The sequence below is a fragment of the Arvicanthis niloticus genome, chromosome 3 (genome assembly GCF_011762505.2).
Source record: "Arvicanthis niloticus isolate mArvNil1 chromosome 3, mArvNil1.pat.X, whole genome shotgun sequence".
Lineage (NCBI taxonomy): Eukaryota > Metazoa > Chordata > Mammalia > Rodentia > Muridae > Arvicanthis > Arvicanthis niloticus.
The window spans coordinates 43,010,373-43,154,551 of record NC_047660.1 but is presented as its reverse complement, the minus strand read 5'-3'; the positions used below and the strand labels follow the sequence as shown (position 1 = coordinate 43,154,551).

General features: G+C 39.5%; 3 protein-coding genes and 1 non-coding gene across 14 annotated transcripts in view; 2 read left to right on the top strand and 2 right to left on the bottom strand.

The window, feature by feature from the left end:
- Nucleotides 1-35,636: 35,636 nt before the first annotated feature.
- On the bottom strand, nucleotides 35,637-52,700 carry Lacc1 (laccase domain containing 1). Of its 6 annotated transcripts, XR_004606468.2 has the most exons (8): nucleotides 52,561-52,700; nucleotides 50,984-51,591; nucleotides 50,223-50,401; nucleotides 49,374-49,539; nucleotides 46,257-46,482; nucleotides 45,036-45,196; nucleotides 42,330-42,452; nucleotides 35,637-41,417 (listed from the first exon to the last, which is right to left on the bottom strand). XR_004606468.2 is itself a non-coding variant. In XM_034499080.2 (7 exons), the coding sequence occupies exons 2-6, from the start codon at nucleotides 51,543-51,545 to the stop codon at nucleotides 45,037-45,039; spliced, it is 1,293 nt and encodes a 430-aa protein (XP_034354971.1). In that variant the 5' UTR covers nucleotides 51,546-51,591; nucleotides 52,561-52,700; the 3' UTR covers nucleotides 41,424-42,452; nucleotide 45,036. The 6 variants fall into 6 exon arrangements, 5 of the variants coding, with proteins under 5 accessions (XP_034354971.1, XP_076786811.1, XP_076786814.1 ...); XM_034499080.2 differs by lacking the exon at nucleotides 35,637-41,417 and having other exon boundaries at nucleotides 41,424-42,452; XM_076930696.1 differs by lacking the exons at nucleotides 35,637-41,417; nucleotides 50,223-50,401 and having other exon boundaries at nucleotides 41,424-42,452; nucleotides 49,374-49,535.
- Nucleotides 52,701-52,899: 199 nt separating this feature from the next.
- On the top strand, nucleotides 52,900-89,643 carry Ccdc122 (coiled-coil domain containing 122). Its single transcript, XM_034499081.3, has 6 exons — nucleotides 52,900-53,041; nucleotides 65,220-65,313; nucleotides 66,227-66,342; nucleotides 78,212-78,610; nucleotides 79,312-79,428; nucleotides 88,831-89,643. The coding sequence occupies exons 2-6, from the start codon at nucleotides 65,268-65,270 to the stop codon at nucleotides 89,026-89,028; spliced, it is 876 nt and encodes a 291-aa protein (XP_034354972.1). The 5' UTR covers nucleotides 52,900-53,041; nucleotides 65,220-65,267; the 3' UTR covers nucleotides 89,029-89,643.
- LOC117706394 (small nucleolar RNA SNORA48) lies at nucleotides 72,399-72,543 on the bottom strand. The gene has a single exon (XR_004606504.1). It is a non-coding gene; the product is annotated as a small nucleolar RNA SNORA48 (small nucleolar RNA).
- Nucleotides 89,644-129,023: 39,380 nt separating the features above from the next.
- Enox1 (ecto-NOX disulfide-thiol exchanger 1) overlaps nucleotides 129,024-144,179 on the top strand; it is a 547,589-nt gene continuing 532,433 nt past the window's right edge. For 3 of the 6 annotated variants that reach the window (XM_076930693.1, XM_034498831.2, XM_076930692.1), the window contains exon 1: nucleotides 129,049-129,332. The gene's annotated coding sequence lies outside the window, so the exon portion shown is untranslated. Of the gene's footprint in view, nucleotides 129,333-144,179 lie in introns of all 6 variants that reach the window. The other 3 variants (XM_076930694.1, XM_076930695.1, XM_034498830.2) reach the window with 2 other exon arrangements.

Sequence of the window (144,179 nt, the reverse complement as noted above, 5' to 3'; positions counted from 1 at the left end):
GAAAGTGGATAGGGAAGGGATAGGAGGATAGAGAAGGTAATTATGGGAGGAGCTGGGGAAGGGGTAATTATGTTCAAAATACATTGTATGAAGTTCTCAAGGAATTATAAACATATTTTTTTAAAACGACCTGGGAATGGAGGTAGAGAGACAATTCAGCAATTAAGGGCGTCTGCTGTTCTTGCAGAGGACCAGGGGTTGGCTCCCAGTACCCATCATAGTGGTTTGCACCCTGCTGTAACCTCAGCTCCAGGTGATCCATTGCTCTCTTCTGGCCTCCACAGGCACCAGGCACACATGAGATACACAGACACCTAGGCAGGCAAGACACTCATACACAGAAAATAAAAGCAAATACATCTATTTGTAAGTGATCTGGGATAGTGTGGGGGCCTTTAATCACAACTAACTGCAAGACCATCTAAAGCTCAGTTCATTTGAGTGAAGAGTTAAGAAATGAGACAGGAGGCAGGATTGAACCAGGCATGGGCTCCTGAAAGAAGTGTAAAGGAGTGAGACCTTCACTGCACTTAGCCGTTATGCATTGAGAAGCCTTTTACTGTTACCAAAGTTTTTGTTACTCTATATAAGTTCACAAGCTACAGTCTGCTCTCTTGCTCTTAAAGCACCCATTAAAGGAAACTTGTGGAGGAAAGGGCCTATTCCCTTGCAGTTTTAAATAACATTTCTTTGTTCTGTATATTTAGTCTTTCCATTATTATGTGTCATGAGGAATATTTATTCTGGTCCTGTCTTGTGCTCTATATGATCTCTTTCTTTAGATTGAAGAATTTTCTCTTCTATTCAGGAAATACACACACACATGTATATATATACATATATCTATATACATATACATATGATTATATTTGTATGTAACATAATTTAAAATATGAGGCTTTGGAGTTTAAGGCCATGGTAGAGGTTTTAGGGAGGGTATCTGGGAAGGGCTAGAAGGGGTCTTGCTATATTTCTAATTAAATTAAATATATTTTAAAAATATTTTCAGTTTCTTTCACCTGGGATTCCCCTCCTTCCTCTAAACCTATATTTGTTGGTTTGGTCTTTCTATAGTGTCCTAGATTGTTTGAATGTTTTGTGCTTTTTTTTGTTGTTGTTATTGGGTTTTTTTGTTTGTTTGTTTTATTAATTTGACATTTCTTTGAGTGAGCTTCCTTTCTTCTTCCTTGACTTCAAGATCTGAAATTGTCTCTTCTGTGTCTTTTAATCTGTCGGTGAGGTTTATCTCTGAGGTTTTTGTTTGACTTGCTTAGGTTTTTATTTCTGTTTTTTCTAAGTTTGGGTTTTCTTTAGTGATTCTATTTCTTTGTTAAATTCTCCTTTCATGTCTTTAATTGTTTTCATTATTTCATTCAACTGTCTGTCCTTCCATGGTCTTCATAAGGCATTTATTTCAATCCTTTCTAAGTCCTTTACTATATTAATAATTTTGAAGTCTTTATCTTGTGCTTTTCTCAGCGCCTAACACAGCAGGGTTGCTGGTTTCTGGAGGAGGTGCCATCTTGGTTGTTCATATTTGTGTCTTTACACTGGGATCTAGGCTTCCATTCCCCAGTGTAGATACCTGGTTGTGTCTTTGTTAGATGGGTGTTCCATTCCTTGGTTCCTCTTGTCCAATCTGGGTCCCAGCCAAGCGTGGCAGATGTGAGGTCCCTAGTACTGAGCTGTCCTTCTGGTTGATGAGAAGTCACAGAAGAATGTAGATGGGCCAAAAACAAAGGCTGATGGGGTGGCGGGGAAGACCCCTGGGTCCACACCAAGAGGCCGAGTGCCAAGGAGATGGTGGTGGGCTGGGAGGATGGACTCAGCCAAGCAAGCTGCAGCAGGACTAAGAGGAAGTCTGAAGAGTCTGGAATAGAGGACAGGAAAGAGGATGTAGTTCCACCATGTCCCAGCCTAGTATGGCAGCTTGGGAACTTAATAATATCATGTTATAGTTATTGCTCTAGCTATATTGAGTATAAAGCAGAGCCTTTCAATCCAGAGAACTCAAAAACTAATATCATATTTATGAGAAACCCACTTTAAATATGAAAGTCAGGCTGACAAAGTATATGTCAAAGAAAGTAATTAGCATGGATAAAGTCATCTTGTAATGACCAGAATACAATTCATCAAGAGGCCATAACAATTCTAAATGGTTTTGTATCTAACAACAGAGCCTCAAAATCATTAAGCACAGCCTGATAATACTGAGGAAAGAAACAGTAAGTCCGTGGGAGCCAGGGATTTCAGCACCCATCTCTTAATAATTGCCAGAAAATCATTTCCTGCTTAGAAAACCCAAATAGTACTATTAATGTGGTAATTCTAGTATGGTCCTTAAAGGACCCTCCACATTGATTCCATACCTGACAGGCTAATTTACAATCCAGTCAGCAGTAGACACAGGCTAGCTTTTTTTAGTATTCTCACCAACAAGAGTTGTTATTTTTGTGTTTGTTTGCATGTTTATTTATTTACTCTACAGCCTGATTGCAGCTTCCACTCCCTCCTCTCCTCCTACTCCTCAACCCCCACCCATTCACTTCTCCTTCCGTTCTCCTCAGAAAATGGGAGGTCTCCCATGGATATCAACCAGCCTTGGCACATGAAGTTGCAATAAGAACAGTCACATCTTCTACTGAGGTAGATAAGGCAGCCCAGTTAGGGAAAAGGTATCTAAAGGCAGGCAATAGAGTCAGTGACAGCCCCAGCTCTGGCTTTCTGAGTCCTACATGGGGACCCAGACCCAATTGCAGAGTTGGAACATGTGCAGAGAGCCTAGGCCTATCCCAGGCATGCTCGCCTGGTTGGCAGTTCAGTCTCCATGAGTTCCTATGGGCCTTTTAGTGGTAACCATTCTGCTTAGGCTAGGCTAAGATGAAATTAAAAGGAAGCTTTATTTCCTTGTTAAATAAGGTTGTGTGTGTGTGTGTGTGTGTGTGTGTGTGTGTGTGTGTTCTTTATAATTGCAGAGCTGTTCATTTCTTTAGCCCAATTGTTGTTTGGGTTGTTGGAGATTTTAGTTTACAGTGTTTTAATACTCTGTGCATTCTGTATAGTAATCCTCTGTCAGATGCAGAGCGGAGAGGTATCCTGCCATTCCATTCTATAGACTGCCTCCTCACTCTCTCATTTTCTTTGCTTTGCAGAAGCTTTTTTAATCTCATGCAATTCCATTGGTCAATTCTTGGTTTTATTTCCTGATCTACTGAATGCCTTTTTAAAAGGGCTTCTGCTGTGTTTAACGCTTGAAGTGCTTTTCTCTAACACTTTTGTAGTTTTAGATCTTACATGAAGATGTTTGATCTATCTATTATTGATTTGTTATTTGTTGAGTGACAAGACCAAGTCTTCTACAAGTGAATATCCAGTTTTGCAGCATCTGTCTTTTCTCCCATATAGGTTTTATTGCATCTTTATCAGAAACCAAGCGGCCATAGACGTGTGTCTTTTTTTTTTTTCCCCTGTTGTAGCATGCTGTGTTTTGGTCACAATGGCTCTGTAGTATAATTTGACATTAGATATTGTGATGGTTCCAGAACTGTTGCTTTTAATTGGGATTGCTTAGCCAACTCAGGGTCTTTTGTGTTTCTATGAGGATTTTTGGTTTTTTTTCCTCATTTAAAAGATATTTTCTTTTTAATTTTGCGCACACTTGTATTTGCCTATGTGTGGGGGTATATGTGCATGAGTGTGGGTACCTGTGGAGGCCAGAGGTGGTATTAGATTTCCTGAGGCTTTCCCATTTTTTTGTTCACCAGTTCATCATTTAATAACTTGTTGTTCAATCTCCATGCACATGCATGTTCTGTGGTTTCTCTTGCTGTTGATTTTTAGTTTTATTCCATGGTAAGTAGAGAGAATGCCAACAATTCATTTCTTGTATTTGTTAAGATTTGATTTATGACCTAGAATACAGCCTATTTTAGAGAAAGAAAGATCCTATGCATTGGTGAGAAGGAGTATTTTGGAGTTTTGTTTTTGTTTTTTGTTTTGTTTTTGGTTCTGTAGATTTTTTTAGGTCTGTTTGATCTAGAATGTTATTTAACTCTAATGCTTATCTGTTGAATTTTTTTCTGTCTAGATAGCTCATATATTGGAACACGTGGAGTGCTGAAGTCACTCACTACAGCTACGTTAAGGTTGATCTGCATCTTAACATACAGTCCTGTTTATTTTATGAAATTCGGTTTCAGATCCAGTAAACACATACTGAGCTGCTGTATCATCTCAGTGAAGTGTTCCCTTGATCAATATGAAGTAGCCGTTCCCTCTCCTCACTGCTGTTGACTTGAAGCCTACTTTGTATGAAATGAGTACACAGATACCTGCTTGCTTCCTGGTTCTCTGTGCATGGAATGACGTCTCCCATCTATTTACTCTAAGGCCCTGCTTATTTCCACCAGCAAGGTAAAACAAATACTTCTTGTAGGCAAGAAATAGCTGAATCTCGAATTATTGTGTGAACTGCTAGTCTTTTTATTGAAGAACTGTTCATATATTCTGAGAAGTAGCCACACCTTGCAGTAGACGCTGAATGCATGGCTATTTCTTGTCATTACTCGTTATTCTCAACTCTGTCTATAGCACCTAGCCCACACTGATTTCTTTTTGTTGGGATCCAGAATGAGGCACCTGAGTCTGAGTTTACAGAAGGAAAGGAGAGACAGAGACAGATGTCACTCTTGCAGGAAGGACACTAAAACAAGGGTTAGAACCCCAGCAAATCACACCCTCTTCTTCCTAAGAGGACCGCCTTCTGCCTGTTATGACAGTTTGGTTTCTCTTGGAGAGGAGGTTGTCATGCTTCCCTGGCACACAATGTGCTAGTTCCCAGTTAGCATTCTAAACCCAGTGCCTTTGATCTCATCTCTTGAGGGATTTCTCACCTTGTGTTATATCTGGCAGCATTATTAGCCAATAGTGTCCTCTGTCTTGGAGGAAGTGGACATGCACAGTGGTTCCATGAGACCAGTGTCTCAGCATCCTTTCTGTAGATCTCCAATGATATTACAAAACAAAGTTATAGATAATGCTGTCCTAATAACTGGGTTCTGACTTTGTAAGAATAATATCCTGTTTTGTAGGGTTGAAGACCAGTGCTCCTGACCTGTACTCAGTCCTGTCTTAACGCACTCGCCACTGAACTGCTTTACTTACAACCACTTATACTATAATTTCTCACCAGAATATATCGTATAACATGGCTCCACCTTCCAGTGTAAATGCCACTGAAAGTCTCAGAGACACCCTAATAATTACCAGTCACAAGTGCTGGTTAGCGCAAATACTCGTTCTTAGAAAGTGTCACACATCCAATCCATTGGAAGTATAGAACACGGAGTGGAAAAGTGTCCCACAGCCTGCAGATCATTTCTGGTTTCCAGGTTTATTTGCTCAAAGACAACAAGGACAACCATTTTGCTTTCTGGGTTTTTCGTTTGTTTGTTTGTTACAATAAATAAAAATGTCACTTCTATATCAGCAAGAATCTTAATATGAATGTGCTCCCGGAAAAAAATTGAGATATCTCGTGATTGTAATAATCAAATTGTGAAAATCAGAAGGGAGAATGCATGTCATGATTGTTCTAAAAAAAACAGGAGACTTCTCCTTCCATGTCATTGGTCGTGCTGCTCAGCTCCCAAGTAGGAGTGTCTACAAACTGCTGCCAAAGCTTGGCTACTCCACCAAAGAGCAGTCAGACCAAAAAGTATACACTGGCTCTGATTTAAAACTGGAATTGGATATAATAAATCATTGTAAATTTACATATGCAAAACTATACAGAACTTATACCAAGTCATCTAATAATCAACAGATTCATTTCGACATGCCAGAACCAAATCAGGGACTGTAAAGAAGAAATGAGCAGAGACAAAGGAAGAAAAGAAGAGACTAATGAAGGCAGGGAGCAGGAGGAGGACTCATAGATACCAATAAGCTCAAACAGTTAAGAAGAGAGAGCCTGTGGAGCTAGTCCTGCACGCACCAAAGCTCGGCGTTCTCCATCCTCAGCTCCATCACCCTCACAAATGTTTAAGCACACATGAAAAAGTAACTCATTTTATTTTCTTAGACAAGACATGAGGGCTCAGTGGGTCAAGGAACCTGTTGCTGAACCTGATGACTGAATTTGGTCCCAAGAACTACAGAGAAGAAGGAAGAAAATTGACTCCGTGATTGTCTCCCAGCAGACAACTAGACCCACACACAATAAAAATGTAATTTTAAAAATCACTAGTTTTACTACTGGATTCTGTATTATGTGCTGGTTAGTTTGATGTCACTTTGACACAAGCTTCCGTCATAGGAGAAGAGGAACCCTCAAAAGAGAAAACGCCTTCATATGATCATAAGATGGGGCTACAGGCAATGTACAGGGCATTTTCTTAACTAGTGACTCATGGAGAGGTCTAGCCTATTGTGGGTGGTATTGTCCCTAGACTTGGGATCTGGGTTCCAAAAGAAAGCAGGTTGAGTAAGCCATGAGGAGCAAGTCAGTAAGCAACATCCTCTCATGGGCTCTGAGTCAGTTCCAACTCCTGCCTCCTGGTTCCTGCCCTGCTTGAGTTCCTGTCCTGACTTCCTTCAGTGGTGGACTATAATATGAAAGTGTAAGCCAAATAAAACCTTTCTTCCCTAAGTTGGTTTTCGTCATAGCAATACTAACCCTAACTACAACAATTGAATCAGTAATGATTTCTAATTTTAAATGTTGAACATATAAATCTCTTAATCTTCTGTCATATTTTGGGTTAAGTTTGAAAATACAGTCTTTCAGAAATTTTAAATTCTAACAAAGTCTTGCCTAACAAAATATACTCGCTGCCTCTTGCACATTTTGAAAGACTTTGTTTTAGTTGATATTCTATTGCCATGAAGAAACACCATGACCAAAGTAACTCTTATAAAGAACATTTAATTAGGGCTGGCTTACAGTTCAGAGGTTCAGTCCCTTATTATCATGACATGTCATTCTTTTAGAATGCTAATGGACTCTCTGTGACCTAGAACAATATCGATACTGGAAGATCTTCTTTTGCCTTTTGTCTCCCAGTCCCTGTTCTCCTTCAACAGAGAAACAACAGAATCCACAACAAATCAAGAACCTGAGATCAGAGGGAAAGCTTTTGGGGTCTGGTCTTGATACTAGCATACTGAAAGTTCTTAGAAAATTCAGGTTATTTCCCTCTGGCATTCCTTTGCATAGATTTTTAAAATCTGATTTTTTTTTCTACTGTAGGACAAAGAAAGCTGGAATTATATACCCGAACAATGTGTGAACATAGGTGAGCAGTAGCATGTGAATCATACATAGAAAGAGAAAAGAAGAGGAACAAAAGAACTCATGCAAAGGAAAGAAAAGTTCAACCACCATTCATCATTGAAATTAAATCTAGAGATGTCCAAACAAAGCAGGAACTTTCACCATAAAAATAACAAGGCTGATTCACAGAAAGGAAATTCATTAGCATGCTAATCCAATTCCCCAAAACAATGGGAAGAAAGACATTATGATAAGTTTAGCTGAATCACACCTACAGTGTAGGGTGTAATGATTGAATCAACAGCTGGAAGGCAATTGCGTAGAGTACTATTAAGTAGGAAAGGTATGAAACGATTCAATCTCTATGGGAGAAACATGGCTGAGTTTTTTTTTTTTTTTTTTTTTTAAGAAAAGATACAACTTCTAAGAGAAAGTAGGGTAAGTTATACAAGTTTTCTGTAGGTCTCAATTTAAACAAAAACAACTATAATCCTATAAACTGTCAGAATAGTTAAGAGAATAGGTATTAGTTGGAATTGGCTATTTAAGTAGTTTAGCTTTAACAAAGAAAAGAATAGAAGTAATCTTGGAAAATTTCCACATTTTGTCTTGTTGGGTTTTTGTGTTTTTTTTTTTTTTTTTTTTTTTTTTTTTTTTTTTTTTTTTTTTTTTTTAATAAAGAAGCTAGGCAAATTACTTATCTTCTAGTCAGAAGCAATTATGTGAAGTTCAGATGAAGAAATATAAAGCTGGTGTCATGGAAATATTCAAATTGATAAATTCCAGCCTTTTCAAACAGGCTGAGAAATTTTTCAAAAATAGCCATGAGGTAGGATCCATTATTAGCACAGAAGTAGGCTGAACATTCTCCTCTGAAATCACTCTGGCTCTTTATCTTTATCAAGTGATCTATGCCATGACAAAAAAATTATCTTTTGATTAAAAGAAACAAGGCCAATAAAAAATTCCATTTATTTATCTCTTTCAAAGAGTATGTAGAACAGTAAAACACGTATACATGCATATATACACGTATATGCATTTACTTATATACATAGTTAATGGAAACATAGTTTTTGTCTGAACTAGGTATTAGGGATTTGCAGGCAATCAGAGGGCCAAGGAATGCTGCAGGGATCACAGCACAGAGCAGATCTACTGCAGGAGATTTATTGGGGTGGGTGACAGAGAGAATGAAAGGCTGCCTCTGAGTGAGGAAGGAAAGAAGAGGGCAGGCTGTGAAGACACGGGCTTCATGAAGGGTGTGCAGCTCACAAGGACAGCAGTAGTGTTTGGCAGCTGATGATGATCTGGCTGCTAGCTGAGCTGCTGAAGGCAGGCTGGTTCTGGAATGTGGGTGGTTTACAAACACTAGGAACTTTCTTTATAGCCAAGGCTATCCTGAAACTATGTAGTCCAAGATGGCCTTGAATTTAAAGCCATCTTCCTGCCTCAGTCTTGCAATGTTTGGGATTATAGATATATGCCACCATACTGAGCTCCAAGTGTTTTGATGCCTGCTAGCCCCCAGTATCATACATCTGTGGCCTACTTATGTATTTATGGATATGCCATTCTAAAATATTTTACTTGCCTCCTATTGTGAAAACAATGGCATTCTCAGAAGCCAGACAAACCTGAGACTCCATTTCTGATTCATATAAGTCAACAATCCCACTTCTGGATAAATATCCAAAGTGGGTAACTGAACCCCCATGTTTACTGCAGCACTGATCCAAATAGCCAAGATAGGAGATCAGCACAGGTATATCCACCAGTGTATATTGAGATACTTATATACAACTGGACCTTATTCAATTACAAAAAAGAAAGAAGTTGTGTCATTTGCAACAAAATAGATCAAACCGAAAGACTTTCTAATTCAATGACATAAACCAGGCACAGAAAGACAAATACTATATATCTTGGTTGAAAGAAAGTTGGGCTTCAAGAAGAGTAGACAGTGTTTACTAGAACCTAGGAAAGAATCAGGAATAAAGGTTAGATAACATACAAGCAGTTATATGGGAAGAATCATGCACAGTGTTCTACAGTACCAAAAGGCAATTTTATTTTACATTGTGCCCAACCTAAAGCCTGGAGACTGCATTTGTTTCAGGGTAACAACTATGGATGTGATTCAGCCTGAAAACTTACTTGAAACCTTATGAGAAGTTGCTTTTTATTTTCCATTTTTCTTCTTTTGTAATTTTATTTAGTGGTTCTCAACCATGAACTTTATAGATGTTGTACTGGCTGACACAACTTGACACAACTTGACACAAGCTGGAGTTATCACAGAGAAAGGAGCCTCCCTTGAGGAAATACCTCCATGAGATCTAACTGTAAGGCATTTTCTCAATGGTGGGAGGGCCCATTGTGGGTATCCCTGGGCTGGTGGTCACGGTTTTTATAAGAAAGCCAGGGGAAGCAAGCCAGTAAGTAACCTCCTTCCATGACTTCTGCATCAGCTCCTGCTTCCTGATCTGCTTTAGTTCCAGTTCCTTTGGTGATGGACAGCAGTGTGGAAGTGTAAGCTGAATAAACCCTTTCCATCCCAGCTTGCTTCTTGCTCATGATGTTTGTGCAGGCATAGAAACCCTGACTAAGACAGATGACATCGTTTGTGACCTAACATCAAAAGGCTAGACATCCCTTCAATCTATTATGTGTTCTATGAAGAACTAGAAAAGGGAAGTTCAAAGGCCTTAAGGAATGGTAAGAAGAGAGAAGTATTCACTACTTTTATTTGACTATTATACATTATACACATACCTGAAATGGCAAACTGCAATCCACAAATATGTTTGATTATATATCAGTATTAAGAAGCCAGGTCTAGTGGTGCACACCTGCAATCCCAGCACTTCAGAAGCAAAGGTAGAAGAATTACCTACTCCTTGAGGCCAGCTTGGACTACATGTCAAGTTCCAGATAGGCCAGGGCTATAAAGCAAGACCTTGCTTCAAAAATAACCTAAGTCTTTCCTCCAACTGAACAAGATGCCCAAAGGAAAGAAGGCCAAGGGGAAGAAAATGGCCCCAGCCCCTGCCATCATCAAGAAACAAGAGGCCAAAAAGGTGGTCAATCCTTTGTTCAAGAAAAGGCCCAAGAACTTCGGCATTGGAAAGGACATCCAACCCAAAAGAGAACTAACACGCTTCGTTAAATGGCCAGGATACATCAGGCTTCAGAGTCACAGAGCCATCCTCTATAAGCGGCTCAAAGTACCTCCTGCCATTAACCAGTTCCCCCAGGCCCTGGACAGGCAAACAGCTACTCAGCTGCTTAAGCTTGCCCACAAGTACAGGCCAGAGACAAAGTAAGAGAAGTGACAAAGGCTACTGGCCCGTACTGAGAAGAGAGCCGCTGGCAAAGGAGACGGCCCAACTAAGAGACCACCTGTCTTTCGAGCGGGAGTCAATACAGTCACCACCTTGGTGGAGAACAAGAAGGCTCAGCTGGTGGTGATTGCCCAGGATGTAGACCCCATTGAGCTGGTGGTTTTCCTGCCTGCCCTGTGTCGAAAGAAAGATGGGGGTGCCCTACTGCATCATAAAGGGAAAGGCCAGGCTGGGGTGCCTGGTCCACAGGAAGACATGCACCACTGTTGCCTTCACACAGGTTAACTCGGAAGACAAGGTTCTCTGGCTAAGCTGGTGGAACCTATTAGGACCAATAATAATGACAGATATGACGAGATCCGCCACCACTGGGGAGGCAACGTCCTGGGTCCTAAGTCTGTGGCTCGCATTGCCAAGCTGGAAAAGGCAAAGGCTAAAGAGCTCGCCACTAAACTGGGTTAAATGTACACTAAGTTTTCTGTACAAAAATATAATTACAAAATTTAAAAAAACATAAGTAAGTAAATAAAGCTAAAACAAGATAAAAATATAAAAGTTGAAAGTAGGTAAGAAGACAAGATTCTCCAAAGATACTCATCTCCTGTAAATTGTGTAAATCACTCTAAGCAATTACAGAAGCCGAACTTCAGCCATACACATTTTTTTTCCTTGCCTTATTTCACCAGTGATCGACTGAAATGTTTATAGCAGCTGGGAGATCAGGTGTAACCCAGATCCAATGCTCAAGGAAGGGAAGCAGCACCGTGTGCAGTTTAGCCTGGTCTTCTGGAATTCACACACCAAGGCAGACAGCCAGGCCTGAGCAACCTTGGGCATGGTCCTTCTGGGGAGAGGGGAAGTAAAAGTGACTTGACATTGACATGTAGTATTCTTACCTTAACCTTATGTAGAAAAAGCCAAAATCCAGACTCCAAGCAAACAACATGCAACTCATTGTGAAAACCAAGCTCACAAACATCCTTTAGTAGAAAATGATGGCACAGCAAAGCAGTTATTGACTGCTAGTCATCAAGACTGAGCCTTTCCAGTGCTCTAAACCACCCGGGCTCTCACCCCAGCACTAAACAACGTTCATCAAATCTCTCTGACAGGTCACACAAAATTAATCCCTAGCTTTTGGATTCATCTCGTTGTCCTTAATGTTCCCCTAGGAGTATGTTGTTGTTTTTGTTTTGTTTGCTGTTGTTTTGTTCTATTTTGCAAATAGCATAATTCTGATGCCCAGGATAGCAACCATTAGATGAGTGGTCTAACTCTGGCTTTCCCAGTGATCTGTCACTTGATCTAATCGATAGTGTATTTTTTATTTCTCTTTTATTTCATTGGGCAAATTATTTGGTCACTCTGAGACTTGGTTTCTTATATGTAAAACAGTAACCATAATACTAAGAGTTATAAATGCTTTGGTGGCATTCACATCAAATTTTAATTGGTTTATAGCCATAATGGTTCTGTGTCTAATTTTTTTTTTTTTTGAGGGCAGTGCCTGTGTGTGATGGATTTCTGTGTCTTCAGTATCTAGAACAGTACTTATAAAACAAAATACTGTAGAAATGTTTATTGAATTTTATTGAATAAGCTGTTCACATCATGGCAGTCTTTGACATATAACTCATAATAAAAAGCACCGGTCCTAAATTCATATTATTGTTCACTCTCTATGCACCCTCGATGAGAAATTTTCTTATTCCATGAACTTAGATTTCCTTGAGTCTTAATTTGCCTAATGAAATGTTAATTGCCATGAACAGATGTGTTCATTGATCTTGCATGATTAGGCTCGATTTCCTGAACCCTGTCTTTCACCCTGAGAAGAGTATGCCATGGTCCAAGGGGAATGAAATGCAATGGACACTGAGCCCTCCTTGAAGGCAGTCTCGGTCAGCCAATTTTGAAGTGAATGGTATGTGTCAAGTAGGAATGCTTATTACCCTCCACTACTTTTTTGGGTGGTGAGCTAGAGAATACCACTACACCACAGTTTATTGATTAATACAGGGGGTGCTTTCTCAGAGCATGTGCATCATTTGTTATGGAATGAGCTCTAAATGTAGACTACACTTTCACATTAACCAGTCCATTTTTCAAATAAAACTCAGTAGATTATCTACTGAGGTAAATGTAAAATTTGGGCCTAATAATTCAAGTAGTGCAAGGGTTAAAACTGAGGACTTAAGACCAATCTCTCCAATAAGATGTTTTTCCTGGGATTAGAGAGATGGCCCCATGGTTAAGATCACTGGTTGCTCTTCCAGAGGTCTGGGGTTCAGTTCTCACTGCCCACATGGTAGCTCACAACTGTCTGTTACTCTAGTCCCAGGATATATGACACCCTCTTCTGTTCTCCTTTGTCATCAGGCACACATATGGAGCACAGAGAAACATTCAGGCACAACACTCATACACATTAAATAAGTAAACAAATTAATACATCTTAAAAACAAAACAAACAAAAAACCACATCAGTATGTTTCTCCCAAGCAAGTCTCTCTCTCTCTCTCTCTCTCTCTCTCTCTCTCTCTCTCTCTCTCTCTCTCTCTCACATTCACACACACATAATAAATATTTGTTTTATAATGTTTTAACTGGTGTGAGGATTTCTTCTCTCTACTATTTCTCATGTTACTCCTTGTTATGGTTTAGATATAACGTAACTACCCAAAGGCGTATGTGTTAAGGACTTGGTTCTCAGCTGGTGGGCCTAACCATTGAGAAGCAAATGGATTACAAATGCTCTGACTAAATCAATGGACTAACCCAGTGATGAGTACATAATTTGATGGCATTATTGGAAAGTGTTGGAAACATTGGGAGGTGGGATCTAGTTGGAGGAAAATGGTTTCACTGAAAACACCATGCACACAGAACATACAAAAAAATCAACTGTGATTGGCCTAGAAGTATCTTCCTTAGTGGCCAGTTTCCATAGTACTGAAGGGGGCTATGCAGATTGCCAAGGGGAGAAAATTATCAGTAGTTTTACCCAGCTATAAATCCTGTGAACTAGAATAATGACCAACCCATCAAGATATGCCCATTGGTGCAATAGTGACATGAATGTTGTGACATAGCCAATGACGTTCCAGCTGGATTTAAGGCTCACCTCACAGGAAGAAACTCAGAATGTCTGCTACTGAAAACCTGGCCAAGAACTGATATCTGGGTAGGCCATGGTACATAGGGAAAAATCCAATGCTGTGATTTTACTAAATGGGCATACTATTGAACTGCCTCTCACGGACTAATTCTTACATCCATATGTTCGTGAGGCTGTCACCTCTAAACAGTGAAGCTTTTCTTTGCAGTGTGTGGAGGGTAACATAGAGCCCAACAATGGGTCAAAGTGGAGCAAAGACCTGATTGTGGAGTAAGAAGACCTAAATTAGACATCTATAACTTACACATTCTCCACAAGGTTTGGAGAACATTGCAAAGAGGAGGTAGAAAGGGTGTAAGAGTCAGAAACCAAGGGAGAACAGCTGTGATCTATTATCTTCTGGAGATGACATAACTATTGTACCTATGAACTCCCAATAGCTGGAGTTGCCTTCACAAGACCTGAAAAAGATCAGACCAGTCAATGTTGCAACATGGGTGAGGGAGGGGCTCATGAGGCTTTAACCCTAGCTGAGGGGTTATTAGCAGTTGGCAGCTGCAAGAGGGAGCATACATTTTCTTCAGGGGTCTAGCCCCTGGTAGGTTGTTCACACTCCAATGAATGACCAAACACTTTTGTACATATAGGCAGTACTAACTGGACTTAGTGGGTTATTAAATATAAAATAAAAATAAGACATGAAGTTGGTATGAATATTGAGGGAAGTGGTTGGGAGGAGTCTGGTAGGGGTAGGAGGGAAGAATAGATATGACCAAAATTCATTAGATACTTGTATGAAATTCTCAATAAATAAATACATTTTAAAAGTATTTTAAAAGCAAGTATGTTAGCGTTAAAAATAGTAGTGGGAAATGAGGAGCACAGCAACTTCCTGTAGAGCACACCAACTTCCTGTGGAGCACACCAACTTCCTGTGGAGCACACCAACTTCCTGTAGGAAGAAGATAAACACTTGATGCAGACAATTGACTCTAGAACTTTCTGAGATAGTGGCTATCTACATTTTCATGTATTTTATCTGCAGAGTACTTACTACACACAGTCTTAAGAGTATTTGGAGTATTCGTTATTTCTTGCTATGTGGGTTTACCAATATATTTCAGATGTGGTATACTAATATGTTATCCTATGAGAGATTATTAAAACAATTAAGGCCCTTTGGGGCGTAGTTTTGACATAGAATCAGAGTTTATGTAAGCCTTGACCAAGTTCATTTTTTGAATATGGTTAAAAGGGCCAATTTAATGACTAGATGTCAGGAACTGTTTGCTTTAATATAGAAGATCACATAGAAATTAGCAGCTTCGGCTGAAGTGACTACATAGTGAATTTTACTAAACCATTAATTATCACTCACTAAAACATAAGGAAATGATGCCTGGCTTGAAAATATGATAGTGAATCACTGTGTCTTAGCTCATTTTGTGCTGCTGTAAGAAAGTATCATAGGCTGGATAAATAGCTTAAGAAGAAATTTATCTGTCTTAGTAAGAGGCCAGGAAGTCCAACATCAGGTATAGCATCAAGCAAGGCCTGGTTTCTGTCATCAATGGCAGAAGGTGAGAAGATACGAGATTAGGAGACTGGAATTGAGACTGGAATCGAGGCTTTAAGCCCTTTTCTAGTCTATGTTAATCCATTCATTCATGAGGGTAACACTGCTCAGGAGGCAAACTATCTAACACTATGTATTGGGGATCAAACTTCAAGCATGCTTTTAGGAGACATTTAAACCATAGCAACTTTTTTTAGGCAAACATAGGTTCTCAGTCTTTGATGGTGGTGATGATCCCTGTGGTCTAAGGCAGTGATCTCTGTGGTCAGTATTAAATGGTGCAGTATGGCTTTGGCTTATCATTTTGATACCACGTAGAAAGTCTAGAAGCTTCTACTTTGTGCCTATAAAAACCCTTTGCTCTAAAGCAGTGCTTCAAAAACTTTGGCATTTATCAGAATCACCCAGAGGGTGGATTTTAAACTGAATATTGTAAATTCCATCCCAAGAGTTTCTGATTCAGTGGACCACCTGGGTGTGAAAATGTACACTTGTTAAGGTCTCATGTAACAGAGATGACCACAGAAGCATGGCTGCACGTGGACAGATAACATGCCTGCACATGGACAGATAACATGCCTGCACGTGGATAGATAACATACTTGCACATTGACAGATAACATGCCTGCACATGGACAGATAACATGCTTGCATGTGGACAGATAATATGCCTGCACATGGACAGATAACGTGCCCTGAGCATCACCATGATACAGCCCCCACCCACTTTGTTGCATAAGAAAGAAAGTAGAGGCACGTGGTGAACTCAGTAAGGCAGCTGAATGGCTGTTGGTTGTGAGGTCTACTTTGCATCACACAGTGGCTCTAAATTTTAAATGAGATTATAAATTTAGAGTGACCAGTGCTATGCTTGGAATCTGGAAACAGTAAATATCATCATGATGTGAGCTTTTAAATTAAATGTAATAAAACTACCCTTCACAGTTCCAAATCACATCTGCATCTTCATTTTTATTTTTAAAAAATTTATTTTATTTTGTGTATGAATGTTTGCAGCATGTATGTATGTATACTAGGTATGTGCAGTACACATAGACACCAAAAGAGGGCACCACAACCCCTCGAACTGAAGTTACAGGTGGTTGTAAACCACCCTGTGGGTACTGGGAACCAAACCCAGTTCTCTTCAAGATCAGAGCGTCCTCGTCCTCTTAGCCATTGAGCTATCCCCTCTATCACACCTCTGCATCTATATAGGAACTGTTCGTAAGAGCTTGGTTATTTGTAAGGTAAATGGCTGGAAAGAGAAATCTCTAATGTCTTCTTTTTTAGATCTGGAAAGCTCTGTGCTTACATTAGTAAGAGTGTATCCCAGTGATGCTTAGGTAACAGGAGCGCTTGATGACCACAGCTGGCTTTCTAATCTCTCGGAAATCTTGTTTGCTATGTATATTCTCTGTAGTTTTAATCCTTACAGAAGAAGTAAAAAGTAGATATGACATTAGGTCAGTTTCTAACTCTGTTCTTGGAAACATACCTTTCCCTTATTGGTGTTTTCCAATAGTTTTTTTTTTTTTTTCCCCTCCAGGAACAAAAGCTACATTTAACAGAAGCGCTACACAGAGAAAAGGAAGCCATCGTTCTTTTAATTATATGGTGCTCTAATTGCAGTAATGGGACAGATTACTTATCACACTTGGCAGACGAGGAATTTTAAATTGTGTTGGGACTAGGAACTGCAAATAATTCATTAAGATATCGCTGACTTCACTGAAGACCACTGTCAAAGTTCCTGTGTAATGACTCGCTTCTGAGCAGTGCAATTTCTCTTTACAATGACAAGAAAAGCACAGAGGAGCTGGAATGTGTGCTAGCCAACAGCTACTTCATGTTAGCGATCTGTCTGTCTGTCTTCTTTTGAATGTCCCGAGTCTGTGATATTTTTACAGTAAAATAACCCTTTTCTTTTTGCATTACCAGTTTTCCCTCTTCACTTAATCTTTGGTCTCGGAACATAAAAATGTTGTGATTTTTCCCTTTCTGAGATAAATCAAAGCTGTGTCTAGGGCAGCAGTTCTCGGCTTATGGATTGTGACCTCTACTAATGACCCTTTCACAGGGGTGGCCTAAGGCCGTTGGAAAACACAGATGTTTACATTATGATTCATAACAGAAGCAAAATTACAGTTGTGAAGTAGCAGCAAAAACAATTTTATGGTTGGGGGTCATCACAATGGGGATCATTAAAGGGTCTCAGCACTAGGAAGGTTGAAAACCACTAGGCCAAGGAGATAGCTCAGCGTATAAAGTGGTTGCCTTGCAAGTATGAGGACATGAATGTATTCCCAGAACTCAGGTGGAAGAGCTGGGCATGGTGTCTCATGCTTACAGTCTCGGGGCTGGAGAGGCAGAGACAAGTGTAGTGTTGAAGTTCACTGGTCAGGTAGCATAGCCTTGTCAGCAAGTTCCATGCCAATGAGTGACTCCGTTACAGAAGAAACAAAGTAGATGGCACTGGGGGATCACTAACAAAGCTTGACCTCTGACCTCTGTGAGCGCGCATGCGCACACATGCGCACGCACGCGCGCACGACCTGCCTATACCTTCTCATACATACATGCACAGTTAAATAAGAAATAAAAGAAATGGTTTTCTTGGTCTCATGGCCTTCTGTAGATGCTGCTCACTTTCTGATTTCTTTGCAGCTGTGCACCCCAAAGATGCTGTGTGCTTTCCTCTCTCGGCTTTCTTTTCTCTCAGGTTTCTTTGATAGTTTTCTATCTTGAATTACTGTCTGTCTCAATTTTGCCTTGGATTGTTTAACACTCCTGCTTATCTACCATTGACTGTTCTTTCTCCACCTACCTTCTGAATCCTCCTCACCATCTTCTTCTGCCTCTAAATGACCTAGACCCAGTAAGTCACCACACATCTCAGCAATGACTGCATCGTTGTCCAGAGGATCTCATCTGCTATACGACTTTAGACGCTACCTAGATGCAGAGGAGTTTTCAAAAATGTCTCTACCAAGGCCCGCTCTAGTCTTCCTCTCAACACTGCCGTTTTGTCTTTCAGTTCTCTATTTCCTTTTCTTCCTTTCTGTTTCCCCACAGCATTTGCTCTTTATGGAATCTGTCCACAGTGCACAGCCTATTCACTCATGTTTCCCTCATCTGTCCTTGACTTGAATGTACATTCCATGAAGGCACAACTTCGTTTTAGTTCTTGCTTCATGTCTTCACCACCCAGAGCAGATTCTAGTAAGATACACATTAAGTAGTCAATAAATACTTGTCAAATAAATCACTGGTGTCCGAATTTGTAATAATTTAACTCCCACTTACTTAGGTAAAAGTATCAAGGAAGAAACAACTTTAACTCTTGGTGTCAGTACTACAGGCTCCTGAGTTATTTGCCATAGAATACTAGAAGTCAAGAGGGTTGAACTGAGAGACACGAAGTTGAGTGTGTAGGTCGACAGCAACAACTTGATCTGTGTCCAAAATCAGAAAAGGGAAAATCCAGCCTAGTTCAAGAAGTTGTGGCTTGGGTTAGGAAAACAATAGAGTAGAAAGGCTTAGGCACAGGAACTCGTCTTTATATCTCTCTGGTAAAGAAAAGAGCCATCAGGGCTCTAAGCAAGGCTAGCCAGTGAAAATGTAGAAGTCTCATAACAGAAGGACAGTTTTTAAGACAGTAGAGACCTAGCATCTGGTGCCTGCTTCCTTCTCTTTAGTATATGATCAGCGCTGCCTGCAGCTTGATGCCCAATCCAGTATTGGCTAGTATCTATAGCTAGGGAGGCTCCACAAGAAATGAAAAGATAAATAAAACACAGCTGTCTTCAGGATGTCTGTTGACTCAAGTGAGCTGAGATGACATGGCTAAGAGGTGCAGCAGCGTTATGTAACAGGCAGCGTGCTCAAGAGAACACAGGATCGAGCAAACCATCTCTCTGAAGGAGACTATGAGTTGTGTTTAAAACAGGCCTAGTCTCTTGAGTGGAAGAAAAGGAGGGATTTGCCACCCATTCAACGCTTCACCTGCACAGTGTAGGGTTTATGCAGAATTATTCTTTGTTTTGTTTCATTTTCTGAGACAGGGTCTTATGTGTCCCAAGCTGACCTTAAACTTTTGACCTCTCTGCTTCCATTTCCCTAGTGCTGAATTGCATGCATGTATCATATATAATCCGTGCTCATTATGTGGTGCAGGGGATTGACGCCAAGGCCCTGTGCATGCTAAACAAGCACTCTGCCAACTGAGCTATAATCCCAGCCTGCCAAATTGTTTTTGTTTCCTTCTAGTACTAAATTGCAATGATTCTCAGTTCATATGTGTATACCATGAAGACACATGTCTGCACAGATAATAAAATCATATTAAGTAGACATTGCTAATTTATGATCAACTGCCAAACTCAGGCTAGTTAAGTTTGGGTCTATGAGTCTATACCAGTGGCACTGGTAATTTATTCATGAGTACTATAAACAAATTATAAAGGGAATGCCTATCAATTTTCAAGGACAAACTGTTTGCAAAGCATTGGGAGTTCTTCTAAACAAAGAGCAGACGTGAACATCAGCTACTTGGAAAGCACAAAGATCCCAAGTAGCCCCCCACCCCCAAGGGGTTGGCTTTTCCAACTCTCTGACCCTCAGCTCACCTCAGAGCCCCAGGGAGCCAGAGCTTGTTTTGACTAAAGGAGAAGCAGAAGAAATCATCTGTAGAATCATGGGGCCAGCAGACTGCCTCCCTCTGTCACCCCCTTCTGCTGTACTCCTTTCTCTGGCAGTAAAAAGCATGTGTGCAAGACAGACAACTGCTGCAGCCGATATTATTCACAGGTTATGATGTAAAATTCCCTCATTCCGTAAGATCTATTGAGTGCTTATTTGCTGGGAGTGTTGTACTCATTCCGATTTCATTACGGATTTTCACTATCAAGAGTTTATTTAATATATACATGTTATAGGAATATCTTGTTACTATACAGTTAGTTCTATTGGGAATGTTATTATATAATAATATTATTATTATATAATTATATAATGTTATTATACTCACAAGGTGGCATGAGGACCTCCCAGGCAAATGGGGGTATGACCAAAATGGAAGCTAGAGAGGTTCGGAAATAGTACAATTTACTAAGAGTTTTTAGGAGTAAGGCTAGAAAAGATAAACTGAGAATAAGATACAAATTGCAAAAAGTCAGGGAAACAATGAAGAAACACAATCCAGAAAAATTCCATTATGGCATGTAAACTCCACCACCAAGTGGATCGTGAGTATAGGGTGGATAGAGGGGCACAGGACTAAGAGTCATACAACATGTCAAATGAACAGTCAGTCGTTCTGAGGGCGAGCCCAAAGGCTGATCTGGATGGCCCCAGTCTGGCTGGCCATGGTGGTACGGAGTTATTTGAAGGCTGAAGCTGGAAGATCACAAGTTCAAAGCTACTTATGGTCCGCAAGCCAGAGATATAAAGGTTTCTCTAGACCCTGCCTCAAAAGGAACGATTGCAAAGACTGGCCAAGGCTGAGCACACAGAGGGAGGGCATTTTCAACCGTGCCCTTCCTAACGCTGATCATTTGCGCATCCTTTAGGTTTCCGGAACTGCCATCCTTTCCTGTTTTATGCAGGCCTAGCTTCCCCTCAGCAGCTCTCTCCAACCCCTCCTACCCAAGAGGAGATCCGCATTGTCCAGATGCCCCACGAAAACTCTGCAGTTCACCTGTCCACAGTTCCGCAATGGACACCGAGCTCCTTTGGACTAAGTACAGATTCTTAGCTTGTAGAATTTATATTGAAACCTTTTCGATGACTTAGGCACTCACCTATGAGAAAATATTCAGCAGATACACAAAATAAGCCCCAGAAATTTCCCGCTGGGAAAACTGTGTTTGTTAAGAAAGGATCATCATGGGGACTTTCGAGGGTGAGTGCTCCACAGTGCATGCACTGCAAGATAGAAAAGGTCTTCATTTTCGAAGACAAATTCATTTCTTGAAGCATGGTAATATAACTTTTATTTATTGATACCTTCCATCCCAACATATATATTCACATATAAAGCTGATTGGCATAAATAAGATAAAAATGAGCCCAAAATAATTTTAAGCTTCTCATATCACCTGTGTAATCTCAGCTGTTGTATTCTCTGTCCTAATGAATGACGTCGCCACCCATCCGGTGACCTTAGCCAGGAACCTGGTGGCCACCTAGCCATTTTCCTCAATCAAATCTGACTATTTGCTGAATTCCGAGTGCTGTTCTTCCTGTTCCTTACTTTGTTTCAGGTCTAAATATCCCCACCATCCAAGCTCAATGGTCGTTTCCAACCTGGTTGCCATGTGGCAGATCTTACTTATCTCTCATTAATCTTTAAAAACCATGGGGGGAATCTTTCTGAAATGCATGTCTATCTTTCTTATTATTTTCTCTAAATCGTACTACCCCCATAATGTAGTTTCTTACTCCTTTATTTTAAAATCATCTCTAACCACTGCCCTGTACACAGCATGCCTCCTACCTATATAACAGTGTTGGGCTTTGAAAGATCACACCACTTCTCCTTTCTTTGTAGAACAACCCACCTCTATGATCATTTCAACGGTTTGAATTGCCTTCAGACTCAAGATAAGGACCAATGTTTTTATGACTTCCTCTGCAAGAAGCATGAGAGTCTCTACTGTGCCTGGCAGTTGCCTGTTAGAGAAGAACCCCATTTTGTGACAAGTTTTTTTCCTACTAGGAGGGAAGAGATAGAGTCTGGTATGAGAGTGATATATACATACACATACATATATATATTGATATTGCATACAATACCTCCAATCCTAAACCATAAGAATGACTCCTATTTGCAGAGCATGGGTGAGGTGAAAGAAGGGTCTCAGAGAAAGAAAAAATCACAAACAATGACTCAGACATAGGAATTTGCATTCAGTTTAAGGTGGTTTTTTTTTGTTTTGTTTTGTTTTTTGTTTTTCCTGGTACCTCTGAATCAGAGGCTTTTGTGAAAGGACCAAAGAAGCAGGGAGGAGCCGGTTAGAACAGGCAGAAGCTCTCAATAAATAAAAGATCAGATGCTACAAAAATAACTCAAAGACTTCTGCTTGGGAACCTGAAAGATCGGTGGCGTCTTGATAGAAAATTATAAAGCTCAATTGTACATTCAGACCTGTTCCTGTCATCTGAACTTGAAGCAGTGACTAAGAGGAAGAGCTGGATAATTACCTGCAAGTCCTTTAGGAGTGTCCTTGACAATCCAAGTCCTTCTGCCACCTGGTGGCAGTCTACCCAGTTTTATTCAACTGCTAAACCTGGCTCGTTCTCATTCAACACAACCCCCTACCCCATGACATCATGCAAACCAAGAGGGTCAAATCTCTGTGTTCATTTTAAGAGTGCCACGAGACACCTAGGTCCTTGATGGTGTGCATTTCCAAAATCAGCACCAAGTAGCTACAAGATGTGATTATTTAAAAAATAATTTGTGTTATTTTGTCACTACAGTTGTGAAACTAAGTAGTATTGGGGCTGGACCCAGGACTGGCACCCTCCTCCCAACTCCCAAAGTTCTGGACTTTTGTTATGCATACTTAGAAGTACAGAAAATAAAAGGAGACCTTAAGATTTGCCTGTAGATTCTCCGGTTATGAACACAGCCAGGTGAATAAAGCACCCAAGCTGGGTTGTGATAGTTTAAATCGTGTGTGAGCCCTCATTGTCACACTGAGACGATCCTTCACTGAAAAGGACACACTTGTTCCTACATCTGAAGGGCTACCGCAGGAGATTTAAAACTATTTCTAATCCAAGGCCCTGCATTTAATAGACACTCGGTGTTTTTAAAAACTGAATTGTGATGATGCATTAAAAGTATCAGGTAATTCCAGCACTAGGGACAGAACTGTAAATAAAATGATTCATAGCTCTGTAGCTCAGAAGGAATATAGACGGGATTATATCAAAGGTACATGGGAATCCATCTACAGAAGCTCCGAATGGCATGTTGGAACAACAAAAATAAACTAATATTAGTTTATAATCCAAACAATACATACCCACCAGATCATATTATATAAATGATGAAATAAATAATAAACTTCCCAGATAGGGTTTCACATGATTTGTGCAGATTCCACAGCCCCCTGAGGCTGAGCATAACTGACTACATTCTACATTAACTCATGAAGAAAGAGCAGATGAAGCCAGATTGAGGATTGAGAGACACCCAACAAAATACTTGAAAAACACAGCTCAATGCTGCCGTGATCTTAAACTGCTACAGCTAAGAACAACGCAAGGAGTTCTAATGAGATGCAATGGGGGTCCTGGATGGGGGTCCCAAAAGAAAAGGCTGAGCTATTAGGTTATCAAAAAATGACATTAGGTGAAAAGACATTTAATTTTACTGAAGTATGGATTTTATTTGATAATAGTGTATTAATATCAGTTCATTAATTTCAAGAAGTAAATCAAACTAATGTAAGATGTTCAGAGACACCAGGAATGGGGTTAATAAGACTCGGTATCTTATCTTTGCAATTTTCGGTAAACGTGAAAGCTATTCTAAAGTAATGCTTTAAGAAAATGAGCCAGATCTCCCATTATAACCAGCAGTAACCAGTGCCATGTAAACACCAAAATATTATTAAATGACTCTTGGGAAATTAGATAGCAAAACATACAGAAGAAACAGGAAACATTCACTTGAGAAATGAGAAAGATAAAACATGATTTAAGAGTAGATATTATTTTTATTAAGTAAAACATAGGAAAAAAATCCACAAACAACCAAAAGAGAAAAAATATGCACTTTGATAACTTCATGTTTATAGTTTTTCGAGTTAAGTCATTCTCAGACTGTGGGTTGTGAGCCCTTTGGGAGTTGTATATCAGATATCCTGCATACCAGATATTTATATTATGATTCATAACAGTAGCAAAATTACAGGTATGAAGTAGCAATGAAATTATTTTATGATGGGGGGGGGTGTCACCATAGCATGAGGAACTGTATTAAAGGGCTGAAGTATGAGGAAGGTTGAGAACCACTGTCTTAACTGAAGAGAAATCCTATACAGAACAAACTAATGGGTCTCATTCTGCTTTGGGGATAGAGTTATTCAGTGTTTGAACATTCAACATTTGCTTTATGTATCATGCTAGGATAAGGCACAAAATATCAGGAAGTTCACAGTATGGTGCTAGACTTTAATGGCTTAGCTGTTGATATCTTTGTGGCTGTATCTTGACACTCAGGAAACAGCATGAAAGGAGAAAAATCCATCCTCAGCCAACAGACACAGAAACAAGAGCAGCCGGGCTGAAGACAATACCTACACAACTTATCAAGCACAAAGAAGTTGAACTGGCGCCTACCCAGAGCTCTCACCTTTATAGTCTAGTGTTCACGGTACTGGAAAGACCTCTGCCTGCTACTAAAAGAGAAAGATAAGTTCCAATCCAGCTACAAAGTCTTTGATCTACAATGTTGATCCTCCTGCAAGATATGTGGGTGCAGTTGTGCCAGAAAGCTTGTGCAACAATCCAATGTCTGACTTGACTTCAGGCCTCCGCAATGAGATGGAGCCCATCCCTGTCACTGCATGAGTGGCTGCATGAGTGGCCAAGAACCAGAGACCAGATGGGCAAAACCAAACGCAATGTGTGTGTGTGTGTGTGTGTGTGTGTGTGTGTGTGTGTGTATTCTGCTACACTCATAAATCAGTTTTTGTTCAGCCATTATCAGAAAAGCATTCTCCTGCAGCAGATGTGAACAAATACAGGGACCCAGAGCTGGACAATATGCCAAAGAATCTCCTCTGAGATTCTCCCTACCTCCCCTTCCATCAGAATCCATACTCTTTCTATCTCTCCTTAGAAAAGAGGTATCTAAAGAATAATAGTAAAATGCGATAAGATAAAACAAAAGCAGATACAGGACAAAACAAAGACACAAACAGAAGAACAGAGCCAAAGGAAAAGTGTGAGATACACATGTAGATGCGGAGACACACGTGGTTATACACACAGGAATTCCCTAAAAACACAAAACCAGAAGCCATAATGTATATGCAAAGGACGTGCAAGGTAATAAAACCTTCTGAGACAAAGAACCCCCAAAGATGCCATTTCATTTGTTTTGTGTTGACCATCTACAGCTGGGCATGGTGGCTGGCCTTGTGGGTGATTCCACTGAGACTCAACAAGAATCGATTTTTCATTTGTGAGTGGTTATCAATGAACACAACGTCTGAGTTAGGGATGAGTGTGTGTGCCTGTCTCCTGTCAATACCAGGACCTGGTGTGAGAAGATGAGTTGGAGAAGATGTCTGGTATTCTGCTGGAATCTTATTTTACAGCCTACCAAGTCTGCAATAGAAGCTTCTTAGAGAAGAAGACTACAAGTTTGCTAGGCTCCAACATCTTTGATAAAAGCCAAGTGGAACATCATCTTTCAATTTTAACTTATTGTGGAGATTTGAAGGAGAATGACTTCCATAGGCACATACATTCAAATGTTTGGTCCCCAGTAGGTGGAACTATTTGGGAGGGATTAGGATATATGTTCTTGTTGAAGGAAGTGTGTCAAAGCTCACCCCATTCCCAGTTACTTCTCTCTGCCTAATGGTCTCCCACCATGGTGGTCATGAATTCAACCTCTGAAACTGTAAAACTCAAATTAAATATTCTTATAAAGAAGTCTCTTTAGTCACCTATAAGTAGGCAGTTGCATTCAGAAAATACTTGTATTTCTTATATTTGATACAATAGTTATTTTACAAGATTTTAAAAACTTAGATTTTGTCAAAGCAAGGTGGCAAACAGTAACTATTCTTAAGCACATACTGCCACCCAGTGGCTGAACATGCACAATGCAGCGAATGGCAAAGGCAAAAACAAAGGCAGTAAGTATGAGGTTCTGACTGTAATGCTTGGTGTAAAGCTTTGTGTTCAAGAAAGACTATCTGCCATATATAGCCACAATCTGAATGACATCACTCATTCATAATGTTAGGGTAGATTTTAATATAGTTATTTTTAAAGTGGCCTGATAGACCTCATCAGGGCCTTATAGCAGTGAGAGAAAAATATGTGAGATGTGTGCTTACCGCCACATTAAATAATAAAATCTCTTTAATACAAATGAAACTCATGGCCACGGATGTCTAAGAAGACGAACTAAGGACATGTTATTTACCACAAGTCAAAAAAAGCAAGCTTCCAAGGTAAACATTAGAGAGACTCAAGTCTCGATTCCTCAAAGAGCTATGAGCTCTGACGTGATATTAAAGATGTATTACATTCTTGACATAATAATTTGAATTTCCCTTTGTCTAAAAGTAAAGAAAGATTCTGTGTGGGGCTATATAGAGACACTGGATAGAAGTCAGGTCATTTAAATACTTGCCGAAGCCAGGTCAATATAGGAAATTCCTGGCTGTTTAACTCAGGGGTGCAGCAATATTCTTCTTTGGAAGTAACATCTAAGAATCTTCTGGGATTCTCTAGGAAAGCTAAAACCTACTTACTATGTTCTCTAAAATTGGAGTGTGTGTGATTTGAATGGCACTGAAAGTCTGTGGAAATCCTAAGAGGTTGTCTCACACCTGTTATGCAGTAAGGTTTACCTGTCCCCTTGGAACACCTCTAGATAGGGAAGCCATAGCATACTGTGCTTCTCCCTCACCATGCCTTAGAAGTCTTGATCTCACACTACCTACAGGTTAACACGTTAGCCTCTCACTACTTTATGGATATTGGTAGAAGGCATGAGATGCCTGGGATAGAGACAGAAGACTTCATTGTCCACTGTTAGCAGCCACATGGACATTACATTGTTCCTTTTGTTCCCCAAGTCCAAGTCCGGAACCATTGAAAGGCACAAATATACATACATACATACATACATACATACACATACATACATACATACATACATACATACATACACATACATACACACATACATACATACATACATACATACATACACACATACATACATACACATACATACATACACACATACATACATACATACATACACATGTGTATATATATATATATATATATACAATATATATGTGTGTGTGTGTGTGCGCGCGCGCGCACACACACACACACACACACACACACACACACCCCACACTACATTTGCGTGAGAATGCTGAATCTATGGAATCTACTGTTCTTGTAATAAATAGAAAACAAAATGGCCCTCTGTCCCAAGTCTCTGATGTATCTACCAAGGACCAGCCTCCGCATGGAGTTCTGGGAGAAGGGGTGTCTGGGAGTGTCAAAAAGAACAACTTGACAGAAAGTGTAGATCCAAGCTGACAACCTCTGTTCTGCTTGATTCAGCTTTACCAGTCTGCTTTTCTCTGGAGATTTCTCTGGTTATATTCTGTTTGCTATTCTAAGAGATCTCTCTGAACATGTCCTCCTTCTGTGTGTGTGTGTGTGTGTGTGTGTGTGTGTGTGTGTGTGTGTCTGTGTCTGCGTGTGTCTGTGTGTCTGTTTGTGTCTGTCTGTCTGTCCAAGCAGTTCTCTAGCTTTATCCTAAAAAATTCTCTGGCTAGCTCATCTCCTGCAGAACACAGGTCCAGTCTTTCATTTTACATATTAATCCAGTCATTGACTCCAGGTTTCCTTTTGATTATCTTATGATTTAGCAGCCCTAGACCCCAGCCCTTTGATTCTTAGGAGGCAGCAAGCACACATTTCCTTTTAACATTGCAAAAGAATTCAGAGATCTGTCTGCCTTTGTTAAGCACAAATGATGAGCTAGTTGGGTGGGACCCTGACCCAGAATTACCATTTCTATGACAGACACCTGGGTCTAACTTTACTCTGTCCCAGGCTGACCTTGAACCCAGGAATCTCCCTGCCTTTCTTTCTGACAAACTGGCTCTTAGTGTAGCTGCCTTTGTTCCTTTAGATTCCTGAAGGTCCTCATAATTCATATTGCATCCTTACATTTTGCATAGTTGGGAAATAATATCTACTTTGAACTCATGTATTTAGAGCTCTTTCTATAGCCTTAAGGGCTGTCCTGAAGGTCCCAGCATTTACCATTTTGAGGAGACATAGCCATACACTCAACTCCTGGACTCTGCTGTTTCTAAATCTCAGAGTCGTTAAAGTTAACAGGGAGGACATTCCTCAGAGGAATGTGAAAATACGTGCATTATTATACAAACAAGCCTTACGCCCTCAGCAGCCACCGACACTCCTGGAGGCTCACATAGGGGCCCTGTCCCAGGGGCAGGAACCAGGTCACCCTGTGCCCACCAGGGCCATGCCAGGGTCAGCAGTATCTGTCAAGGTTGCTTGCCTTCATACACTGTAAATGGCCTAGATGACCCACAGATGGGTCTTTGCATTCTTGGTTTATGGAGTAACGTACCGTAGGATGCTCGTTGGTGACTGTATTTTGTGATATTCTTACTAAGCCAGAATCAGCATTCTGCTGATTTCCAATAGTTAGCTCAGTGGTTTCTCTTATCTTTGGCGTTTTGTGTTTCAAATGCCTGTTGTGTTGTATTCCACGGCCACAGAAGTCTTTATCATGTCAAATCCCATCCCTCCATGGATCCTAGGTGACTTTGGGTCCTTCACCTTTACCACCACCTTTTCTCTTTTGACTTGTTCAGGAGTTACTTTCTCAAATGGAATGTGTCCAAGGAGTGGTATAGTCTCACTTTAAAGAATGAAAATATGACTTCGCTTACCCTAGAAATCTATTTTTGTAAGGCAAAGTAGGCGTCCCTTGGAGCTCTGAGGCAGTTCCGTGAGTTCCCACTCCAAATCCCTGACGTTTATTGGAAGACGACAACCATTAGGCCACACACTTATACTCTCTTTATGTGCCGGAAGACGGAAACCCCACAAAGCATTTGTATGTATGCCTTCGTGTATGTGTGGTTACGTATAGGTGTAGTGCACGAACCCCATTGGTCTACCTCAGTTATGAGATTAAGCCTGTGTTACTACCACACCTGGCAAGTTGTTTTTTTTTTTTTTTTTTTTTTTTTTTTTTTTTTTTTTTTTAACATAAGACTCTGGGGATCAAATTAAGGTCCTTGTGCTTATGTGTGGAGGACTTGCCGTCTGACTCATCCCCCTGGCCCATCCACACAGCCTTCTCTAGATTGCTGTCTGTACACAGGTGAGGTCAAGTGAAATAGAAGGCTGGAGCCTGTGATTGGGCAATGAAAAAACAAGGCGGGGCTAAAAATATTAGAGCGGGGACAGAGAGACAGAGAGAGGGGAGAAGGATGGACAAAGATGGAGGAAGAAGACGAACTGGATCCACCTGGCTTGAAATAGCCACAGGTAGCTATGGACATCATAGAGGAGCAATAGAGTAACATAGGGCACGTTTGTCCAATCTAGGTGGGCAGCTTGTATCACTATCAATTGAGTTTTGAGTTCTTCGTCGTGTGAGCATTTTGAGGGTTGAAGATTTACTGTTATAGGTCTTGCTGATAAATTACAAGCCTCTGGAGTCTTTATTTAATGGGGCTAGAGGTTTAGATCCAGTGGCCTCCAGTCTCGGCAGGTTAGCCGCAAGGGAAGGACACCATGGGAAATGTGAGCGGTTAGACAGCTAGCGAACATCAGGAACACTATGCTACAGTCTTCGACTAGCGCCGTCATGCCAGCTAGACTCCATTGACTCTAATAAGAAGTGTCAGGGCACACTCTTCTTCAGAGTGGCCATTATTTAGTAATTCTAACAGAAGAGTGTGAGTCCTTCTTGTCTTTATTGCAGCAACTACGCATCTTTATAGAGCACATCTGTTCTAATGTATTCTGTGCGTGTTTTGTCTACATGTATGTATGTGTCCCATTTGCATGCCTATTGCTCACAGAAGCCAGGAAATGGAGTCATATGTCCTGGAACTGGAGTTACAGAGTTGTGAGTTGCTATTTGCATGCTGAGGATTGAACCAGGTTCCCTGGATGAACATCTAGTGCTCTCAACCATTGAGCCATCTCTCCGGACACTGGTTGTTCTGTTATAATCTATGTGCTATATTACTCTCATATTCTTTCAAAAGTATCCAACCATCAAGGCCTTTATTCCCTCTCACCTCATACACACCATGTGTCTATGATAATAGAGAATTGACAATACTCATTTTTGTTTTAAAGAAGAATATATACAAATATATTGTTGCTGGTCAAGTATGCTTAATTTTAAGTTTAAAATATTCCAATACTTTGAGTTGAATATTTGATTTAATTACTTCAATTTTGTTAATAAAGGTATTTAATTCATGTGCCTTCAGCTGAATCCACAGACTTTGCTATTTTCTTATTATCATTCTTTTCTAGAAACTACAGATTCATTTTATTTAAAACTTTTTAAGATTAATATTATTTTATGTGTATGGGTGTTTTGCCTGCATGTGTGTCTGTGCACACATGCATGCAGTACTCTTGGAGGTCAGAAGAGAGCATCAGCTCCCCTGGAATGGGAGATACAGGTGGTTAGTAGTCACCCTGTGGATACTGGAACCAAAGCCTGGTCCTCTGGAAGAGCAGGCAGTGCTCTTAAGTGCTGAGTCATCTCTCCATCATTTTATTTTGTGATTTCAATGATTCTTACAATATAGTTATCTTCATCTTAAGTCCTGCTCTTGTTGGTGTTTGGTCCCACCCATCGATGTCTGAGTGGGTAGGCCACACCCATTCATATCTCAGAGATTTGAAGTGTTATTAGTGCTCTTTCTTTTGCTGTAGTTTTAGTCTGTTTTGTTTACAGTTGGAGCTCTGAAATGGTGATCTATAAGCTTACAGAAAACCATTTAGTAAAACAACTTCAGGTGTGTGCTCATGTGCGTGCGTACTGCGTGTGCACGTGTGCATGCACGTGCTGTGATAGGTTCCTATCACTAAACACACTGATTATAGAAGTTAGGTGCCAACACTGTCAAGGATGAATGTATTAGCATGGGCAGAGGAAAGCAGGGCCAGGTAATTCAAGACTTGTCAAAAGCAAAAGGTCAGTGAGGTTTTAAATATTTAAACATCTGGGACCACATGTTCCAGTGATCCTTTCAGCCCATAGATTTGGAAGGGAAATGTAAGGTAAGGAGGAAAGAAATAACCACAGAAGCCTTCAGATGAGAAAGATCTACAATAAATGATTGAACATTATCAAGTTTAAGTTTTCTTCACATACTGCAAATGGATGCACTCTGTAAAAAGCTATGAATATTTATATATACATATATATGTATATATATAACAAAATACGAAGTAAAGAGAGTGATAAAGCAGGGATGGTCTCTACATAGGAATCTTTGTTTCATCGTGAAGACATTAGAAAGCTGTGAAGTTATACAACAGACTGTGACATGGGGACTTTTTCACCTACTATGCAGTTCCTCCTGAGGGCTCCAAGCTAAAAGCAATGGCTTCATTTTCCACAGGAGAAGTTTAACATTATTTCTAAGAGGTATCCCCTTCCCATCAACATCCTTTATCTAAAGGGATTAGGCGTGAGGTGAAAGGAGTTGTAAGAACGTTTTTAAAGAAAATCATTAGTCTTGAAAATCGTTAGTCCCATCCCACCTACCCAGGTGCCAATAATTTAAACGTTTTACTAGGGAGGGCTAGATGCCTCAGTAGGTAAAGGTACTTGCCACATATGCCTAGTGACCTCAGTTCAATTACTAGAATTTGGACATTGGAATTTTATGGGGGCAACAACAACAACAGTTTCTTGTGCAGTTAAGGGACTCAGGTAAGCTAAAATTGTCTTTAATGCTGCTGATAGAATATAAACTTATGCATCTGCTATAAAAACCAGGGATGGGTTTCCAAAAATCCTAATAGTAGAACTAACATTATTAACTATAACACTCTTAGGATATAGACACCCGAAGGAGTTTAAGCCAGCACACCACAGAGATGTTAGTACTTGCATATAACTCCATCACAATATCCAAGACATGGAATCGGCCTAGGTATACATTAACATATAAAGGGATGAAGAAAATGTGAAATATATGCACAATGGAGTTGTATTCATTCATAAAGAAATGGATGAAAAGTAGACCAACTGAAGGAAAATGCGTAGAATCAGAGACCATCACATTATGTGAAATAAGCCAGACTCAGAAAGACAAATATATTTGCCACCATGAGAAATCTATCTGCCATGCCTGTCTATCTACACATCTATGTATGTATGTAGCTATCTATTATCTATCTATCTATCTATCTATCTATCTATCATCCATTGGTATAGTTGTGTGATTGTAATATGGAATTAGAGGAGGGGCTATGTGGTATAGGCTAAAGGGGCAAAAAACCAAAATTTTACAAGTTATCTGCTATGAGGATATATACATGTGTGTGTTCTGATTTCACGTCATACACATACATTTGTGTGCATACACATATATACACACAGGTGATAGCATATGATATTAGTCTTTCTTGCCCAATTTTACATAAACAATCCACACTTGTACACACATACACACACACACACAAACACACACACACACACACGAGACATGAGAGCAGAAGCTCTTGGAAGGTGGATAGGGACTACTAGTAGAGGGAGGAACTGTAGAGGAAGAGAAGGAACAAAGTTAAGTACAGTGATATGTGTGTATTGTATGTATTAAAGATGTCATAAAGAACCCCATTATTTTGTACTGAAACTAAAACTTCATTTAAAAAGTCCGCCCAAGAGAATAGCAAGGCTGTTAGTACACACCATCAAAGTTGGAGCTGAGATAAGACCTCGTCCTTATCTGTGCATGACAGAGATGACTTTGAGGTCTCCTGCCAAACCATCCTACACCTCATTGATCCTTGCTATCATTGGCATCAGGAAGTGAAAAAGACTGGCAATGTAGAGAAACAGCATAGCTTATGCCTCATTCCCCAAAGCAAGCCTGGTCCCAGGTTTAAACTCAGATCCAAGGAAACTTGTCAGTATTTCGTAACTCGTTACAAACTGTAAATCGTAGAATCTAGTAATACATAAAGAACTATGACCAAATGCCTTGAGTCCATCTTCTTTGTAAATATTCTTGCAAATATACTTTTATTATATTGTTATTATTTAACTAACTTCAGCTAAATCTTGAAGACATAAAAATATCTGCTGAATAATGATCCTAAAATTGGTTTACAACCACATCTCCCTTAAAATGTACAATCTCATCTAAGATTTATTACACATTGGAGTCTTCCAGAAAGCTTTTAAAAACTATTGTTACTTATCCTGTCTCAGGTTATTTATTCTTTATTTGTTCTAGAGAGTGTCTTAGATATCAGGGGGTTTCACATTTACCAGATTACTCTATTGTGCAGTGAACATCAAGGACTGCTCTAAAACTAGCATTCAAATTCAAAAATTCAAAAATAAACTAAAATAAAAATTAAAAACAAATAAAAATTAAAATAAAATTAAAAACTAGCATTCAAATTCAAAAATTCTCTTATTCTTTACTATCAGATACTAAGAGAAATCATTTCAAATTCAGAATTTTCATGAAAAAGTTCTGAATGTTTAATCTTCTATGTTGGGCCACTGTCATAAATATTTGATTCACTAGGTGATATTTTTATTAAAATCATAATAAGAAGTTCTGATGACAGCGTATACTTATAACACTAAAAATAAAATTCTTGTAGAACTTGAAGGAATTTGTTCATAAAATCAGTATTTGTTTCTAACACATGATTTCTACAAAGGCATATATAGAAAAGCAGTGCTTTAAAGTTTATGTTGCTCTTCAAGCTGGAAGAGAGATTATGAGTAAACATGGGTGAATGCCTTAAAAAACAGGTTCATAATACATTTTTTTTTGGAGTGACTTTAGTATGTGATTATTATTTAAATAAATTCAAGTAAATAATGAACATCTTAAAATTACAATTAACAAAATATATAATATAAAATGATTATGTGATTCTAGACCTTTTTAATATATATATAATATATATATATATATAAATATATTATATATATATAATCTCTTTCCCTCCTTTCCTTCCTTGGGTTTTACATGATTACATGATCTTTCCTAGGTACGAAAAATATGAAAATGAATTAGACATGGTCTTTACCCTGACGGAACTCATATTCACTAGTATACTGATGAACACAACAGTTTAGGCTATGGTGCTCAGAAGAGCAGGGACGTAGGAACTCAGAGAAAAAGCCCTTGCTTAACATGTGTGAGACTCTCTGTTTGATCTCTATACTGCAAGAAACCAACAATGAAATCCTTGTCTGACACAGCTTAAAAAGTATATTCAGACTGGATAATGAGGGAAATGTTCTGCAAGAGGTAACCTCTTCTCTGAGAATCTGAGTCTTAAAGGATGTTAAAGATTTATTCATGAAAAGTGAGGTGGAAAACTTTTATGTCTAGAGTCACAGAGTGGGACACAGGACAGAAATCAGAAGAAAACATGGCTTTGAAAACCATGATGAGAACTCCTGGGAATTCGATCTTTCATTCACTCCCCCCTCACCACGTCCCTGTCTCCTTCCCCCCAACCCCCCAACCCCCCAACCTCTCTCTCACACACACACACATCTACAGGAGGAAAAGCTACTCAGCTTCCATGTATTCCCTATCTCCATGAAGAACTATATTGACACAGGAGTAGTAAATCCATCCATTCACGTAGATGTTTGCAACTCGTATGTCTTGACTCTGTTCTTTGCTAATTTAGTTGAAAGTCTAAGTGACAGTAACCTTGAACAACGTTTGAGTCAAAATATTGGATACATTATTAGTATAAATTTAGGACATTCAGATAAAAACCAAGTTTAAATCCTACAATGAGATATAATATGGTATAGTTTACATGTCACTGTCCTTTTATCAAGGCTTTTGAGTCATGTGACACAATTTAAATGTCTGAGTTTCCCTCTGCTAAACACACACACACACACACACATTCTACTTAGAGAAAAGCGAATACCTACACTAGTAGTGTAGAGGCTGAGGCTGTTGGGAGTTCCTGAATGATTCTATTTAAACTACAATATGCTGTTTCTAAAGGAATAAAAATATTTTCATTCATTTTAAAATACCTTTCTTTTTTTCACAAATAATAACAGAGATTAACACTTGTATATCTTTGTGCTAAGAAACCCCAGATCTACTTGTAAAATGTTGCATAGTGCCTCCAAGTGGTGAAATAATTTCATTTGTTCTATAAAGCTCACTCTGTGTGTAGCTACAGACAAAAAGGAAACTATAAATGGAGGGGTCATGAAAAATTTGGCAATTTACTGAAAGTTTCTTAATGTACAACAAAAAATTTAAAAATTGAATATACAATGAATCCAAAAGCATAGCCAATAAAACATGATTTTATTTATTTTGGAATGTCATACATAATGCAAAGCATGGTTGTTTAAATTTATAAGCTTCAAACAAAATAATACATGGTGAAGAATTAGAAATACACAATCTTTCTAAAGGTGTGAGACTAATCTTTAATCTTTATGTTTTTATAAAGAAAAGAATACTTTATATGAATCTGACATTTCTATCTTATTTTTCTGTTTAATGGCTTCCTTGAATTTGGAGAAATTATGTATTTTATTTAAATTAAATGCTGGGCTCTGGGATTCTCAGAAGATTACACTAAGCAAGGCTATCCAGCTGTGGTAGTCCCTTACTGACTGCTTCTTTGCACTGGGTAGACCATCTGGGTGGCTACAGAACTGTTTTTTACCTAGCTGAGCACCAAATATATGAAAAAAATTAACAAAAAGTTGAAAATAGAGTTTAAAGGTCTTTGAGTAGGCATAAAACCTGAAAGGAAATTTCAAGTTGTAAAACACATCATCACAAATTATACGATTCCAACCTTTACTTCAACAATATAAATTATATGATTTCAACCTTTACTTCAACAAGGCTCAGTTTCTCATTTGGACAAAAGGGTCAATACTTGACCTATTGATTTTATAGAAACTATAAAGGCACAGTGAGGCAGTATATGAGAAGAATCCTTTGAAATCACCAAACAAGTATAGTCTGTGTGCACAAAGAGGAAATATATAAGCCCACAGAACAACTTTACCACAGTGAATTCCCTGCTTTCTTTTCAGTTCTCACTTTTTCCTGAAGATTTCTGAGAACCTTCCACTCGTTTGTTGACTGTCTTTAAAAACATAGCTTTTAATTTCTATGACTGAGCTATTTTTACTGGTTTCTCTCTTGTTCTTCAAATGTGTGTTATGTGAGGGTCTATCCTAGGACCTTGTACCCACTCCAGTTTTCAGACAATCCAGTTGGATGCAAGACTGGAGAGTCATTGCTTCACAGGCAGCTTCCAGACTTGCTTGTCCCAGGCTCTGCTGTAAGGTCCAGGTCGGTACTTTCAATCGAAGATCAACTGTTTCCAGGCGGATGCTATTCTTCCTGGATGAGGTGAAACCCTCTACCCCCTCTAATCCCAACCCTCCTCCCATGCTTTGTGGTCAGCTCTCGGTAGCTGGTTAAGCAAACCTTGGAGAAAGAAGTATTTTCTCCATTCTTCTTCACCACCCACTTCCATGTAAAAGATCCACTGAACTCACCTCTAAAATGTTGAATTTATCTGTCCTCAGATCCATCTGAAATTCTACAGCCTCAATTGAGACTTGTTAGTTCTTTTTAAAAAATATTGTTTCCATGCAACTTCTTTGGTCACTCACCCCTTAAACCCATCTCCTTAAGTGAGATGCTGTGGAGTGGGGAATCCTCTATTTTGATGCCTACTCACTGCCCAGAAAGTAAACTCCCCCTTTCTGCCATGTGACCTGGGATCCCTATCCTAGTTCCATGCTGCCCATCCTCTGACACTCTTTTCTGCCTTGCGTAGGTTACACACGTTCAGTTTCATGTCCTACTTCATGGTGTTCTCTCTCTCTGCTACGACTGACTGTACTTTGTCAAAAATCTGTATATGGGAATAGAGCAGCAGTTCTCAACCTGTGGGTCATGACCCCTTGGGGTGGTCAAAGGACCCTTTCACAGGGGTCACCCAAGACTATCAGATATTTATGCTATGATTAATAACAGTAGCAAAAGTATAATTATAAAGTAGCAACAAAAATAATCTTATGGTTGGGGGTACAACATGAGGAACTATATTAAAGGGTCACTGCATTAAGAAGGTGAGAACCACTAGGCTACACTCTGTGGTTAAGAGTGGTTGCTACTCTTGGGGGTTCTTAGCACCCACATTGGGTGGTACTTACAGCTTCCCTGTAACTCCAGCTCCAGGAGATCTGATGCCTTCTTCTGCCCTCTGCAGGCACCTGCATACATTCGTGCATATAGACACACTGAGAAATACACCCACACACACACTTTTAAAAAGCTGTACATATGTGATGGTTTGTATATGCTTGGCCCAGGGAGTGGCACTATTAGGAGGTATGGCCTTGTAGGAGTAGGTGTGTAACTGTAGGCATGAGCTTAGGGTTTAAGACCTTCATCCTAGCTGCCTGGAACTGAGGATTCTGTTGGCAGCCTTCAGATGAAGATGTAGAACCCTCAGCTCCTCCTATACCATGCCTACCTGGATGCTGCCATGTTTCCACCTTGATGATAATGGGCTGAACCTCTGAACCTGTAAGCCAGCCCCAATTAAATGTTTCCTTATAAGAGTTGCCTTGGTCATGGTGTCTTTTCACAACAGTAAAACCCTAACTAAGACAACATGTTTTGGGCTCATAAAATATATCATTTTCTCTGTAATAACTCTTTTCTCCTGACCTCTGAGTAAAACTAACTGTAGCACCTTTGGTACTCATCTGTTTTTAAAATTTCTTAGTTGTAGAAACAGTTTATTTCAAAAAGAAAATTTAAAACATGGAGGAAATGTCTAGCAAGGATGCTCCCCTATTTACTGAAACAACAGAAAATGAGACAGAAATTCTGGGAATGAAAGAAACAATCAAGTCAAAATCCCATGAGAAAGCATCACTAACAGACAAGATAAATTAGAATGAATGAATGAATTTCAAGGTTGGGGGGAGGACTAAGCTGAGACAATACTACATTCAGATACGTAAACAAAAAAATAACAAACAACTAATAATTCCCAAAAGTCTGGGGTACATTCAAAAAACAAAACCCCAAAACCAATGAAGTAGAAGGAGCTGAGATAACTCATCATAAGGCATAGATAATTTATTCAATTAACTTTATAGAAGAAATTTCCCTAAACTTAGAGAAAGATATCAGCATCTAAACACAAAAGGCATTATAAGCCCAAACAGATGTGAGCAGAGAAATTCTCCACAATATACCAGTCACAATGTCATATACACAAAACGAAGACTAAAAGCAGAAAACGGAAAAAATTCCAGCTCATATGCAAAGGGGGAAACATAACATCAAATACTTTGTAAGAAACATGAAACCAGGAATGTATGGAATTATACATTTCAAGCTCTAGAAAAAAATGATTGTCAACAAAGTTTTGAGAGTCAACAAAAATATTTTAAACTGATGGATAAATTAAGGCAATTATTAACAACCAAGCCAGTATTGCAGAAAACTCATAAAAGAATACTAAATACGTAGGAAAAACAAAGTCGCATCCATAGAGACAGAGAAAAGAATGCATTCCATGAGTGACCAAAAAGAGTTGGGAAGAAAGTAGTCAGGCACAACCAGAAAACCCTACTACTAGCAGAGGAGGATACAGAAATATTAATAATTTAGCCAGTCAGAAAATCAACTAACAAAATCATAGGGAATGACCTTTCGTATAAATTATCTCAACTAACAAGACATAGAATAACTTGTAGCAGCATATTTTCCCCACAAGTTGGAAGGAGTAAGGAGTGGAAGAGGAGGGGTAAGGAGAGGAAGAGGAGAAGCTAGCAGAGACAGGAGGAGAGAGAGGAAGGAGACATGCACCTGTCTCCTGCAGTCAAAGGTAGTTGATATATCTAGGTTGGATATTGGGTTACACCTCTAATTGTGTGGGCATCTTGTTATTGAGCATTACCAAACATATAAAGCCTTCAGATAATCTAAGCATTGGAATTTCATTCCTACTGGGCCCGTGTGAATGGCGGGATGGTCTGGGCAAAGCCCAGCCTTGTGGAGACAGTGTGGAAGATTGGCAGAGCCATCTCCCATGTTGGCATCTTGTGGTGGCAGGGCTGGTGTCTCTGGCCACCTGAGCCAGCAGTCTGAGCTGAATGGTGGTGAAAATACACTGCCCTGCTGCCGCTCCTGGGCACAGGTCTTGCCTAGTTGGGAACATGGCAGCCTGTATCACAAGGCAGATCAGGTGCTGCTGTTTTAAAATATCCCCCGCAACACTAACTGATGAAATAAATAAAACAAGGAACATCTATTGTCTTTAAGAAACATACTTAACCAGCAAAGACAAAACAAGCAAAAAATAACAGCAACAAAACATAGTCAAAAGGTGAAAATCAGCATACCAGACAAATGCAAGCTGTGTACATGCTTGCATTTCTTGTACCCATTAAGATAGATGTCAAACCAAAACTAGAGATAAAGGGGCCACTACATATAACAACAGAATCAACTCATCAGGGAGACAGAACAACTGCAAATATCAATCCCTGAATTTTAGGATTAGAAATTTCATAAGACAAACTCTGAAAGGCAAAATACCTCACACACAGATGCTGACACAATCATGATGGTAGACAATTGCAAACTGGCAGAGAAACTTCAAAACTAAATTATACCATAATACATACACCTTGAATTAAGTGATGTCCATCCAACAGACACTAAGTACACACTTAGCAGAAGAAATATTGAATACTCTCTAAAACTGACCATGAAGCAAACCTTAGCAAATACAAAAAATAAAATACAAAGGAAAGAAGGAATTTTCCTTTCTATTTTAGAGACTACAGCAGAATAAAACTAAAAATCATCAAGAGAAATTCACAAATGGTTGAAGACTGAGTAATAAGTTCTGAAAAAAAATCACAGAGGAACTTAAAAACATCTGTAGGATCAAATACAAAATGGTAACACAATCAAGCAGACCCTTATGCTATATTATTATAGCCAAGGGCTTTCAAAGAACGTTTATGACTTGCCAAAATTAAATTCAGAAGATAGGAACTATTTAAACAGACCTATAATGAGCAAGAGATCAAAGTGCTAATTACATTTCCCCCCAAGGAAAACCTGGGACCCTGTGGATTCACTGCTAAATTCTACCAGTCTTTTAAGGAAGATCTAGCGCCACGAACACTTCAAACCTTTCCATAGATAGAAAGAGCAAGAACACTACCAAACTCTGCCCATGGATCAAAAACCCTAACTGGAATTCTGATACTGCTAGAGAAAAATATTCCAAGAAGCCAGCATACACTGGAAGTCTTAAAACAGGGCTGTAATAGCGCAAGAATTTGCAAACAGATTACATGAAATAAAAAACCTTTTGCATAGCAAAGGGAACTACCAGCAGGAGAAGAAGCAGGTTACAGAGTATAGAATCTTTACTTCCAACAGGGGCTTAGCATTTATCCATAGCATATTAGAAAAAAAAACTTCAAATAAACAATAAAGCTGCCTGGCAATAAATAAGTTCATGAAATAAACAGATTAGCCTCAAAAGAATCACAAATGTCCAGAGCTATACTGAGGACACATCCAGCACCTTTAGTCAGCAGGGACATGAAAGTCCAAACTATTTTAAGATTCTACCTAACCCTAGTCAGAAGGTCTGCTTCCAAGAGAAAAGCATGGCAAAGCTGGAGAGATGGCTCCAGGGACTGGAACACTAGCTGCTCTTCCTGGTGATCTGAATTTGATTCCCTACACCAGTGTGATGGCTCAAAACCATCTGTAACTCCAGTCTCAGGGGATCCGACATTCTCTTCTGGCGTCTCTGGTCACTTCACACATGTGCACAGACATACACGCAGATAAAACACCTATACACATAAAAATAAGTAAACAGAAGAAAAAGATGACGATGCTGACGAGGGTGTGGGGAAGTTGCACGTATTCACTGCTGGTGCGAGTGCATACTGAACAGTCATCGTAGAAACCAGCATGGAGGTTTCACACAAAGTAAACGGTGAGGACATGAAGTCAGCAGGGTGACATGCTGGGAAAATCTGGGGAAGAGCTAGAGGGGAAGTGAAGGATGGTTAAGATCATATTTCATTGTAAAGATGCATCAAATTCTCAAAAGAATATACACAAAGGAAACAAAACAAAAAACAGAACAGCTTTGACCCAGCTGGTTTGTTTCTTGGCATACACCCAAAAGACTCTATCCTGCCACAAAGACACACAAACAAGCACGCTTATTGCTTTTCTAGTCACAGTAGTAAGGACTTGGAGCTAGCCTCCTTGTTCACCAACAAAATACAGCACATATACACAATATTTTATTTAGCCATAATGAAATTATCAAACTTGTAGAAAAATCGATGGATCTGGAATTATTTTATGCTGACCAAAATAATCCAGACTCAGAATAACAAACACTGCATGTTTTTCCTTATATATAAATTCTAACTTTTAATGTTTATATAAACATACACATATATGGATATGTAAATTTGTGGGCATAAGTGTGGATATAGGTGTTGAATCTAGAAAGGGAACATAAAAAGGGGATTGAGCAGGGAAGAAGTAATAAAACCCATGAGACAGGAAAGAGGGGCTTCTGGGAGTGAAAGGTGTACAAGGGGGCAGGGAAAGGCAGGGGAGGGTCAGTAGAAACATGAGAGTGCCACAAGGAAACCTAGTATTTTACAAGGCAACTAAAAATACATAGTTAAAAGGCAATGTTTATCTCCCGTACTGTATTTGATTCAAATGAGAAAGGTGGCTTTATTTCTCACTGGACTGGGCTTCATCCCTAAACAAAAGCTGGCATCTGCCAAACACTGAGCTGAACAGACCTGGTCTTGAATTATAGATAAATACAGAGAACAAACTTTAGGAATGACATCACACTGATTTTTTTTTCATCAGTTGTCATAAGAATTAGAGCAAAGTCATTGGGCTTTGGGTAACAGTGAGATCATACCATAAAGATGAATTATCTTTTATAATCCTCGTGATTTTATATAAATCAAAAAGCTAAATATTCTCTTTTGCAGCCAGCATAGAAGGATGTGTGAAACATTTATGCAAAATTCCAGTCAAGAACCTGTAAAATACACATAGAAATAAAATGTTAGATCCTAACTAGTGTTTTTAGAATATCAAGGTAAGAATATAGAGTTCATTAAAATGTTTTTTGTACATTAAAAATTAAGGACACTCTAAAGAGTAAAAACATACACAATTGAGTTAAACTATAGAAAAGCTGAGTAGGTACTAAGGGGTCCTGGGGGCTCCTTTAGCCAACAAGTCAAATAGACATAACCTAATCCCAGTACTGGAAGCTTCATTTGGTGACAAAAGATGGCCACTGAGACTCTACCTCTCTCCTTATTTGGTGATTTCACTTAGATTGCGTTCACATATGTTCATATTTTATTAAAGTTTTACTGTATTAGGTTTCTATACTACCTTTCAAATGCCACCCACTATTTTAGCAGTCTCTTCCTATATTCTCTGCCACAGCCCCTTTTCCTCTTCCCCTTCCCACTTTATCCTCACCTTCTACACCCCTACTCCATCCATAGCTATCTATTCTATTTCCCTTTGCTAATGAGATCTGTTCTCTCTAGTCCCTTACTGTATGGTCACCCTCTGTGGTTCTATAGATTCTAGCTTGCTTATCATTGTCTTCACAGCTAATATAAACATATAAGTGAATGCATACTATGCTTGTCAGGATGATTTTTCTAGTTCCATCCATTTGCCAGCCAATTTCATGATGTTATCTTTTTAAACAGCTGAGTAATACTCCATTATGTAAATGTACCACATTTTCTTTATACATTCGTCTGTTGAGAAACATCTTAGGTTATTTCACATTTCTGGCTATTATGAATGGAACAGCAATGACTATGGATAAGGAACTATCCCTGTGGCAGAAGGAAGCATCCTTTGGGTATATGCCCAAGAGTGGCATAGCTGGATCTTAAGATGGATCAATTCCCATCTTTCTGAGGAACTACTATATTGATTTCCATAGTGCTTGTGCAAGTTTTCATTCCCACCAGTAATGGAGGAATATTTTCCTTGCTCCATGTCCCCACCAGCATGACTTGTATTATTGATCTTAGCTACTTTGACAGGTGTAAGATAGAATCTTAAAGTGTTTTTGATTTGTATTTTCCTGATGGCTAAGGATGCTGAATATTTCTTTAAGTGTTTATCAGCCATTTGAGTTTCCTCTATTGAGAATTCTCTGTTTATATTTGTACCCATTTTAGTTAGGTTATTTGTTTTTTTATAACCAATTTTTTGAGTTCTTTATATATTTTGGATATTAGTCCTCTATCAGATATGGAGTTGGGAAATATTTTCTCATCCTGTAGGCTGTCACTTTGTCTAAATGACAGAGTTCTTTTCCATGCACAAGTTTTCTAATTTTATGAGGTCTCACTATAAATTACTGATCTTGGTGCTTGTACCAATGGCATTCTGTTCAGAAAGTCTTTTCTTGGGCTGATGAGTTCAAGGCTACTTTCCCTTTCTCTTTTACCAGGTTCAGTTTATGTTGAAGTATTTGACCCATTTGCAGTTAAGTTTTGTGTGGGATGATAAGTATGGTTCTATTTTGATTCTTCTACGTGCAGCTATCCCAGCTTAACCAGCACCATTTGTTGAAGATGCTGTCTTTTTCCCCAATGTGTATTTCTGGCCTCTTTAAAACAAATCAGATATCCATAAGGACGATGGATTTATGCTTGGGTCTTCAATTTGGTTCCATTGATCAAGGTGTCTGTTTTTATGCCAAGACCATGTGCTTTTAATTACTATAACTTTGTAGTTCAACTTGAAATCCAGAATGGTGACAACTCCAGCGTTCTTTTATTATTCAGGATTGGCTAAGCATTCCTGTTTTGGTGTATGTGTGTGTTTCCACATGAAGCTGAATATTGTCCTTTCAAGATCTGTAAAGAATTTTGGAATTCTTGAATCTGTTGATTCTGTTGGAATTTTAATGGGGATTTCATTTAATCTGTAGGTTGCTTTTGGTAGGATCACCATTTCTACAGTATTAGTCCATTTTTTCATAAAACAAAAATAATGAAAGGTATAAAGATGTTAAAATAGAACATGCATAGATCAAGTTACTACAGAGACAAAGATTTATTTATAAAAGATTTTTTTAAAAAGTAAATTACCTTATACCTTTAACATAAACCTGTTATTTAACATAAACTTTAACATAAACTAATTATTTTTCATGAACTAGAAAAAGAAATGAGCATTACTCATCATGGAGCATGTTGCTGAAAATGAATTTTTCTAAGCTATTTTTCCACTTAGAAATTAAAATTTGAGCTGGGTGTTGTGGTGCATTAATCCCAGCACTTGGGAGGCAGAGGCAGGTGAATCTCTGAGTTTGAAGCCAGCCTGGTCTACAGAGTAGAGTTCCAGAACAGCCACAACTACACAGAGAAACCCTGTTTCAAAAACTCAATCAATCAATCAATCATCAATCAATCAGTAAATTAAATGAAGACTTGATATTCTTACAGGGAGGAAGGAATGTTACTAAACTACTTTTTCAGTGAAGGCAGAGAAAGACTGAAAGGAGGAGGGGGGAGGTGAGTGGGAAGAGCTATGGAAAGAGACTGAAGAGGGAGACACTACAGAGGAGGCTCTGTACCTCATTCTCTAAGGGATATGAAGCCTATCTGTGTACCGAAGTTAAGACCATCACGGACATGTGAAAAAAACTTCTCAGGATGACAGGATGTGCAGAGGTCAAGATCTTCCTTCTGGTCTTGAATATTCTGTGGAAGAATTCCTCCTTGTTCTAGAAGAATCCTTAAAAGGAAGATTTTTCAAAAGATAGCAATGAAAACACATGAGAAAAAGGATTGGTACTTGTGTGGACACATTCGAGGAAAGACCTCAGAACAACGGGAATAGCCACTCACTGCACAGCAGTGGCTAGGCAGGAAATGGCAGCTTTTGTCAGCACTCATTACTGGAGCTCATATGAGCTGCTGGTGTTCCATACTGCCATGCAGACATGTGCTAGCTCTGGGACAGGGGAAGGAACGTTAACCGCTTGCTTGGAAGAAACTTACCAAATGACAGAGCATTTGTGAGGAAAACTCTTTGGGTTCAGACATGGTAGACTATCTAATAATCTCAACTTCCCATCGTTTTTTCTCCTATTTACTGGTTTTCACAGAAAAGTTTCTTCATAAATATTCTGACATAATTATGAATAAAATTAGTGATACTTATTTTACAAGTGACATTTAAGAATCAATGCCAATTTACTGAATCCTTTCTACTCGTGTGTTAAATGAAGCAGGGTCTGGTTATGGTTTTGCTGACTAAAACAGAAACATAATTCAATTCAGACACCTGTTTCCTTTTATAGAAATGACTATTTTCAACAGAGACTAAAGAGCAAATTCATAAATCCAAAAAGCACAGGACCACAAATAAAAAAGTAGTTACACATTTATACTTCCTGATATTTTACAAGAAATGTTTCTAGTTAATTAGACAATATGAACACTTTTAAAATATCAACTTATAGTTTCTATTACTTAGGAGAGTTGACCTAAGCACTAGCTGTGAATTAAAGTGTGTACCAGCCACTCTATACAAAGTTTAAGTACTTTTCTGTAGAGATCAACTTGGAATTGACTTCAAAATCAGTAAACTGTAACAGTCATGAAATTATCTGTGATACCTGTGAGAATAAATACCTTACTTAAATGGGTTTTCCCATGTGTGCATGTCAGCTCCTTAAATATTTATAATCTGAATCGTGTGGGGAGTTACTTACTGTTCTCTAAAGTAATTTTCACCCACAAAACAATAAGCAATAATCAAACTTTCAGCACCATATTGAAATCAAACATACCTGGTGGCTTTTCGGATGTCAACATAGGGACTTGGTGAGTCAAACTGTCTCACACATGAAGGATGAAGATTGTGAAATGAGATTGCTGATTCTTTGGGGAGAGTAAAGCAGCAAGATCCCACTGAAGGTCCCAGAACAACAATAATGTCTTCCAGATCACAGCCATATTCTGCTATCATAGCATTCACAGTAGCCATAGCTACACCCAACAAGGTACCTTTCCAGCCTGGTGAATGGGAAGACAAGACAAGGGAAGTGAGAAATGTAGAATTTCGACTGCTTTTATGTCTCAGTGAAAAATTAACAGCTGTGGTTTATGCATTCAAAGTCCTGGTATAATAGATGAGACACAAAAATAATGACTCCATTACAGTACTGGCTTTAACATTAGATGAGCCAGACAGAGCACCTTACAGAATGCTCTGTAAGCACTGAATGCACAGTTAATGGGAGCTTCTTTTGAAAAGTGGTACTGATGTTTAGTCTCCATAGGAATAATATCCTTTTAGTCTTTCCCTCTCTTTCCTATTGACTAGGGTAATGCAACATATGAAATGTAACACTTAAACCACTTAAAGTACACAACTCAGTATTACTATTTGTAGTGTTCAATTTCTAGAATTCTTTCATCTATCATATTTGAAACTATATTCACAATCAAAATCATTTCTCCCTTCCTATAACATTTTTTGTTGTTGTTTATGAATTTGATTGCTCTATGTCCTTTATGTGAAGGGTATCATATTGAATTTGTCTTTCTGTGACTGGCTTATTGCATCAAGTATGAAAACTAGAAGGTTCATCTATATTGCAGTATGTGTCAGAATGTATTGCCCTTTTAAGATAAAACATTGTATCATATATATCATATCACATCACATTTTGCTACTCACTCATTTGTCACTTGGGCATTCAAGTTGTTTCTACTTTGTAGACCTGTGAATCAGGATGCTATACATGCAGACATGAATTCTTTTGGACACAGACCCAGAATTAGAATTGCTACATCATATGCCAATTTTTTTTAAGGAATCAACTTTTTTTTTTTTTAAGTTAATGTGGGTCTCACTATGTAGCCGAAATCCACTTTGTAGCTCAGGTTAGCCTCAAACTCAGAGATTTGCTTGCCTCTGCCCTACAAGAGCTGAGACTGAAGTGTCACTATATGCAGAATGCCTTCCTATAGTGACTCTCCACTTGGTTCACACTTCCCTCCTGAGAGGTGTTCAGTGATGAGATGGTGGTTTTGACTTACATCTTTAATTATGAATGATGTTGATTAACTTTGCTTATGTTTCTTAGCCATTTCCAAATCATTTTAGGGAAAAATTCTATTCCTTAACTTCTGATCTTCCTGCCTCAACTTGCTGAGTGCTGGGATTATAGGTATGTTCCACCATACCTGGTCTATATGATGCAAGATACTGAACAGACGGTGTCATGCCTGCCAAGTGAGCACTCTACCAAAGGAATTCTACACCAACCTCTTCACCCATTTTAAAATCCAGCTGTTGCTCTACTGTAGTTTCAGGTGTTGTTTTAGATATTAACCCTTATTAGATGTAACGGTTTGTGAAGTAGTTCTGCCATTGTATGAGTTCCTATGGATCCATAGATCCTCCTTTGATGCAGAAGCACTTTAAATTTTAATGAAGTTCAATTTACCTGTCTTTAAATTTGTTTCTTTCTTTTTCTCTTTGGTCTTAGTTTTGTTTTGTTTTTTGTTGTTGTTGTTGTTGTTGTTGTTTTTTGTTTTTTGTTTTTTTCCTGCTTTGGAGGCCTAAAAACTGTATTTCTTAATCCAAAGACACAAATACTTACAATGTTGGTTTTATAATTTTGCCTCTTACAACCTAAGTCATTGATCCATTCTGACCTAATTTTTTAGTAGGTCTGGTCAGGGCCAGATCCTTCTTTTGCACGTGGATGTCTGCCTCTCTCTGCTCCACTGCTTGAGGGTACCATTCTTCCTCATTGAATAACTGGCATCTTTGTTGAAAAGCTTTCAACCACAGGTCAAGTTATTTGCATCATGTGGGCTCCTATGCTATGTTTCCACTCATGGCTATAGACAAGCACGTTTCGTTGTGTGTTTGTTTTGTTTTTCTCTCCTGGCCTTTACTCATGCTGCTTTACCCTTGGGAACTCCTTTCTATAACATGCTGGCCATTCCCTATTCCCTGGTGCCCAGACTTCAAGGATCCTTAGCCAGAGGCAGCCACGCTCTAAGTATGGTGAAAGCAGGAGGAGCTGCTCTTTGCTTATCACAATGATTATGGTTATTATGCACATTAAAGACATCGAGGGCTAAAGATAATTTAATTTGTACTGCAGGATTGTCTTGCCCTAAATGTTAATAGTATATTCTTGCTTAGAAATACTGACAATCTTAAAACCTACAGATTCCAGAATATCACAAGATACCACCTACTTAGGGAATTTTAGTCTGACTCATCTAATCTGAGTTTTATACTCCTGATATCTGTTTCTGTAGTAAGAATGTGCAGGCCTCATCCTACCACAAAGCAATGCAACTTACATCTATGCCCATGAGAAAAACAACTATAAATTGGGGGGTGGTGGGCTGTAAGAAGCATCTGGGTGCTTGGTCAAGCATAAGCCTGGAACCACGGACCCTTATGGGATGGCAGGATTTCGCCTCTGCTCCGAGGCCCTAGTTCTTTTCATTTAGCTTCAGCCCCCCCACAACCCCTCCCACAGAGAGGTCTATGACCATCAAGAATAGGCCTCAGGCCCTAGAGAGATTTACATACTAATGAGTTGCCTGAAGGCCAGAAGGCCTAGCCAATTAAGCATTCTTCCCCAGCCCCTCCCTTCTCTCTCCTTTCCTATTTAACTCAGGTCTGCCTTGAGTTTCATGGGGGTGTACATCCAGATTCAACTATCATCCATCATGCCAATAAAGCCGTTTTGGAAACCCAAGGACTTTCTCATGTCATTGGCACTGTATCGTGAGGAACCATGGAGAAGGCCTCTAATGAGCCACCATGCCTAACTTCCCACCTGGAGAAACCCTCAGCGTCCCAGCCACCCTTACCCACAATAAATCACCCTGTATTGAAATTTATAAAATCTTAATTGATTAAACACACCTACCAGAGTGAGCAACCCCACATGCTTTTTTCACAGGATCTGCAAAGACTATAGGTATACAGTCGGCACCCAGAGCTGTGATTGTGACTCCTCTCTGATTTGTGATTATCCCATCGTAAGACTCAGGCTCCTTCTTGCCCATAACCCACACTTCATTGGCGTGATCTGTCTAACACAAAATGTAGGACAAAATGGTTTGAAAATGAAACATGGTACATGAGAGCTTTTCTACAAGAACTGGTCACAAAATTAGGTAATCAGGGTATGATCATCCACTTCCATAAATGATAAAATGCCAAATACAACTCTCTGCAGATGTGGTTTTTAGGGAAGTAAACTTAGAAGTCTTCACCAACCCCCATCAAAGATGAGTACATCTTCACTCAGAGTACTTCTCCTAAAAGGTAAGTTTCACTTTCTTTGCAGAAATGTGAAAGTACCAAATGAGTGATTTTCCCCTTTTATTAGACTCAATCCTATCTAGAATTCTTATATAACAGATTTTTTCCTCACTTAGACCCTAGTCCTCCCTGCTTTTCACTTAAAAAGTTAGGGCCCAAACTTTTTCCTGTTCACTCAGGGACCTTCCTTCTATATTGAAAAGATAGTGGTCTTATACTCTGTCAAAAGTTCACTATACTTCTAGAATTGAGGGGGTCTCGATGAAATACATACATACACACAGTATGTGACCACACACATATAAAGTACAGAAAAACAATTTCAGCATTATCGTAAAATGTTAGATGAAGCACCAGAAGCAAAAGTTAAATAGCTTAAGGGTTATATAAATATACTGAGAGTGAAAAATGTTAATATTTTAGAAGACCGAAATAGATAACAAAAGTTTACCTTTATTCGGTAAAATTTCTCTGCGTTAAATCCTACAGCGTTTGCCAACCTACGAACATTTTCTTGAACAACTACTTTGGGATCTCTCCGTTTGGAACTACTGAAAAGATTGAGTGAGCTGAGAGTGGGGATGTAAGATATGCCACCTGTCCGTGTAGTAAATCCATGTAGGAAGATGTCTGTTGAAGATAAGTGGAAAAGCGTCAAAAGATATTCTACAAAGACAGCCTCTCCATCCGACCCTCCCTGGTCACTCCAACCTGCAATAATTGATCTGGTTTCTAACTCTGGCTGCCCTTTGTACCTCCATGTGATGTCACACAGTGCTGTGTGTTTTACCTCCCCACAGGACTGCTGCTCTTCTCAGGGTACTTTCATTTCATCTGGTATAAGTAACATACAGCTCACGATTAACACTACGTACCCAAGGAGGATTATTTGAAATTTTACTCTTCTGTTAAAATGCCCAAAGGGTTGGGGTTTCAGCATTTCTACATAAAAGATTTTCTAGGTCAGAAAAAAAAAATTTTTTTTAGGAGTGTTTGGAGATTTCTCTTAAAGCTGAATTTGCATAGTACAAATTTGTATTTTTAGGGACAGCTCCAATGAAGTCATCCCTTGATGCCACTGACCCACAAGTCATAAAACCCCTATGTTGCAAAAGATGAGCAAGAGTCAACAGAGAGAAAAAAGGGGAAGTGAGGAACTTCTGAAGAAAGTCTGTGTTTTCACTGTAATACAAAGGACAGTGTGGAAGGTACCTGGGATCAAAGGAGATGTGACAATAGTTAGGTCCCCTTTCAGTGCTGGCAGGCTTCTCAAGTACGTTTCTATTTCACTCTGGATGTCTTCCAGTTCATGAGTTGTGGTCAAGTTTATTTCAGTGGACGGTTTCAAAAGGCTATCCCTGCAAGCTACCTGTAAATCTTCAAACTCAAACTCGTACACCTTGGTGAAGAGTTGGTCAAGATAAGCCTTCATTAACAGTTTCCTGTGCTCAGGTGCAATCATCTTAATGCGGCTCAGATTTTTTTCATCAATTTTTTGTTTAATTGTATAAAAAGAGGCAGCCAGGCTGGGATTGCTAACAGTCTCAAATTTTCCCATGAGACATGAAAAGCCATTTCCTGCTTCCAATTCACTAAGGCCACACTCCTCATCTTTTTCCTTGGTGGTATTACTGCAACATATTATGCAAAGGAACTTGGCCTCGGGAACATGGTGGTAGTGAATACTATCCAGTGTCTTCAGTAGCGTCTCATGGCACTTTTTCTGAGAGTTCAATTGTAAACCAGAGAGATCAATCAAGACTGCTTCTGCCATTCTTCAATCAGGTACTTTTCCCCCCAAGACTTTTATGCCATTTCAGCTGTAAGGAAAAATGATCACAAACAACAATAAATTGTGCCGATCTTCTTATAGATACAACCGAAATTTGTGGTGAAAAAAAAAAAAAAAGTAAGTAAATTGCATCAATACAAAAAGTAACCAAAATAAATGTAGCATGCAGACCAGAAAAGCCAGTTCACCATTTAGCCTGACAATTAAGGCAATTAAAGCAGAGCCATCTTCTACTTTGTAAACGGCTGGGTACATTTTTTTTTTTAATAGAATAGAGATTATGCTTTTTTAATAGTATATTTTACAAAATTACTTGTCTGAGATCAAGTCTTTTTAATTATAGGATGTCAATCTATCTGTTATTATCTCACCATGTCTATAAAATTAGATCACATCTCATATGAAATCCTGAGGTCTCACCTTTAGGATATTAAGTTGAGCAGTATCAGCAACTGTTATTTGGGGATTGCGGTTAAGGCAGGGACCTACGGCAAGGTTTCTCCAGCAGTCCTGGAACTAGCGCTGTAGACCAGGCTGGCTTCGAACTCACAGACACCCAACTGCCTCTGCCTCCCAAGTGCTGGAGTTAAAGGTGTGCGGCAACACACACACACACACACACACACACACACACACACACACACACACACACACACACACACACACTGACCGTAGGCTGGGCTTCCCCTAAGATTTACAGTCCTCTATACTTGGAATAATCCCAAAAAGCCACTGCAATTTGGATCAGGGGCAGTTTCTGACCGCTTGCAGATTCTCTTTCCTCCCGGTCCCGGCTGGAGCTCCCCGCTCTGCCGACCCTGTGCTCCCCAATTCTGACCCCTACCACTGCTGACCCTTCACCCCTGCGGCCCCGCAGGGCACTGGCGCCTTCATTCATTCTTTGCGCCAGCCGTGAGCGCGACCTCGGAGGAGCCTGGACTGCACAGCGGCCGGCAGGCCCGTCCCGGCGCGGTCCTCCCCTCCGCCCGGGACTCACCGCGGGGCCGCTTCCCGCGCTCTCCTCGGCGGCTGCGAGCTGGGGTGTGAGCCGCAGCCTCCGCGAGCGAACGAACGCCAGAGTCGCCCGAAGTTGTGCGCCGGCCCGCCCGCCTCACCGCGTCCCGGAGCCTCGAGGCCTCGGGTTCCCGCGGGCGTGCGCCCGGGTTCGGGGGTTCCCGCCACGGCCGCGGGGCGGCGCCCGGGAGACGCAAGGCCGAGCCCCTTGCGGGGGGATTCCCGCGCCGCTCAGCAGTTCCGGGTCAGCGCCGGTGGTCGCGGGAGAGAGAGGCTTGTGGAGGCCGCCTGAGGCCCGGGCGCGGAGGCGCGGAGGAGCGGAGGGCCGCGGGCCAGCGCGTCCCGTGAGGCGCCCGGAAGGGAAGAAGCGTCTCCCTCCCTGCGGGCCTTGGCGACTCTAGAAGGATCTGCTGACCCAGCAGTGTGGTCAGCCTGTCACTTAGCGCCCTCCAATCGGGGCTCAAGTAAGGGGACTCTGGGGACTTTTTGTGGGGGAGTGGCTTTTTTTTCTTCCACTTTTGTTTAGTTTTCAAGTTTCTAGTTAGTTAGCTTTCATTTTTTCTCCCCGTTCTGCTGATTCTGTGCTTTCACTTGGGACCAACATCCTTGACTGTCTGTTCACTGTGTTGACAACATAGATTTCTCATAAGCTCCTCAAGAAAATAGGTGCCCCCCCTCACAGGACAGAATGCATTCATTCTTACAGTAGCAATAAGATAAAAATTAACCATCCTCCCCCCCCAAAGGTCCAATGTTATTTATTTTAAAACTACAATATGAAAATCAAGTTCTGTTGTAAATGGAAAAATACCCACTCTTCAAACTATAAGAGAAGATAAGAGAAATCCTATTTTCTGTAGACTCTCTCTGAAGGAAGGAGAAGGCCCTTTGTTTTCCTTGGTGTTCCTCTAAGTCCTGAAGGTTTTTCTGAATAAGATGACTCTAGGGTATCTGAGAGTTTAGAAGAATCTTGTAAGTGTACACCAACCTCAACTTGACTAAAGACCAAGGTAACCAGCCCACATAGAACCTAGCCCAGTATATGTGATCACTCTCAGAAGGTACACATTTGTATGTTTACTGGATACTTTCAAGAAGCCTGAGTGATAGTTGATATGCATCTGATCAGACATAAATGCCTTGGCATAAACTTGCTTTCTGTTACGGCAAATGGATTTAAAAAAAAAAAAACTTACAAAGCAGGTTTAGAACAATTTTTTTTTCTTGTTTTCATGCACAAGGGTGAGCTCTCAGATGGTTTCATGCACAGTACTGGCAGTAACAAACAAAACCTTCCAAATAGCTAAGTTGTTATAATGTATTTACATACCATTTCCTTCAGCATCTGGTCTAGGCCACACTTGTTAACATTCTCTCCTCTTTCTCATGCTCCTCCAGAGCTTCTCAATCTTGGTTGCACATGGAAAGAAGTAGAACTCACTAGTAAAGTAGGTACCCCACACCCCAGCTGCAGGTTGACTCAGAGTCTATAGAAGTTAGGCCTGGGCTTGTTTTGTTCTGCTTTTTTATTTTTATCTTTCAGATGATTCAGATGCATAATTCATTTTGGGAAAAAAAACAAACTGCCTTATTCTCAAGCCATGCAAGTAAGGGCTGTTCTTTCGTAGGCTATTACTGTGTTCTTTACATTTGCTGTTTGTTGTACTTTGAACACACTTCTTTTGTGAGCTTAACTGCTCTCAGTTGCTCAATACTCTTCATGATTAAACATAACCTTCCTGGAGGCCTGGTCGCCTCACTACGCAGAATAACTTCCTTGGTATTTTCATGTATAAGAAGTCCTCTGATAGATACAGTCTTAACTCATAGCCAAACAGTACACTGAAAAGTCTGGTTAAATACTGAATCATACACTTTATAGGAATGAAAGTTCTTATAGGTGATGGAGGATTTTTCTATGTAAAGCTTTTAGAAGGAAGACAAAGCTAAGCCAGAAAATTGTCAGCAAGTATAGTATAGTATTGTAAATTTATTTTAATCTAGCTGATGCTCATGTGTTAGTCAACTGAGAAAGTCCAGAGCTTTTTTGTACATGACCAGCCTATTTTCCTGCATTGCATCTGTTGCATAAAGCATACACCTGTCTCTAAAAATTGAAAGATTTCCCAATATTCTGTTTCTTCAAGAAGGAAATAGTTTAAAGGCACCTTTGAAGCCATCAGAATGGAAGAATTTTTTATAGTTATCTCATGCCCTTTACTGTGTCTTTAGAAATCATTAAACAGACTACAGAGAAGTAAAAAACTTTATTTCCATACCATATAATTGGTTTTCATCATATTGAATTAAGTTATAAGAGCATAGTATCAAGTATAGCTGGCATGGACAGGTTTGATAACAAACACATAATTTATGATATGATTGTGTAGTTCAACTGGTAGAGCTAAACCAGGACAACACACCTGAGAGCGGTTTCCCAACCGTGCTCATTAAGCATGTTGTGGGAATTAACCACCTAGGACTTACAAAAGGAGTGGGAAAGGCGAGCTGGTTAGAAGCCAAGTGTAGATAGGCTGAGAGCATATACTCTACCTCTGTATTTTAATTATGTGACGGTATGTCTTAGAGACAGTATTTTGGGGACTTTATTATTGAGGAAAACTCTTGGGAAATTGCTGTATATTGTTATACTGTATTGTAAAGCTTATGAGATGGTAGAAAATTTGAAAGCTGTGATTGATTTTTAAAAATCGGTATTGCCATTATTTTGTGAGTATTTGTGTGTGAGAGAGAGAGGGGAGAAGGAAGAGGGCACTCATGCATGTGGAGGTTAGATGACATCTTTCTTGAGTCAATTCTCTTCTCCACTGTGTGACTCTCAGGGATTGAATTCAGGCTATCACTGTTAGCTTCAAGCATCCTAATCCACTGAGCCATCTCACTGACCTAGACAGTTATTTTTAAGCCATTTGAATGAAAGTTTTTATGCCTTTACAGACTAGGCCATAGAACCTATACAAATCTCTATGTTAATAGCCCCTGTAAGTTTGCTGGGGCTGCCAAGACAAATGACCACAAACTGGATGACTTGACAAAAACTTGATCTCCATCAGTTATAGAGACTAAATAGTAAATGAAGTGATGCCATGACCTTGTATCATTTGAAGGTTTTTGTTCTTCTATCATTTCTTATTGAAAAAAAAAATAGTCTGATCATACTTTTCCCCTTTCCTAACTCCTCCTAGATCCTCCCTTCCCATCCAACTACAATTCCATATCCCTTCTTTCTCTTTTTAAAAAACAAGCACACACACGCGCACGTGCACACACACACACACACACACACACACACACACAACTCACAAAAACTCAAAATTGAAAACCAAAGACCAGTAAGGAAAAAAAAGCCCCAAACAAAGAGCCCCAAGTAGCACTGAGTTTGTTTTATGTCGGCAGCTACTACTGGTCATGGGACCTATCCTGAAATGTCATTTAAATGCCCAGTGAGACTCCATTGGAGAAGACTAATTTTTCCTTTGCAAGCAGGTACCAATTTGAGATAGTTCTTGGTGAGACATGGAATCCCATGTCAACCTTCCCTTCTCAGAGCTGAGCCCCCAGCTGTCTTGAAGTTGTGCAGGCCTTGTGCATGCTGCCGGAGTCTTTGTGAGTTCATATGTGCATCATTCCTGCTGAGTCTGAAAGGCATTGTTTCTTAGGTGTCGTTCATCCCCTCCGGTTCTTACAGTCTCTGCCCCCTTCCACATAGGTCCCTGAGCACTGAGGGAAGAGTTTGATTAAGACATTCCAATTAGGAATGAATGCTGCAATATTGAGTTCTTACTATGCACATTGTCTAGTTGTGGGTCTTTGTGTTGGATCCTATTTACTTCAAGAAGTGGCTCCTTTGGTAATAGCTAAGCAAAGTACAGATCTGTTGGCATGTCCGAAGATTATTATGAGTCATTCATTTTATTGCTATGTTCCTTTGAATGAACAGTAGTATTTGGTTTTCCCCTAGATCCTTGGCCTATCCAATCTCAGGTTCTTGGCCACCCTAGCTATGTCAGGCATAAATTCCATCCAGAGTGATTGGTTACTGTTACATTCTTGTCACTATTTCAACAGTGTATTTCATAGGCAGGTCACCATTGTAGGTTGCAAGGTTCATAACTGGGTTGTGATTACCTTTATCTTCTCTGGTAGTATGCAGATTACCTTCTAGTACCAGGAACTAGTACTAGTCCGTAGAGGGAAGCCTTTAGTTAGGCACCAGCTTCACTTTCCTCTGTTTACTAAGGTATAAAAGTGTTGATTGCACCAATAAAGTCTTGCCATCAGTTTGTGGGGACCAACCAATGGCCTAGGCAATAGCCTGAGAAGTTTGGGGTTCCTTTGGCTAGTGACTCAACTAATTGATGGCACTAGAAGTCACGCTTGGTAACATAAGATATCTAGGTGGGGCATTCTCTCCCTCATTATTAGAAGACTCCATTTATATTTCTTTCATATATATATATGTGAACACATATACATATTACATTATATGTACATATATAAAATATTTAGTATTAGTCACCCCTCCCCATATTCTGTCAGTTACCCACCTCTTCCATACCTCTCCCCATTTAATCTTCCCACTCTAGTCTCCCCTCCACATCTGTCCTTCATAATGAATCCGATTTCTCCTTCCTTGGGATAACCACCACCTCCAGTCCCTTTACTTAGTAATTAACTCTGTGGTTATACTAATTGTAGCGCACATGTTGAAGGTTTAAAAGCTAAAGCTAACATCCACATAAGATGTGTAAGAGAAAACATACAAGCAGTCTTTGGGTTTTGGGGGCTTTGGAGGGGGGGTTACCTTAGTCAAGATGTTTTTTTTAGCTCCATCAGTTTACCTGCAATTTTCTTAATTTTGTTTTCTTAAAGTAACTTATTAATATCCCATTGTGTAAATGTCCCGCATTGTCATTATCCATTTATCATTTGATGGGCTTCTAGGCTGTTCACAATTTCTAGCTATTATGACTAGAGCAGCAATGAACACGGATGTGCAAGTATTTGTGTAGTAAGATAGAGAGTCCTTTGGGCATATGCCCAAGAGTGCTGTAGCTGGATATTGAAGTACATCAATTTCCAGCTTCCTGAGAAAGTCACACTGATTTCCATAGTGGCTGTACAAGTTGACACTCCCACAATGAATAAGTGTCCTCCTTTCCCCACATCCTCCCAGCAGGAGCTGTCCTTTGCTTTATTGATCTTGGCCATTCTGACCGGTATAAGATGAAATCTCAAAGTAGCTTTAATTTACATTTTCCTCATGGCTAAGGATATTGAACATTTGTTTAAGTGTTTCTTAACTCTTTTATCATTTGAGAAGTTTCTGATTAGTTCTGAACCTCATTTTTAATTGGGTTATCTGTTTTCTTAATGTTCAGTTTTTTATTTCTTTATATATTTTAGATGTTATCCCACTATCAGATATATGGCTGGTAAAAATCTGTTTCCATTACATGGCCTGCCACTTTGCCAGAATGATGGTGTCCTTTGGCATAGAGAGCTTCTCAGCTTCATGAGGTTCCATTCAATAATTGTTGTTCCAACTGCTGGCACTATCGGTTCAGTTCAGAAAGTCTTTCCTGTGCTAATGAGTTCAAACCTACTGCCCACTTTTTCTTCTCTCAGATATTCAAGGTATCTGGTCTTATGTTGAGGTCCTTGATCAATTTGGAGTTGCATTTGTGCAGGTGATCAATACGAGCCTATTAGAACTACTCTACATGCAACCATCAGTTTGATCAACACCATTTGTTGAAGATGCTCTCTTTCTATAGCTTATATTTTTGGGTTTTTTTTTTGTAAAAACTGGGGTATCCATAGATGTATGTTCTTATGTTTGGGTCTTCAATTCTATTCCATTGATCAACATTTTTGTTTTTGTGTGCTGTATTTATTGCTATAGAGTTTTAGTACAATTTAAAATCTGATATGGTGATACAATCAGTAGTCTTTATATTATTCAAGATTTTTTTTTTAAGCTATCCTGGGTTTTTGTGTCTCTATATGAAGGTAATATTTTTTCAGTTGATGTGAAGAATTGTGTTGGAATTTAGATGGGAATTTTGGTCAATCTGTAGATTAATTTTGGTAGGGTGGCCATTTCACAATATTAATCTTGCCAATCCATGGGAGATGTTTCTGTCTTCTGGCATCTTCTTCAGTTTCTCCAGTGTCTTAAACTACAAGTCTTTCACTTGCTTAGTGTGGTAGTTTGAATGAAAATGTCCCCAATAGGCTCATAGGGTGTGGCAATGTTAGGAGGTGTGGCTTTGTTGGAGTAGGTGTGGCCTTGCTGGAGGAAGTGTGTCACTGGGGGTGGGCTTTGAGATTTCAAATACGCAAGCCAGGTCCAGTGTCACTCTCTCTTCCTGTTGCCTGTGAATCTAGATGTAGAACTCTCAGCCACCTCTTCAACATCATGTCTGCCTGTGTGCTGCCATGTTTCCTACCATGGATGATAATGGACTAATCCTCTGAGCTGTAAGTCAGCCCCCAATTAAATATTTTTCTTTCTAAGAGTTACTGTGTTCATGGTGTCGCCTTATAGCAATAAAACACTGACTAACACACACGGTAAGAGTTGTCTCAACCTTTATGAGGCTACTGTAAAAAGTACTGCTTCCCTGATTTTTTCTCAACATGTTTGTCATTTGTATATAGGAAAGCTTCTGATTTATTTGTGTTATTTTTGTTTCCTACTACTTTACTGAACATTTTTATGAGTCCTAGAGATTTCCTGGTGTAGTTTTTAGGATCTTTTCTATATAAAACTTTGTCTTCTGCAAATAAAGATACTTCTCCCTTTCCTATTTGTAGCACCGTGATCTCCTTCAATTGTCTAGTCAAGTCTTCTGCTCTGGTTAAAGCTTCAAGTGCTATATTGCACAAGCAGGGAGAAAGTGAACATTCTTTTCTTGTTCTTGATTTTAGTGGAAATGTTTTGATTTTCTCTTTAATTAGGTTAATCTTGGCTTTGGGCTTTCTGTAAATTGCCTTTATTATGTTGAGGCATGCCACTTGTATCTCTAGTATCTCCCTAGGACTTTTATCATGAAAGGATGTTAGATTTTTCCTCCCAAAGACCTTTTCTGCATCTAATGAGATGATTGTGAAGGTTTTGTCTTTCAGTTTGCTTATGTGGTAGCTTATGTTTATAGATTTGTGTGCTGAACTGTCCCTTCATTATTGTGATGAAACCAGCATGATCATGGTGGATATTTTTTTTTAAGTATTCTTGGATTCAATTGGCAAGTGTTTTATTTAGAATTTTTTGCATCTATGTTTATAATTTTTTATAAACATAGGTCTGTAATTTTTTTTGTTGGTTCTTTTTATGGTCAGTTATCAGGGTAATAGTGGCTTATAAAAAGAATTAGGAAATGTTCCTTCAGTTTTTATTTTGTGAAATACTCTGAGGAGAATTATTAGTGTTAATTTTTTGAAGTACTGGTAGAATTCTGAGCTGAGTCCATCTTTATAGGCTTTCTTTCTTTCTTTGTTTTGTTTTTGGTTTAGTTTTTTGTTTTGTTTTGGGTTGAGATGCTTTTAATTATTTTAATTACTGCTTCTACTTCAATAGAAGATATGGATCTATTTAAAATGCTTCATGATTTAACTTTGGTGGTTGGTGTATATCAAGAAATCTTTTTTAAAATTTATTTATTTATTTAGGTTTTCTTGTTTGGTAGAATACAGACTTTTTAAAAAAATATATCCTTATGATTCTTTGGATTTCCTTAGTGTCTGTTGTAATGTCTCCTCGTTCATCTTTAATCTGGATCTTTGATGTGTATCTTTTAGTTAATTTGCCTAAGGGTTTTCCAATTTTACATATTTTCTCAAAGAGTTAACTTTTTGTTCATTGATTGTGATTTTGTTGTTGTGGTTATTTGTTCCTGTTTCACTGATTTCAACCCTGAGTTTGGTTATTTCTTGCTATCTATCTATGCTTTTTGAGGTGTTGTCTCTTCTTATTATTTTAGAGTTTCCAGGTATGCTGGTAAGCTACTAATATGGATCTCTTCAAGTTTTTTGATGTAAGCATTAGGGGCTATGAACTTGTCTCTTAGATCTGCCTTCATTGTGTTCCATAGGTTTGAATGTGTGGTACTTTCATTAGCATTCAATTCTAAAGTGCGTTTAATTTCCTTCTTGATTTCTGTCTTTACCCATTTTTTTTCATTCAGTAGTGAGTTATGTATTTTTTTTGATGAGTATATAGTATTCTTCCCTCTCCTAATCAATTTTGGTTTGAAGTTTATTTTGTCAGATATTAAAATGGCTATGCCTGCTTGGTTTTTGGTCCACTTGCATGGAATACCTTATTGCATTCTTTTATCCTAAGGTAGTATCTGTCCTTGATGGCTAAGTGTCTCTTAAATACAATAGAAAGATCCTGGTTTTTAATCCAATCAGTTACTCTGTTACTTTTTTTTGAAGAATTTATACTATTAATATAGAGAGATCAATGAACTGTGCTTGTTTTGTTGTTATGATGTGGGGTTTTCCTCCTCTCTTTAACTTAGTGTTTTGATTTTTTTTTTTTTTTTTTTTTTTTTTTTTGTGTGTGTGTGTGGTTTTAGGTGTAATTAACATCTTTGGACTGAAGTTTTCCCTCTAGTACCTTATGTATGCTGGGTTGATAGAAGTTGCTTAAATTTTGTTTTATCATGGAATGTTTTTCTTTTTCTGTTGATTGTAATTGACATTTTTGTTGGTGATTGTAGTCTGGGACAGCATCTGTGGTCTCTTGGAGTTTGTAAAACATCTGTCCAGACTGTAAGTCTTTATTGAAGACTGGTGTTATTCTAATTGGCCTTCCTACTTATGTGTGACTTGGTCTTTTGCCCTTGCAGGTTTTAATATACATTCTTTGTTCTATATGTTTAGTGTTTTGATTATTATGTCATGGAAACTTCTTTTTTCCTCCTGTCTATTTGGTGTTGCTCTCTATACTTCTTATACCTTGGCACCTTCTTCTTTAGGTTGGGGAAATTTTCATCTAAGATTTTTGTTAAAAAGTATTTTCTATGCCTTTGACCTGAGTTTCTCATCCTTTAAAAAAAATCTCTATTATTGTAGATCTAGTCTTTTCATAGTGTTCCAAATTCCTAGATGTTTAACATTTTCTTAACTGAAGTATTTATTTTTTCTACTTTCTCTTCAAAACTCAAAATTCTCTCTTCCATGTCTTGTTGGTAAAGTTTAACTCTGAGGCTTTTGACTTTCTAAATTTTTTATTTCCAGTTTTATTTCAGTTTGTGTTTTCTTTAGTGATTATATTTCTTTGTTAAATTCTTTCACTTTTAATTTTTTATTATTTCATTCAACTGTTTCTTTGGGTATTCATGGTCTTCATTATGGCATTTATTCATCCCATTTAAGGTCCTTGAATATGTTCATGGTTGCTATTTTGAAGTCCTTGTCTTGTGCTTCAGCTTTATTTCAGTAATTAAGGCCAACTAAAATAAGGTTATTGGTTTCTGGTAGAGGCATATTATTTTGATAGTTAATGTGTTTTCTACTAGAGTCTAGGCATCTGGAGTTATGATGATTAAGGTATTTCTAGTTTTGACATCTGGTCTTGTCTTTGTTGGGTGGGTGTCCTATTCTTTGCTGCCCTTTCTGGATCCTAGGCAAGTTGGGTAGATGTCCCTCATAGAGAAGCTTCCACAAGTTGGTTGGTGATAGAAAGGAATGGGGATAGGCTAAGGAAGAACGACTGAGAGGAGCGATGTCAAAGAGTTAGGGGGATCTGGTTCACACCAAGAGGTGGAGTCCCCAGGTAGTGGATTGTGGTAAGGGGCGGGGCTTTTGCAAGTAGGCTATAGTAAGAGGAAGATTAAGCCTGGAGAGGCAGGGATAAAAGAGCTAGGAGGATCCTGAATCTGTACCAACAGTTGTAGTCTTCAGTGAATGATGTTGAGATGGGAGGAGGAGCTCCTGAAAGCCAGTTGCTGCTGGACAGAGAATAATGGAGGACCAGAGGGGTAGTGAAAATCACCTTTCTGAGTCTAAGACTGTGTGGCCACTAGGGGTCCAAGATAGAAGTTTCTGGGCATTGCCTGCTGACAAGAAGGAATGGAGATGAGCTAGAAGGGAAGGCTAGAAGCAGGGGAGACTGAGTTGGTTCCCACCAAGAGGTGAACTCCCCAGGGAGTGGAAGTAGTGTGGGAAGAGCAACCTCTGCAAGCCATCTGTTACAGGACTGACTGTGAGACTGGAGAGATCAAAATGGAAGACAGGAAGAATATCAAAATCTGTTCTTCTGTCTTATGATCAGTCTAGGTCAAGTGTTTATCCATCTTTCCAGCTCCTACTATAATATATTTTTTAATGAATATGATTTATGAATTTCTTTTGGTTGGAATCTAGTAATATGCTTACTATGATTCTTTATATAGATTTATGTAATTCTAATGAAATATCAGTAGATGGCAGTAGATTGTTTGCTTCTCTTTTCTTTCTTTCTCTTTCTTTCTTTCTTTCTTTCTTTCTTTCTTTCTTTCTTTCTTTCTTTCTTTCTTTCTTTCTATCTTTTATGTTCCACCATAGAGATCTAGGTGGAGTTTGAGTTTCAGGGAACACAAAGGATGAGTTGGGGCATGTATTTGCATCCATTTAAGGGATGTATCAAGCTCAGTGGTGATACATCTTTATAGTAAGGAATGATTTGAAAACCGGAAGATTTTTCCTAAAGATTGAGTTAGGACAGATATTAAGTATAATGTCCAGCTTTAGGCAGATTGTGCCAGTGGGTTCAAACTCCCAGCACTAGGGAAAAAAAGATTAACAATCTAATTTGATTCTGAAGTGATACATAAGTGAAGATTCTACCCTCTCAAAAGTAGCCCCCTAACACAGTATTAAGAATATGAACCTTGGTACCAAAATACATAAATTCAAGTAACAACACTATAGCTACCTGACTGTATAAATTCCATGATCTATTCGTGCCTCAGTGAGCTTTTCTATAAATATTTAGCTCAGTCAGATGAGTTCATATAGATAAAATACTTAGAACACTACCAAGAGCAGAATAAATATTATATATAGTACTTAAAAATTCTGAAGTTCTTGGTGTCCAGCACAAGTAGGCATGAACGAAGCTCAGCACTGTAGTCAATGAAAGCGTTGGGCTAAGTATAGGGTATAGCATGTCAGGTAGGTAAAACTTAAAGTCTTTGACCACAAAACCTAACAAATAAGCTAGAGAATGTAATTCCACCAATATTAACCTGAGGCAGTTCTGTGTGCGCTGAGGGAAGGATATAGAGCAGAGGCATGAACACAGAATGGACTCAGAGTCAGGAAGACATTAGGAAGGAAGGAAGTAACTTGAAGACAAGAATACATCCAGATGATGACAATCTGCCAGCCAGACTTTCATGGTTCCTTCTGCTTAGTGTAAGATATTTCTACATAGGTTTCAATCTCCTTACCTAGGAAGCAATTTTGGTTTTCTTTCTTTTGTTTCTGGGAAACATCTTAGTCATTTAAATTTCTGTTTAGAAGGCATGTGTAACATTCATGTGTGTATGTGTGTACATATACATGTGTGTGCTATATGTGTGTGTATATTGTGTTGTATGTTGCATTTAATCCTTAGGAAAGATGCTTGGTGATTGCTGAAAATTCTTTGTGGATGCTTCGTCACATGTGCTGAGTTTTAGTCTAATGTTTCTTGGTTTTTTGTTTTTGTTGTTGTTTTGTCATGCAAAATTTGGAATCACTTTAGTATAGGTAAGATTTAGAACATCTATAAAAAATCTTGGGCTTTTGCTAACAAATAGTCAACTGACTAGAAAAATCTTCATGTACGAATGTTAAATAGAAGGTGACAACTTCCAATCTCAATGGAATTTGTTGACATTGAATCCATTTATCTCACCATGAGAACTTGAATCATTTCCTCTGGATAGGTAAATTCTGATGTTGTTTTTCCTGAGACCTGCAACATTCCTGTCCTGTGACCTTGCCATTCTTGTGTTAGTGTGATTCTTTCCCTTCCTTTTTGATAGAATAAAGTCTTTGCCTTCATCTTATCAGTTGCTCCTAAATAAAAGATAGACAAATAGGCTACAAACCTGCTTAGGACCAGTACCTGCCATGGTCAAAATAACATTGGACATAAATGTTTAGATGTTCTTAGAATTGTTTCTTGCATGTTCTGGTTCAATCTATTTCAACACAGGTAATCGACATTCCTACTGCTAGTCCATAACTACCCAACATATGTCAGGTATTGTGTGTGTGTGTGTGTGTGTATGTGTGTGTGTGTGTGTGTGCATAATACACACATATACATACACACGCACATACATCACATTTACATTATGTTATAATACCTTTAATTATTACCTTGGCCCTGTGGGGCTTCACAGGTGAAGACACTGAAGATAAAAGAAAAACCTTCCTCAAGGTCCTAGCAGCTGAAAAGCAAAGCCAAACATAAATACACTTTTTCTTTCCTTTCTACATCTCACTGCATTGTTAGTAGCAATGGTGACCACTCCTTTATTATCCTTGTAATGTATTTAACAACTGTCAGGATTATGAATAGGTGACAGGAAAAAAGAAAACTTGAAACATTATCAATATAGATATATTATTTTGTAGGAGAAAAGAAAGCAAACCAATCCTGGGAAAAGAATTACCAGACAAAGAATGTCAGGAGACACAGAAAAGAAGAATGAAGTCATTCCTACAAAAGGTAAGGAGGCTCTCAGCTGAACAGATAAGGAAGCGATCTTAGTCGAGCAGCTGGTTGCTCAGGAGCAATGACAGAAAGGAATGGAAGGAAGGGGATCAAATTGGTAGCAAGTGAGAGGAGAAGGACACAGTCATATTTCATCAGGAATAAGCACATAGAAGGCTCATATGGTTTATATAACATTCAGAAAATAGGACTACACAACTATGTGTGTGTGTGTGTGTGTGTGTGTGTGTGTGTGTGTGTGTGTGTGTAGGGGGCCTTCCCCATGGTAGAGCGCACCAATTTGTTATCTAATACTAAGTAGTCAGTCTTGAAAACATATGGGTAAGTTACATTATATAGGCTGAGAAGATTGTACTTATACATTTAGTAATGTATATGTATATGATGTATATGTATGTATATATGTGTGTGATACATGTGTATGCATATATGTATGTGTATATATATGTGTGTATAACAAAAATTAATAGGGAAAGGCCATAAATTTGAGAAAAAGAGCAAGAGGGAAACATGGGAGGACTTGGAGAAAGTTTGAGTTGTAATTTCAAAAAGTAAATGATTTTAAAAGCCAGGACCCACCATACTGAAAAATAACAAACTATAAGTGGTTTTCACTTACTATGGTAGCACTGTAATTATAATACATGTGCAAGAGGTCTAGATTAATAAATGAAGACAATCCCACTCACTCTGTCCTATAAAGAACTGGTACCACACTGAGGTGAGCAACCTTGCAGTGGTGTTACTATTGTTCTTGAGTTTGTTTGAGCTTAAAAAGGACAGTGTCAATCCTAAATTTAGTTATTTATAAAAACAAATCAAGTTTCTAATGAATTTATTGAAAGAAATATGACTTTTTAAAATGTCTTCATTTAATTTTTATGAAATGCCCTTTTCTTTTGTCTAGCTATGGTCAAAGAAGACAAGTCTTCATTAACCGAGGCTGTAGAGCAAGTCACAAAACAACAACAGTCACAAACATCGGAAATAGAAAAACATAAAAAAATTCTGTACCATTTGCAGGTAATTAATTTCATATAATACATTAAATGCCTTTTTTAGTGAACTGTAACTTATGAAGAAAATACGGATGACAGTTCAGTCAGTGATGTGCTTGACACACTGTCATTGTCTAGTGCATTGGGGTCCCTGGGTACGATGGCAGTAATCAGGACACAGTGGATGCAGAGTAACTGAACTGCTGCATACTTTATTGAATTCTCCAGCATCTTTTATAGGCAAGCAGAATAAAGATTTCTCACAGCTTCTAATTCTCAACAGCTTCTGTTTCTCAAACAATAGTTTATCTAGGGTTAAGGTGACCTAAACCTCCTTGCAGACTGAGAAATCTGTCTGTGGTCTAACTCTGTTAAGTGTTGCTTAGTTTAATTAAAACAAAAGATTTTTCTCATGAGAAAATGATCATGAAGTCCACTTTCTTAGGCATGCAGCTTACTTCACACAGAACATCGGAATTCTCTGCTGAGAAAGTATGCTTTCTCAGTGTCCCAGTGTTCTGGGATTCACAGATATCCTTCAGTCACCGAGGAGCTAGCAGGCTGGGAGCAGTCACCTCAGGCCATTTCTCTACAACACACAAGCACGAAAACCTGAGTTTGATAGCCAGGACCCATGTAACAAAGCCGGGGATGTTGGCATGTGCCTTGGGGGTGGAGAAAGGCCCGTGCCTGTGGCTTACTGGCTTTCCAGCCTAGCCTACTTGGCAAGCTCTGAGCCACTGAGAGACCCTGTCCCATAAAATAAAGTAGATGATGTTTGAGGAAGAACACTAGAGGTTGTCATAGAGTTTTCACATTTATGTACATACATACATGCATGTTCACAGGCACAGGAGACACACACACAGACACACATACACAGAAACATACACACACACCAAAACACACACACACACACACACACACACACACACACACACACACACACCAGCACCACCACAAAGAAAAGTAGTATTAGGAGGTTCATTTTAAATTAATATTTATTCCCTCAAATTCTGTTTTCCCACAGTCCACAGTAGTCTATATGAATGATTTGGGTTTACAGAATATCTTACATTCCCATATGGTATCGTTGCAGCTACATTGTCATCATGTCTGTAGTGTATAAAATCCAACACATCACATAGAATCATTTAAATTCATCCCTGTGGTGTTTCGCCCATTAAACCATACATTGAAGAAACTAGTAAAACCATATAAGCCAGGAAAGCTATGGCATTTGAGCGATTAGTTGTCAGTGAATACTTCAAGTAGCTTTTCTCTGTGTTCTTTTCTCTTCATGATGGTCTCTCATCATTCTGCAAGGAACATGGGGGCCATCTTGGTCTTGCATGAAGCATAATTGAACAGAACTGCATGCTATGAATGTGATTAGAAAAAGGAGAGCATGTTTGTAAAGACATTATTAAATAGATCACAGAAATGAAGAGTATGCTCTGGAGTTGAGCTGTCCTGCTCTCAAGGCTAGATTTGCACATTGAGCCTTACAATTGAATTTGCCATTGCCTCTTCCTTCTCTTTTGTAAAATGGAGAGGGTAACGGAGTATGACTGTAAGGGGTTTGTGTTAGAGCAAGCTTGTAATTATATGGGAGGTATCATTTTGGGGGACACAGTGGGCAGTAGGATTTGATTTTGACATTTACTGAAGTATTAGCATATTCATAGATATATAATGGTAATAATTTTATTAATGCAGTATAGATGTTTATAAGTATTCTCCTTATGTTAGTCACTCCTAAAAATATATTTGAAAAATAGGATATAATACAAAGCAATGTCTTAGATTTCTATAAAGAATTTCTTATAACAACTTTTTAAAATAAAACTTCAGACAGTTTTTTAAATTTATGCCAAGAACTACTTTTGAGTAAAAATTTTACAGAACATTCTGTTTACTCTTGTACTGCTCATGCCCTGTTGGGGAGGAATACAAAAAAAATGAAACAAATAATTGCATGACACATGGCATCATCAACATTAGAAGACTAGAGAAGTAATCTTTCAAAGTCACGTTGTAAAGGACAGCTGAAGTATTGACTACCTGGGACTAGTTTATAGAGAGAGGGGTTGGGGGCTGAGATTCCAGAGAGTTCATCCAGTCTTGGGCATAGACAGCACTCAAGGTACTTGGAAAATGGCATAGCATAGACAAGGTTTTGAGAAATGATGGAAGATATACACAGTGATAAGAGACTTGTATTTCATTCTGAGTTGATAAGACTCACATCGGTTTTAAAGCAAAGATTCAATTAAAAACTTTGTTATAGAAAGAGAATTCTAGAGTCTATAAAAAGTACTTGTTTCAACATCTATTTGTGACAAAAACTCACAGCAAATTAGGAATGGTAATAGGGACAACAAAGAAGGTCGATGAGTGTCCTGTAGTTGTTTAAGTGCAACTTAATGTGGGATTTGATGAACAGTTATATTCAGAAATAAACAAGAAGGATATAGATTAAACAAAATAAAGATTGTTTCTTAAGGTGGGCCCTGTTCCCTACGTTTGTGATATCAGGCTGTGCTCATGTGTACTTTTGGTCTGGACTCTTTGTGAATCTGTATAAATACATATTATATCACATTATTATTGTTAGTTTACAGATCCTCTAAGTTGCCTTTCTTTTTCAGAATTCAGATAATTGCCACCCACAGTTGATTAGAGTGGGCTGTGACCTCACAGATCTTACGAAGAATTCTGTTGTCTACCTCCCATTTGTAGCTGTGATGCCCCTGAGATCCAGGACAACCTTGAATTACAGCTTTATATTTATCAGTGTTTTCCTAACTTACAGCATGCCAGCCAGGCCAAGCCAGACTAGGTCATATAGTGTGGAGCTCTTCCATTCCCCACTCTACCTCTCCTCTCTAAAACAAAACCCTATAATACAGAGAAGCTCCCTTGTTCTCAGGCTCTGAAAGGAACTGGGTACCTAAAGGCTCCCACCTGTGCTTTCAGAGCTCTCCCATGGCTGTCTATGGGTTTGATGCTGGAACTCTCCTAATATTCTCCTACTGTAAGTCCCTCATCATGGCTGTCTATGTTCATGAACCTGTGGCTCTCCTAATAAGGCTCACTCTGAAGAGCAAATTCATGTTATCTTTTTTCAATGAACCTTTTTTCTTTCACAATTTATAATAATTATTGTGTATTCCCATTGTGCTAGACACATTTGCATCCCTTGAGCCTGACTCTGGTCATATGACTATCTAGAGTGTAGCCCAAGTGAGTCAAGCATAGGCTTAGGAAAGTGTTACATAGTCACACTTCCACTTTTCTGTGTTTGCTGTTGCGAGAAGGACGGATCTCTGCAGCTTAATGCATATAAGACAAAATCAAGACACCCCAGCCAACCCCGTGAAAGCCAGCAGAAATGTCCTTGCAGCCAGCCAACGCTCATTTAAAACAAAACCCAGCCATTTCCTTCACCCACTCCTCTGCACTTTACCTCTTCCCTCTCAAGTGGCTTCTCTTCCCCAGTCAGTCAACATTTCTGCTTTCTCTTTCCATGTATTTCATTATCTTCTCTGTTTCCCACCTCTCTTAGGATATCTTCTTCCTCTCTCATGAGCCTCTTTCTAGTTTCATACCCCCCCCCACACGCACATGCACATGTACACTCTTTCCTCACATGAGAGCAAATGTGTCTTGTCTTTCTGAAACTAGTTTATTTTACTCAATACAATGGTTTCCAGTTGCATACATTTTCCTGAAAATGTCACAATTGAATTTTTCTGTATTGCTGCATAAAATTCTGGTGTGTGTGTGTACTGGATTTTTTTTAATCCAGTTACCTAATAGACATCTAGGCTGGTTCCACTACCTGACTACCGAGGTAAGTGCAGCTATAAACATGAATGTGTAATTTAGATTACTTCAGGTATAAACAGGAGAGTAGTGTAGCTGGTTCATATCAGAGCTCTATTTGCAGAGATATTTCAGAACTACATACTGACTCTAGAGTGGCCATACAAGTTGACATTCAATAAACTTTCATCTTTCACTGTGTCCTCCCCAGCATTTGTTTTTTGTTTGTTTTACTTGTCAGACCCATTCTGACCAAGATGATATGGAATCCAAAGGAAATACTAGTTTGCAGCTGGCTGATGACTAGTGATCATGAGTATTTTTTCGTGGCTCTATTGGCCATCTGTATTTTTTGTTTAGAGAACTGTCTGTTCATGTCATACACCCATTTATTGATTTGGGTTTTTGATATCTAATGTTAGCAGTTCTTTCTATGTCCTCAATACTAATCCTCATTTGATGTCAAGGTGGGAAGGATTATTTCCCATTCTATCTGTTGATGACTATCTCCTCTGCAGCGCAGAGCATCTTAATTTCACCCAGTCTCCTGTCAATTCTTGGAATTATTTTCTGTGTTTCTAGAAACCAAATCAGAAAAATTCTTGTCTATACCTATATCCTTCTCTGTGTGTGTGTGTGTATGTGTGTGTGTGTGTGTATGTGTGTGTGTATGTGTGTATCAAGGAAGAAGTGTATGCTCATGTGTACATGCATATGTGAGAGTACATGCATGTGTATACATGTGCACATGGTGGTCATAAGGTCAACATCACTTGTCCTCCCACAGTAATTTTTCTCCTCATATTTTGAGACAGGGTCTCTCAACAAATGTGGAGGTCACCAACTTGGATAAGCAGGCTAGTTGGCCAGCTCCAGAGATTGGCTTGTCTTTGCCCCAATCCTACCCCAGGACTGGGTTTTCACTGTAGCATTCTTTTACTTTGTTTTCTAGGTTTATTCCTAGGTATTTTTAAAACTTTTTATTGATTCGCTGTGAGGTGAGGTTCACATTCTGCACCTCAGTCCCTCTCATCTCCCTGTCGACCCTTCATATCTGCCCTTTGCCCTTGAAATATCCTCTCTAAAGTCTCTCTCTGTCTCTCTCTCTCTCTCTCTCTCTCTCTCTCTCTCTCTCTCTCTCTCTCTCACACACACACACACACACACACACACACACACACACACACTCATCCTCAATGCTGTAGTGTGTCATGGTGTGTCCCACAGTATATCCTTCTGTTCATACACCTTCACTTGCAAGTGTTCATTGCAATGAGTTTGGTTCAAGATCTCTGGCTTCTATGACACTATCAATATTGGATCCTCACCCGGACTCCTTCTGGTTATCCTGATGCCCTGGGTCATCGAGATCCTACAGTTTTGAAATAGCAGGACTTGCCCTTTCACATATCCTGACTGTTCACAGATGATTGGATGAGCTGTCTCAGAGCCCTGGATCTGGGCCTGAGTGGTAGCTGAGCTCTCCCTTATCCACACCACCAGGGATAGCTCTCCAGTACTGCTCGGGCTAGTTCACCCATTGCAGTCATCAGCAGCCGGCAAGGTTCCCTTTCTTACTCTCATGCCCTTGGGGCCAGCTCACCCACATCCATGCCTCCAGAGCCAGCTCCACTGTGCTGCCCAGTCAAAGCTCAGGGTGCATTCTCCCAAGTACTTCAGCCTTTGACAGACTAAGCCAGTTCACCCACTCTCATGCAGCTGGGGCTGGCTCACCCATCTCTCCACTATCAGGGCCAACTCCACTGAGTTGCTCAGCTGAGGTACATAGCCTGCTCTCCTGGGTGCGGCAGTAGACAAGGGATAAGGCTGGCTCACCTGCTTTCATGACTCCAGGGGCATGTTTCCCAACTGCCACAGGTAGTGTGGGGCAGTGGAGGGAAAAGGGCATCACCCCAAGCCCCACACCTCCTCAAGGCAGATGAATGGCAGGGCCAGCTCTTCCTTGCTTTTGTTCTCAGGGCTGGCTCACCCATGCCTCCTCCCTCAACCAGTGCCAGCACTACTATATTGCCCAGGAGAGGTACAGGACTTGCTCTTCTGAGTGCTGTGAACGGTAAGAGATGGGGCCAGTTCTCCTGCGCATTGCATCTAGTGAGGGCCAGCACTAGTTCTGCACAGCCCGTAGACATCCAGGTGGGTCCTGGCACCTAGACCAGGGGCATCCCCATGTTCTCTAGTGGTCTGTCTTCCTCCTTCTGCATTGCACTGCCTGGGTTTTATTTGATTTAGTTTTTCTGAGTCCTAGGTATGAAACAGCTTTGGCCACCAAGCCAGGCATCAAGCTAGGATGAACAAAGGATTGCCATCTGCTCTGACCCTGGCTGATAATAAGAACACCACCAGCAGCAAGCAGTCTCTTTGTCCATTGACAGAGGGTGGGATGAGGAGTGTGTTCAAGAAATTTTTAACCTATTATGAATAAAATTTTTGCCTTTGATATCTTTCTTGGTGCATTTATTATAGTTAAAAAGACACTAGTCTTCTTTGTATAATGATTTTTTTTCTTGCCTTGCTATTTTGCTAGATGTATTTATCAGCTCTAAGAGTTCTCCGATAGAGTCTTTAGGTTCTTTCAGATGTATTAGAGCATGTCATGTACAAATAAGGATAATCTGACGTCTCCCTTTCTAGTTTGTCTTCTCTCTCTGTCTCTCTCTCTCTCTTTCTCTCTCTCTCTCTTTCTCTCTCTCTCTCTCCTCCCCTCTCCATCCCCCTCTCCCTCGAGGACCTGTTGTAGTTCAGACTGAGCACTGTATATAATAGGAGTACAAAGAGGCTGGAGAGATGACTCTGCAGTTAATAGAGCATACTGCTCTTGCCGAGGACTGAAGTGCTGTTCCCAGAACCCATGGCAGATAGCTACAACATGTGTAACATTAGCTCCAGGGTGTTCATGTCTTTTGGCTTCCATGGATAGTGCACCCATCTGCACAAACTCACACACAGGTACATATATATTTATGAGTAATTAAAAATAAAAATAGTTTAAAATTGAAAAGGATATTAAAGAATGGAAAGAGTAAGCATCCTTGCTCAGGATTTTAGAATAAATGCTTTGAGTTTTTCTTACTTAATATAATGTTGACTGTATATTTGTCAAATATAACCTTTACGATGTTGATATATATACCTCCTATTGCTAAATGCTTTCAGTTCTCAATCATTTAATATAAGGTTGGCTGTATGTTTGTCAAATGTAGCCTTTACTATGTGATATATATATATATATATATATATATATATATATATATATCACACACACACACACACACACACACACACACATATATATATATATATTCACTGTTTTCTCCTAAAAGACATATTGCATACAGATATGCATACTGTGAAATATGGAAACTATTATTATATGGCCTTATATAAAAGCTTATAAATGGTGCTCACAGTGTCTATAAATTATATTTAAAATAGATATCACTATTGTTTAAATGTGCATTTTTATTCTTTTGTTTTTCCTTTATACCAACAGTAGAAAGTGGTTCCCAACAGTAGTTCCCCTTCCTCTACTTTTCCAGTTCCTCCCTACTTCCCCTAGACCCACACCTTCTCTGTGTCCCTTAAAAAAAAGCAGGCCTCCCAGAAATATCTACAGATCACAGCATATCAAGTTACAATAAGACTAGAAGACTAGGCACAAACCCTCATATCAATGTTGGACAAGGCAATTCAGTAGGAGGAAAAGGGTCCCAAGAGCAAGCAAAAGAGTCTGAGTCACCCCCCACACACACACACACATACACACGTACTCTCTCTCACTGTTAGGAGTCCCACAAGAATACTAAGTTACAAAACCATAACACATATGTAGAGGACCTAACTCAGACCCATAAAGAGCTCATGGATGTCACTTCAATCTCTGTGACCCACATGAGCCTTACTGAGATGACTCTCTGGGCTCTGTTCTTGTGGTGTACCCAACCCCTGTGGCTCCTGCAATCCTTCCCTTGCTTCTCCAGGATTCCCCTGGCTCTCCCTAGTGTTTGCCTGCTGTGAGTCTCTGCATCTGTTTTCATCTGTCACTGGATGATGCCTCTCTGATGATAGTTGAGCACTGATATATGAGTATAGCAGAATATCATTAGTACTCATTTCACTGAATTTTTCTTAGTGCGTTTTACCCTGGGTCTCTGAGCTATCCAGTGTCTGGTTCTTGGCCATCTAGGCAGGGTCAAGCACGGGATCCCCCTCAACATTGGACCTCAAACTGAACCAGCTATTGGTTGGCTATTCCTATAAGCTCTATAGCACCATTATCCTAACACATCTTCGAGGCAAGATAGATTGAAAGCTGAAGGTTTTGTGGCTGGATTGGTGTCCCAGTCCCACTGCTGGAAGCCTTTCCTGTTATAGAAGATGGTCAGTGCAGAGGAGCCTTAGAACTAGCCCTTTAAAGGCATGGTGGAATTTGTCAGTGAATGCGTCTGGACCTGAAGTTTTCATTGTGGGAAGTTTCTCTGTTGCTGCTTTAATCTCAGTGATAATTATGGATCTGTTTATACTTTATATCTGTCCCTACTTTAATTTTGGTAGGTTATCTATATCTTGAAATGTATTCATTTCATCTATATTTTTTAGTTTCTTGGTTTATGAGTTTCAAAGTATTCTTTAATGAAAATGCATATTTTATTGCTTTATGTAGTAATTTCTCCCTTTTCATCTCTAATTTTGTTGATTTATGCATTATCATTTTATTTATTTACTTGTGAAACTGTGTGTATCTACACTGGTGTCCCAACTTAAAAGAATCCATTCCCTCTTTTCACTATTTAATTTCTTAAGATAAAATTCAAGTTGTCAAGCTGGGCAGTAAGCACCTTTACTTGCTGAGCTATCTTGCTAGCCCATATCATTTTTGTTGTTGTTGATGTTTGTAGTTTGACTAAGAATTTGTCAATATTATTTATTTTTTCAAAGAGCCAATTTTGTAAGTAGTTTTGTAAGAGTTTCCTTTTAAACTCCTTTTATGTCATGATCTTTATTATTTCCTGTTATCTGCTGCTTTTAAGTTTAGATTGTTTTTGATTTTTCAAGGACATTGAGGCGTATCATTAAGCTATTTATTTCAGACATTTTTAGTTGTTTTATGTAGATATTCATTATAAACATTCCTCTTAGCTGCCTTAGCTGTATCCCAAAGGTTCTAGTAAGTAGTGCTTTGATCTTCACTTCTGTACTAGTTACCTTTCTTTTGCTATAATAAAATATCAGGACCCAAGGCAACTTACAGAAAGGAGAGTTTATTTTGGATTACAGTTCTAGAGGGAGAGCCCATAATGGCTATGAGGAGTGGCAGCAGGTACGTATGGCAGGAAGCTGGGAAATCTCATCTTCAACCAAAAAGTAGAAGCAGAGAGTAAACTGGAAGTGGGGAGATGCTATTAGCTCTCAAATCCTGCCCTGAAGGATGCACTTCCTCCAGCAGGGCATACCACCTCCCCCAAAACTCCTGAATAGGGGACTAAGTGAGTAACTGCTTAAGCCCAGGGGGCCCAAAACAGCACAATTCAACTCAAGGCACTTTTCAGTCCTTCTCTGGCTTCTCCACTGACTCCCTCATCATTCAGAACTGCACAGTTTAATGTCCATGTATTTCTGTACTCTTTATATATTTTATTATTTGTTACTTCTGATTAGATACAATGACTTACTTTGATTCTTTGTATTTGGTAAGACTTAATTTGTGTCCTAGGATATGGGTTGTTTTAGAGAAGATTTGATGAGCTGCTAAGAAGAATGTGTGTTCAGCGTCTCTTGGATGGACTCTTCTCTGTGTATCTGTTAAGTCTGTTTAAGTTTTGGTATAATTTAACTTATATTTACTTGAACTATGTTGATTTTTAGTTTAGATGATTTTTAGTTTAGTTTAGTAGAGAGATTTACATAACTCATTACTGCTGAAGCAGTACATTTTATGTCCATTATAGAAGCTTCAATGTTTGATGTATATGTACCTAAATTATTTTGTCCTCCTCATGTATTTTTCCTTTTATTAATATATTATGGTCCTCTTAATTTTTTTGATAATATTGGCTCAAAGTCTACTTCATCATGTACCAGAATAGATATGCAATTTCTTTTCAGTTTCTGTTTGCTGGCTAGATTATCTTTCATTTTTTGACCCTCAGTGTGGGTGTCCTTACAATTAAAGTGTTTTTCTTGAAGACAAAGTTGTATCTAGTTTTTAAAATCAATCAGATAGTCCATGTTCTTTTACTGGTAAATTGAGGTCATTTACATTTAAGGTTATTTTATAGACAGATGTTTAGTAATTCCAATAATTTTGTTGGTTAGTTTTATGGCTAGTTGGATAATTGTTTGTACTTCCCATCCTATTAGTATCAGAGGGTTACTAGTTTATTGGGTTGAACATGATGGATTCCTTTGCTTAGCCCTCTTCGGAAATTTATTCTCCCCTGTGTTCTCATTATCAAGACTGCATTTCTTCCTTTTCTTTGCATAATATTCCTTTAAATATCTTCTGGAGTAGTGGGTTGGTGGTCATGCTCTGCCTTAGTTTGTGCTTGTTTTGAAATATATTTCTCTCTCAATTTTAAAAAGGCTTTGCTAGGTATAACATTCTTACCAACTTCTATTTTTGTTGACTAAACTGTAGATCTATTTATATTATTAAAAAGACATACCTCATATATTTATTGATCTAGCAAATAAAATAAAAATTGCAAACCACAGGATCAAGTATTCCTAGATTCAGTCAGGATTCCACGCTTTGTTGCCTTTCCTATTTAACATCCGTGAACTTCAGTTTTATCCTTTGTACAGTAGCCATAATAATAGTAACTGTTGAGGGCTTCAGCAGCTCACCGGAGCCTTCCTTCTTTCCTTTTTACCTTTTACATGTGTAGCCTGCATCAGAAGTATGCTTAGCTTCACATGGGACGATTTAGTTTTCCTTTTTCAGAAATGCCAAGACCTATCCCTTGTTTAAGAGGACTTAGAGTGCATTTCTCCTAAAAGCCATTTAACAAAGAAATACTACAACCCCAAGGCATAAGAGCAAACCTAACCAAAATCAGCAGAGCCATCAGGCAGAGCGCCCTGCTGTCAAGCATATGCATCACCTAGCAACACTAACATCTCCCAGGCACGCACGTCCATGATAAATACCACTGTCTTGTATGTCACTGGGGTTTTATGGTAGTGGCAACTGTTAACTGATATGAATAGAAATAGGTTAGAGAGGAAGGAAGGAAAGTCTGATCTGGGTACATCATGAATTTGAAGTGGCCCGTGGCAGTTGAATATTGAACTTAATAATCACATATGGTTCTGTGAACCATCAGCAGAAAATACAATAAAATGGGACCATTTATCTAATTGCTTAATACATATATAGAGAATGATGAGAGAAAATATGGTGAGTAAACACTAAGAAAGTCATATTTGAAGGGGTTGCTGACACCGAGACGTAATAGTAAGAGCTGAGTAAGAAGAGCCAAAGAAAACTGGTCATATGGAAACTAGGTTTTATCTAAGAGATAAGAGTAAGCAATGACTGATGTCCCAGGAAGGCAAAGTAGGTACCTTTGTATTTATTTTGCAAATGAAGAAAATTACATTTGGATGGGGTTATTAAGCTTGTTTTGTGTGATCATAGAAATTTGTAAAAATCAGTAAAGACACAGTAAAGTCTCTGGGTTACTTAACTCTGGGCTATATAATTTTTACCTTACAATCTTATTTGAACAAATAATTCTGGTACATATAAAAGTATTTTAAAGTTACCAAATATCTTCTTTACACATAAGTTGCTAAAATGATATAATTTTAATCCTTTAGAATTTGATGAGCAAGTAAGAAATACACAACCTTGGGATGCTTCTATAATTTTAAAATAAGTGTATATTATGCTATTGCATGTCTTCTACTATGAATCATTTTTCTATATCTTATAAATGTACATTTTATGTTGTGATTTTTTATATGTGTTATGATTTAAAATAATGATTTTCTCTCAGTTTAAACAATCTACTAATTATTAATGATATTTATGAAATACATTACAGATTGAACTTCATGATCTTGAAAAACAAATAGCGACTATTGCTGAAGAAGCCAAAGAAACAGACAGGCAAATGCATCAGCAAGATGCTGCCATGGAGAATTCTAAACTTCAGTGTGGACTCTTAGAAGCTCAAATTGGATCCTTGTATTCAGAAAGTTTAAAACTTAAATTTGATACAGAAACAGCCCAAGAAAAATTTGAGGAACAAATGATAAAATATAATGCATATTATGTAAAAATAAAAGCTTATAAAGATAATTTAGGAGAGATAAAAAGCCAGTGTTCATTTATGACTGAACTCTATGAAAAACGAGAGCTCATCAAAAACCTAAAGACAATGAAAGAGGCTCTTATGGAAAATCTCCAAGATTCACAAGGGAACTACACAATACAAATAAAGGTTTGAAGTGATACTTATCAAACCCTCTTATGTTTTTTATAAGTATACCTAGTAAATAATAATCAAATTAATAAAATACATATAGTTCTACATTCAGAAACTATTTTCACAATTTTTAAAACTTAAGTAAGTACATATAGCAATCAGATATGTAAGTTAAATAGCAATTTTCTAAATGTACAGATGCTTAAAGGAGATATTTATAAATCACCCATGGATTTATAAATATATATGGTCAAAATCACAGTGAGCAATTAATCTAAAAGGTTCAGCTGTTAGCTTCTGTTCTGAAGAATGCTGACCAAATCACTTCATGTGATTAATGCACACAAGCTGAATTCATAATTGAATGTTGGATATCTTTGTATTCCTCTCACTATTCCTTGAGGACCACAGGGAAAGCAACTTAAAATACCTTCCACTCCTTGCTCGAGCATTAAAAAGTGTCCTGTGCACTACTGTCGGGTGCATCAGCCAACTGCTGCTGTTCTTCGTGTTTTATCTTGTTTTCAGTTTGTTTGAAGTCCAGGTTTGCTTTGTGCAAACAGTGGTTCTTTATCTTGTATAGCAATAAAAGCAATGATCTAACCCTATTTTCAAGTCTAAATTTTGATTTTTGCTAGTTTATATACATTAGGAAAGTACTGAAAAAGTCTTGGATTCATTTTGACTTGTATTTTTTAAATTTTACAAATATCCAGGAAGACATTTCAGAGCTAAAGAATAAAATTATGACAATAAAAGAGTCAATCATTGAGAAAACATCTTTTCTTGAAGAAGAGAAAAAGACACATGAAAAATTAAGAAAAGAAATAGAGGTGAGTCTTAGTTATCTATATTTAAATATATCATGAGACCCTGTCTTAAACTTATGCTATATTTGTATTTCCACAGTTTACTCTTGATTTTCAAAACAGCTAGGGAACAAGAAAGAACTTGATTAAATATAAGCCATTAAAATATAATAGGAGATAACACTCCATTAAAACATGTGAACATATTCAAACAAAGCAAGTGTTCACATTAAGTCTGGTCTATCTATATCAGATATATAGATAGATATATCTATCTATAGGCATGAAACATACCTATAATCCTAGCACTTGGAAGAATAGTTTGAAGCCAATCTGTAAAGTAATACCTGCTTAAAAAAAAAAAAAATGTCTGGCTTAGAGTTCTCTGGAATTTTTCCAGGTCTCATTCTGCCTACCACTTGGTACCTAATTAATGGTATAGAGCAGAGGCTTAGATGGTTTAAAAGGATGACCATTCTAGACATTAGAATCTTGAAAATAGACTAAAGAGAAGTAAAAAGCATCACTGTTTAACTCTTCTTAATTTAATATTTGCAACTTTCAAGAGTCAAGTTTAAAAATAACTCTAGATAAAATGAAATGAGGTTGGGTTCTTGCTGATCATCCCAGCATTTGGGATACTAAGGCAGAAAGATTGCCACAAGGTAGAAGCCAGTCCAGGCTGTACAGTGAGACTCTGTCTCCAAACCAAAATAAAGAAGCAATGAAAGCATGCATGAATGGCAGAAGTGAAATAAGCTGAACTCCCAGTGAGATGGCTCAGTGGCTGAGGGTGCTTGGTGCCAAGCCTAATAACCTGAATGCAGGTTATCCTCTGACCTCTGATATAAATATCACACGTGCCATTGTGCATTCACTTGCCCACACATACAATCACAGTACACCACACTGCACCATGCCCACCTCCTCCACACACAAATAAACACAACATTGGCTGACTATGTGGAGAGTGCTAGGTGGAATCCTGTCTCATACTACCTGTGCATACTCTCTTAGAGCATTCAAGAAATGTATTAACAATTTTAAAAGACAAAATTACCTTCATAGACTCTTTGGTTAAGTATTTTTACTTCATAGCAATAGAAAAGACAAGACCAGCTCTTAGAAATATTTGTAAGACATATAAATGAGGAGAAAAGACAAGGACATGTCAAACAAATGGAAACCCATGAGTAGTGACATGAAAGTACTTTATGCATGTATATCTAAACAACAACCAAAAATCAGCAAACAATAAATGAGCATTCACTTCAACACATTTTTTTCTGTATTTTCTTTTTAAACAATATTTTATTTTTGAATTACCTTACAGTTTAGGTTTCCAGTGTGATTTGCATATACATTTCATTTTGGTTGGCCATCCTTTCCTCTTCCTCCCTTGTCTCCCATCCCTTTCCCCACTGTGCACTTTCACCCCAGAAATCCCCTTGTTGTTCTCTTGTCTCCCCATGCCTCCATTAAAGGTTTTCTTCTCCAGGCTCAGGGCCCCTCTCTGGTTTCCTGGCTTTTATATTTGTCCTCACCTTGAGACACGTAATTAGCAGTTAGAGGCTAGGATCTGTATATGGGAGATAAAGTCTGGTATTTGTCATTTGGAGCTTGGATTATATCACTTATAATAGTGTTTTCCAGTTCTATATCTTTGTCCATAAATGTCATAATTTCACTTTTCTTTTTTAACTTAATAAAATTTCATTGTATATATATACCACATTACACTATCCATTCATATGTTCTTAGACATCTGTTTCTTTGTAATTATGATAAAGAATAGTGATAAACATGCCTGTACAGATCTCTACAATAGGACGAGCCCCTGTGTGTATGGCCAGGGAGGATACTCTTGGTCATATAGAAGTTCTATTTTTAATACTTTGAGAAGCATCCACTCTGTTCCCTATAGTGGCTATACAAAGCAGTATTCCTGCTGGCCATAAATAAGGCTTCTCTTTGCCATAGCCTCTCTAGCGTTTCCTGTTGTTTCTTCTCTTGATACCATTTGATCGGGATGAGATGGAATCTCAGAGTAGTTTTAGTTTGCATTTCCATGATTGCTGAAGACACTAAACATGTTTAAAAACATTTATTGGTCATATATTTATTGACAATAAGAGAGCTGTCAAAGTAGGATATATATTTTAATTGTTACAAAGCTGCCAACAATATTGCTGCTACACCTTAGTTTCTATCACTCTACTACAACTAATGAACACTTAACCAGCTTCATTATTAAAAGAACTGTTAGAGTAAACACTATACTACAAAATCCTTTTGCACCAGGAATTAGTACTAGAGAATTATAAGATCTAGGCTCTGTTACTTTCTCTTAATAATTAAGTAATATTAAGGTTTTTAGTAATATACTTTCTTTTAATAATTATAAACAAAATGTCCTATATTTGAAATACTTTTATATTGTTTTATAAATTTACTTCCTCATGATGTTATTTGGGTCAGTACTAAACTTGGTCTTACAAGGAACCTCAGATTTGCATATCATTTTCTTGCAAACCTGTGTCTCTAATTTGAACCTCATATGTGAATGAAACTCCAAGGTTCTCAATTGGAAACACAGTTAAAATGTTGATGAGCTGAGATTTCACCATCTGCTTTTAAGAGAAGTTTTCTGCTGCCATAGAGACCTAGTAGTAAAGACAACTGTATATATGATAGAAGCAACTTAAAGGAGGAAGGGTTTATTTTGCTTCCAAGTTCAGAGGGTATGGTCCTTTGTGATGGCTATTCTTGGTTGTCAGCTTGACTACATCTGGGAATGAACTATAATCCAGAAATGGAGGGCACACCAGCGATCCAGATCTTGAGGCTTGAAGACACAGGCTTCTGACCCAGATCTTGACATGGAGATCTTGAGGCATAGTATCCATCAAAAGTTTAGGTGCAGGCAAGGTAGTACAAGCCTTTAATCCTTGGAAACTGTTGTAGGCAGATCTCTGAGTTCAAGGCCAGCCTAGGACAAAGTAAGTTCCAGATCCAGGTCTGGTAGTACATTCTTTTAATCTGGGCCACACCTTCTGCTGGAGACCTACACAAGGACATTGGAAAAAGGAAGAGTCCCTCTTCTTTGCTTGTTTGCGCTTCCTTGCCAGCACATCTGTTGGAACCTACTTCTTCAGATTCCAGCTTATACAGATGACAAGGTGAAACAATTAGCCTTGTGGGACTGAGCAACTTCTAGATTCTTGGACTTCCCATTCATAGCTGCCCACTGTTGGGTTAGCTGGACTACAAACTGTAAGTAATTACAATAAATTCCCTTAATATAGAGAGACATTCCATAAGTTCTGTGACTCTAGAGAACCCTGACTAATACATCCTCCATAACAGGGAAGACACAGCAGAGTTCATAGCACTAAGACCATGTAGTCAGCACTCCTCACATCTTGCCTGCAGACTGGTTACAGAGAGCTCCTGCTGGAGGGGCAAGCAGGTTGAAACTCTCTAAAGCCACCATTACTACTCTGTGCCAACCAGATAGCATCCATGCCCAAAATGTCCTACCAGTTTCTCAAATCTATGTCATGAGCAGGGAAACAAATATTCAAACACATGAACCTGTGAGGACACTTTACATTCAAAGTATAACAACTTCCATAATGATAACTGAGACAAAAGCTGGTCTAAAGACCTAAACCTCAGGATAAAACACAAATAGATACTCTACTAAGTATTAAAATCTTACAAATTCAGATGGTTACCAATAGTTTAATTGAATTTAGAACAGAACTCAATACTTTCAGAAAAAAATGATAAAGTTCAGAGTTTGCAACATCCTATTTGCTAATAATAAAATGGTAGAGCTGAAGAAAGAGAAACAGGGCCACTTGTAGCTAGAGGAATGTGTAAGTGCTGAAAATCCAGTTCTGCTTGTCTTGAAAGTTCCTAGAGAGTGAGAACTGCTGTTAAGCGTTCTACAGGGAAAGAGTCGGTGTCCTGATGGATATGATGAGCGAAGAGGAGACCTATCAAGTAACAGAGCCATGCAGAAATCAGAATGGACAAAAAAATGATTGAAATGAAAAATACAGAGTGGAATTAATAACAGATTAGACACAACAGAACACAGATTTTCTCCAATCTAGAACATAACTCAAGTCATTGGTCAAAGCACCGAGAGAAAAAAGAGTAAAAAAAATAAAGAAATTGAAACAGCCCAGAGACCTTGGGACCAGATTAAACAGTTTGACATCTGTATACTTTTTAATCCAGAAATGAAAAGAGAGAAAGATGAAAACTAAAAAAAAAAAAAAAAAAATTGAAGAAATTTTGGCCAAGAATCTAAATATGAATAAAGTATATCTTGAAGATTTAAGAAACTCAGTAAATTCTAAGCAAGATAGATAGAATAAAAAGTATCTGAGGTCATTAAAATTATTAAAACTAAATACAAAGAATAGACTTTACAGCAGGCATAAAATCATTAACACAAGATGATGATAATTGATTTTTAAAATCAAAACCATTGATGGCTAGTAAACAACAGAAAGCATATTGAGGTATTAAAATGAAAAAACCTATTGATTAAGAATTTTATATTTTATGAAATGCTTTTTCTTAAGTAAAAGTGAAATAATGAAATTTTCAAATAAGCAAAAGTTGGTAAGCCTTGTTTCTAGTATATTTTCACTAAGAAATGCTAAAAAACATTCTTTTTTCCTAGTTATCAATTTATTTATTTTACATCCCTATCGCTGCCCCTCTCTTCCCAGGCCCCTTCTTCCACAGCCTCTCCACCCCCAACATCCCCTTCCCCTTCTTCTCTGATTTTATGTGAATATTTTAAAATATTTATATTGCCTTTTCAGTTCTGCTGTTGATGCACAGTGATGTTCCAACACAATTGCTTTCCTTGCTCACCCTATTTTATTTCCTGTGTTTAAAAATATTTTCTATGAAGATGAACTAGTCTACAGTATTGATTTACTATCAAAAGTCTCCAGTTTGTAAGCACAAAGAAAGACCCCTGAGCACTACTTGAGAAGCTGATTATATATATATATATTATACTAGGGCTGAGATAGATACCTATTATATATATTAGGTATACATAATTGTATATGTATATATTATGTATACCTAATATCTAATACCTAGTATTACACGATTATATTGCTTTATTTAAGATAAATGTTGGGTTAATGAGGAAGCTCAGTGAGTAAAGGCACTTGCTGAGAACCAGCTTCCACAATTTGTCCTGTGACTTTCACACGTGTGCTCAATGACACACACACACACACACACACACACACACACACACACACACACACAAGCACCACTACCACCAAATAAATGTAACAATAAATGTTTGAGTATGAGATATCACCTCAGATCCGTAAGGATGACTGTTAACAAAAATGGCCAACAGTAATAAATATTTTGAGGGTATATAGAAATAAGAACCCTCATATATTACAAGTGGGAGTGTAAAATTCTGGAAAATAGTTCTTCAGAGGGCTAACATGAAATTACCACATGACCTACGAATTCTATTCTTAGGTTTATGGCCAATAAAGGTGAAAATGTATGTGCACACCAAGACCTATTCATGAATATTCACAATAGTACGGTCATGATAACTAAAACCAACTCAAATGTTCATCACCAGTTGGACTAGAAAAGTAAACTGTGATTCATCATACAGTGGAATATTGTTTGACAGTAAAACGATGAAGTACTGATAGTGTCTACATCCTAGCTGATCCTTAAATATATTATGCTAGGTGATAAAAGCCAGTCACAGAAAAAACCTCTTGTATGATTCTAATTATATAAAATGTCGAGAATATGCGAATGCATAAAAGTAAAATTAGATTAGTGGTTGCCTAGTGCAAAGAGTGGGGTAGGAGAATGAAATTAATTGTTAATAGTTACTTGTGTTCTTGGGAGGAAAATGAAAATATTCTAAGCAGATGGTGCTCATGTTTATATAGTTCTGTGAACATGCTAAAAGTAGTTTGTCTGACTTAAATAATTATATGGATTATATGTGAATTGTTTAACTACCATAACCTGTTTCTTGAGTATTGGCCCATGTGGTTTGCATCCTGGAATCCTGACTAGGGACATCAGCACATGTGCAGTAAAGCCAGGATCAAGTTGGGGAGTCTGCTACTTCCAATGGAGGGTACCTACTATCACTATAATCAGAACCTCAATATGTCTATTAGGTACAGAGAGAGGAGTTAGCTAGTCTTGTTAGGGGGTCTTTGTGGACAAGCAGTCTCTGGCTTCCAGGAGGAAGAAGCAGCAGTTGTTAGGCTGAACATTCTAGTAGGTTGTTCGTAAACAGTCAGACACTATTTGGCACCCTCTGCAGGCTGGCCATATGGAGAACTGGTGTCCACGTAGGGCTATGCTCATCTCAACAAGATGCATTCACTCAGAACTTCCTTCACTAACACTTCCTCTGCCTTTAACAAACGAGATAGGTGTTCTTTATATAGTCAGTTCTAATGTAGGAATTTTTGTTTTGGTTTGGTTTTTAACTTTCTGTTATTTGGGGGTTTTATGCTATTATTATTTTCAAGAATCCTCATACATGAGTACTGTAATTACATCCTTTTCACCCCATACTCTCTCCACTCTAAGCCCTCCCAGGACCTCCTCACTCCCTCTCAATTTCATGACCAGCTCTTCTGTAATTATTAATTATGTTTGTTTAGGGATGACTGCTTGGGATTGGATAACATATGGGAGGAGTTGTCCCTGGAGAAGGCCAGTTCACCCTCTCTTAGTGATCATTACTTGTCTATAGCTCTTCCTTTCAGAGTGAGGCCTTATGAGATGTCTCCCATCAATGCTGGATTGTCAGCTGGTGTTTACACTGCGTAGCTCTTATTTAGGGGACCATATTGTTAAGAATTCGTGAGTGTGACTGTCATATATAAAGAACACTATCATGTACCACACATTCTGGTCCTTTGGCTTTTATAATCTTTGACCATGTTCTCTGAGCTTTAGGTGTCGGCACTGTATTCTATTGTTCTCTACACAATTACCAGTTATGCATTCCTGAAATACTCATTTTGCTGCAAAATGAAGCTTTTTTGAGGGGTAAGAGATATACTTATCTGTAGATTCAGAAATATATGCAGACCGCGGTTGGGAATTACACAGGCTTAGGAAAGCAGCATCAGTAAGTTGTCCTCGTGGGTCCAGGACCTCATTAGCTATAAGTAGTTGGTTAGGTTTACAGGGACAGGTGTGACTCTGAATTCTCTTCAAGCATTGAGTGGGCATCAAGAACACTTAGGTGGCTGTTGATTACCCCTGAGATAAAAGCAGTACTTTAGGACCGTGGATTATGTCTTGCCATGCTGGTCACTGTTGTGGTTCATAGACTTTACAACTGGGTAAGACTTTTAGTTTCTTTACTCCCTTGGCACGTTCGAATGCCATGAGAGCTAGGCCTCCTGGAGAAGGCTTCCAGGTCATTTCCAGTTTGTTTTCTCCAAGCCTTGTATCTGAAGTGTGTGGTGTCTTCAAAACTCAGATCTGGTCGTCAAATTCTCACACACAAAGTAGGAGAGAATCCTTGCCAACTATATGTCCAATAATTATTGCTAATCAGAGTATACAAAGATCTCAAAAGGAAAAAGTCAAAACCCCAAATTACCCAATTAAAACTAGGGTATGGATCTGAACACAGAGTTTTCACAAGAAGACAGAAAATTGTTAAGAAGTGTTTTTAAAGTGTTTGGTATTCTTAGCAATTAAGGAAATGCAGATTAAAAATACTTTGAGATTTCATCTTACCCCAGCCAAAATGGCCACAATCAAGTGAACAAATTGATTTAGGACGGGTGAGGACCTGGGAAAGGGAGACTCACAGGAGATCTCACACTGGTGTGGTCACTCTAGAAGTCAGGGTGGAGAAGCCTCAAAAAAGCTAACGGTGGATCTACCATATGACCTAGCTCTAACCCTGGCATGTGCCCCAAGGCCTCAGCATCCTACTTCACAGACACGTTCTCAGCCATGATCATTGCTGCCCTATTCACAATAACTAGCTAGGAAATAGAAAAAAACTAAATATCCTTTTGCTGATAAGTGGGTAATGACGATGTAGTGTGCAATGAAATTCTATGCAGTTGTTAAAAGAAGAAAATGCAGATAAATGCCTTTTTTCCTTTGCCTTCTTTTGGCCACCACATGACCCCATTCACTTGCCATTTTCACTGCTTCCTCGCCTTGCAGTGTGTCACTGTATGGCTCAGAATCAATGTTTCTGTTACTTACTGGGAAGGAAACAACACCACATCATCTCTTAGACCAGCATTCAACTTGTGTGTTGCTACTGCTTTGGGAGTTGAATGACCCTTTCATTGGGGTTGCCTAAGACCATAAGAAAACACATATTTACATTACAATTCAAACAAGAGCAAAGTTACAGGTTTGTAGTAGCAATGAAAGTAATTTTATGGTTGAGCATCACAACATGAGGAGCTACATTAAACAGTCCCAGCATTAGGAAGGTCGAGGACCACTGTCTTAGATCTTTTAAGCTGGATATAGAAAACAACCATTTTCTTAACTAGTCACAAGACAGACATTAGAGCAGTTACATTCAACTGAGTGTAATAGGACAGTGGGTGATTCATGAACATGAACGGCTAAGTCCTCAGAGCCAGAGGGGGTGCAGAAAGCTGGGAGTGGTGTGGGCCAGCAGCAATGCTGGACCTAAATGGCAGTGAGATGCAGGAGCAGCTCCACTGCTCAGCGTTCCGAATGGGCGCAGTCTTACCAGCTGTTCACCATTCTGGATGGGCGTGGTCTTACCAGCTGTTCACCATTCTGGATGGGCGTGGTCTTACCAGCTGTTCACCATTCTGAATGGGCGTGGTCTTACCAGTCGGCAGCTGTGAATTACTGCAGCATGGCTACTGTGCTAGGCAAGAATCAGCTGTGCTACCAATGCGCTCTGTGTACTTTTAAGTTAAGCTCACAGTTTAGATACCAAGACTGCATTTCATCAGATAGGAACCAATAAAGAGGCAACTTCAGGCCACATTCACTTAACAATGGACAACGACCTTGACAAGCAGAAGGTATTCCATCCACGTGCTGAATTCAGGGTCAAATCCCAAACATTGCTATTTGTTAGCTTTGAACCTGTGTTCAAATTACTCTGATTTTCAGTTTCTACATACACATACACATACACACGCACACACACACACAAAGAGAGAGAGAGAGAGATTATGGTTATTTCATGTAGAAAACTTTCAACATTGGTAATGTGTTGACTGTTTAGATAATTCCTGTTGATTATTTACAGTGAATTATTTCTAATCGAGTGCGTCCCTCTAGAGGAGTCAGAGTGCCTGTTCTGTTATGGCTATTGACTCACACTCACAAGCACTGTTTATGTGCTCTGTTTTCTGACAGGTACAACATAAGAGATATGATGCGATTCTTAAGCGTTTGCATTGTCAGGTGAACAAGATTCAGGTAAATCGGAGGAAATGGCAGTGGAACATCCAACAACTGGAAAAAACTGCAGCCGAGTTAAAAAAGAAGATCGGAGAGAAGGAAGCCAGTGAAATACAGAACAGGCCAGCAGCATTGTGGGAGAGAATACTGTGATGATCTTCTGGACTCTTAACAGCCAGCACAGTATCAGAGGCCTGTCTCAATGACAGATACTTTCTTTTTCTTTTCCTCTTCCTTCTTTTCCTGTTTTGAATCAGGTATCTATTGGTTAAAGTGCCTTCCTGTCTATAGTGCATAGCACAAGGTAGACAATAGCAGTGTTTACAGGAAGCTGGCAGAAGACTATATGTGCATATTTTAAATGTATACCCCTGAATGCCTGTTTATAACAATGTTGAATTCACTATTATACAAATTAAAAATTTAGAAGAAACAATTGAATTTTCAATGCCTTAAGTTGTTGAGATAAAGAATAGTTGTGTGTTCAAGAATTTTTTACAACTGTCTTCAAAGTAGCCCTTGAATATTAATATTCATGATAATGCCATTATCTGTTTCATGCAACAACTGTTTTATTGTTTCCTCTTTTCTCCAGAAGGTAGCAATCCTTTTCCTGTTATTAAATAACATATATTAGAGTGTTACAGTACATAAGATTTGTGTTTACTCTTCAGTCTATAAATTCTTTATTCCTATATTGTGACTAAAATAAAATTATAGCATCATATGAGACAGGCATATAATAAAGCTCTTCAAAGTGGTACTTCACATTGAAAGGCAATTTTTTTGTCAATGGCAATAAATTGAATGTAAAAACACCTCTGAAGATAAGATTGCTCTCTTTCATGCTCTGTTGAACATAACTACAGAGAAGCAAAACTAAAATATTAATTACTAAAGATACAGTTTTAAAATATTCACTTGTAGGATTAAAGACTTTCAAAGAAGCAACATTGAGGAGATGTTTTGAATTCATCTTTTCACCTTCCTACCATTTCGTAAGTGTGTAGCTGATAGAAAGCCTGATCGATGCTAGTGATCTCATTGTGCCTGGTGTGAATAGTCAGCATAGCTGAGCGTGGCTTACCACAGTAACAGTTCAAATGACTGCTCCTGTGACATAATCAGCTTTGTTCCATCACTCAGAAGAACTACTACAAATAGAAATGGTTAAGCTTACACACAGTGAGAGCGCTCACTGTGCTCAGCTGGAGACAAGGTTGAGCCAGATGCTGCATGTTTAGATGTCTGTTAGCATAATATGCACTTAAAAGTTATAGTTTTCTCATCTCCTTTTGAGTTTATAATTGTGATTGCTAACAGCTTGAGTTATCATTTCAGGAAAATTCACTATGAAAGAACAGATACAGGCAGACGATACTAAGGAAGCCAGAGTCAAGTCCATCCGAGGTTGCAGAGTATGCTTTAGTGGGGATTGTTGGAGGCTCTTATTCTATTTCCCTGGTAAAACATTATGACAAAAGCAACTTAGAGGATAAATGCTAATTTTAGTTATAGTTCCAGGTTACAGTTCATTCTGCTGGGAAGCCAGGGCATCAGAACTTAATGCAGCTGACTGTGTTACTTCTATAGTCAGAAGAGCACTGAACATATGTACACAAGTGCTCAGCTTGCTTTCTTCTAAGCCACGGCCCACCTAGTTTTACCTCAAGCTAGTGTCAACATCAGGCATATCCATACTGCCGATGGTGCCATATCTAGTCTTATAACTTCATACAACACACCTATATTTTTGTTTATCTATAAACAAAAACTATGCTAGGAAACTATGCAAGGGGGGGGGGTAAGAGGTCAAGTCAGGGCTTCTTGGAGACAACCATAGTAATTATAATTCAAGATCTGAGCTAAAATCTAGTCAAACTGGAACCTTCCAGTTATATTTTTGAAACTTCGTTTTAAAATAAAGATCTAAACCAAATAAATTAAAGTGACTTGAGATGAGGTATCATATTTGAGAAAACAATGGTCAGCATATTTTTATAATGATGCATGCAGTGAATTTCAATTTATAATAGTTATGTGCAAGGCATGTTGTTCTTTTTAATCATGAAAACTATTTCAGATAATGGAGGCCTTTCACAGTAATCAAGAAGAAACAGGAACTGGGTATTGCAGCTCAGGCCTGTAGTCCCAGCACTCAGCAAGGCTTTAGACAGGGGCAGTACAGGAGTTTCAGGTCAGCAAGGCTTTAGACAGGGGTAGTACAGGAGTTTCAGGCCATTCTGGGCCACATCGAGTATTTCAGGCCTGCCTGAGCTTCAGTGTGGGACATAGTCTCAAATGGATAAGCAAACAAATAAACCAAAGAACCGAATGTGCTGGTTGGGTTTTCTTTTTTGTCTTGTCAACTTGAGACACAAGCTAGGATCATCTGGAAAGAGGAAAACACAATTGAAAAAAAAAATGCCTCCATTAGATTGCCCTGTAGGCAAGTCTGTGCATCAGTGTTTTCTTGATTAATAATTGGTATAGGAGGGCTGAGCCCACTGTGGCCGTGCTACCCCTGAGTGAACAGTCCTGAGAGGTATAAGAAAACAGGTTGGGCAAGCCATGGAAAGCAAGCTAGCAAGCAGTATTCCTCTATGGCCTCTGCTCCAGTTCCTGTCTCCAGGTTTCCACCTTGAGTTTCTGCCCTAACTTCCCTTCATGATGTAAGATGAAATAAACCCTTTCTTTTCCAAGTTGCTTTTGGTTGTGCTGTTAATTATAGCAATAAGACACAAACTAGAATACCAACCAAACTAAAATATTCCTAAAATTTTAAGTATATTAAAAGTAATATTTCAACACATCAATAAAGCCTAAAGACTTTATAGAAATTATGTTATTTTTACTTCCATATAACACATATAGAACTAATGTTCTATATTAGGCTCTTTTCTGTTATTGTTACAAAATGCCAGAATCCCAGTACTTTTACAGAAAACAAATTCATTTAGGTCTCAATATTGGTAGCTGAAAATCCAAACAGCACAACTCCTGCTCTGGTCAAGGATTCCTTACAGTATCCTCTCGTGGTGGGAACATATACAGAAAGACAGATTACATTGTCAAATATCAAGTCAAGGAGTCACTGGGGATGAGTCGGGCTCCTGGGAAAACTGTATCAATCTTTTCTGAGGGCATATCACTGAAGAGGTATGGGCTTGCCACTAGGCCTTGCTTCTTAAAGGCTATAGGACCTCAGCATTACCACAGCAAGGACCAAGCTGCTTGGGGGACACATTCAAGTGCTAGCCAAACTGTGACAATGTCTTTCTCATGCAGACTTCAGTTTCAAACTCTTTTGGGTAAACTCTCCCTTTATAATTATGTTTTCCTTATTTTCTTCTCTTTAGAGGTGGTTTAAGTTCCTGGGGAACCTAAGTTCCTTTGTCAGCAGGGGTGGGGTTCCTGGGTCGAGTGCCATTGTTTAAACCTTGGTGACCTTTGCAGAAGTGTACTCCAGCTGGTCTCAAACATCATCTGGTTATGCTGGACCTGCAATAACTTGCTGTAGTCATGGACAAGATAAATGTTCCGTCTGTGATCACGCCTCTTCACAGCCAGTCACTTGACTGGTTGTTTGATTTTTCTAAAACACTCCATACATGCACAACCACAATGGATCCTCTCATCCGTTCCATTCTGGTTTGGGTGTGCTCGCCAACTTTCATCTGACTGAAAACTGTTATTCTATCCTTGTGTTATTCTACTCTGATGTCCTGCTATAAACCGACTCTTCTGTAGTTCTTTTTGCCCTGAGTGACTCAGCAAATTTTCTCTTTCTGAAAAGCTACAATCTTCCAAAGCTATGATTTCTGGATATTCTTTCTGTCGTGGACTTTAAGCATCCTAATATGAAGCTCAAAACCCGCAAGGGAGCTCTTTGTTTCCATCAGCATCTGTCCTGAGCCTGCTAGGTGCTCCTACCTAAATGATCAGAACCATGTAATAAATGCAAGAAAACAATGGGAAAAAACCTGCAATTACTACCTCACAATATTAACTTTCAAAATATGTACTCTTTGGGCAAATTAGAGTTAACCAGTGTGAAGAGACTAGTATTTTCTTGAAAACCCAATTTTGGTAACAATAGAGCTTCCAGATTGCATGTATTAAAGGCAGTCATGACAGATTTTCACATGCCTTTATGGCTGACATAAATGACCCATACATATTATCTTTAGACCAGATCTCTTCCAGGCAATTGACAACTGGTGCTATTTTCCAATACACTGAATATCTGAAATAACACAAGCAACAGCAAGATGCTGAGTGAACATAGTATTATCTCCAATTCATAGGTAGGCAAATGCAGGCTTATACTAGACTTGCCTAAGATATCACTGCATAGTTCAATAGAGACAGTTGAAGCTCAAAATCCCAGTATATGTGCATGGTACTATAAGGAAATGATTATAAGAGTAAACTTCAACTTAACTGTAACAGGCAATAATTTTTTATATCATTTTGATAGATGATAGGCATAAAATAAATTTAGCTAAAGAAAATTTTATGATTAAAACTGAGCAGCCCTGAAAAGCACAAGTAACAAGTAATGCTGCATGAGGGTCAGCATCTGGAAAACATCTGGGTTAAGGAAAATGGCATTCGGTTTACAGATGTTGCTTTGGATCCTTTTAAAGTTCACTCAGGAGATGCCACTCATACCAAGTACAGAATAGACTGTTCATGCCTAAGTGTTACTGAAGGCCCATGCTCATATGCTTTGGGACTGCCATATTGGTAATCTATTGATTCGGGACTATGTGTAATTGTGATTTGCTTTAGTTACTCATTAAGTATTGTTTAATATTTTAATTTTCATTAACCAAACTAAATGTCACGTGTCTGTCACAAATAACCCCTGTTATCTGAATATATAATGCGTTTCTGACAGCATCATTTTTGTCCTTTGTTGATAAATTTGGCAATGTCAAATAAAAACATGTTTTCTAAATCATATTAGCTACAGTATAATACTTTCTCTTTAGTTTAACTGAATCCCAACCAAAACGAAGAGAAAAAAGCTGTAGCAGATACTCATAGAAGAATAGATCCACCCAACATACAGCTAAGAACAAGATGCTACACATTACATTTTATTTTTTTTTTGTAGTAGTACCTTTAAGTGGTGGCTATGAGCTCTAGCTCTTTAGAAAAAGAAAAAAATAGCATATGATTTGGTAATGACAGGGTTGCTGTTTACATAATCCTGGAAAGTCAGACACAAAGTAATGAGACTTCAACCTCCTAATTAATGACGTGATACAATTCAAAAGCAAAGCCAGAGTTTCTGTGATAAATACTTTTTAAAAGGTTTCTTCCCTAGTATTCTTGGGCATAAAAATCCCGTCAAAATTTGAATAAAACCCTTAAATTACAGAAATTTGTCAGCACTTCTCATTCATACAGTACGAGATAGTTAAGAGGCAGTGATAGCACACTGTCAATCTAAGATACATGTCCAAATACATTTTCAAAGGTAAACAAAGCACAGCATCTGCTTCATGTGCTATTCTTATTCTCTCTGCATTGTTTTACAGAGGATAGACATTCAGTCCTGGCAGAGGAGCGTCTGTAAGATATTTTCAGAGCCATTGCTCTTGTAATCTATAGTTTACATAGGAAAACATAGCAGCTTACAACTTGTAAAGTTATTTTGTCTTCCAGGGCAACAGATTTAAGTTTTTCATGCACAGAGGTAGCCAGCTGTCAGCACATCTACTTGGCTGAAAATATTTTCTCTTCATGTTATCATGGTACTGTTCTTAAGAGTCTTCCTTTATAGATTTTTCTGAGGCCACTTTCATCCCTTATATGTAATCTTTTTACTTTGCCAGATCATTAGATCACTTTCATTTTAGTTTGTAGGTCACACATTCCTTTCTCACACACACATTCTCAGAGAATGCCACTTTTTTTTTTTTTGCCTGTCATTAGATTATTTCTCCTAGTCTCAGTATAATCTGTGCAGGTTCTTAATGATTAGTTTAATTCCTCCACACCTTTTTGTTTGCTTGGATCTAAAACACCACTTCCACACTCAGCACACAGACCTTTCTGGTTTCTGCCCAACAGCCATAATTTGCACAGTCTTCAGGTTAAGTTCTGCTTTTGGTACTCTGAAGCTTCACAGGGAGTTAGCTCTCAAACACTGCAAACATGGTCTTCATTTGCAGCCTGTGTAGGCAATGGAAGGAACCTTGACTTGAAATGCTTCTCGGAGGAAAACAGAAGCACTGGTGTAGGCTCAGTGCTCTTCCCAGCTGCCACCAGCTCCGGCTCTGAGCCTCTCTGAGTGGCCCCCTCCCAGTCCTGGCTCTTTTGCCTCTGGTTGCTCTTACCTGAGACTTTCTTAGGGAGGATTTTACCCCAAGAAGGACTTTCCTGGAGCTTTGAATCTTTCTTTTTCCCCCAGTCTTGCTTCTCTCACTGATTACTCCTGGGAAGGCCTCAAAAACAAATCACTTACTCAAGAATTTTCATCTCAGGGTTGACTGTGGGGAATCCCAAGCTAAGCCACTTTGCAAAAGTAATAATACCACACTGAAATCTCTATTTTTTTCAAAGCAACGACTTTTCTGTTTCTATTTATCCCTCCCCCAGGTCAGCTTCATTCACAACAAGAAAAAAAAAAATGGACAAACAAGAAAAATCCATGGAACCCTGGAAATCTAATCACTGTCCTTCTGTTATCTGGTGTGATTTTAATATGCTTTATTTATTTTAAGTAAAAAGGCAAGCTGACAGGCATTAACAGTATTATATGTAATAAGTATATCAGTGGAAGTACACTATTAGCTTTCAAAATAATCACTATTTTGTAATCTTTTTTTTATACTAACATCTTAAAGAAGTACCATGGTGTGACAAACAATACATTAAATAGATAAATCTTGACCCTGAAGCTTTAAGTGTAGTTTCAACTGTGACAAGGTCACATGACTATGGATAGATTTGTTAGAAAATCCATATGAGCAGTTTTACAAAAAGGCCATATTTAGGGAAAATGTTTCAACTCTCTTTCATCCTGTCTAGATGACAAAGTAAAATGCACACTCTCCGACACTGTGTCCTCATGTTAGCACACTGGTTTCTCATACCACTCCCTAGTTTTCCTACTGTTTAAAGTTAGCATTCCTTACTTCCAACAATTCGTTATTCCATCCATAGCTCAGAAACACTGGAGTAATGATCTGGTGCCTATCAAGAACAATGAACTCCGTCGGGCAGTGGTGGCGCACGCCTTTAATCCCAGCACTTGGGAGGCAGAGGCACTCGGATTTCTGAGTTCAAGACCAGCCTGGTCTACAGAGTGAGCTCCAGGACAGCCAGGGCTACACAGAGAAACCCTGTCTCAAAAAAACAAACAAGCAAAACAAAACAAAACAAAAAAAAAAAAAACCAAAAAAACAAAAAAACAAAAAAAAAAAAGAACAATGAACTCAGCAAGACAAAGGAAGTGTGGAGCAGAACTTCAAAAAATACCAAAGCCGGGGCAATCACTATCATAGAACCAGACAGTTTACAACACATTTAACAATAGTTATTGCCAACAACACCAGATACATTGCTAATGTTCCTACTATGTCAAAATTTAATGTTAGGGAGAATTTATCAAAAATAATTTTTAGTGCTATAGGAATTTTTCCATCATTATGTCAAGTCAATATAACCTTTGTTCTTCTAAACCATAACACACTAACATTGGTAGTTCCTCAAACCTGTGGCATATATAGAGTTTAAAATTATAATGTATATTATGTTCATAATAATTACACATTATATATAATATACAGTATAATTTTAAACTGTTACCTTCACTAACAGTTTTAAAAATTGATGTCATATATATGTATAAATTAAAATTATATCATATATACACTATATATAACTTACATGACATAATTATATACGTAATATAGTATAATTTTAAATGATTAACAATTTCACACAGAAGTGGGGAACAAGAATAAGATTATACCTTGACTATTGGCATTGATTATGTAACCTAAGATGGAAGGCAGACTAATATGAAGTAGGCTTAAAACAGAACTGATGGAGAAGACCTCCACGCAGTTTTCTCATTACTCCCATATGTTATACCTTCTCTGTGTTATGAAACTGTAGAAATAGATATGGCACAAAACACACACACACACACAAGCATACACACACGTAAACATAGTGGTGGAGGGAAGGAGAGACATAGAGACAGAGAAAGAGAGAGAGAGAAGTTAAATATAAAGCATCCTATTAATAGAAGCATTAACCAAGCCATTTTTTTTTTTTTTTGATGTTGGAAACACAGAATAAGAAGCAAGTAATGACAATGAGGTGACTTTTGAAGCTGTTTCAAGGAAAGTGTTTGTTCTCATAGATTTTTCTACTCATCAAAATCGGAAAGTTTCTATTTTATTCTCCTTTGCTTCTAAACTAGCTGCAGATACCGGGCATGTAACAAGTGCTCTGATGTATGCTGGAAGAATAGACGAGAATCATAACCAGCCTATCATTCAATTCATCTTGTTCCACAAATCTCCCAGCATTCCTCTCTGGCCTCTCCTCACTCAAGTCTTACTTAATACTGATGAGGTTTCAAATAAAGATTGAGGATGTAATGCTTCTTCAATAAAGAGAGCAAAATCCATTTTATAAGCAAATAGGAAACACTTAAAAATCTGTCAGCAGCTTGCTCTGCCATTCTCATTTTATCCTGTCCTACCCAATAAATAAACCCTATAATTCAGCCAAAACAATATTCTGGCTCTTGCATAAGCACATGTTTTCACAAACTATTCTCTGCCTGAAATTACTCTCTCCACCACCTAGGGGTCAACATCAACTCAGCCTTGAGGATCAAGTTCAATGATTACATCTACTATAAAGCTGAATTACCATCTAGCAAGGCTCAACTTTTCTACAATTTCACAATTTATAATTACCTAGAAATCTATATTATGATTTCTGGGATAAAAATACCTGGATTACAGCCTAGAGAATTGATGTAGCAGTTCTTGTTTGGAGTGGGTCAAAATAATTTAAACCCTAAAATATTGTGCTTCGTTAAAGATATTCTGGAGTTTGCAGTGTAATGCTAAATAAAGGTAGCACCCAAGTCTATTGATGTATAGCTCAGTAAAGCTCATTAGTGTGGTGAGGCGCTGGGTTCCATCCTTAGTAACACACACACACACACACACACACACACACACACACACACACAAATGAGGCTCTAAAAAATGTGAAAATAATCTCATCTTCCAAAGTCTACTTGTATATTTTTAGACCAAATTGTATGACCATTTACCAGTATAAAATGTCTCGAAAGAATGCCTCTTAGGAAAGTGAAGTGACACTTGCTGGTAGCTCTAGTGAGATAGGTGTGCTTAGCAAACCACAGGATATGCATTTTACATTTCTCCATTATAAACACGTTGAAGCATGCTTTGAAGGGAATTTATCTAGGGAAAACGTAGGCACATTGTTTCATCCTTTTAAAGAGAAACCTGTAATGAACTCTCTGAAAATGCTGGGAACAAACAGGACATAAGAGGAGTAAAAAGGAAGTTATTAAAATTGGAAGTTGTGAGATTTCTCTGAATATAATTGTATAAATTAATCATAAAGTAATGAATATTTCAGATGATTCCCCAAGGTGTCACTGTATTTTACTATGTTTCCATATGCTTAGGAAAAAAAATAGAATTTAACTGTAATTCTAATACAGTTTTTCCATGTGGCATAATTTATATATTTTCTAATTACATCTGTAGCAAAAACATCATCAAGAAATTAGCCTTCTGTGCCAATTGCATTATTTTTTACACTCTGAAAGTAACTCATTCTATTACTTTTAAATATGCTTAATCCCTTCTGCAAATAACAATATTCCATTAGCTAATGGTTTGAGGGTTCGGGGTACTTTTTCTGAGTTTAGACTCTAGCAGGAGCCTTAAATATGTTCATTGAGCGTTGGAGACTAATTGTCTGTACAGAGGGATTTTGAGGCTTTCATTGGGATGTTTCCCAGATGTGTTAATTTTCAGGTGCACTTTAGTATAATTATAGCTGCTATAATCAAGGATATTTGAGAAATAATATGCATAGTAAAATGAAAAAGCAACGAATAACCAATCAGTAACCCACACTATACAGACTATGTACTAACTGTATACTATATACCATATACTATATGCTAACTATATACTAACATTATCTTATCTATTAATGTAAACAAAAATATATATTGTATACTATTAACCTATGTAATTGTTAATATATCTGAATCTGAATTTAAAATATAACACTATTAATGTGGTGATGATGATGACAATGACGACAATGACGATGATGATGATGATGACGACAACAACAACAACAACAACGACAATGATGATTAATGTTCAAGTAGCTCTGACTTTGACTAGTGAGGGCTTCTCCCAAGTTGTTTCTATGGTCACTGGAGATGACCTCAAACTCTTCATATTTGTCTTGTGTTAAGGAGTTGACAAGTCGTATAAGACCTATTGCCCAGAATCCTTGCCTCAGATATGCAGTCAATCATTTTATTATGGCACTCCTGTTTCTTCATTAAGAAACAGAAGTTAGAAACCATGAATGATCACTAAAGGGTGTCCATTAACATAATCTCTCTGTATTCCCAGGACCTTTCAGAGGGTCAATCAGCACCTTGGGACCGAGCCATGCATTTGTAAGGAAGGGAGGACGTGGGCCTTGAATCTCCAAATTTATGTTATAGTTGTACTAGAATTTCACCTCAAATTGAAACTCTATGCTGTCAACAGTAACTCTCTTGTTTCCCCTCTCCCCCCAAAGCCTCTGGGAACCAGCCTCAAACTTGCATCAGCATGAGTCTGACTGTTCTAGGAATGCCTTACAAACAGAATCACATACTGCTTGGCCTATTTCATGCAGCATAATGTTTTCAAGGCTTACATGTGCGTTAGCACATCCTTCTTCTTTAAGGCTAAGTATTGTATTACCACATTGTATACCATATTTTACTTACCCACTCAGATATTGATGGACCCTAGGTTGCTTCTGTGTTTTAGCCATTGGATATAATGTCCCTAATGAACATGGATGTGCAAATATTTCCTTGAGCCCTGACTTCAACCATGGTTATAAGTCTATATGTGCTCCTACCCCAGTTCATGTGTTGGAAACTCGGGCTCCAGTGCGACAGTGTAGAGGAAACATTTAGATGGTGAGAACATTGTACTCCTATATGGATTAGTGGCCTTATAGAAAAGGACTGTCTCGAGTGGGTGAGGGCAGCGATATATCTTTCTTGTGTCCTGTTCTGGGCTATATGAGAATGCAGTCAGAAGGTTTCAGAATCTGGCTTTTATCTTGGTCTTCCCAGATTCCAAGACTGTGAGAAAAAAATTATTTCCTTGTTAAATTATCTAGTCTCAGGTATTCTATCATTGTAATACAAAGCAGTTGAGAATACCAGAAGTATGGCACGCACTAATGCTGTACTAGAATGTTCCTGCAGGGTATGCATTAGTTGATTTTAGGGAACTCCCTTACCTTCCCTGCACTGGCCACACCATTCATATTCCCACCAGAAAGCGATGGTTCTGGGCTCTCCACGAATCACCAACACTTTTCTTTCCGTGGCAGCCATCTTGGTGACTATGCCGCAGGATCTCATTGCAGTTCCCATTTATACTTCCTAAGTTGTGTTTTTCAGCTTAACAAGTGGCTGTTGGTTATCCGCATTGGATAGACCGTGGGTTGCATCTGTGTTTTAGCCCCTGAGCATAACACTGCTGTGGACATGGATGGACAAAGTTGTTGGAGTTCTGGCCTTCAAATGGAAGTTTTGATATACACTATTTGTTATATTCTACCTTGAAGAAATGTCTGTTCACATTTTTTGTCTATTTAAAATACCAGGATGCTTTGCCATTGTTATGGCGTTCTTATTAAGGAAAGTATTTTTTTTTCAAATGTTTTCTCTCATTCTATAGTTGCTCTTCACTTTGTTCACCAAGCCCTGTGACATACCAGATTTTGAAATTTTTGTAATGTTCAATTCACCTATTTCTTATTTCTGTGCTTGGGTGTTATATCCAAGAAATCTTTTCCAATCTTTTTGCACAAAGCTAAGTTTGTATTAGTTACTTTCCCTCCCCCCCCCGTCCCCGCCCCCGAAACAAGGTTTCTCTGTGTATCCCTGGCTGTTCTTAAACTAGCTCTGTAGACCAGGCTGGCCTTGAACTCAGAGATCCTCCTTCCTCTGCCTCCTGAATACTGGGGTTAAAGGCATGCACCATCATTACCCAGGTATTTTAGCTACTTTTCTATTACTGTAATAAGATACCATGACCAAAGTAACATTAGAAGAGCTTATTGTGGGCTTAAGTTTTCAGGTTAGAGTTCATGATGATGAAGCTGAGGCAGCAGGCAGAATGCAGAAGGCAGCAGCTCACACTGTGAACCGCATGCAGGAGGCAGAGACCTCTAACTCCAAATGGTGCACATCTTTTGAAGCCTTAAAGCTGGGCCCCCCTCCCCCAGTGGCATACTTCCTCCAGCAAGGCCATACCACCCCAGCCTCTCCAAATCGCCACCAACTGGAGACCAAGCCTTCAAGTGCCCAACACTTATGGGGACCCTCTCATTCTAACCACCCCAGAGTTTGTCTGTCTTATATTGAGACCTTTCATTCATTTGGAATTTATTTTTGTATGAAGTCTAAGCTAGGGTCCAACTTCAACTTAATCAAGATGCATCTGTCTAAGTCATTTTCTCAGCACCATTTGTGAAAAAGCTGCTTTTTCTTTAGTAATTGTTCTTGGCATCCTTGCCTAAGATCGTTGTGTATGCGAGGGCTTCCTTGTGAGTGTTCTAGTCCATTGGTCAGTGTGGCTGTTTTAGTGCTACAAATCGTTTCAATTGTGACAGAAGTAATGCTGTTTTTCACACCGTCATTGACTTTTACCTTGCTTATTCTACTTACTTTTTCCATATAAAGTTTAATTTATGCAGTTTAATTACACAATCACGTTCCTCATCATACCTGAATTATAAAGAAATGTGGTGATATTTCCTTCTTGCATATAAATAACACCATGTCTGTTCATCCAACAGTTATCATTTTCAATTCTATTATAAAGTATTTGGAGGGAAAAAAAGTCCTCTTTTGGTAAATCCAGGTGTCTTAGTTATGGCTTTATTGCTGTGAAGAGACACCTTGACCATGACAACTCTTATAAAGGAAAATGTTTAATTGGGGCTGGCTTACAGTTTCGGAGATTTAGTCCATTTTTGTCCCGGGCAGGAAGCACGGTGGTGTGCAGCTGGAAGTGTGCTGGAGAAGCTGAGGGTTCTACATCTTGATCTGAAGGCAGCAGAAGGAAACTGTGTGTCACACTGTGGTTATCTCCAGCTTATCAGACCTCAGAGCCTACCTCCACAGAGACACACTTCTTCCAAGAGGCCACACCTACTCCACAGTAGTGCTGCTCCCTATGATCCAACCATTCATACTCGTGAGTCTATGGGGGCATTTCTATTTCAACCACCACACCAGTATAACAAAGCAGATCAGAAAGACTGTTGCTGAGTAGGGATGTCATCTTTGTCCCTAGCAATGATGACAGTGATGCTGATGGTTGGTTGGCAGGCACTGTTTTGGATTCCATAGTCTAGACTAGGTACTGTACATGCTCTCTGCATCTGCACTCGTATCTATAGACATGAAGACACCTTTTTGAGAGCTTTAAGTTACAGTTGCCTGAGTTCTAATACTAAATTTAATACCAAACTTTGTCACCTAATGGTCATGCAAATTTGAACAAGTTTCTTAATATTTACTAGGTCCCAGACTTTAAATCTGTAAAGCACGAGCCAGCCAGGGCTACATAGCAAGACCATGCCTCAAAAATATAAATTTATAATGTAGAAATAAAATAGGATTTATTTCATGAAGTTATAATGTTAAGTATGATTATAATGATTATAAAACCTTGTACTGAAACTTTGATGCTAATCACTAATGTTGCCTGCCATTAATCTACAACTGGTAAATGAAATTATAAAAGTAATGAGAAATCAGACCAAGTCACTTAACTAGTATGTGTCAGAATTGGAACTAAAACCTGAGCTACAATCTATTTTTATTTCAAAATTCCCACCTTTCCATTTCATTAGTAAAAAGCAAGGTTTCCCTTAGAAATGTCTAGAGTAGACTTGTGTGTCCATGGAGCACTTCCAAGACTAGGATCAGTGGTATCTGAACGGTGAGTTTTGTGTGCAAAATATTGTGCATGGCCTCCTCCATAGAATCATTTGGAATATTTTAGAGCTGAGAAGTCAAATAAGGCATAGCCTCAGAATAGGCCACTGCATGGGTCACCAGGGTCTTGTGTCTGGTAGTGGATCAGAAGCACTGTGTGTGACCTAGTAGTGAGTGGATTCCAACAGCACTAGGGTGTGGGACAGCTGGTCGGGCAGACAAGACAAGGCATGCCTCTGACACAATAAAAGCCGGGAAGCATGGCTGAGGGGGATGGGTGGGGTGGATACTCAGAAGCATTCTCCCCAGGAATGGAGACTATGAGAGGCGTGCTGCCAGCTATGAGAGGCATGCTGCCAGCTTATCTCTGATCTGTTTTTTTTTTATCTCAAGTAGAAGAGTGATTTATTTTTTGTAAGGTTTCATGAAGGCTTAGCTTAGCCTGTGACTCTTCTGTAAGGCAGCCTGTATACCAAATGCTTTCTGGGCTGCTATTGTCAGAGAAAACTCAACATGACAAGGCTTTTGACCAAATATCTAACAACATGTTCCCTGATCAACTTCATCAATAACAGAGTTAATATTCTGATTTCTATTTGTTCAGTTTTTAAAAAATGAGACAGTAAACAATAATAATACAATTACTTATGGGATAGCAAGATGGATCAAGAAAAGAACCTTCTAGAGCGTGAGAGATCTGACCACAGAGGTGTCATTTAAATACATACTCAGACAAATGCTTATGGTAGTCTGTTCTTGTTTTTGCACAATATGAGTTCCAGAAATCCAGCTCAGATCATCAGACTGGGCAGTAAGCACCGTTACCCACTGAGCCATCTCTCGGTTGCTTTTTTGCCAATTTATTTTAAAACCAAATTTGGTGTCTCAGATTTCAAGTAGAGTATGAATGTTTACTGAACACCTAAGATATTGCAGAAATATTCGGGAACACCACATAAATATGCAGCTTGATTGGTTAAATGGTATGGTTCTGAGTCATTTATTAAGCAATTGTTCATCCAATAAGTACCTATCCCTATAACATAATATAGTGTATGGTGTTAGTCCTTCTTCTCTTTTATCTTACACCCCGTGTGCTCAGAAGACTTGAAACAGTACAGCAACACAGAAAAGATGAATATACTGAAATTCTCAGTGTGTCTTGAATTTTATGAAAAATTAACATGGGCTATGGCTGACAATATTTGGATGAAAAAGAAAACACAGATTGTATCAAACCAGAGCTACTGTGTGCTGGAATAGCCATAGTATGCCATGCTGGGTGGAGGGGGTGAGGATGGGTAATATGGGGGAGGAGGAAGAATTTTTGAGTCAGAGATTCAGTGAGGAGAGAATAGGGCAAGGGGACATGTCTCTGAGGATCCACACCATTGCCTCGTCTGCTATTAGCTAGAAGTAGGTTTAGCCATTAGGTTGTTTCAGACAAGAAATCAACTACAGCATCCCTTTTTATACAGTGGTCTGTGAATATTACTACCTACAATAATTCTGTCAGACTGTTCTTCAAACTTGAAATCTTAAAAAATTGCTGTACTCTGCATCATTAAGCAGGCAACCCTCAGCTGAGCAACCTCTTGCTTCAAGTTAAAGGGGGGAACTTAACAACTTACTAACTTTGGAGCAGGGAATGAGGCCTGTAATAGACCCAAACTTCTTCCATTTTAAGTCTTAAGACATGCAAAATAAGTGCTTTGATATGGCCCAGTAAAAAAAAAAGTGAAGTTTTCACATAATATCAAATGGCAGCCAATGGATTACCACTGCCACTAAGTACATAAGAAAAAAGACACAGCCTGGGGAGTTTTGCTTTTGATAAATGATTGAACAAAACCTACCAGGATATATCCTCTATCCCCCCAAATCTGCAGCAGGTCATAATGACAGAGTGACCCTGAATCACAAAGCCTCTGATAGTTGGTAGGTTGTAAGAGGCCTCAGTAATTCACGCAGGAGTCTATTCAGCACCCTAAATCTCCAGGTTTCCTCACAGAGGAGATGGGCTCAGGTTGCTACTCTCCTGACCTACACCCCTACCCTTCCTATCACTTTGACAGAGTCACTAACATAGTAAACATGTCTACAGAGAAGCTACTTTTTATACGCTGCAAGCATACAGAATGAAAAGACACATGATATTTGCAGTTTGCGAAGCTTAAAATTGATTAGAGATGGCAGATGTAAAAGAAAACCAAGAGAATAATTATATAATTACAAACATAGAACACTTCCCTCTGCCTCTCTTACTCCACCCATGCAATAGTGGTGGAAAGTAAACATACCAGTGTATAAAATATATTTGTGATGAATTTCTTTCTTTCAGCCAAGAGCAAAACCCAATCAGAATAAGAAACAGAGAAGCATTAAGTTCTATTCTACCAAAGATCAAAGTGGAGCTGGATAATATTTTGACATTAAATTTACACAGAGTAAGGAGAGAGAGATAGAAGGGAGCCTTTCCTCAAGAAGGAAGGTCTTGAAGCAGGGAGATGGCGTAGGTAACTTTCATGAAATATCCACACATCCAGGGAGATAGCAAAAGCCTAGTGCAGAATGGCTTCAGATGATGGTTGTGATGAGGGAGGAAAGGGGATACGAAGGCATCCCAGGGCAGCATTTGTAATTTAGAGGAACAATGCATATGGAAAGAGGCCATACTCACTACAGACAAAATCAATGAGCTACACCTGGACAGTCCTTATAATATAAAACTTTGGATCATCCAATCTTCAGCCTTCTGGCTGAAGGATCATCTGACAGACATAGTGCTGCAGAATTATTAAGGGCTGATTACTCTGTCTTGGCAGATATAATCAGTAAACTATTCCACAAGTATGTCCTTTTCTGGACAGTGATTTGTCTGTAGATGAAAAGAGGCAATTCTTGCCTAGTGGCTGTCTCACCACAACTGGAGTAACTCCAAGGATGCTCAATTTCTTCTTAGAATCCAAGACAGGAAGCTGTCAGGAGCAGACAGGTCTCTAATCAAAATGAACATTAATACAGAAATGTTTGTAATGTCAAGTCTGTGGACTTCTGAGGTTTTTAAAACCAACTATCCATGTAAGATAACCTGGACTGTTGTCTGTTAACTCCTCTCAGCTATTTCTAAATAAAATATAGAAAACACTCTTACAATAAACTCAGAGCCATGAATTTGCTATAGGCCCTTAACTCACAGGCTAACCATCTCAAATCAGTTAAAAAAAGTTAAAAAAGGACTGGGTCTAAGCCTTGTATTCCTAAATGTGTTATATAGGCACAACGCCTATGAGAGTAACAATATTCATCTCACTTTTATATCAATAAGAAGCTTGTACCAATGAAAACCTTAAATTTGAAATCAAAGTAAATTTTGAACCATTTAAGAAATTATAACTTCATCTTAATAACAAGTATACATATTTCTACCAGTAGGTTATGGCTATGCAATAAATTCTAGCTTATCCTCCCTGTTCCCACAAAACCACTACTTTTCTCTAGAAAGAAAGCCCAATATTAACCACCTCAGTCCCCAAGCCCAGGGAATAGGGGCACTGACTCTTCATTAACTTCTTCAAGCTGATTATGGGCGTTGAGATATTAGAAGGGGGCGGGAGGAAGAGTAAATTGATAAGCCTCTGACACTGTGTCTTCACTGCATCCAGCTGGAATTCCAGGACATTAGAGGTTCGTGCAGGTTTGCTCAGCTTGCTTGATGAGTAGATACACCAAAGTTGTATATTCTGCAATATACAATTCTTAAAACAAATTTTAGTATCAAGATAATTTTTTGTTTGAATTCTGGAATCCAGTCTTCCAGCAGCCTGCCTCTATCATGTCTAATTTATATAATTATGGGAGTTTCTCTTTGGGTGTGCTCCCACCATCCTCCCATTCCTAACTCCCTGCTCTTGAATTCCCCAACACTAGGGAATCCAAACTTTCAGGTACCAAGGCTGTCCACTTCCACTGATGCCTGACAAGGCCACCCTCAACTACCTATACAGGTGGAGCCATGAGTTCCTCTCTTTGTGTTCTCAGGCTGAAGGTTTTAGAATGGCTACTCCAGCTTGTTTCTTAGGACCATTCATTTGAAAAATTGTTTTCCAGCCTTTTACTCTAAGGTAGAGTCTGTGTTTGTCACTGAGGTGGGTTTCCTGTATGCAGCAAAATGCTGGGTCCTGTTTACGTATCCAGTTCATTACCCTATGTCTTTTAATTGGGGAATTGAGTCCATTGATGTTAAGAGATATTAAAGAACAGTGATTGTTGCTTCCTGTTATTTTTGTTATTAGAGGTGGAATTATCTTTGTCTGGCTATCTTCTTTTGGATTTGTTGGAAGAGGATTACTTTCTTGCTCTTTCTAGGGTATAATTTCCCTCCTTGTATTGGAGCTTTCCTGCTATTATCCTTTGTAATGCTGGGTTTGTGAAAAGATATTGTATAAATTTGGTTTTGTCATGGAATATCTTGGTTTCTCCATCTATGGTAATTGAGAGTTTTGCTGGGTATAGTAGTCTAGGCTGGCATTTGTGTTCTCTTAGGGTCTGTATGACATCTGTCCAGGATCTTCTTGCTTTTATAGTATCTGATGTGAAGTCTGGTGTAATTCTGATAGGTCTGCCTTTATATGTTACTTGGCCTTTTTCCCTTACTGCATTTAATATTCTTTCTTTGTTTTGTGCACTTGGTGTTTTGATTATTATGTGATGGGAGGTATTTCTTTTCTGGTCTAGTCTATTTGGCGTTCTGTAGGCTTCTTGTATGTTTGTGGGCATCTCATTCTTTGGGATAGAGAAGTTTTCTTCTATAATTTTGTTGAAGATATTTATTGGCCCTTTAAGTTGAGAATCTTCACTCTCATCTATATCTATTATCCTTAGGTCTTCTCATTGTGTCCTGGATTTCCTGGATGTTTTGTGTTAAAAACTTTTTGCATTTTGCATTTTCTTTGACAATTGTGTCAATATTTTCTATGGTATCTTCTGCACCTGAGATTCCCTCTTCTATCTTTTGTATTCTGTTGGTGATGCTTTCATCTATGACTCCTGATCTTTTTCTTAGGTTTTCTATCCCCAGGGTAGTCTCTCTTTGAGATTTCTATATTGTCTTTACTTCCATTTTTATGTCCTGGATGGTTTTGTTCAATTCCTTCACCTATTTGGTTGTGTTCTCTTGTAATTCTTTAAGGTTTTTTTGTGTTTTTTGTGTTAAGGATTTTTGTGTTTCCTCTTTAAGGGCTTCTACCTGTTTACCTGTGTTCTTCCCAAATTCTTTGAGAGTGTTGTTTATGTTCTTCTTAAAGTCATCTATCATCATCATTAGAAGTGATGTTAAATCTGAATCTTGCTTTTCTGGTGATATAGGGAATCCAGGACTTTCTAGAGTGGGAGAGCTAGGTTGTGATAATGCCAAGTACCCTGGGTTGCTGATGCTTATGTTCTTGTGCTTGCCTTTCACCATCTGGATCTCCTTAGTGCTACCTGCACTCACTGTCTCAGACTGGAACCTGTCTTTCCTATTATCTTGGTTGTTTTAGAACTGTGTGGGGTGGGTGTTACTACTGGGGTTAGAGCTGGGGCCCAAGATCTGCTCAGTGCTAGGGCGCAGACTGGAAGGAACCAGTGCTTCTGGCTAGGAGTGAATTCCTGGGTCCCAGTGGGTCCCATTTATTCCCTGTTTGGGGCTGGTGTTGTTGTCTCCTTACCTAAGATACTGCCTGGGTTTGAGCTCCTGGGAGGGTCGCTTTTTTTGGGTTCTGTGAGATTGGGTGCAGAGCTGCCACCAGGGATCTGCTCAGTGCTCAGGCCCAAGAAGATGGGATATGAAAGAAGATGGGATGGAAAGAAAATGAAGGATATTTTTAACCTTAAAAATTGTGAGAGCCAATGAAGAAAATCTAGTTTTTCATTCAGGTGCTTAAGAATAAATATTTTTTGTTTGTTTCTTTTTGTGGTACTAGGGACTGAACACATGCTAAACAATAGCTCTGCCACTAAACTGTGTCCAGGTCACTTTTGGTATTTTTAAATTAGGGGACAGAGTCTAGGTTGCCTAAGCTGGCCTGTACCCTCCTGTAGGTGATGCAGTCACCACTGGGCCCATCTCAGAATTTTCTCTATGGAGTAGAGAGAAATGGCTTCCTCTTCTCTCTCATCCTAAGCTTATTCTTGTCTCCTCCTTTTCTGCTCCCCCTCCCCCATTTACTTCCTATCACTTCATTAGTAGTCTGAAAATTTCAAGTCACCTTAGTTACTAATTGTCACAAAGCTGGATCTGCTCACCAGGTATATTCTAGGCTGTCCCTTGTCCCTGTAATGGCCACAGAGGCTCATCATGCTTTGACAGATACTTCCTATTCTCTTTATCTTCTATGTTAACTTAGAAGCTAGCAAGGAAGCCCTTTGTTCTGCTCTGGGGGAAAAATCTGGGCACTTATCCAATATTAATAACAGTTGTAAAGGATCAAGAATTCACACCTAAAAGCATATGATGCTACTGTGTCCCTGCCTTCCATTTTTCTCTCAAAAGCTATCAAGTGCTTCTGGGTCAACCACAAAGAGCAAAGAGAATGAACCTATACAAATGAGCCTGTGAATTAAAAAGAAAGCTGCATGGCTAGGGGCCTCTCGAGACTCCCACACCTGTGCCTCCTGTCTTTTCTTCTTTCTGACTTACCAAATCTTTTTTATTTTATTTTTTTTCAGTTACAGACTTCTGAATCCTTAGAATGGCAACAAATTCTAAACCTAGCAAATTCTGATAAAATTATTTTTAAAAAACAGAAAGAAAGGGATAAAGAATAAAGCAGGTGAAAGAGATGGCTGTCCTTAGCTTGCACAAGTATACGTACGGAGGGTGAAATCGTTTCGATCACTTTAGGTCAGTCGTTGATGTGTCACTCCAAGACACATCCTTCAGTTAGTTAGGAATTAATTCTACAATTGTTCACAAAGTTCCCTGTGCACTTATAAAGGCCTAGTCAGTGAAACTGGCAAATAAAAATGTTCATTCTTTAAATGGTTCAAAAACACATTTTATAAACCAATTATGCATTCCATACTAGCTAATTTTTCCTGATAAACTAGCTTTTAGACATGTAGATTTTATGTTATTATCATTCTCATTGATTACCAACCAAAATATTAGTGTTCTAGTAGTGTTGAATGCAATTAAGCGATTTCAAATTATATAGGAGGGTATTCTTTCTTAATGTGAGTCATTTTATCCTAATGAAGTCCATTATACATTCATTTATTTGCCATTCACATATACCCCAGACACTTTGCATACCAGCAAGATATAGCAATAGGCTGAGAGCTATCCCACGCTATTGTACTCCATGGCAATTCATGTCTAAAATCCTGGCAACAACGCCAAGTGGGCAGTAACCCAGATTGATACAATCACTGGCCTCATCATGGCTGGGCAGGACATCTGACTGGGGAAAAAGGCTCTAAATTCTGTCCGAGTTACATTCCACTAAAAAAAAAATCACATCTCCTGGTTTCCATTTTGTTGATGGTTAAAGGTGTTGATGGAAATGCTTAGGAAGACAGGGAAAGTGGGCAGAAAGTCTCAAGGTTGTGTTTCAGCAGAACTTTCTATTTCACATCAGTTTCTAATTTATACACTAACTAGGCAAGTTCATTAACTTGTTTTGGGAATCTCAAACCTTGAAACTTAAAAGTGGTCAAGGACTCTAGTTATTTCCAAAAGATGTCAGAAGTAGGTCAGAGTACAAATGTAGTGTACATTGTGTTTATATAATTTATTTTATTTCAGATAGTCTATGCTCCTGTTTGCTTGATTTTTATAAATAAATGAGCTCACACATATTAATTTTTAACATGTAAACCTCAGGTGGGATTGTGGGCTGAGTGTGAGGAGAAATGCAAAGTAGGATCTACTCAGAAAGTAGAGTGTTCTCCATTTTCACTGATATTGGGATTACCCAGGAACATGTTTAAAACATTAAGTCCTTGGCAATGTTACAGGCCAAGGACTCAAACTTGCTTAGGGAACCTGAGCATGACCATTGAACAAAGTTATGTTTCTACTGCATAGCTAGAGTGGAGATCCACTGGACCAGATACACTGGCCATGCAGTAGAAGACGTTGAGACACCCTGGAAAACGGGCAGAACATGTTTGGAGAATGAGCTTGACTGACAGGGAAAGCCTTCTGGGTCATCCAGAAGAGACTTCTGGATCTTCAAGTAAGAAAGGCTTGGTCTAGGGAGTGACTGTGCCTGTCACCTGAGACATTTCCCCTCTGTGACTCTGCAATGACAAATCAGAAGATACAAAAGTCCTGCATGCAAACTTATTACTGTGTACTGTTTCCAGTTTTGTTGTGTATTAGCTCTGAGTATGGTAGCAGGGGCTAGCTTTCAGCCTGTCACTGTTTTGCCTAGCACACAAAGTGTCTAAAGTATATATGAATGGTTAATCAATGCTAGCGAGCATGCAGCAAACTGTTGTTAATATATTATGTCTGAGAAGAGATGTGAGGGATAAAGTTGCCTCAAATGAGCTAATATTTACTGTGTAGTTCTATGTGAGTTATTGGGAGATACAAGTAGAAGGCATAGTTCCTAGCTCTAATGAGAATCTGTCCACTGGGTTGGGAAGCATCAATGTAAAGTGGATAATAATGCATATGGTACATTCTTTCCCATATTTTGTCTCCCAAATTACCCTGTGTGTGTGCATGTGTGTATTTGTGTGTGCGCGCACATGTTAAGGTTAGATGACAATCTCAGGGGACATTACATGTGCCTCTTTTTTTTTTTTTCTTTTGAGACAGTATTTTGTCAGCCTGGACCTCTGCCTCCCCAGTGCTGGGACTGCAAATTCCTACACAACTTGAGAGCTCCTTCAAAGAGGTCTATGACTAATTGTGTACTAGCTCAGAAGATATGTGCTGTGACTTTGGAGAAAGAAGGTTAGTGCCGATAAGCTTGACAGTGCTTACATTGGACAAGGTTTCACAGATGAACTAGCTGTATATAGAGGTTCCCTTGGACCTGGGGATGAACAAGTTTGCTACTGTGGGGAGGAGAAGTCAGAGATACAGCTGTTTTACTGTCTTTCACTTACATTTCCTAGGACAGTAGAAATGGCCAGTTCCAAGGAGTCAACTGTCACAATAGGTGGCAAACCACTGTCCAAACTGTCTTACTGTTCAGAGTGTGCTTTACCTTACGCACACAGGAGGCTCTCTGCCACAAAGGAGTTTTTATGAGGCAGGGGACATTTGATCTGAAGAAGTAGTTAGTCATAATTTTGAAAACAAAACATTGGTTGCAGAATGACTTATCTACTGGTGTATAGCAGTGCATGACAATGTTCCAGACATCACATGCTACCCCGTGGGCTCAAGTTAATTAAAAGCTGGCGTTCTGGAAGAGATTAGTTGCCACAGAATTCCCATCAAGATTGGGATAATGAAAGGGATTAGCTGACAGGGAATGAAAGTAGATGGAGGAGTCTGGAATGGCTTCACTGTTGATGAGGAAGGGAAGGTCCTGGATGCGGAGTCAGCCAACATATCTTGCCATGCTTCCTGGTCCAAGGACTGTCTTTGTAGGCACATCCTGAAGAGTCCCTAAAGCTTCAGCTGACCATGATGGAGACACACCAGGGTGGCCTGGCAAGTACCCACTGGCTCAGACTCACTGACATAGAGCCCGGGGATGCACAGTGCTTTAGAGGACAGAGATGCACTGAAGCACTAAGAAGGGCTTGGATATCGCAAATTCCTCATTTCAGTAAACTCCCAAGGTGAAGCTGGCACTGTGGTCCAAAGCCCACAGCTTGAGACGTGCTGTACGGGGTTGTTGAACGAGTCCTTTTGAGCATGCGTGTGATGACAACAGGTAGAGACAGTCAGGCGATCCAGCACATGGAATTCTCCCATGAAGAGAGCTGGTGATGACACAGCCAGTTCTGGTAAGGTACAGATATGGTTTTAATATATCGCTCAGAGGTCACGTGTAGTGAGCTTGGTCCCCTAGGTGGCGCTCTTGGAAAGCGTCAAAATCTTTAACAGAAGCAACCACTGGTCTCTAAATTAGGTCTCTAGAATGGATGATACTGGTCTTGAAAAATGGTCCAACTGATCTTGTTGAAAGCAACATACAAGAAAAGAGTGTACGGCATCCATCTGCACGCTGATACCTCCACAATGATGACATCTGCTATGATGTGGCCTAGCCAAGGGGGTTTAACAAGAGACTGAACCAATGGAGCTGGCTGATCTTGAGCCATCAGCTCACAACACTGTGAGCTCAATGGACACGTTCTCTTTCGGAACTCCCCAGCTAAGGTATTTTACACTGCATGGAAGAAACACAAACAACCAACAACTAGACTGATAGAAACTCCTTTTCTACTAGGTGAATGATGTAGACTGAGACTTTCTGCATATCATGTTGCTTCCGCACAAGGAAAAGTGCTTCTTTTTCCCACTTTTTTTGAAAAGAAAGGATTTGGAGGGCGGGCGGGTGTGGATCAAACTAAGGTTAGAAAGGAGACGCTTCAGGACAATGGAGTTTCCTTTTTAGTAAAGGTTCCTAAAAAATCATGTCAGATTTCCTTGAAAGTAATTGTTCCATTTTTATTGGCGATTTCTTTTAGGATGTATTCATAAGAAACAAGGACAGGTAAAAATTATCTTTTAGTAGTTTGAAATCTTCATGGATGGTAAAAAAAAAAATGTTTTCCCATCTATAGATTTACACTTACACAACACCATTAGGATCATCTGAAAAAAAAAAAAGTTACAGCCCAGTAGATGGCACTGTTTACTTCTTTTTACAAACTCATAGAGACGTTTGATAGTCCCTAAAATATTTGTTTTCAAAAGTGGTATAGACCCACCCAGCCATTTTTTTTAAAGCATTATTTACAAGAAGCCCAATTATTACATCTTTTCTGGATCCAAACTGGGTGACTGTCACAGTTTATTAGCTAGAGATGTACTTAAGAGTTATTAATCTTGTCTGAGGGCAGAAAGCATTTAACTTGATCATTTCTTTTTCACTGTTTCCAGAACAGCTGTCTCCTCCTCCACCAGCTCACCCCCACACTGCAGATGCTAGCTCATCAAGATAGAAGCCAGACATGAATTTCAGGCCAGGACTGAACTCCTGCTTAAATAAAATTGTTTATCCTGGGATCACACCTAGCTGCTCTTGAACATTGTCTTTGAAACTTTAAAACATGATTATGAACAAATCCCTGACAATATCTTATCCAATGAAAAACAATTTACATAATAGTCATAGGCAGGTCTTGAGATCAGAAGGGACCAGAGATGCACTTTGGAGTTTGCGTCTCAGCTCTAGTGGGGTAGTCCAGGGTATGGTAGTTAACTTCTCTAGATAACAGTTTTATCATGTTTATAATTGTTACAGTAGCCCACTAAATTAGAGCAATTTGGTACGTAACATAATACATATATTCAGCAGATACTCAGTAAATGGCACTTGGCATTTTACTTTGTTATACAGGTTTCATCTTCAATTGTCAGATTTTTTTTTATGCAAAACATTTTTCCAGAACTTCATAGAGTAAATTCCGTCACCTCCATTGACAATGTGTTTGCGTCTCTCCTCCGAGCTAAGCATTGCTAATTCTCTGGGTTTTCTCATCATTATCATCAAACCTATATTTTAAGCTTCTTGGGCATTAGAGGCACAGGGAGGCACTTCAGTGAGCGTCATTGCTGCTGAAGGTTACAGCAGCTGTGGCTGGTGGTCGGTCTCCCACTCCGCTGCCAATACTAATTTAATACAGAGAGGTGAACACATGGCTAAAATGTTGAGCACACTGTCTATTTCTCATCTTGGCTTAAGATTATGAAAATTAGATGTTGTCTACAAAAGCTTCTATTCCTAGTCACTGACAGTCTCCCAACATGGGGACTAAATACATCAAACAGCCAACATATTCTACTATGAATTAAAATCTTATTCTCTATCAGTAGTCAGCTCTATTAAAATTCAGAAGCCAAGCAGAAAGATTAATACAATGAACCGGAATATCCAGAAGCAAGAGAATAAATACCACATAGTGAAAAAAAAATCACCCTAACAACAACTTGAATTTTCTATATTTATCCATGTGTATTTGCTTCACTTGGCTGTCAATTTTAATTGGTCTGCAACACACTGTGGTTCTAATATATTCAGAATTTCAATTGTTATCTCTTCCATTTATTATAGTATCCCCAAATGCAGTCTATTCTTCACAAATAATAAAGGTTTCTCTTATTATAGGAATAAATAGCTTATTAAATCGACTGCTAGTTTTTTATACACAATGACACCATTCTTCAGAGGTGCAAGAAGAGGGAACCTGTCTCCTTTACAAATTATGTTTGCTTTCTAAGAGCAACAATGATTTATAAAGGTTAGCCCATGGCTAATTAAGATGCTGTAAAGGTTAAAACAAAGACAGGTATACACCAAAGTGTCAGGAGCTTGCCACTGGTACTCATCTCTCCCCAGTGCCACTGGTTTTTGGATGTCAAGACTGGTTTTAAAAAGAAAGATGTGGAAACTGGGTATTTGAGGGTGGGGTCACTGGATCCCTTTGTTTTTCTTTCCAGTATGGCCCCATTGGATAAATCCCCTCCTGCTTTTCCGACATGAAAGAGAGACAGAAAAGAAAGAAAAAAGAGGGAGGGAGGGAGGGAGGGAGGAAGGAAGGAAGGAAGGAAGGAAGGAAGGAAGGAAGGATGGAAGGAAGAAAGCTAGGAATATTCTCTTCCTTCCTCAACCCTCTGCCACACACAAGTATGTGTCTGTAAAATGTTGATGGTTCTAGAATTTCAGAATAGACTAGATAGCTCACAGTGACAGCTAGATCTGGATACTAAGCAGATTTTAATATTATTACTTTTCTTAGCGACGTATTCCACCTTTCCAAATCAGAGATTTGTCATCAATAAAAGAATTAGATTAATAATTTATGCCCTAGAGGAAGTGATTGGTGTATTTTATCATAATGACTAAGATATTGGAGATGTTTGATACTTGATTAAAAATTAACTAAAAGCAAAAAAGGGGCCTTAAAATAACCCATTAAAGGCAAAATCTGCATTTTAACAACAAACTAGTTAGTATAATTATTTCTTAAAGACTTCTTGAAAAAAAAATAAAAACAGAATCATTTGACAAAACATGTATCTGTGCTCTTAAAGTTTAACAAAAATAACATTGTTGAAAACATGAAGTATAGCAAACTATCTCAGTAGAATGAGCACCAGCACACATTGCTATACAGCAGTTTGCAAGCCAGTCACTTGTTCAACTCTATTAATAAAAATGAGCTCAGACACAACATGGGTAAGCCTAGCAAGTATTCTTCCATGCTTTATTTTAATAAAATTGGCTGATATTAATGAATTCAGATTTATTTATGCTACTATAAATTTATGCAGCACACATTACATATATGTCTTATGTGGATATATGCTCATGTTACGGTCACTGCTCCCTGTCCACAAATTTTAACTGACACGTAGCTAACCAGTGTATGAAGATTAATGGGAAAGAAAAGTAAATGTAAAGCATTTAAGGTCGGAGAGCAAAGAGTTGAAAGTTTCAGACTATTTCCCCTGCATGTTCCCCAGACATGATTTGATATAGGAAGCTACTAGAATTCTCAGATGACTTTATTAAAGCCATAATAAACTTGAACTATCATATATTGGCACTGGCTGAATTAGCAAATTTTGGGCTGTATAATTTATAGATTTGAAAACATTAGGGCATATCCTAAAGCCATCGTTTTAGTAAGATTTTTGTCTGAGAGGAATGACTTGATAGATGACTTGTCAGTTTTCCTGGGAAGCAAAAAGCAGAACAGAGCACAGGAACACCATGGACCAGTAACACGTACTTGTGGGAGGTGCTTTGAGTGGCAGTGGGTGGGTAGGCTCCCAAATTCTCAGAAACAAGACAGTGAGTTCAGTTTCCTCCATGCACTATTTTGAGCAAAAAATGCTTATCTGAAATGTTACTAAAATGCAGCTCAAAAGAGATAGCATGTACAAAAAGGACGCACAGCATGTGAGCCTGGTCCCCACGTGGATGTACATATAAAATATATGCAATTATTTGATTTGGGGACAATCAAGGGTTGTAGGGCATTCTTAACAGCTAATACATGAATGTCAGTCATATCTAGTATAGCTGACAAGGCTCCTGACATTTTCCTGACTCATCTGTGAAAGTGGCCACTGGGAATGCTGGGGCATTCTCACACCCCCAACCATTCCTAACTTTCCTGTTGCAAAATCCAATGCGTCTGTCCAACACCCTTTGAAGTTCCCTGCAATACACAGCTGTCTCTCAGTGCTTTTGGACCTCTAGCAGAAGCAGGGACATGGACAAGTGCATCAGGCCCCTCACTGTAGATGGCATGTGTTGTGAGGAGATTGTTATCTGGGGGTTTTCTGGGTAACAGAGAAGATTCAACAGTAAACACTTGATACACTTTCTTAAGGAAGTGAAAGGCTTAAGCTATGACTTTAATAGCTCTGTGTTTATCACATGCATTCTGCAAGTTAAAATTAAGTCTGTTAGGACAGTGGCCATGTCGTTAAGTCAGAGGTTCTCAACCTGTGGGTACAGGGGTTGCCCAAAACCATTGGAAAACACAGATATTTTCATTAACATTTATAACAGTAGCAAAATTACAGTTATGAAGTAGCAGTGAAAACAATTTTATGGCTGGAGGTCCCTACAACATGAGGAACTGTATTAAAGGGTTGTAGCATTAAGATCAAGAACCACTAACCTAAACTATCAGCCCCAGGTAGCACTGTGTTGGGAGAATGACAGGCCTAGAACGCAGCATTGAAGACGGACACTGCACGTTTCACTAGATGCAACCGAAATTGCTTGCTGTGGGCCAGGGTCAGTTAGATGATGTCATTCAAAAGCATCTAATGTATCTACTTCTTGACATGTTCAAGATGCACAAATACTAACCGCGGTTTCTGCTACACTGGTTAAGAGGAGTTATAGTTTTCTGTGCTTGCCACAGGTCCTTGGGCACAGCATTATCCCTTACTCTCTCAGTTTTTGCTTTGGTTAAGGGAAGATAACAGCAAAACTGTCCACTCTAGCTTTTTTTCTATATGTAGTGTCACTGTGATACACAAATGAGATAACCGATGAGGAAATTATACAGTATCCATTTTTCTTTTCTCCTTACAATAGATAGAAAGCCATTTCCACCTATTCACCTCACATGGATGCTGGTGTTTCTGGGCGTTTATTGAACAACAATGCTCTCTCCCTGATTTACAAATAGAATCAGACAGAGTTCCTACCCTGGGAAAACATGCATGATAAAAACACTCAAAGAAGACAAAAGCCGGCAGTGATCGCTGATGTATTATAGAAGGTCTAAATGTTCTTTGAAGGCAAATGCTATGTGCACTTCCCCAGTCCTTAGGATATTTGCTTGTTGTGCATAAATACTCACACCCATGATGCAGAACCAGAAGAAGTTAAAATAGAAGAGGATTAAGAGAAAATGAAGCTGAGTAGATTGGAGGACGTGAGACGGGGCCAGGAGATTCCCGCTGATCTGCTGACGCCTTATTATCTGCCTTACATTCTAGTGAGTCTGAAATAGGGGTACACTGATGTAGGCCTGAGAGGGACAGAAGCTCACCTTGCAAGTGCACTCCTTTCCTCAGAAACTGTCAAGTAGTTCAGCTTGTAATCGCCTGCGACACTGTTATTTAACATTAAACATATTAATATTCAATATTCTGTTAATAGAAGCAACATGCCTGTAACTGTACAGTGTCTTAGCTTTTATAAAATACTTTATGATCACAATTTAATTATCATAATGACTTTTTGAGTTGGGTATTGCCATCATTTCTAGTTTGAAACTGTAAATGTTGGGGTATGGGTTGGAAAATAATTCAAAAGTAAGACAGAGAGGGAAGGGATCATGGCTGAACCCTGATTTGTGCATTTTCCTCTTCAGGTCACATAAATCTATCAGAATCTAAAATAAAATAAAGCCCTATCACAAAGGAGAGGAGTCTGAAATTAAATGTAAAAGTGTATTTTGCACATGTGCTGAATTTAGAAGTGTTTACAAGTCAAGTCCACAGGCTTTCACGAGATGGTCTAGTGAAATGGCCTCCTAGGTCTACACTGCAGCCTTAAGAAGCATCTCTGTGCAGCTTGATTGGTGGATCATGACTGTGTGCATGTAAGCCACAACATTTTTGGGATGGCCAGAAGAGTGCCTTTGTTCAGCATGCCCTAAAATTCCAAGGCATTTATTTATTATCTGTTTAGCAGCAATGCTGTGAAGTACAACTGGAGAAGAAGGTAGGAATGACTTTAGAGAAAAATGAACAAAGTCATAAATGATAGTTCAATTTGAAGAACTGAATAGGATTCTTAGAAATTTAATAATCATAGGCTAGCTGAATAAGACACAAACACATCCAGTTCATTAAGCCTGGCTATCCACAAAACATCAGCATCTCCTTTTGATTTCAGTCTTTGAGTCTCTAAACTAGAGTACTGCATTTCCCCTTTGCCAGAGTCTGGGTAAAGGACAATGACAACTACTGTAGAAAACCAACCCCCAAAATACCCTGTTGGGTGTAGACCAGCATTCCCAGCAACATTTATTTTTCTCTTTCTTTACAGTAAGAACGAAATCTCTAACAAATGGGAGATCTTAAACTACAAGAAGAATGGAATCTGTTTCTTCTATTCTAGACTAGTGCTGCTATTCTGGAAATCTAAAATGTAAATTGCTCCACAAAGCAGCTGCTAAGGGCTAATTTCCATTTGCGTTTCAGGTTTTTTTTTCTTCTATAATTGTCATAGGATGAAACTACTGAAATGCTCATGGATTAATACTACCAAAATATACCCCTATTGCATCACCGTCTGGAGTTTCTATTCTATAACATCAGAAAATAATCTGTCTAGAAGGGGTCATGACTAATAATTGCAACTGCATATATATATATATACATATATATGCATATATAATATATCTACATATATAATTTAGATTTCTTTATGTGTGGTGCTTCACAGAATGTGATGTTACTTTTTCTATATATAAAACTTTATGGCTGCTATAATATGAAACTCTCTTAGTGTTTGGGGCTGGATCATATATGACATAGCCCTTCATTGATCTTCACTATCATGGCTTAGTCTAGAGTTTTGTGGTTTCAATACACTGAAGAGTTGTGTCGTCCTAAGGGATGGATTCCTACTAGTTGACATCATAGGAGACTTACGGTGTGATCGAGGAATAGAGGGGCAGGAGTTGGACAGAAGGCGGGGGGAAGATGCACACATTCTCTGCTTCACTGTTCTCTTTCATCTCACACTATATCTAAAAAATCAAATCCAATAACATTTTCATTCTTCAGATTGCAAAGGGAGATCATTGTGAAAAATAGATGGTCTCAGGTTCACACAGTAGAATTTTGTTTTTTTGTTTTTGAGTAGAGAGGTAGCTAGTCAGGCTGATGCAATGAGGGAGAGAGATGACATTGAAGAAATACAAAAACCAGGCAAGAAAGAAGAGGGGTAGACACCACATATTCTCAAATACTTTAGATTCGTGCCAACACTAGAAAGTGAAGACATGCTGAGGGTCGTCTCACATCTTTCCGGAACGTCCTGACATACAGACACTAAGTTACTCTCATTTTCAGATGAGAAAACAGGATTGGAGAGACTCAGAAACTTGTTCAAGTTCACACCCTGTGATACAAATCCGGCCCAGGCTGATGGTTGATATTTCCCCCTTTCATGCCTTACTACTGAATATAAATGTCCATTCTGGTGGCTGTGAAGACTCAGGTGAAGTGTGTACAGTGGACTTTAGAACAACCACAGAAGCAGTTAAATAATAATAAAAAACTTAATTTAAAAAATTTTAAATTTCACTTGAGGACTTGCTGCATGAGTACTGTGTTTATATCCTTTCCATCCCTTTCCCCCCTCCAACTCCTTTGTCTTCCCACACTCTCTAGAATTCATGACTTTTAAAAGTATTATTATGTATATTATATATGTACTTACATGTATCATCTTCTGAGTCCATTTAGTGTTGCTCCTTTGTGCATATGTTTAAGGCTGACCATTGGAGACCAGGTATCCTATTAGAGGACTTGTTCCTGAAGAGACTGATCAATCTCTCTCTTGAAAGCCACTAATTATTTTTATCATTGTAGTCAAATATGGTTTCATTATAGTAAAGCCTGATTTTTAAACAATGTAACCAAAGGACATGAAAATAAGTGGACTCTGTGCTTTCTGTTACCCAAATATCACACAGGAAGGACGTGCATGGTTTCTCACTGCTCATGGATCTGGTTCTGATTCACTGACCTAATCTTACTACTCAACTTCAATGCCAAATATTTACTCCATTTCCAGAAAGTTTGGTTTGTCACTCTGAGACCTTCTTCACTCTGACATGGATCTGTGCAAACCAACATGGAGCACTCAACTCAAGAAAGAATAAAGATACTTGGTTTTCTGCCAGGAGAATCTACCGTCCTAGATGCTGAAATTCATTGATCCGATACACATGACTCATTTCTCTGCTTAAGGCTCAGCTGTGCCATCAATTCTTTTACGTTTCTTTTGCACTTTAGCACCCACCAAAACTTTTCTAAGTATATTGTTATCCCTTGTATACAATTTCCAAGATACATTGTGTTTCACCACTTTTATATTTTATTCACTTTTTTTCTTTACATAAAATGCAATTCAGGATGATAACTTACTTGCTAAAACCTTTCATCATTTACAATATAGGGTGAATAGTCAGCTGAGAGACTACACTCCTGTACTGGTTTGAATGGGATTTTCTTCTATATTTGTGGCAGTGTTTTTGGAGGATTAGGAGGCGTGGCCTAGTTGGAGGGAGTTTCACTGGGGGTGGGTTTTCATCTTTCAAGAGCCACACCCAACCTCCAGTGCACTCTTTCTGCCTCCTGTTTGTGGTTTGAGACGTTGATCTCTCGGTTGTCATTTTGGTCACCTGCTCCCTGCTATCTCTCTTTCACCATCATGAACTGTTATCCCTCTCATAAAGCCAAATAACCTCTTCCACGGTGTGCCTCAGCCATGGGCATTTTATAGGAAAGTGACCAAGACGGGTCCTATAGATAATCCCTTTTGGTTTTTCTTCCTCCTCCCCTTTTTCTTCCAATACTTGTTTAGCTTTCATTTTCAGAAAGGCAACCAGATTTGTAGAGTGGGATGTTATAGCTTGAGGTATTTTTACTTTGGGGACCTCTTGCCATCTATGCAATGAGCAAAATTATAAACCTTGCTGCACTTTTTATTAAATACAATATCTTTCTGGGAAAAACAGAAGAAATCAACTGCAAAAGGAGGCAAGTCCATTGGAATTTTAGCTGCCATTTGCATTAATTATTAAGAACTCTCTGCTGCCTCTCTCCATTTTGCCTGTGGCCACTGACATAATACATGTATTTAAATAATTCGCCACCCCTGAGCCCAATGTCTGCAGACCTAATAGATGGTGATTCCAGTGAGCACTCTGGTTACTTATTGAAATCAAGACTCTTTCCTGCTCATTCAGGGAATGCAACACCAAGTCCAAGGTTAGAGCGGGACCTGCTTTGGGGGGTGGAGGTTAAGTAATGCAAAGGCTCCACAGAACAGCCAGAGGCCAAGGAGCACAGCTTGTGATTCCAGAACACGTCATCGAGGTAAAGTTAAACTTGTAAAGAACCATTAAGGAGGACTCGTTGTTAGAAATGGTGAAAGCAGAGGCATAAAGAGGGAAGGTTTCAAGGATACACAATTAAAATCCCGGTTCCCAGGACTTGCTCGAGTAAGAAGCCCATCATGAAAAAGAGAAAATGGGTGGGAATTTTTTTTTTTAACTTTTTATTACTGTGTTTAACTTTTTTCTTTCTAAAATGATAACATTTAATGACGTGCTGTTTTACTTACATGACATTTAAAGAAAACAAATAAAACACGTCTGTAGGTGATGATAAACATTAAAATATGAACCATGATTGGCCCCTAAGAGGTAATGCTTCTATATTTTTCCTTTATATATTTTTGTATTGCTTATTTTTTCCCAACAAGCACATCTGTGGGTAACGAAGTTGATTTTTTAGAGAAAGGAACTTAAAACATTGATATTAATCTGGGAAATGAATGTTTATATAGTTAAATTGGGGGCCAAAACATCACTGTGGAACTAGAATCTGTATAACAGAGGGGAAAAAACTGGAGTAATTAAAAACAGATGAACAGAAAGGCTTGGACTTTTGCAATAGTTGCAGAATTTACAGAATGACAGCACCTCTAGAATTATGGAATCTGCAAGTTCCTGCATGTGTCACTTTCTGCCAACTTTTGGTTGTGGAGGTTTTCTTAAAATATCCTTGGAAAGGACTCCCAGGAATCATCAACCCCATTCAGTGACAGTCTTGCTGAAGGTGCCACACTTGCTTCAGGAGCTTCTCAATCACGTCCGTCTTCCAAGTTTCTGCCACACACTTGATGTGGAGCCAGTATTCCACAATGCCTAGGAATCCATCTCATGTTGCTTCATGTAATTTTCTTAACAAACCAATGAGGAAGATGCTAGCCAGTTTGTGCAGGCTTGGCAACAGCATCATTGTAGGGGAAGAGTCCAGGTTACGGGACAGGTCACTGGTTGAAATGGAATTTGAATTTAGGTCCTGTGGCAGAGAATCTCGTGCCAGGCTCATGTTATACTATGACTACCTCTAAAACAGTCAAAGGACTATCATGACAGTCCCCACTCCCCCACACTCAACCTCTGAAACATATAGGAAGGCAAATTATGTAAGCGCTCAACAGCTTTGACTATGTAACTTTGTTAATGCTATCCTTACACTGTGAGAGGCATCCTCATTATCCTGCTTCCCTCTGCTGTGGATTACTGCTAATTACTTGAAAATTCTATTTTTAAAAGTTATATTAACTAAAAATATTTTTGTGTTTCTAAAGTGAAAATAAACCAGGCAGGCAAAAGGTTAGGTTTCTTTTTTTTTTTTTTTTTTTTTTTTTTTTTTTTGGATATTTTATTTATTTACATTTCAGATGTCATCCCCTTTCCTCATTTTTACCCCCCCCAGAAATCCCTTATCCTGTCCCCCCTCTTGCTACTTCTATGAAGATGTGCCCCCACCCATCCACCCACACCCCTTCCCCACCCTTGAATTCCCCCACACTGGGGCATCCAGCCTTCATGGGACCAAGGCCCTCCTCTCCCACTGATGCCCAACAAGGCCATCTTCCACTAAATATACAGCTGGAGCCATGGGTCCCTCCAACCATGTTCCCAGGCTGGCAGTTTAGACCCTGGGAGCTCTGGTTGGTTGGTATTGTCACTCTTCCAATGGGGCTGCAAGCCCTTCAGCCCCTTTAATCTCAGTAATATCGTCTATATGAAAATTATCCAATAATGCATTTTGGAGTCTCGAGAGATAGACTTTAAAATGTGTTTGATGACACTACAAATTCTTTGATGGGTAATACAAGCTGTGTCATATTCTCATCTCTTCCACTCTGACTAGGGATTCACACGGATAGCTCATCCATAGCTGCCCGTCGACAACATCCATTCTAAAGTCTCAGCTATTTTCTTCACACCTCCCGTTCAAGTTCAGATTATAGCAAGGACCCAGGAGTAGTGATCACTTAAATCATACAAGGGAGTGTGCATATGAAAATATGAGTATAGACTTGGCCACTAATGTTCAACCATTGACCAAATGGCCTACTTAACCACAGCTCCATTAATTCTCATTGGTAATTTAGATGATAGAAGTTTATTTGCTGCACATGGTCTAAGTGATACATTTTGCATACGCTCACTTACTTTTTTTTTTTAATTATTATTCTTAAGAATAATTCGAGCTGAACCAGAGATGCCTTAAAGGCAAAGCAGCTCCTTTTTCTTGCCAACAAAGTGAGAAGAGCAGAAATGATTGTACAGCACTCAGTAAGCACTGGTCTGTTCATGCATCTTCATGTGGACAAATAAGTCATTAGATTGCAGTAAAGAATCTAGAGAGAGAAAACAGCTGAAAATTGAGAGGAGATAAAAGGATCAGGTCAAAGTCAGCAAGGAAAGTCTAGGCTTTGTTTGAAAGGTTTTTAAATTGGGGTTTATTGAATTATAAGTATACAATTATATATACACACAAAATTTCCCCTTTTGGTGTAAGAAGAAAGGATGAAAGACTGGTAATCACCAATTTGCTTTACTTTGGCCATACATTGACTATATGTAAATGGACCAATGTTAAGCTTGGATCTTCATCTCACCTTCACAGAGTGTTTCCAGAACTCCCTGAAATTCAACCATTCATTTTCTTGGAGAGAGACCCCTGGTAGCTTCAGGGAATCTGTAACTCCAGAAAGTATTAGAATGATCAGCACGTAGCAAGCCAACTGTATTGAAGAGAGGTACTGATGGCTGAAACAGATATTTGTCCACTTTGGCTTCGAATACGTTGTGAGTTCCTCTATGTTTTGTTTTAAACTTTCCTCATGATGTCTAACATCTGGTCAGAATTAAGTTACCAATAGTAGTTTCTGTAATAAGGCTAGGCTAGTAATATCAGTGTGAGTATAAACTAGGTAATTTGAGCTTGTTCCTTGTTCAAGGCTCCACTCTACGGAGCTGGCACCTTGATTTTAGGTGCTGGTCCATTGTTTTGTTTTGTTTTTTATCACTTGAAAATCAAGTGGACTAAGTGGTCTGGGATCTAATTATAAGGGAAATTACCTGTATGCTTATGCAAGCTCACAGCCACGAAAAGCACAGCAGCTCTTCAGCTGGCTTCTCACTAAAGAGAATTTGGGGCACTGAGCTCCTAGCAGGAGGAGCTGACTTTGGAATTCACAGAACATCTTCATGCCCAAATCTGCTGGTATGTATGTATGTATGTATGTACACACGCACACACACGCACACACACGCACACACACGCACACACACGCACGCACACACACACACACACACACACACATTTATATATATATGAATGATCAGGTTGTGTCTGTCCTCAGGTGTTCTGTCACAGTCCTGTGTTTCTAAAGTTAATGTTTGAAGGCTTTATGGCAACTATAGTAAAATAAGAAGAGCCATTACATTAAGGATTCTTTTTCTTTTTTGAATGAGTCTCTTCACTATACATTTTATTACTGCCTCCTACTAGTATGGAGATCTAGAGATTAATATTTTAATCCTCATTATATCTCCAGACTTTTATCTTTTAAATATTACTATCATTTTTAATCATGCATATGTCTGTGTCTTGCATGTAGGTTTGTGATCATGAGTGATGGTGCCCAAGGAGGCCAGAGGTACTGGATCTCCCTAGAGTCAGAGTCACCATGGGTTGTGACTATCTATAGTGACAGTAGGTGCTGGGAACCTCTTGGGCCCTCTCCTAGAGCAGAAAATACTCTTAACAGCTGAGCCATATCTCCAACCCTGAAACTGTTATCTATAAGTCAGTCAGAAATATTAATGTCTCAAATTGTTATTTCTCTTTTCTTTCAGTTGTTTATTTTTCCATTTGTATGGTGTAGCTTTTAAGCAGGAGGTAAAGTGCAATTGCCATGTGCCTACTTCTATTTAAAGACATTGGCCTCTTATCACTTGTGTTGGTTGTGACAAGATATTTGAAGAAGTCACAGCTTTGAGAGCATTCTTCCACTCTAGTAGGTAAGACAAACCTGTGGCAAGCAAACAGAACTTTATAAACACTTGAAAATCATCTTGGAAGACTTTGCCTTACATCCGTGGTCTAGTTTGGCTGTCAGGGGTCCAGTTTGCATATCTGCTCCCATGTTTTAGAAATTCTCTTCAAGGCAATGTTTTAGATATCTAAGTTTCTCATGTAACAAAACAATGAGAGTTCCAAGATGACCGCAAATGTAAACAGAATAGCGGTGAAGTCATAGGAAGAGACCCTCTAAGAGAAAACATAAAATGGATTTATTTGAAGGCACCCAGATAAATCCTTTTTAATTTTTACTTTATTTTAGTTATAGTTCACAGCTGTGGTATCATGACTGGCAAGAGAGGCAGCTCATAGAAGAGTCTGAGTTCAAAGGAATTGAAATTGAGCGTGGAATGTGAAATTGAGGACTCCTGCTTCTAAGGAGATGACTAGAAATACTGAGATCGAAGGAAGTGACCCAGAAGCAGCAGCAGAATGAGCAATCCCCAGTGACCTTGCAATGTATGGGCCAGTGTTTAGCACCTAGTGTTCCTGACTAAACAGATCACTTGTGTTGGTGGTGACAAGATATTTAAAGATGTCAAGCTTCCAGAGCATTCTTCCACTCTGGTGGGTAAGACAAACATGTGGCAAACTAGTTTGGCTGTCAGTGTTCTGAGCTTGCTTCTGACCAGCTTCTAGCGGCAGACAATCATTTTACAGCGCCATTCCTATCCTTTTCTGCAGAAGGGAGTGTGTAAACTGCCAAGTACCCGTGACTTGGACACTTGGACGTTTTCTGAGAAGTTAGGTGTCCCCAGGACCTTTATCCTTCTCTCAGGCAGAATATACCACCAAGTTCCTTTCTGAGTGCTCTTTCCGTGAATCTTTGGTAAATTTGCATAGTGGGTTCATATTCTCTTATGTTCCTATGTTCCTTCTTTGCACTGGGGCCCTGGCAGCAAGAGGGGAAAATAGCCTTTCACACAAGGAACTGGCTTAAGTTTAGATCAAGCAAGCCTAGTGGGATGGTAATGACATTCCCAGCATCCAAGTTTCTGCCTTCAGGATATGTGAAGCTAGAAAACAATGTCATTCATTCAACATTTATAGAGAACACACACTGTACAGTGGCTCTGTGCAAGTACTGGAGGGCAGGCAAAAGTGCAAAACCTAACTGGCTCTTGAGGATTCCTGCTAGAAAGAGCAGGTCAACTGTAACACAGACCTTATACTCCTGGAAGGAATTCTTGGGTGAATAAAGTCTGCTTATTTAAAATAAGCATGGAAAACTATACCAACAGCTCAATGTGCCTTTTAAGAATAGGTCAGATAAGTAGGATTTAGCCATAATCTCTACCGTGTTAGAGCACTCGGAGAAGACGTAAGGTGTTCTCAGCTTACTTTGCATTACTTGTGTGTCTAGACAGTTGCCAGCATGCTAACAAAGAGAAGGCCAGTACTACAATGTGGGAAAGATTAACTTTGACGGAAAGTGGCTTCCAAGGAGAACAAAAAGGTAACATTTTCATCTGGAGTGATTCCAACCACCACTGAGGCATCCTAACACCCTGGGTACACCCTCTGTGCCCAGGCTCAACCTTAGACAGCCGAGATTGAGCAGTGCACCTCAGCATCCTGGAGTCCACCGCATGCACCGAGTTCCCTGCTCCCGGGGTCGCCTGCCTGGCGCCTTCAAGGTCGCCATGGCAACCATGGGGTAGCAAGACCAGTCCCTGAACGTCCAGCCTAGAAATCCAAACTGGCAGCAGTGGCACGAGCGAGTCGCCTCAGCTCCTCCCCCCGAGGGGACAGCGCGATCCTGTGCCGTGGGCGCCACTTGAGCAGCATCAGTGGTCGAGCGCTCCGCGGGCCCCAGACCGGCCGGGATCCCGAGCTGGAGCGCGCCACGCCGCCTTTTCATCTGGTTTCTCCGCGGGGCCGGCAGCTCCTCCGGACCAGACAGGCCGCCCATCCTTTCTCCGCTTTACGGATTTCCGGGGGCGACGAATTTTGCCTCGGTCCCTACGAGCATCTCTCCGCTTCGCTCCCCCGCCCCTCGCGACTCCCCCCACCCCTGGGCGCGCGCGCGCACACTCACTCACACTCGCAGGCGCGCGTGCGCACGCCCGCGCGCCCCGAGCCGCGGAGTCTCCAGCGCCCCTGAGCAGATCCCACTCTCCCGGGCGCTGCTACTCACACAGGCTTCCAGCCGCCACGGGGCGTCCTCTGTCTGCGGCAGCGGCGGCGGCGCGAGCGGAGGCTGCAGTCTAGCCGGGTCTGGCTGCCCTGCGCCCTGGACAGAGTCCGGCAGAAGCGCGATCGGGAGGAGACGCCGAGGCAAGGAGGAGCCGCGCCGCGCCCGGCGCTCGCTTGCCTCGAATCCCCGCACCGCGGCCCCAGGTAAGCGGCTCCGCGGCCCGCAGCATCCCCCGGGCGTAGAGACTCGCCGCCCGGGGGAGGGGGGGTTCCCGGTCCCGCCCCCGCCGCTGCCGGGGAAACAAGGCACCGAGGGGAGTGGGCGAGGGGGAGGGGAGCGGAGCTGGAGGTGAGGCTGGAAGACAGCGGTGTGGGGGAGCCCCCTGCGCCCTTCCCCGACGCTCCCCGGGCTCCCGCACTTTTACGAGCTGGGGGTGTCCGGCGCCCTACACATGTTCTCCGCTCTTTTTATCGCTGGCCGGCCAGTGTTCGCTCTGGCTCCGCGCCTACTACGCACCAACCGCCTGCCCTGCACCTTGGACAGCGCACCCCGCCGCTCGCCTCCCGGGAACCGCACCCGGGACCCTGTCCTGCTCGCGTAGCCTTCCGGTTGTTCCCTTCTTTCCACAGTGCCCTCCTCCTGTCTTGCATAGCATCTCCCCGCCTTGACGTTCTCCACTCTGGCGCGGGCCAGAAACTTTCCTCTCTGCCCGATCTGCGCGAGGTACTATTGTTGTTTATTTGTGTCTTTCCCTCTCGCCGGGAACTGGACACAAGGACAGGTCTTCTTCTGCGGGCGATTGCCTGCCTTGCCCAGTCCAAGACCGCACTGGGCAGCCGGACTTGGACACCCGGCCGGCGCCTCGGCAGCTGGACGCCCGCGGGTTCCCCGCCTCTCTGGACACGTGCACTCCTCCCACGGACGCGGCCCCTCCCGGACCACCCTATGTCCTCCCCCTGCATGGCCACGGCCACCCCATAGGTTGGACACCCGGGATCTCAGGCTCTGATTGGCTGACCGCGTAACCCCGCCTCCTTAGAGGGGGTGGTTCTGGAGTGTTGTGGTTGTCATCCCGCAGCGAGCACATGGGGGAAGTGGGGTCGACAGGTGGGGAAGCCCAGCCCTATGGCACAGGCATCCCAGTGTATGTAACCCGGCCACTATAATTCCTTCAGATTGTACCTTGTGCTATACTCCTCCTTCCGCAGTCTTCCACTGTTATAACATTGAAAAAATTTAAAATTTTGCCGAGATTATGTTTGTTCAGTGGTAGTGATTTTTAAAAGTAGCTTTAGGAGAATGCAGAAAACGAATGCACAAGAGGAGATTCGTGGCAAACTGGGCTGCAGATTTGAGTTTGGTTCTTTGGAGGAAGTAATGAAAGGGTCATTAAGGGATCTGAGGAAGGTGGAGAAAGAAGGGAAATGGATTGATGGCAGAGACCCTGGTGCTTATGAACTCAAAGAAGGAAGTGGTAGGTCTTTTGTAGGTTGCGATGTGAAAGTCCCTGGGAGCTCAAGTGGGAGGCAGCTGCGTTCTGCTGAAGACTGCTCTCTCTAGAAAAGTAGTAATTTTGTCTAGTACTTAGGTTGTGATTAACGCACTTTGCTTTTGTTTTGCTAGCGTTGCACTCTTGATAGGAGACATAGTAATAATGTCCGCGCACATAATGGATATTGATTATTCCGCTTTCTTGTAATATGCAGATTTGCAAATGGTAATGAATTTCATCCCTCTAGAGGGAAGCATTAGTTAAAGTGCTTTTGAAATATCGTGAGGCAAGACGGATGGGCGCTGTGTGAAATCTAGAGACTGTCCCGACATTGCGTAGTGCCATTCCAGAAATACGTATAAATGACTTTTATTTCTCTTCATTTCAAAGCTTGATTGCTTCTGGCATTTTCGAGCTTTAATTCCTTCAGGCTGTTTTGATGGCGTGTCTGAACATCTTAAGGATATTGTAATTCTTATCTTTGTAACCTTGTCAGTGCAAAGCAAGCGGCAAGGGATTCAGGATAATGTTGACAACTTTATGTTGAGTACACTGTGTGTTATTTTATTTGTAAGCTGGTGAAATATGCAAAAGGAACATAGCATGACTGTAATTACCCAGGGACCCATATCCAAACAAAGTGGAGAGTCATGTGAGGCTATTCCAGGGAGAGCAATTCAATTATTTTTAAGACGAATAAATTTTAAAGATTTCTATGTGTAAATGGTAACACTAGTTGAATGGTCTTTTAACACACTTATGGTCTTGTAGCACATATTAAGTAAAATGGCTTATTTAATATGCGAGATAGTTCAAAGGAGATGACAAAGCTTTCCAATTATCTATTATGTAAGTAGGTAGAAGAGCCTTGCTCTCTGGAAGGCTTCATAATCAAGGAACAGGGTTAGACACATCTGACACATCTCAAGTCATTGCTGGTGCTGAGAAAATGATTCTGACTGTGTTTTCATTTCTCTAGTTCATGCTTTGATTTTCCCACATGGATTTAGATGCTGGCTGCAGGCCTACGGAATTTATATGTGTGTAGACTGGAAAAGAATGTGTGTAATAGCACAAACATATATGGGTATGTGTAAGATATATATTTATGTCTGCATGCAGTTATAAACTGATACATATGATTTTAGGGTACATGCAACATATTTATATTCATATATACATTATTGTCGGCCTCAGAAATTTTGCTCATCTCTTCTTGTCCGAAAGGTGGCCCTGTTTTAAACTGTAAAAGCATTATCACCAGTAGAATTGGCCAATAGATCACAGAAACAGACAATAGTATTTTGTTGCCTGGCAACCACCTACTGTGAATGAAAAACAGAGCAGTGACAGCTGCTTGCACATCCTGATCCTCAGCCTGTGGCTCAGGCATGGACGCCCTCCGCTTGACGCACATCTGCAAGTTTCACTTCAGACGGGTGAGCCTGTCTCTTTAAAAAAAAATGTCAGCAACACAATTTTGAATTTTTTGGTTGTAATAAGAACTATGTGGTGATTGTTGATGAAATGAAGCTGCTCAAAGCCTGGTGTAAACACAAAAACCAAAGTGGGAAAGAGGCTTATAACCTTGGCATTCTTCCCTTTAGAATCATTAAACATCCCAAGCACACGTTCACCACCATCAGGTGCTGTTAGGATTATAAAAGCTTGAGCTAGGTCTCTGATACCTAAGTAGATGGCAGCCTTTTACTGCTAAAAGCCAAGTAGAGAGTGATGTTCTCTAGCTTAACCATTTAATTCTAAGCATCACTGAGGTGCAGGAGGGATGCAACAGCCTGGTGACAGCCCACAGGATCGCTTCCCTGGGATTCCTTGCGATGAAATCCCTTGATGATTTTTCTTTTACTTTCTCTTCTAAATGATTCTTTCTTTGTTTTTCCCCCATTGGAATTTGTAGCTGGGATTAAATCAGAATACTTAGAAAGTACATAGTAATTACAAGTAAAGGTCAGTGCGGACACGCTAGGCTCCACTGTGGACTGAGATGCACTGCACACAGTTTATTCTGCATTCAGGCCCATGAACCCACCTCTTTCCTGCCACCTGCAATCTCTGTTTATAGTTTTGAACAATCTTTAATATTCTCTTATCCTGTGTGAGCATCTTTGTGTGTGTACATGCATGTGTGTGTGTGTGTGTGTGTGTGTAGGGTGCACCTTTGTGTAGAGGGTCATTTTCATGCAGAGACTATCGAGCATAGTTGGATGTTGTTCCATTTACCTAAGTGCCCTCCTCTTTATTTTCTGAGACAGGGTATTTTAGTGGACTCAGTCTTGCTGATTAGACTAAACAGGCTGGCCAGAGCCAGAGTCCCAGGGGTACACTTGTCTCCACATCTCCAGTGTTAGGATTACAGGGATACATCATTAAAAAAATTAAATTTGTGTGTGTGTGTGTGTGTGTACACAACAAATTCAGGTCTTTGTGCTTGTTCAGCAAGCAATTTACCAACTGAACTATCTCACAGTCCCCATGACATTTTTGACAGTGGTGAGATTCCAGATTGTGTTGGTCAGTTTGTCTTTCTCCAAGAGTTCAGATATTACAGGTAGCTGACGGACGACAAGCAGCTTCCTTTCCTGCATCATAAGCGCTGTAGGGTCTTTGGTGAAGGTGGAATTGATTGCAGTGCATTACGTGCATGTCACATGTCACGACGCTAGCAAAGCCATCTTTCCAGGGGTTCTACATGTCAGTAGAAGGCAGGACTCTGAAGTTGTAATCTGGATTGTTCCTGAACTCAAAACTGACCGTGAACATATTATCAGTGCAAACTTAGTCCACTCATGCATTTCTAACATGTCTAGTAACTTAGGAAATGTACTGTACACATGACACCGTTTGCAGTTCCTCATGCTAGTGAAGAATCTACATTCCCTTGGCCTGCTGCTGCTGAGGACAGTAAACCTTTACAATACAGCACCTCCAGTGAGGGACCAAAGTGGTCTGCTTGGGGGAGCGATGCAGTGACGGCGCTAAGTGCCACTGAAGAGGCGTTTTCACCAGAAAAGATGCACTTTTGCAGATTTATAGGGGGATAAATTGATTTGCAGCATTTTAAACTTAGCTTTAGAAGCCTGCTATTAATTTGTTCTAGCCAGGAAGATTTTCAAACAGAATAATAGCTTGGCAGATTTCGAGTGAACTTCACTGATACCAAACATTTTCCATTGTCTGAGTATAGTTTGTCCAGGGCACGCACTTGTTTTCGAGCTTCAGAGATTAATCTGAATTTCAAGGTTATTTAAGGGAAAGAATTTCTGAACCACTTCTAAATGCATTTGCATAGTGTAATGTTAAATATTTGATAGCCACACATTTAATCTGCTGGAATCTTGGAATTTTGTTTCCTTCTCCTATTTTCTCATGTAAGATAATGTGTTTATAGGTGCAAAGAGATCAGACATGACACTCTACACCTTTTTCCTTTGCTGTTTCTATCCTTGTGATAGAATACAGTTAGAGTTAGTTTTTTTTAAATGTGGTGAAGAGATGGTTTAAATAAAGGATGTTTACAGTTTCAATTTCCTTATGTCACCTTCTGTTCTTAGAACCCATAAACTCTCAGCCACCCAGATAGAATTATTACAAAAAAAAAAAAAAAAAAACCCAACAAGTAAATGCATAAGCTACACGGCATTGCCACCCTCCAGGCCAGGCAATGGAGCATCTCTTCCTATTCCTAGGAATGTGTTTACCTCTGCACACGTCTAAGTGCATATGGACGTGAAAGGTCTATTGACTCTTGTGAACAGAACTAGTAGTATTTAACTGGAAGATATGTGTGAGGTCATATTTGAAGTGAAGATGTAATATTCAGAATTTTCAAAAATTGGATAGCATAGAAAGGATAAGAATTGTTCCTTTTGGAAAGTTTTTTTTTTTCAGCTATTTTGATAATACGACCAACTGTAACACTTGGAACAGCACTCAGGACCTGCAGCAGAGGCTGGCATGTGGGAGACAGGTTCGGCTGCCTTCCTGTCTTCTCTGTGTCATAATGCAAATATTCCAGTATTCCTCCTTAGGATATGGAGAAGACATGACTGTCATTTAGTAGTAGTTTTTCTATTTAAAAAAATCTGAAATAGCTAACATAGCCAGTGATATTTTGGAATATACCTCCTGCCAGTGTAAAGAGCCACGCGAGAATTATTGATTTTTCACAAATACAGGTATCCCTACTGTAGAACAGCTCTTTAAGAGCCCACAGCAGCATAACAAAGGTTGCGGCTGTAAGTCTGAAGGGATACCTTATTTAGTTGGCACTGGAGGGTGAAGCTTGTGAGCTCCAGTGTAATTATGGGAATGTGGCCAAGGGTTGGTGGCTAGCATCTCAAATGGTGGGGAAATAGCCATGGATGAGGTCTTTAGAGACTACAAGTGACTCAAGCCTCTGCTTTGGTCTCATTTGCAAGGAGACACCTTGTGTACCCAGAAAGCCTCAGAAGCCATTGTGCACATGAGGGCCCAGAGTTATCATCTCTATCCAGATGCCCAGGTTTTATACCCTCTGAGAAGGACCTTTATCCTGTTGGACCTTGGTGATGGAGAGAGGGTGAGGACCCTAGTATAAGTTCTAATTGTTCATCCTTTACTCTCCCCCTGCTTAGCTGTTTGCCTTTTATGTAGGATTTTACTCCTGTCTGCATATCAACAAGTCTCTGTGAACACATAAGCCAATGGTTAAACGGGAGCTGATACTTAAAGTATAGTTTGACTATCCCTAGTTGGAGAGTCTGTAGTCCACAAGTAGGAAATTCCACACCTGACATCACGGTGGGGGGGTGGGGGGTGGGTTGCTGTCAGATCATAGGTATACTAAAAATATAGGGTAAAGTTTGCTTCTGGCTACATGGATATAAAACATAACTGAATTTTATGTTTGGGTCTCACCCTTAAGATATCTCTTTATATGTATGTAAATATTCACAAATAAAGTTCAAAACTTCTGGTCCTAATCAGTTTGGATGGTAGATTTCAACCTATGCCTTCTAGACATAAGATTCTTGTCTTATGTATATTAGTGATCAATATACGTTTATCTGGTTTTGGTAGTGAAATTGTATTTACTATTTTATTAGGTAAGGGGCCAATTTTCTTTTTGGTCTAGGGACACTTTCAATGCCTATGAGATTATTTCTTCAATAGACATTTTTGGAGTATTTACTATATGAATGGTACTGTATTTGGTCCTGGGGTTTATAAAGACTCTCAATACATCATTCTAGCTGTTTTGAGAGGACATTTTTACTTCTAGAAAATTGTACAAATTCATTGTGGTCTTTAGAGGAGTTGACAGGGTCCATCAAAGGCTTTGAACTTTAATGGGATCTGTCGGCCCATCTTAAACCTGTCCGTTCAGAGGACTCTCTTGACCTGCTCTTCACAGTACCAATTTGCAGATCCTACCAAGACCATATGGGAATGTGCAGGGACATGTCCAGGGGGAGTAGACAGAGTCAGCTTCATATTCAGTGTCATACGCTGCATGCTTCTGTACTAGTTTATAGAATTCTTCTGTAAAGTTCTCCTATTCTCTACCTGAGGCTGTTTCCTCTCATGTATTGGATAGCATGGTAGTACAGTATAGTAAATGGCCTCCAGAGACAAAGCCAAGCTTTGTTTTACCCTGGGCCATGATGACCATGGTAGTCATAATGGATGCTCTGTCCTGTGTCCCAGAGTTCCACCATGAAACTGCTCCCCAGTAACCCAGGGAGGCCGCCCGTTAACGCCTGTTAACGTAGGGATTAGTGGCTGTGTAGCTTCTACTAGGATTTCTTCCTAAGACAAGTAGCTTGCATTTCAGTTCTGTTCGTAGGTCTACTTCTATGGAGACCCACACAAGAAACAGCAGAACCTGCATTATTCTCCATGTGTTTATTTTTTACCTTGATGCAAGTTTGGGAGACCCGGTGTTGGGTGATAAAGTGTTCCTGAAGGCTGTGGATGAGGGCATTGCACTTTGGATTTGGAGCTCGGAAAGATTACTCTGGCAGATGTGTGGGGAACAGACCAATGTGAGAAGGACTGGGGGCATGGACACCAGCTGGGAGGTAGCCCTGTCCATGGAAGCCGCGATAAGCACTTGAACAAAACTAGTAAGGAGAGCCTAGTCTGCTGGTGGAGATGTAGGGGAGGGCAGGAGATGCAGTTTGGTGGAGTGCTGCCCAGAAAAGTCAGCACAACACAGATACCTATGACATGTGCTGAGGTAGCTCATTGCCGTGCCTGAGGGGGAGAGCTTCAGTCTTCCATCCTGCACTGTTCCCCTGCCCCGCCCCTCAGACTCAACAGCCCAGAAATGGCTGGGACTCTTTCTTTCTAGCTTATAATCACACTCAGGCTCTCGAGAGTTAAATTGTACAATTCAGGCATAAATACAAGAGACAAAAAGATAAATTGCTGAGTATAAATAATTCACCGTTAGGTCATTAAAGGAAGAACATTAGATTTTACAGGAAGGCTTTGGAGAATTGTAGAGAACAGTCGGAGAGATCTTTGACGCCTGTTCATGTTGTGATGAATGGTGACTTTCTTTCTCCCTTGCTTGTGGCCAAGAAGTGATATTCCTCCAGCATCAGGTTCTGGGAGAGGAGCATGGCTTGCTGTACTGTGTCTATTGTTCTCTCAGTCTGATAGCAGTTACTTTAGCTAAGTGAATGAGAAGTAGCTGGGGTGGGGCTAGTTTTTCCCTTTTTGTTCTGCATAATGCCCAGCTCTCGACTGCCGTTTCTCCTGCCAGTTTTTAGTCCACAAGCTCCCAGTGGAGATCAAGGGCTACTGAGACCGAGAGAAAGAAAGCATAAATCCATAAAGAGAAATGTTTTGAATTAAATGCTTAATTATGAAGCGAGCGAGTTAGAGCTTGTTAGATGATATGAAATAAGATAAGGTAGGCTTCTAATTAGTATTGTGTGAATACTAATATTCTGGCTCTGTCTGAGGTAAGACTGTGAGGGTGAATAATCAAGCAAGGGCAGCCTATCACCGTGCTTTTTTTTTTTCTTCTTTTTTAAAGTGCCATTGAGTCAATGACAAACAGAGACCAAATTATGAAAAGCTAAAGAATGGGCCTGCAAAGAGCTTACTGGTATATGACTATCAGGGAGGACAAAGAGTTATGACAGCAAAAGTACTGGCATTGTAGAGGACAGGGGCACTATGGGAGAAAGAGAATGAAATACAAGAGACCTTGCTGATGGAGGATGTGGACATGTGTGGGTGGCATTTGACTTCAATCATGCTTTTCACTTTTAGGTATCTCTTGGTCAGATCCTGCAAGGACAAGATCTTGTCAAAGCAGAGCATACAGTGTAGTCTTACACCTGGGATGTTGTGTTAGTACAATCCTCTTGTACTGGGACTTCACACGGTTTTATTTGTATGACTTTCATTTCTTTGTCATTGGTTTAAGACAGGGTCTGGAAACTGCTGTATCGACAGGGCTGCTGGCCTCAATAGCTAAGACCCTTCAGTCTCTGCCTCTTTAAGTGTTGGAATAATAGGTGTGCACCACCACCCGCAACTCAACATTTATTTTTAAAAGTCGGATTTTTTTTTTCACTCTAGAGTTTTAGTCACTTGCCTGGACTAGTCCTGGCTAAAGTATAACTGAAGAAAGGATAATATAGAGTAAGATTCCTTGGTGTCTTTGCACCCTGGGATTCTGAGGAGTGGCATCAGGAGCCACCTGAACATGGCAGAGATGTCAATTTCAGTTGCCTTGTTTGCCCCTGTGACCAGTGCATGGCCCTAAGAAGGCTTCTAAAGTGTTTTGTAATAGAAGTTTGTTATTAGAAACCCATCAGGACGCCTCTTCTTTTATTAGTGTGTATCCTTCCCTCTCCAGCTGGGTACCTTTCTCTATGTTTTTCCCTCTTCTTCCCTGTTTAAGAAGGTGATCACTCCCACAGGCTACCTTTTCCAGCTTCCAAGCCAGCAGGTGGGAAGCAGTAGTGAGATTAGCAAATCCACGCCTACTTTTTGCTTCGGGCAGCATCCCTGACAGTAGCATCCCTTCTCTGCCATTCAGTCATGCTTCCACATGCCTTCTCTCATTCTTACTGCTCACTAGTGATGTAGACCAAGGCTGTAGGACCATCATGTGTTCTCTACAGCTTCCTGCTCTCAACCTCCGGACCAGGTCCCATTACTGAATACAACACCTACATAACTCATGGAAGGTGGAGATGTGGCTCTGGTGCCTATACAGAGCCTTTACCTCTACCTTCCCTTGTCTTCGGTATAATAAGATACTTTGCATGCTACAGAGAGTGAAGTAGAGACATCAAGCCAGGTGCAATCTACAGCCTTCGATCTACGATGACTACAATAGCAATGACACTTGACTGCCTACAAGATATCTATGTTAGTACAATGGTGGCTCAACGCTTGTGGAAGTTACCAACTAATAATTGATTTGACTTAACGCCCACTCCATGAGACGGAACCCATACCTGACACTGATTGGGTGACTAAGAACCTAAGACTGGACAGCCTAGGGACTTAGGGTAAAACCAAATAATACAAGACTAAAGAAAAAGGAAATTGGTGATAAAATGACTCCTGGTGATATTCTGCTATCCCCATCGTTCAGCATATTGTTCAGTCATCATCAGAGAAGCTTCTTCCTGCAGCAGGTGGGAACAAATATAGAGACCCAGAGCCAGACATTACTCAGAGAGTGAGAGATCTTGGAATGTTCAGCCCTACATGGGATGTCTCCGTCAGATTCCTCCCCTGGGAGTTGAGGAAACTCTGCAGAAAGGAGGCAGGAAGAATGTAAGCGCCAGAGGCTCTGAAGGACACCAAGAAGACAAGGGCCCTCTTAGTCACCATGAATAAAGCTCATAAACTCACAGAGACCGAGGCAACATGCACAGGCCTGCACCAGGTCCTCTGTGTTTATATTACAGCTTCCAGTTTAGTGTTTTTATGGGATTCCTGAGTGCAAATAAATAGGTTTCTTATTCTTGTATCTTCTCTTGGACTCTCTTCCCTCTGTTGAGTTGTCTTGTTCAACTTTGATTTGATGTTTTCTTAAATTATATTTTTAAAAATGAATGAATGGGTGAATAAATGAATGAGTGAAAATCTAGCCACTAGGGTAAAGTTTAACAAAAGCTTCCTTTTATACCCACTGGAAGAGAGAAAGTTTGTTTTCTCAATGGAGTGACACTGGGTAATATCAACCACTCCAGGCCAGGCCTCATGTAGTTGACTAACATAGAATGGACTTTACAGTTGTTTGAATGTTTGCTTGGTATTTTAGTTTTGTTTGTTTGTTTATTTTCATGTGCCTTTATTTGGTTATAGTTTTTTTTCCTTTTGTGTGTTTTGTCTTGGTTTTCACTAATGGTTTAATGAAAGTTGTTCCTTTGGGATTTTGTTTTTTGAGATAGTACTCAGAGTTGGGTGGATAGGGAGGGAGAGGGTCTGGAGGGACTTGGGATGGGAAGAAGATCAAAATTTAAATATTGTCCTTAATAATAAACAACTAATTAAAGGAACCCCCAGGCCAGCTGTTGGCTTGAAGCTTTGTACTCCTCTGCCATCTGAATAAGCAGCTTTCTCTTGTTTCCTCAGTGGGAAAGTTTTGAAGCAATTTGTTTCCATAGGTAGACAGCCCTCAGTTTCTTAAAGCATGGAGACAATGTGTATCTGACAATCCTGTGTTCATATCCTCAGTTTCCCCACAGTTTCCACCCCTTTCCTGACCCTTTAGTACTTAGTTTCAAAGTACCATTTTCTCTTTGTTGAGTGATTTGGCATTCTGGCAGTTTCTTTCCAGTGTCTCTGTTACTGTCTTTCCCCACTAACACTAATCTGTTACAGGATTCTTTCCGACTGTATGTCTATGAAATATTCTTGACATATTAACATGCTAATTCATGACTCACTCATGTGAATATTCTGGGTTTATGATCATACCTCTGCTGCACCTGGGTTCACATTTGCTGGCATTGTACTTCTCTGTATCAAGATGTTTTTTTTTTTTTTTAATTTGTTTCTGTCAGACTCCTCCATGTCCCTCCTCTAGAAGTATGTGTGTTTCTAGAACCAACACAGAGGGCAAGAAAGAAGATAAGGATGCTTTGGAAAGAAGGGAACTGGAAACACATAGACTCCAACTGGAAAGCAAGTTACAAAGGCACGTGAGGGGCCACCAAAGCTGGAACTGTAATGCACTCACACCACCCTAGGCTGGGTCGATAAAAGAGTGTCTTGGGTCCGTGACAGATGGCAGTGGGGCAGTGGCTGCTCAGGCACACCTCCCCTGCCAAAGCAGTCTTATTGTCTGCCGCCATAATGGTTCTTGAGCAGGTTTGTCTATTCTACAGGACTCCAAGTCCAAGACAGGGTTGGATGTTGCCTTTACATAAAACGATTAGAGATAACTTCCGATGAGATGCTTACCAGGGCATGAGAATCATCTGAGGTGCTCTGCCCTTAGATACCAGAAGCAGCCCACTGACCACTGCAGCCTGCCTGGTGGATGTTCTTAGAGCTATCTACATCGTCACCAGCCTTACAGATGTGAGACCTAGAAAAATGCAAAGCTTTCCTAAAATAATTTAAGTATTGAAGGATGGCTTTGGACCAGGCACTGAATGTGGTCTCCTTGCCTCCTGGTGGGCACAGGGCTTGGGGATGTTTTGTGTGATGGTGCACATGGCTATGAACAGATGGATCGTCTTGGAACCTGCCTGCAAGGCTACTTGCTTGCTTCTGCTCTCTATAATAAGAAGTGGTGAGTTTGGGGCTGTAGGTTGTGGTGGATTAGGTGGCTCTGGGTGAGCCGACAGTGGAAAAGAAATAAGCTTATTTCAGATGAGCATAAGCTTCAAGGCAACTAATTAAGACACACTTCAGCTTCATGGGAAAATTAGGATTCTAGTTAATACAAGTGCCGGGCTGGAAAGAGGCGAGTCACCTGCTCACCTGTAATCAACGAGGAACTGTTTAGTAACAAAACATCAATTACGCGTGTGCTGGTGTGACTTTCTCCTCATTCTCTTTCTCTTTTATCTCAGACTTGACTGAGTCCAGATTCCCTTTTCCTCTGGACTCTGTGCACCTTTCTTCAAGAGAGCCCATGCTTTCGTGAGAGAAAATAAAGGCTTCTCATACCATTCCCCCCCCAACCCCAAGACAGGTCTTTTTGCCCATTTCACTTGTGTCTTTCTACAGAGATGCACACTTGCTTTCGTGCAGTGGTGTGAGGAAAGAGACTTAAAGTGGACATTTCTATGTTTTTGAGGCTCAGCTCTGACACATAACAGATAGGTGTTTAGAAGTCAGAGAGTTCGCCATTTCTGTTCATTGGTCAAAGTACTCACCATTGTTGGGTGTTGGGCAGACCCTATGTAGTTCTGATTCTTAACAGCTGCTCATCAAAGTATTATTTTTGACCTATGCATTTTAAATCTCACACAGCACCGTGACCTAGCTTGATACTCCTTTTGTGGTAGAGATTTAATGCTTTTGGAGAAAAGCACACTAGATAATCACGGTGCCATATGAATAGGTAGCTATTGTGTCAAGTTCACACTAGATGCTGAGAACACAGTAGTGAACAAAATAATCATTATTCCTGCTTCCTGGGAGTCCATGGCTTACTGAAAACGACATTAAATAAACAAACCGAAAATAATTATATAATTGGAACCCATGACAATACTTGGAAAAGACCAGGTTTCTCTGCAAGAGTAATAACGAGGGTGCACTGGTCAGGAAAGCCGTCTCTGGGAGAGTAATTTATAAATGAAAGCCTGGAGGGTAGTTACGATTATCCAGGTAGGGAGTCCTATGTGTGGTGCCCAGAAAGAGCTTAGTTTTTGGAAACTAAAAAATGGCAAATCAACGTTGCCAGGCACCAGATAGTGAGGGTGGACTGTGCCTACTGAGATTGATAGTGCCTTCTGCTCTGTGGCATGAACTTAAATCTTACTTTAAGTGTGCTGGGAGACATTCAGAGGCTGTTGCCTTCCCTTATTTTTAAGTGGAGGAGAAACCATATTACATCATTTGGAAATGAGCAATGTGGTTGTCTTCAGTGTACTTCAAAGACTGTGAAAGTACCCCACCTACTTCTTCTAAAGCACTTCATCTTTGTGCAAGGGAACCCTGTACTCAAGCAGTGACCAGAGGAGTTCAGGGGAAGCGCTGAGGACTGGTATTGGTCCACAAGGCCTCTCCGGCAAGTTTATAGAGGGGTCAGAAGAGAAAACACTGGAAGCAAGAGATCCAAGTTGGAGATGATTTATCAAGTCCAGGAGTAAATGATTACAGGCTCCAGAACAAGGCCCATGAATAATGAGTGTAGATAGAGAGGAACAGAATGATCCAAGACAGGGTCACACAATCAAGTCTGATTATCTGTAAGGGATTGAACTGTTGTAATTATGTATGTCCCTGTCCCAAAGAGTGCTCTCTAGCCCTACTCAGGCCTGTCTGGTGAAACTACAGCCACTTGAGTCCACCTCAGAATCCTGATGCAGAAGGATGGAGGATGGTTCCAGAAGGAGTCTTACTGCAGTGAAGACTTGGGGGCCAGTGATTGTTCTCTTCCTGTTCATTCTTTACTGAAGATTAAAAGTGGCCAATTGCCTGTCTCAATGGAACTGAACTAGTACAAGGTATAAAACAGACAAATGCACAATCAGACCTATACTTAGGATTTTGCGTGGGATTGGGAGGGGGATGCACTTTAACTTTACTCCAAAGCTAAATATGCAGTACAAATGAATGGTTAGGTAGATTTTATTTTTGAACCCTCCCCCAAGACCAGTTTGACTCTCCCAGAATGCAATGGTGACTGAATTGGTAAATACAGTATAGCAATTTATTGTAGAAGAAACACATTAGTGGTGGGAATTAACTTGTAAAGCTTTTACCTTATCCTTGTAAAATTTCTATTACTTTAAAGAAATGTTCATACCAATAAACTAACTTTAGAAGCTGGGGTTCTAGAGACTATCTTTTGGAGATCTTAGAAGCTATAGTAAAATTCACCAATAAACAAATCATGGTTGTTATCTTGACTTGTTTCCTGTTTGTCCTCAGTGGATTTTTTCCAGTCCAGATCAAGCCTGCACATTCATGTTGCTAAACTAATGGTGTTCGGAAATCTTTGAAATAATTATTCCCCAACAATTTATATCAGATATATCCAGTGATAACTTTAGAATCGAAACTCAGAGAGAGCATGTAGTCCCTTGGTTTGCTTGAAGCCATTACCATGGGACTTGCATCTTGTGGGGCACCTTAGGGGTTTGTCCAAGGGAGAGTATGGCTATCCAGCCTCCTTCAGGGATAAGCTGACCTTCTCTGCCCAGTGTATTGACCTGCAGTCATCTACCCTTTGCAGCTCTGAGTGACCTCCATAGTCCCTGGTCTTCTGGACACAGTGTCTCATTGTTCTGTGTCTGCTGCTGTCTTTCTGTGTGAGGCTTCTTACATGAGACGAAGCTCCATTTCTGAAAGAGGATACTTCCCTTTGATCGGTGTCATTTCAAGTCTCCTGAAAGAT

Excerpts from the sequence above, each read along its gene's own strand:
- Lacc1 (XM_034499080.2), bottom strand. The coding sequence starts at position 51,545 with ATGGCAGAAGCAGTCTTGATTGATCTCTCTGGTTTACAATTGAACTCT. Across the intron at positions 49,540-50,222 it reads AGAAATTTTACCGAATAAAG|ACAGATCACGCCAATGAAGT; the intron begins GTAAACTTTTGT and ends ATTTTGTGTTAG. Across the intron at positions 45,197-46,256 it reads GACATCCGAAAAGCCACCAG|GATTCTTCTAGAACAAGGAG; the intron begins GTATGTTTGATT and ends CTTCCTTTTAAG.
- Ccdc122 (XM_034499081.3), top strand. The coding sequence starts at position 65,268 with ATGTCAGGAGACACAGAAAAGAAGAATGAAGTCATTCCTACAAAAG. Across the intron at positions 65,314-66,226 it reads TGAAGTCATTCCTACAAAAG|CTATGGTCAAAGAAGACAAG; the intron begins GTAAGGAGGCTC and ends TCTTTTGTCTAG. Across the intron at positions 79,429-88,830 it reads AATTAAGAAAAGAAATAGAG|GTACAACATAAGAGATATGA; the intron begins GTGAGTCTTAGT and ends GTTTTCTGACAG.